General features: G+C 42.4%; 1 protein-coding gene across 2 annotated transcripts; it reads left to right on the top strand.

The window, feature by feature from the left end:
* The first annotated feature begins 37776 nt into the window (after window positions 1–37776).
* On the top strand, window positions 37777–98631 carry cntn3b (contactin 3b). Of its 2 annotated transcripts, none has more exons than XM_037102406.1 (23): window positions 37777–38730; window positions 47131–47268; window positions 49299–49434; window positions 60912–61087; window positions 65315–65413; window positions 68955–69158; window positions 72241–72343; window positions 72708–72892; window positions 73285–73421; window positions 75525–75654; window positions 76306–76456; window positions 79212–79339; window positions 81728–81903; window positions 85207–85324; window positions 86382–86540; window positions 86668–86817; window positions 89452–89522; window positions 89914–90148; window positions 90557–90666; window positions 92033–92219; window positions 93818–93930; window positions 94032–94197; window positions 94785–98631. In XM_037102406.1, exons 2-23 carry the CDS (start codon window positions 47214–47216, stop codon window positions 94874–94876), a joined length of 3081 nt encoding a protein of 1026 aa, XP_036958301.1. In that variant the 5' UTR covers window positions 37777–38730; window positions 47131–47213; the 3' UTR covers window positions 94877–98631. The 2 variants fall into 2 exon arrangements, with proteins under 2 accessions (XP_036958301.1, XP_036958302.1); XM_037102407.1 differs by lacking the exon at window positions 37777–38730 and adding an exon at window positions 43994–44014.
* The last annotated feature ends 45548 nt before the right edge of the window (window positions 98632–144179 follow it).

The raw sequence follows: 144179 nt of genomic DNA, 5'->3' as shown, positions 1-144179 counted from the left end.
TCTTCATACCCAGATACATTCAGATGTGTACATTTCATATGTATTATAATAACACTTCTACAATGCCTAGCATTCCATGCATGAGATCTCAGTAAGAGAGGGTGTTTCAGCATTTGTTAGCGTTTAAACAACTGGATATTTTTCAGGAGACATCCAGACATTCTCCAGCCATACTGTCGCGACAGAACCAGTGAGCGTAAACTATTGTTGTCTTTTTTTTTCTGAAACCTGAGCTCAGATTGCTTAAACCTAACCATAAGCACAGCACTGTCTCACGATTTCACAATTTTACAATGAAAGCTATAGAGATGCAACGCATCGACATATCAAAAATGTAGGCTGCCAACATTTATTCTGCCAGTTGGGCTGCAGATATTGAACATTTTATGAAGGTGTTAAGTATGAACACTTCCTCATTAATTACTATCAGCACCTGCCAATTGTTTGTGCGTAAACATAACCTTAGGGACACGCTGTTTAACTAGCAGAGGTAATGTTACTCATACCCACAGAAGGAAAGCTGTGCGTGAGGGTCAGCTCAGGTCACACTGTTACTGAGACAGAGAGACAGAAAGAGAGTGACAGACTGAGAGACAGAGAGAGAGAGATGAGATGGAAGGAGATTCCTAAGTGGTACACACAAGTTACAGGTGTGTTACGTCCCGTCTATTCACCTGCATGAAATACACCCAGACAGCAAAACTAGCTCCAAGCCTTTTCCTGTTAAATAAAAAAAAAAAAAAACCTCTCTGTCTTGACAGGATGGAATCTCTGAGCCAGCACAAACACAAACACAAAAGTCTATCTCAGTGAAAAAAAAAATGAAACACAAGCTCAAACTAGTAACAAAAAGAAAGAGTGAGTATACGACTACTGCTCAGACTCACAGAGAGCTACTGCTGCACAGTGTGATATGGGGAAACCAGCTCCCTGCTGGTAAAGCACAGTCCTCTATAGCTTGTAAGACATACACAATTAGTCTTCCAGAGCATAACCTGCATGTGGAATGTATAAATGCATTCGGAAATCCATCCTACAAGTTGCTCTTTAACCAGCCATTTCTCCGACTCGTTGGCTTAATGCAGAAACTCATGTCTAATTTATCCTGTGACTGTGAATACCACTCTGAGTGGGCTATGATTTGTGTTACTTAAAAAACGCCAAAAGCACTATAGCACCCTGTGATTTACATCAGAAACATCTTGTGATGAAAGTGGCGGTAACATCGACAACACTGCGATGTGCGATACCAACATTTGATCAGGAGTGTGGAGGCACTGAAATGTTTATTTGGAGTTGTGTGTGGGTGTGATATTTGAAAAAATCCCACTGCAAAAATGAGTTTTGTGTTGTGCCCGTGAATCATTCCAGGCAGGCATTTTTATTCAAATATGCCTATTGAGGCAGTCACATTCAAATGCTAAAATGAATGCTCCTTGATAACATAAAAACAGCATGTAACCATCATGACGACGTCGGTGAAAGCGACTTGGCTCCAGGAAAAAGAATCACAGGTGTTTAATTTTTCAGTGATCGTGTCAGGTCTCCCGTGTGTGTGTGTGTGTGTGTGTGTATGGCATGGGCTGTGCGTGATGATAAAATTCGTATCAGAGGATCACTGTCAAATGATTAATACGCCGGAGTCACTTGTGATTTGGGTGCAGTGTGCAGGAACAGAAGAATGGCACCGTGCATAATCTCTCAAAAGGGACATGAATAATGACAAAGCACGGCGGTGTAAGTAGGTATGGTATGTGGTTTCATTGACAAGGGCTCATATAGAGCTATCCTTACATCTCACTATTGTCTCTTCCCTCAATCTCCCCACTTTCGCTGTGAAAAAGGATGACAGCTCTGCAGCAAATGCAGTAAACCAGAGCGCCCTACCCAACACTTATTATCCTGCCGTCGAGTCGAAATTGTTGAGCTGTTTCTCCATTTCAGCTCTCACTGTAAATTCATGTGAACAGATCAGAGGGCCCGCTGGCCCCGGCTCTGTGGGCAGAGATTGTTGTCCAGGCCTGCCGATCTAATCCGGGCCACACTACTTGTATTGGGAAGAATAATGAGCAGATTCTTGGTTGGTGCTGTGAGCATGCCAGAGGCAAATCTGCCCTCCATGTGTCTCTCCAAGCATGAGCGCTGTGAACAGGGAGACCCCGATAGTTTACCAAGGGCACTGTGGGATCGTAGACATAAGGCAATACGATTAAATACAGTCTGAGACACGTTTGAATACAGAGAGGCTCTAACTGGTGTATCGTTGCATTATGACACTCTTGGGGTGAGTTATAAAATAAAGGCTGCTGTTTAACTGAGGAGCCTCTGAGAGCTGGAGTTGATATAGCTTGTGTCGTGGCTGAAAGGATATAGTGGCATTCAACATCTGAAATTAATCTGAAAGTATTCAACAGATGTCACAATTTCTATTCTAAAGTATTCATTATCCACTGTTATTATCCACTAATATGTTGAAATCTACCATTCAAATGGATCATCAGTGGACATTAGAACTCCCATTAGAGCCACACTGGTTGATTGTTTAATACCTCCCTCTAAAGATACCCTGTGCAGGATTGGTGCCCACTAGTGGCACTACGGAGCAGTGTTTTGATGATAGGACCCTCCACCTTATTTGCTGTGAATGCACACAATCATGCATATGTAGGCACAGGTGGTGCACTACAGGCTACATTCATATTTCAAACAATTCCAGACTGACAGCCGGTGGCAGCAACACACTCAGAAATGTAGCGACGAACCAACAAAAGACACGAAAGAAGACGACTAACCTCAAAACTGACAGATCCAAAGTCCCAGCCCCCCTGAGTTATGTTGCTGTTGTAGACCAAGCCCCGACTGAGAGTGACAGGCTTTGAGGTCAACTTTCATAGTGCTCAAATTGTGTTATTACACTGTCACATGATGCATACTGGGGCCCCACAAAAGACTATTTCACTCAAGCTTACATTGTGAAAGAAGGAGCTGTATAATGGTGGATCATTATTTAAGTCTAGAGCCTCAAGAGTAAATCTTCATCTCCATTCAGGATAGCCAGGTGCTAAACTGGAAGTTAGCCGGTGTGTCTTTCGTTTGCAAGGTCTAAGGGCCACACAGCACCGAGGATCTGGGTATTTTAGACCCGGGAAGTCAAGCTTATTTTATGGAAATGAACAAAACTTCGCTGCCAAAGCCGTATCCAGATTTGAATCTTTACATCCATAAATGTGACTTGTAGGCTTATATACTTATTTTAACGTTACCACAGAAATCAGGAAGCAAACCTGGCTGACGTTGGAGATCTGAAATCAGGCTAACAACATGACGTAAGGTTAGCTAACTGTTAAAGAGTTGCTAGCTACAAAGGTTTGCATTCTGCTAACATTGGCTGACCTGAGATGTGACTATATACAATGTGGTGTGTCTGGGATGATCATGGCATCTACAGTATATATTAAGCTACTTTATGTCTTAATGTTACCTTTGAGCAAACTTATGTTTCCTTGGTGATGGTGAGGTCTACCACTTAACATAATCCGCTCTTTACATCGCACAAAGTTTGCCTTTGGTTTTGGGGATGGAAACAACTATCTCAGTTGATGAAAAAGACCACAAAAAACCAGGGGGAGAAAAATCACCACTTTGTTCAAATTTGGCTAGATGCACAAATCCTCCTTCAGTGACCGTGTCCACATAACCTTTCGATCTAACAGAGAGGCGCCGGTAGCGTGCTCGTGTTGCAAACAACAACAAAAAAAAAAAGCACTGCACATTGGGTTTGATTGACATTCTCCAACACCATGGTAAATTGACAGGTGACTACACATCTAACAACAAGCCTACAATGCACAGGGTGATAAAAGCACTCATCAGCGTCATCGAGGGTGCGGACAATCTGCACCCACAAATTGGCTTTACTATCTCTGTTTAGTTTCTGCCTGATAGAGCTCAGGATAGACAGCTCAGGATTGACAGGCACGGCATGAAAAAAAAAAAAGCTTCTCTATTTTTTTGGTCACCAGGGCAACAGATGACATGTCTACCCCCATTCAGCGTCGTGTGGTTGCCTGAAAGAGAGTGAGAGTTATGAGCCCAGCGGCATTCTGTAAAGTTCAGGAATATTCAAGCAGAAGAGCTCGGGATGGTCGCTGTCTTTTATCTCGGCGGCCACGCTTTCTTGGATTCACTGAAAAAAGAAGACACTGGCGCTCACAAAAGATCAATATGTGGGCACTTGGAGGGTACACTTAGAGGATTGGGTTGGAAAAAGCCACTTGGGGGCACTGCAACAAGCTGTAAGCACACCAGTGACATATCATCAGCTCATTAAACTTATAACAGAGACACAAGAGGCGTCTGTAAGGAAATGTAATGGTAATGGTAGGCATTTAAGCACATGACCAAGGCCGTTATGATACCGTAGGGTGCAAATAAACCACAACAGTTTTGAATAATTCATAGAGACTTCTGTCTGTTTTCTTCTCACTAAAGTAGACTTAAGTTTGGTCAGTGGTTGGCTGGTCTCTTATAGCAAGTCTAATCACCACAGTGCTGGGTCTACCTGCAACTTGTATTTCTTTAAACCAATCACAATTGTCAGAGGCGACACCTAACCCGGGGTGCAGCTACTGTGCCCCTGCAGAAAAGCCCTGGGATGGACTTCCCCTGCAAAAGATAGGTGAAAGAACAGCTAGCTTGTTTTGGCTTGTGCCATTAACTTGCCATTTTCAGTGTGGAGGTTGTTGTTGTTGTGTCCCGTACAAGACGTGGATTTTGACAACAGTATCACGCAGATAGCGGCGAGGCGGAGGGAGTTGTCAGAAACAGTCGCCCAATGGCATTACTCACATTCTGCATCTGGTGAGTCAGACTACCAGAAGTACCAGAACACTGTCAATCACTGAACAAACCACACCTACACAGTCCTGATGAAGCGGACTGATTATGTTTTTGTGTGGTAAATTTTTAATAAAACATATCTTTCTATTTTTTTTGTTTTTTGTTTTTGTTTGAATCCAAATCTTTAAGTGTTTCTTGTAGGCGAAAAATATCATCACGATGTCAACCCAAGTTTTATAGGTGCTTTAACACAGTATGGAGACTCAACGTACCTTATTAAATGAAAAAAAAAATCCCTTGTTTGAACATTTAAATAAGCGGAAAATGAAAAATACACTGCAGTGACTGACAGTCACACCAAATATAATTACATGACGGTAACAGCTCGCCCTTGAATACCCCCCCACCCACCCTACCCACAGACACTGCAGATAGACAGATATTAACATATAAAGGTGGCAGAGCTTTCTATACCCTCGCGCAAATAATAAAACCAAGCCGCTCCTTCGGTAATACGTGATGACAGAGCTGCATCATGTGAACGTGGGAATATGTTTTGAATGCACTGCTGGGGAGCCCGGGGTTGGACCTGACGTGCGCTGGATGTGATTGATTGTGTTGTTATTGCTAAGGACTCTCTTCCGGCTGCCTCCGGGACCCTTTTCGATCCATCCACTGTCTGTTTGTACTGCTGCTCATAAATTTTACAGCCTGTGCTGGAACCTACTGGGAGCTTAAACAATTGCTTTATTGATGAATTTCACTCATACAAGGAAGAGCACCACACCAGGCTGGCGTGGTATTTGCGCCACGGCAGAATGAATATTGCTTGGCTTTTTTCATTTTTACCTATCTATTTATTTAAATCCGATAAGTGCAGGGCGGTTGTGTAGGTGAGGGTTGCCCTTGAAAATGTTTTTTTTTTTTTTTACTGGTGTTCTTTATTGACTGCTTTGTACCTGGGCCTTTAAAAACAAAATGCATCTTTAGATGGAGGAGTGAAATCATGGTTTATGTTGTTTGCAAGGTCTTAAGTTGTTTCATTACCTTCCCTGCGGAGAAATAAATGTGAGAGTGTGACATTAAACAACGCCAGCCTGTGGAATTTGCATTAGAAGCAGGGGATTGTTCATTATAAAAGTAAACTCTGGAAGAAACGTTAATTACAGGGAGAGGCGCTACTGTGATGCAGGTGTTGTATGTGAGTGAGAGAGCAAGAAAGCAGAATTTACGGTGTGTGTGATGCTATTTATAGGTGCAGAGAGGCAGAGGGGGGATATGTTATTAGTGGGAGGATTATTGGTGTTATTAGTCTTGTGCCACTAACCTACATGGGAGTGAGCTGGGGAGATATATTGTGTCATTAAAGTGAGCATCTTTAAATGGACACCAGATCACGGCCGGCCACGGTAACCTCTCGAAAATCGGCCAATCAGCGGCGCCCTAGCTCTTTTTAAAGAATAAATATTGCAAGGAAAACATGTTTAATTCTTGCCCGGATCAGCTCCAGGTTTCCTGGTGAGTCAACTGGGGGTTGGGGAAATAGAGTACTGAAATATTTATCAGAGCGTTGCATATTCAGCTGAGGGTCCTTTGTGCGTGCTCGTGTGATCTTTCACAACACGTTCACAAATTAAATATTTATCGCATTTAAATAAAAAGGCGAGTGCCGGGTCTCGCCGAGTGGGAGTGCGTGTGGATGTGTGTGTGTGTGTGTGTGTGTGTGTGTGTGTGTGTGTGTGTGTGTGTGTGTGTGTGAGAGAGAGAGAGAGAGAGAGGGAGGGAGGGGAGAAGCGAGCCCTGTGCTATCAGGGATGGTTGGTGTGGAGTCCCGAGAGGCGGGGGTGTGTTGAGCCTGTCAGGATGGAGATATGAGACTCACCTCCCTATCTACTCATTCACAGAGACTGGAATCAGCCTCAGCTTAACCAGTGCGCTGGAGCTACTGAGGGGGCTGCAACGGACAAAAAGAGCGCCGCGCCTGACCTGATGTTGCAGTATGCCACATACACAGCTGCATACAGAATCATCCAAAAAGCAAATTACGTGCATGCTTATCACATTTTTGTCGACTTAGGGTTAGACTCATTTTGACACCTCCGATAACCTCTTTTCTTTCACGTATTTTGCGCTTTAAAAAAGACATTCTGCATTTTCTTCAGCTGCGTACTTACGTGAATCGAAATCTATCCACCAGATGCCAGATGTGACATCACAGCGTGAGGAAGGAAGTCGGTGAACCAGCTATCTAGCCAGCTGTTTACTCTAGCTGTTTGCATTGCTCACACGTGATCGGGCACGTTTGAGCGCTTTCATCGGAAAATGTAGTTTTCTGACAATGACGACAACGACTTCCATGATCTTCACGCCATCGATCTTTTATCATTGTCTGGCTTTAGAGAGTTGCAGTTTGGTTGAGTTGAGGCACTTACTCGGCTGGGTTTCAACACCGAACACTGTGGTCATGCAGGTTTCAAGAATAGCCCTAACATAATTCACATACACGTTACATACATCCTGCGTGTAACTTAAATGACCTGATGCATGTGACTGCGTAAGTAAGTTAAAATAGCTCACCACTGACTCTTTGTTTCGCACAGAATAAAGCCGTCTCCTGGTCAAAGTCAAAGCTCTCACTTCCTCCTTTGCTTCTGTAATAATTACTACAGCCACTAGAGGTCACCATCCGACACGAAACACAGTCAGGGTCCATCAGCTGTTTGCGCAGTCGACCAGTACTGTTGCTTTTCTGACCAGGAAAGGCTGGAGGCTTTACTAGGTGGTCAACATGAGGAAGTCTTCTGTGACTTGAGGTGCACGACTGAAAGAAACGAGCAGGTGGAAACTGTTTATTATGCCTGTAAAGAACGCTTTCAGTCCACCCTACACCGCAGAATATTAGCTATCTATCAGTCCCAGCGATCTGGTCAAGGCCGAGTTTTATGAAAGCCGAGGATGGTGTCGCACTAAAACTGCCTTGTTATTAAGGTACGACAGCTCACACTGTGGAATGTGTGTTCGATGCCAACGTTTGTCAGGCTCTGTGATCAATGTTTTGCAAAAGATTCTGACCTGCGAATTTGAGTTTGCAGTGTGTGGCAGCTGACAGAGGTGGTGATACCTCACTTTGCTATGCTGCAATTTTTCACAGCAAAAAAAAAAAAAGAAAAAAGAAATTGACTTGTGTGCAGTCTCTCTCTTGTGCAGCTGATAAATGTATAAAATCCTGTATTGACACATTTATATATATATATATATATATATATATATATATATATATATATATATATATATATATATATATATATATGAATGGAGCTTCGGCTGTGTACACTCGTCTAGGCTAATATGAATTTCCACACTAACACATCAGGCATGTATGAAGTGTCTGTGCCTCTGTGCTTGTGCAGAAGTCAAACATCAGACATTTCCAGCTACTATTACTTTTATTTACATGGTTTGAGGCACATTTTCTCTGTACATGTTTTCCCTGCTACGAGCTACACTTGCTCACTGGAATGTGTGTCATGTTTACTCAGGGCTGCTGGATTGAAATTGTTTTTTTGTTTTTTTTTTGGGTGGTGGTGTTGGAGGACTACAGAGAGTTCTAACAATGCAATGCAGATGCAAATTTCAACAGACCTCAGAGTGCACAGTGTCTGTGTCTTCGGTATAAAATGCTCATGTAAACACTGTAGGCTGTTAATTCTGTGGATCATCTATGAAGGTGAAGGTGCACTAGGCAGCGATTCTTAAAGAGAGATGTTGCATTTGAAATATGTTTTGACAAATGAAATTCCACTCATTCAAACTCACACAAATGGACAAAACCCACATCATCTGAATGGACAGACATCAAACGAGGCCACTGAGAAAACTGTAATTTTAGCTGTAATAGTATGTCTCACAATATAATAATATCACCTCAAATACGCTGTCTGTCATAATCTCTGTATTACCTGAATTTTCATCTCACTGATTTTTTCAGCAGACGCACGGTTATCAGCTGAAACAGACCTGAAAACGACCTGACACTCGTACTGATGCTATGCCAGCACTGAATGTCTGTATCTTCAGAATATGTCACAGACATGAAGAGCGCGGATGGACAATTTTTCCTTCCTTTCTCTCTCTGCCTACCTCCCTTTTCTCCCTCCCACTCTCTCGCTCTTTCAACTGGGGTGAAGGAAAATCACATCATCATTTTTATTGATAATTATCGAAGGCAAACTCATTGTCAAAATATGGCAGTAACTGCTCTGCAGCAGCAGCAGCGCTGCCTGTGTGGACACAGCAGCAGTTCAGCAACACAGCAGCCACACAGTGGAGAAGCAAAAAATGTACCATTAGCTTCAGATTTATCCTATTTTTGTGTCTGGCATGAGTAATATATATCTTTTTCTTACTGAAGTTATCACTGCTATGCGTACTTGTTGTAATGCACATGGCAACTAGTCAGGTCTTTTGAACAGGTTTCCATTCAGCGGCATGACGAGCCTTATTAATTAAACCTGTTACAGAGTCTGCGTTGATCACATTACTCTATTTTTGGACATTTCAAGCTGAAATACTTTTGAAATTGTAGAGCAAGGTAAAATGAGGCAAAGCTGTTATGACTGGACACTGTGACGGCCTGTTGGTGGTCTGTCTCTGTGCGTTTTGTTTCAGAGGTGAGGCTCCACATGGCTTTGCTGCCGGTCGGAGACGTACCGGTCCACACACCTGCAGCACACAGAGTATAATCAGCAGCTGCTCTTATAGCCAGGCGTGCCCTCTGCATGGTGCCGGATTATTGTCACCAGCTCCAGTGGTACTTGATCGCTCTCAGCATCTCTAGTGTTTATGTATTTAGAAAGCCTTCTTGGGGGTCACTCGCCAGCGCTTCAACCTTGCCTTCCCCCTCTTCCATTGTGACCAGACCATGCCTGTATGTAGGCGTGTCTTCTTCAGCATAGAAAAATAGAAAATGGCTAATGTTGTGCCTTTGTCCAGGAAAAGCATATTTCAATGTATCCCTCCATGAAGGCTTCCCCTTACTGATCAAGAAAGTTATTCAAGCAGCGTGTGTCCAAGCCTCATATATAATACCTCAATCTGAAAGGGTTGCTAACTGTTAGCCATCCATAGCTGATGCAAACCCTGGTCAATGAAATGTGGCCCGTGGCAGTGACGGAAGTTTTCGGAAATGCAGGGATTAGTGTCGCATACTTATTTACCTCCGAACGGTAATCGTTATCCCGCCTCAAAAATCAGCCGCCATTCATCCTCTTGGAGTGTCTGTAACAGCCAGGATCACTGGCGATGGTGCAGGAGGAGTGGTGTCAGACAGGACTATTGTCAATAATAATCATCAAGTTCACGCCATCTAGCAATCACCAACTTGAAATGGGTTACCGGCCTCCCCTCCCCTTTGACGACGGTGGCCTGGTAACCTGTGTAATGTGAGTCTGGTGCATTGGATATGGAAAGCGAGTCCCTCTCGGTGTGTGAGGTACCAGCGCGTTGCCGCGGTCACACAAAGTGCACGCCATTATACTTTATTCAGCCGTAAAGTTTGCAGACACGCTCAGTTTGCAGTTTAATAGTTACTGACAGGCTGTGTATTGTGCTGGCAGCCACAGAGGAGAAAAGTGTCAGTTTGTGCGGTGGTACGGCATCTTCCGGCATTCCTCCTCACAGCGGGGTTGGTCTGGATTGTTCAAAGCTAGTTACCAGCTACGAGCCAGGCATAAGTGAAGTACAGTAGCGTAAGAGATTTGGGAGCTGTGGCTCTGGGAAGGTGACATATGCAATCATGTCAATCAACGGATCAGTTGATTGATGGTGGAATGTGTTTCTTGCCTTTGTGATTTTATTTAGCTTGTGGTGACTACTACCCCGAAAAGCCCAAACTTCATGTGGAGCACGCCATTTCCTGTCCAGAGGATTAAACCTTACCTACAATTCTGTCCCCCCATTGTTAAACCCAAGGACGAACCACCTGCTAGGATACTTGTGCCTTTGAGACACAGTGTGCCAGTCCATTCGCAAGCCCTTTAAAGGGCAACTACGTAGTTTTGGAGAGGAAATTCAAACGCAGAATTTTAATATTACAATATTAATGAGGTAATAATACAAACTCAGAAATATAAATTGCTTTCATAAACGAATAAACAAACTGTTCTCAAATAAGGTCCCCAGAACGATGTTCGAAGCTAGAAATGTGGCAGGGTCCGCCACTTATAAATATAGTAAAACAATATGAAGCTGCTCCTTTAAGGTCATTTTGTTTATTTGTTTTATTATGTCATACAAAACAAAGATAGTTTATTTAGTTTTAGTTTGGCATAAATAAATAAGACTCAGCCAATGAATATCTTTGTCTTCTCATTAAAATGTCTTACCCAGAACTACATAGTGCACCTTTAATGTTAGCACATTTTTTGATAGATTTTGCTGAGAGTGATCTTAATGGCTCATCTCCACTCGTGCTGTCATTACATTATGCTTTAGCATGTCACAGATATACACAGAGAAAATGAATAACACTGTACCTCACTAGCAGACATTAATAGGTAAACTACGTAGAGGTAACCTCTATGATTTACCTTGTTACAGTAGCATTGGCCTGCTTGCTAAAAGTAACTGATACCTGTAACATGACCCTCAGGAACTTGCTACTCAGGGTTGACTAGGACTACCATTCTTTGCGATTATGGGAAATGCAATGTGCCGTAATTGCCACGGTTAGCAAGCAGAGGCTTTAACGCAATGTGCGTCACAAATATAAGAATCCCAGATCTTTCTCAGAGCCAATGAGAGTCCACAGTACTGTAGGTACTGCATACTGAGCTGGATGTGATTTCTAACCAGCTTGCTGCTAATTTCCAAACGCCAAATGTCACTGTTCTACCTTCCTGCTAACGACACCAACAGAAATCAATTAAGAGCTTAAAAACACATTCAAAAAGTCCAGCAGCAGCAGGGACTTTTTCATCCCAGCGTGTCCCAGTCACATCCGGCCTAATGTGGCACATATTTGATTTAGTTTTTTTTTTTTTTTTTTTCTTTTAAACACACGCACGTTCCAGTGTTGAAGTTACCTTCAAAGCACAACAGAGCATGAATGCGGCTTTTCACCGTTCCCCGGCCCGAACTTGAAGGATGGGTCAGCACACGCTGCGAGGAGACGAGCCGGGTAGAAAAAAAAAAAGCCTCAGGTTCTGCCGTCGCTGTGGCACTGTGTGCGACCAACCGCGACAGAGACATCAAAAACGAGCCAAACATAATTAGCATTGAAATAGTCAGCATGAGGGGGGGTGTTTTATGTGCAAAATGATACCTCATCAACATCAACAACAGCTATTAAAACATGACGGAATGCCTCTATTGATGAGCACAGGCCCAGCACGGAGTGCTCGGTAAATCTCTGTATGATCCCTCTGAGGTTTAAATTGGCCCCTTTTTATCTGAGGATACAGCGTGGTTATGAATACAGCTAAACAAACAGGTGCATTTTTCTTTACATTTCCGAAAGCGGCTCTTTAACTCCCTTACGGATCGTGCTGCGTCAGGCTGAACGCTCCTGCTGACAAGGACAGCCCATGGCGAGAGCAAATTGACCTCCTTGGAGGGGAGTTTCAGGCCAGCTTTGTCTTGAGAATGCAGCACCAGTTCATTAAAGGTTAATGGTGCAGTGATGATAAGTTTCATCCGCCTCCTCTCTTCCGGACTGATGGCGCTCTGCTCGCGATGTTGACACCTTCCACACAGGATGAATGCTCGAGTCTTTGGAGAAGATGCAAAGGGTTTGCTGGTGGCCGAGGCAGCAGAGCGCCCTTCGCAGGGGGGGGGGATGCCAGAAGTTCTCCGGGGACAGGATTTACAACTGAGGACACCTGTATTCTCACCTCACTAGACATGTCGGTAAATCTTCTAGTATTGAGAGGATAAATCTGAGGCGCTATGATATGTTTATAGCCCCGTGTCTCAGCTTGCTCTAGGCGCCAGAGTGGGGTGTCACAAGGATGTTGCAATACGGAGACTCAGACATTCTTGAGCTGAGAGATATGTCTTAAAAAATGCAAAAGTTAAGATCATGAACTTAAAAGTTAGCTTTCCCACCGGGCGTTAGAGATGGTGGTGGGAGGACGTACCTTCATATTTCAACAACTGCATTGGCAGTGATTACAAAGAGGAGCTGGAGGAGCTTGTCTAACTCATGGAAGCATTACGTTATCTGGGCATAGTTGGGGCCACTGCGCCATTTATATTCAAGTGTTTTTGAAATGAAAAGTGGTGATAGAAATGGCTTTATAGTGCTTATATATTAGCTCTGGAGGGAAGTTTCCACAGTTAACGCTCCTGGCCGGCAGCCAGCATGAGCTAACTTCTTCATAAAGGGAGACGTTTGAGTTTTTGATATAGGGTAGGACTATCTATCCATAGATATTAACTTCAGCTATGGACATGTTAAACAATACATGCCCTATTAAAATGCAGCAGCCAGTAAAAAAAAAAAAAAAAAAAAGTATATCCAAAGTGCAATACGCTCAAATAGTTTCTCCTTCTTCCTGCCCAGCAACCTGCATTAATGCCTTTCATTGACTCTGCACGCTCGACTGCGCATGAATTGCACATAAATAATATCTCGATACGTCTCTCGGTGGCTTTTAGCTAACTATTTGTCTCAACGGGTGAAATTTCATTACTTGAAAGATTAGATTGTGATTGTGTCTTAGGGCATCACTAGCCTGTTAATCAGACTGAATTACCATTTAGTTTCACATCATTCATTCAGTCTGATATCGTGTTCGTGTCAGGGAGGTGGGGGGCTGTTTTGTTTTGTCTCGTCCTAACCCAATCAGCACTGACACATTTGTGTCACCACTCTCCGCTGACACGAACGCGTTGGCGGTCAGCGCTTAAAGAAATATGTCTATTTGCGTTATTACAGGCCGTATCCTGTAATTTGCCTTTGGTTAAAAATACAGAGGAGCACGGCGGATATTTCATTCCGCCATCCAGTGTGCAGGCTGACAACTGCCTAATCACTGTCATTTAGTGTTTGAAGTGAGGGAACCAGGCTCTACAGGTTCTGCTCGAGGGGGCTGAAGGATAAGTTACTTACCCCACTAAGCTGAAAGCGTTGAGCGCGCCCCCGTCTGAAGTGGGCCCACGCGCTTCATCACTTGTGGCGGATGTACTGTGTTTTTTGTTTTTTTTTCCCAGAGACTTGGACCACGCCAGTTGAACTCTATGGAGCCATATTAGTTTCATTTACATTTTAGGGCATTCAGCAGATGCTTTCGTCCAAAGAGACTTACAGTAATTCATGCATACTTTCATATACTGATCGTGGCAGCTGCCATGCAAGGGGGCCACCAGCACATTAGGAGCAGTTTGGGGGTTCAGTGTCTTGCCCAAGGACACTTCTACATGCAGTCCAGAGGAAATGAACCGGCAAACTTCTCATAACAAGATGCTGGCTCCAACCCTGAGCCACAGCCGCCCCTTCTCCTTGGATTGTTTACCTCACCCACTCTCCACCAACATGGTGAGTTTCCGTATTTGAGTGACCTTATCCTCGGTCATCCTTAGTCACGTTTCTGCCAAATCTTTGGCATAAAAAAGCCAAACAATAGCCAGCCCCATAATGATGGATAATTATGATGACTTTAATGCGCTGCAGTAACACTGCTGGGTCATATTAGCGTGAACGGCCCACACCCAGTCTGCCCACGTCCCGGCTTTCAGTGTGACGGTTGCTTATTGTGTTGCTGGCTTTTTTTTTTTTTTTTTCTCCAAATGATTGCTTTATATCAGAGATATTATTTAGCGCATTACGTTTCAATTATATGTTTGCCCTCATTTAGTTATTTGGTATATATCACTGCTGTGGTGCCACCTGTGCATATTCTCTTGAAAGTGATTTTGTAACTCACTGCAGGCTTCACACTTCATCAGCAGTGTGCTATTTTAGACCGCCTGTGCCTGCTCGTGCAGTCTGCACTGTACCTGCTGGTAGTGCACCCCCACATTTAAGAAGCCCCCTCATTGTTTTTTTGTGCCATGTAATTTGTCCTGCAGTGATCTAAAGTTTAAATGAAGATGAACAAGGATCTCCTGTCAAATTTCAACCCTGTGACGGGCTACGACAGTGAAGGTCCTCCTGTCTGTCTTCACCTTTTCCACCACAGTCCGGTTCAGCTCAGTCACCATGCTGCACAAACCTGTCAGCTAAAAGAACTATCAGCTGCAATATTTTTTTCACCAGTGTACAAGCTTCACCTTTCTGGCCACAGGGCAGAAATCATCTTTGACTTGTCAAACCCTTTGAAATCCTACACATCGCTCCGTGGCCTCCGGACGGATCATCATCACGTCGGCACAATAACAAACTTCCTCCCACTTGCATCTCCATCCCGGAGTGGATTATCCGCAAACCAACAATGGACTGAAGGAGAAAACGTCTGTTCTGTGGCAGGGGGAGCAGTAAGGGTGCAGGATGGTGCCAGGATGCAGGGGTCACGTCTGATTTATACCGAAAACATAGTAGATTCCACACAATCTGTCCCCCGAACATAGCGTTGGGAGTTGTAACAAAACACGTTGGTATTTAGAGTTAAGAATGTCGCTGAATGTGGTAATCCAACATCCCTCCCCCACCTACTGAGTGCTATAACTAACTGTGCAGCAACACTCTCACGCCTTTGTATTCTTATGTGCCGCTGTGTGATGCTTTTTGCATTGGGCCTTATTATAACTGCTGCTTTGAATAGCTAATTTAAGACACGTGCTGTAATCTGTCAAACTATCGCGCTGCTCACACTTGGATTTATTCTGAGTTAACATCTCTCTTTTTGACTTTTTGCGCGTGTATTTGTGGAGAGGCTGCACACAGTCTGCCGTGCCAAAAGTTCAGATGTTTCTGAACTTCAAACCTCAATGTTCGTCAAGGGTACAGCCAATAACTGAAGGCTGCTGCTGCTGCTGCTGCTGCTGCCATCAATAATGTGCTGCTGTCGACGACGGAAGAGGAATTAGCAGATGGAATATTCCAGAACACTGAAATGACACGACAGAGGAAGAACTGTGAGAACTATCAGCATGGTGAGATGTCACCGTTCTGAAGGCAGCCATCAGATTTCAAGATTTTTTTTTTTTTGTCATTATAGAACACAGTGCTGCGAGATGAAACGGGGGGTTTGTTAATTCCATCATGCTACAGGAACATGGAACATGGTAAATTGCTCGGCATCTTCATATGGACAGTGTTTTCGTGTGCGATGCAGATTGATTTTTGTACTGTCAAGTAGTGCAAAGGTCAGACATGGAGCTGTTCGTGCTTAACCCCGCCTCCTAGAACTTACGTTTCTGTTGTGCTGTTTGAGTATTGTTTGCCAAAAGTGTCATGGCAAAGGGAATCGCTGCCTGGATTACGCTTGATGTTTTTTTAGAGTGAATGAATATCTGTGTTCTGCACATTCATGGGGAGGTGACCTGAGCGGAGACTCTGGGCCGCGTTACATTCGCTGCATGTTGGTGAGCGCGGCATTGTTCTTGGAGTTTACTGCATGATAATCTGGGGAGATGCACTTAAGAAATGTACATACATAGTGTTTATTTTCCTTATTGATGTTTGCCTTTTGTGATTAGATATTGTCAGGCTCGTGTTGTTGCTGTTGTTGGTTCTGCTCCGACAGCGTGGAGTTTTGGGGCAACGCGGATTTAAATTCATCCCAGTTTTGAGATAATGAGTCACCACTGTAGCTGAACAAATACAGGCAATACAGAGAATCATTCTAAACGATAAACCGCTCTTTACTCTGTACATAATGCATATATTCATGTATACAAGCTCATAAAGTCCATAATCCATCTGCCCCATGTATGGATATTCATCCAATAGCTAGCCTTTATTTCCTCCTTAGACAGGGCAGCAAGCCGCCAATTTCCCCGTCCTTTTGGCGGCTCAGTCCATGGTTTTAGACAGAGGGCGGCAAATTGGGTGTCTGTTTAGGTCCACCGATTTGCCGCCTCGGATGCTATCCAAATCCGAGGCGTCAGTGTTGCGATGGGCGGAGGTGTCGATGACCTGCGCTGTTGTGCAACTCACAGCCAGGGAGTTTTGAAACCAAGAAACAGCTGATCACAGCAGTCAGTCCATCACTTCATCTGCGGACATGAAGATGAGCAACTGGACAGCCGCAGAAATCCAGGAGATGTTAGCGTGTCCTTGGTCTCTGTAGCTGTTTGGTTGTGTTAGCTTGTTGTTGTAGCAGCAAGCTACGAACGGTCGCTACTTTCAAATTAAAAGCCCCCCGCTAAGAACCCAGTCCTAAACTCCAATGGGGTGCAATGTATAGCTCTTATTTTGATGACAAATTCGCTGTCACTGTTCACAGCCCAATTTCGAGCGTCACATCACGTCACATGTTTACGCCTACCTCAGAGGCGGCTTTTGGAAAACGAGGAATATTACGCCTCCGTTTTAGAAAGACGGGCCGGCACATTGCCGCCCTTACCCTTGGAGCAAATGTGCCGCCTTTTATATCTACAAAGGGCTTCTGTTTCTTTTTTGGACTTCACAGATGCTGTTGTTCAGTACTGTCCTGCACCTATTCTTTACCTATAACTCATTTGTTCCCTTCTTGTTGTCCCTTTTATGAGCTTTATGTCTGTTTCTTTGCAGTAGACTGAGTGCAATGTAAACTCAGACTCATGCTCTGTCATGTGTACACATATTGGCCAACAAAGGTGCTTCTGATTAAACTTGATTCACTTTTTTTTTATCAGAAGTCGTGGAGCGTGTGGAGGGAGTGCGGAGGGATCTCGGTTGATCGTGCTCATGTTTTCTAGTCTTGTCATCCTGTTCTGACTTTTTGCAAGGCAGCAGCATTAATCATTCTGGGTTTCAGTATCAGTGCAACCTTCACATCGCTTTGCCTTGGACATATTCGTGACAGGCCTGGTAAAGATGATGCCTACCTCCTAAAGATCATCACGAAACGCTGGCTTCAAAGAACCTGCCCCCCTGCTGGCCTCTTGGTCAGTAATGTTAAACACTTGCATCTTTCAGAGCAGATGACTCACTCTTTACGGCTTCAAAATGAATTTGAAAAAAGAAAATGGGGTGCAAAAAATGGTGTCTCTCCAAACCAAATTATTTTTCTAAAGCCAAATTTGCGTTGGTTCAGTGATTGTCCCATGGCCTTGTGTTTAGTTTGAGTTTTTTTGGTTTCTTTTCTTCTCCCTTATTTGCCTTTTTGTCCACCGTTCCTTTATTCTGAGAAAGGTAAGGTAAAATAAGCTGTGCCAAGGGGCTTAAATTGGTTGGGTGGCATGTCCAGAATATTGAATATAAGTGATTATATTCTTACAGTCAGACAAATTCAACAACAGAAGACGTTTGTCGCTGCCCTTTGGCGCGTCACGTAGAAGTCTGATCTGACGCTCCTGTCGGCGGGAAGACAATTTATCTGTGCCTTCAGAAACCTTGAGGCTACAAACCACAGTGATGATGCTTTGGTTCAGGATTTGAGTTGAAATGACTGCATAAGCTTGGGAGTCACAGTGACAGTAATATAAGGATGATTAAGGTCATGGAACAATCATGGCCATGGTGTTTAGAGAGACTTATTGTTTTGACCAATTCATCCTCCCTGACCTCCTCCACATTCTGACAGCATCGCTCCATCACAGCGTCACCTGACTTTCTTCTTTGCTCATGCCACAGTTGCTACAGATGCTAGAGGGCGCTATCACTTAAATACATATAAATGAGGTGTTCTGGGGCACCAGTAGAAAGGACAGTCTCATTTTATCTTCACCAGGGAGGTTATGTTTCAACCGTGTCCATTTGTTGGATGAATTATGGGTCTTGGCCCAGATTATACCCCCCCTTAACTTTTGGTGCAGATCCAGATAAAGAGATGAAGATACGGCGTTCTTCAACATTCTCATTCATTTCTAAAGGAATAATGCATGGATCTTAGTGAAAAAAGGCATATTGAGGTGAATTAGGTCAATTTGACGCAGATCCTAGTAGAAATCCAGATCTAGTGGACTTTTAATGAGCTGTTACATATCTGTATCATGTAGGGTATTGGGTGAAGTGAAGGTACAGTTTATGCTCTACTGAGTGCTAATCAGGCAACATAATGGATTTATTTTGTTGGATGTCTCTGGAATTTTTACTGACCAGGCTTGAGGAAATATATCTTGTAGACCTGTAGAAGAAGGGAACTGATTTTATACATTTTATTGTATCACAACTAATGGTTCTGGCTTCACCTTGGCTCAGTCACGATGTTCCACTGGAGATGTTTCAGAAGCTGAGCACCTGTTCTCAAACACCACATTTATAGAATAGTTTGATATTGTTTTGATTGAGTGATGTTTTAATAAACAGCCGGCACGTCTGCAGGTCAGGCAGATGTGGGGAAAGTTCCGGTAACAGATGCTTCGTGGTCTGTGCTTGAGAATGAGAACCATCCGTCGCTTCTCACCTCGCCTGTCATTACTTATTTCAAATGCCAGTATGGCTGATGTGAACTGTGCTCTTGTTTATTTTTGTCTGACGCGGTTCGTCGAGAATTATCGCTGACTGGGGGAAAAAATAAAAAAAGTCGTGCTACAATGAGCGACAATGATAACAAGAACAAATAAACAAAAAGCGGGCTTCTCTGTGAGAGCGGCGAACAATGAGAGCTTTTGCAGCAGTTCCTTCGGAGGCCCGGAGGTCTCCTGAGTCACTTTACGTCTCTGAGATAGTGTAACCTCAGAAACCAACAAGAAGACAAGTTGTTCGGGAGCCAACCGAGGAGCTCTGAGGTTGTGCCGGAGCTGCGCTGAGAAGCTCATTCTGGTTTTAATTAATACCAGTGGACCTTCCGAAGACCTCTGAGTGAGAAGACGTGTGAGACGGGTGCTCATTCAACCAGAGACAGTCATATTCACCAGCTAATTGCGTTCATGATTTCGGTCGGAGGTACCGCACATGTTTGTGTTTGAGTGCGCTGTGTTGATGTTTGGGCATCAGAACAAGATTTTTGCTTGTTTCGTCTGTTTTTTGTTTTTTGTTTTTTTTTCAGCACTGCCATGCTGTCCTCTGTCACACGCTCGTTTGTTATCTTTTGATGAATTATATAACTGAACATTCTTACTGCGGTAATTACTGCTGAGCCTGAAACCATTTAGCTGTTTGAGCTCTGCCTTTGGTCCTTATTGGTTTCATGTGGTTTCTTAACTGACAAATTTGCCGTTTCCAGGATCCATTAGCCTACTGTTATTGAGATTAATGTTGTTGTGATTGTTATTACCTGTACCAGCGACTAGCGAGAGAGGGCCGGGGTGGTGGTGGTGGTGGTGGTGGGTGGGGGGTACAGTCGGGAGAAGCAATGCGACAGTTTGCCGCCGAGGAGCCGTAACACTGGGTCTGTTTACTTGTTAACCCTGCTGGCTGACCCTGGCACCCGCCCTGCGTCTTCCAACACGGCAGCCGAGTTCCTACATCGCCGAAAAAAACTAGTGGCAGAAGGAAAGAATTAGTTAGATCGGTCCTTTGTGTCCAGCTGCGCAATGATGTCTTTGGCCCAGATCAGTCAGCTTCGCTCCAGGAGAGTGTTTGAGAGTCAGTGTGATGACTGTCTGATCACTATTTCTAATTCTCTCTATGCTCTGACATCCGAATTGTACTCCTAATTAGATTTTTTATTTTCCCTGGGAATGATCAGAAACGAGATAATTCAATTGCCAGTGTGTTATGAGCCCCCCCGCTGCCTCCCTGTACAGGAGTGTGATGTATTGGTTTCTTGCAAGTTCCTCTTTGAGTTCTTGTTTTTGAAACTTTCTTGCTGAAGCTACACATACCAAGGCGAGTCGAGATTGTGGATAAATAGCTATTCTCAAAGCCACGAGGCCCGGGGCTGTGCATGTGCTTTAATAGATGAGTAGCGATATACATAATATTTCAGTTTTGACAGCAAATCTGTTCTTAAGTTGGCGTGACAGCCACTCAAAATCATGCCAGGGAGCTATCAAATGGAATGGATTATTGCGAACGTTCCCTGTCTACAAACCAAACTGAGTGGGGCATGACACAGTTCCTCTGGCAGTGGTTTGTGGGGTGGCATTCTGCCAAGGAACAAAGGCCCCAGCTTGGCAGGGCCATGTGACGGAACAACAGGAACATCTTCATAGCCCCGGCACAACCTCTGAAATCGCACAGGTAAAGAGAAACAGCTGTGCACAGTCGCAGCCGCGGCCTCACTCGGATTCGGAAAACACAGCTGCTTATTGTGCTCGGCATCGGAGTGAATCATCCCAATTAATGTCCTCATGATCCTTCCTTCCTGGCAAATTTGCGTAAATGCCGCCATCGGTTCTCTCTCGGAATTGCCTACAGAACATCTCCGAGTATCAGTGTATCGACATCTGCAGAAAAGGCCACGTGTGATCACTGAGAGGCTCTCAGCTGCATGCACTATTTATATTTCTCCCTGAGAGGTCCCCGCTCTTCCTTACCATTCACTGAAATAAACAAGCAATTCACACTGTCAAATGTTTCTCTGTGCCGCAGTCATCATTTGACATGTTCCATCATTGCCTGTACCAGACAGTTTCATTACCATATGACAAGATTGCAGAGATGCGGCAAGACTTCTTTTACAATTCATTTCAATCCAGCTTTGAGCTAATTGCCCACAGAATAAATCCAGTTTGCAGACAGGTTTTACTGCACACATCAGTGGGAAAAAGCATGGTATGAATAATAAAAAAAAACATCGACCAAATGCGAGTCAACAACATTAAACAAAAATAAAATGTTCATCATTCATTCAAGCAGAGGAACCCACAGCCCGGCGCGCTGAAATTAGGCCGTCTACGAGGCTCTTTCAGTCCAGTGTGGAGGGTACAGTGTCGGCTCCCCTCACCACCACCACCACAATCCCCCCCAAGACTCGAGGGCCATATGAACAATCACCATAACGATAACTATAAACGTAATGAGGTGAGCATCCTACTCTGATGTACGATTAATGCTCTCTAAACAGCGGTGCCTGGCATGAGTGCCGTGCTCCAGCGGTGTTGGCCGTCCACTAACTGGGAAATCGGCGGTTCGATTCCCAGACCCCACAGCGTAGCATCCTTGGGCAAGATGCTGAACTCCGGAAATTACTCCCGATGGCTCTTCCATCAGTGTGTGAGTGGTTATTGCTCCTGATGAGCAGGTGGGCCCTTACATGGCACCAGCCTATGAATGTGTGTGAATGGGGGAATGCTGACTTGTGTTGTGAAGGCTGCTAAGACTAGAAAAGCACCAAAAACGCAGTCAGTCATATAGTACAGTCCATTTAACTTAGGAAAACAGGTATTGATCACCTCAGCTCACTGCTGTACAGAGAGTCAATAAGAAAAAGACATTTTAGAAAGAGTTAACACAATCCTCCAAAGATCAGAGGTGTTCAGCATCTGTTACAGGAGAATCCATCATGTGTAACAAGAGTCTTTTGAAGACAGATTTTAGTCTTACTTCTGCATCAGTCAATGTCAGATATTCTGGCGGTTGTCATAGAGGAAACCGGCTTCAGACACCTAACCCCAACAAAGGCTGTTGTACCTGCCCTTGCCTCAAGTAAAATGACTTTTTATATGTGTAATATTTGACCTAATATTGTGTTATATTAGCATTGAATGTGCTGAAAATGTGTCATTCTGTAAATTTGTTTGTTTGCCTGCTGTTGCTGTCGTTATAGTTGTGGTGCAGACTTTGAGCTGGAATGATTTTACAAATGTTCTACTTACAATTTTTGTGATAGTCATCTTGTGTGTCTTTACTCACATTCAGTCATGGAATATTTTACTTTTTATTACACTCATTTGATAAAGGGTAGCTTCACATAAGTGAAAAAAATAAAATTGTACAAAGCCTTTTGTGGCTCCAGCGGAGGCTGCATGTAACCTGATGGACTGGCGCCAGTGATGTCACTCAGTAGCTTGGGAAATGTAGGCATCAGGTTGTGAAAAGTGGCCCACTGGTCTGGCGTCACACTCCTACCACACTGTTGGACTCATTGTGGACAGTCTGAAACTAAATGATCAGAATCATTGCAGCAGAAGTGAGATTACCTTCTTTTCCTCACATGTGCTCTTCCTACATTTCAAAAACCTGGCACCTACATTACCCACAAAGCAACTTGACCAATGAGTGACATCACTGGAGGCCATTTAGCAGATTACATGCAGCTTCCTCTGCAGCCCCAAAAGGGGTTATACTGTTTTGTTTTTTTTTTTTCCCCCCACATATGTAGCAGTACTCACTTTAATGTTTTTAAAAGTTGGGGAAGTTACCCATTAAGTGACTAGTTTCTTTGTAGCATCCATGTAGTGTGTATTTTTAAATCAATTAATAATAATAATAATCAGAAAAATGCTAAACATCAAATCTGATGATCAAACAGGTGATGATGTGTTAACCCCTCGTACACAGTATACACGTGTAAATATATGTATGACATGCTTTCATGTACATTTAAAAATCGGATAGGTGAAGCCTTTTCAGGTGGCCTTTTGATTATTAGCAATATAACATTTTAACACAATACCTTCTTCAAGTATGACTTGTGGGTACATTTTACAACACTGCTCACACCAGTGAAGACATAATTACTTTCCCCAAGTTTTCCCACACTGTTTATATTGTGTTGCAGCAGCCAAAACAATGTGATAAAAAAAAAAATCTGAATGTTAAAATTGGCAGGCACGTGGAAAGAGCAGAACCCAGGGGAAAGGCATCGGCTGAAACAAGCCCCCGTGAGAGGACGCCGACCCAGATAGAGCGAAATCTGTCAGCACATAACCCCAATATCCTGCTCATAATGGTCATGTAATGTGACTTGATTTGATCTGATTTATAGTTTTAATTAACGCGTGGAGGGTGTACGATTTCTTATAAACTGCGACCTGAAACACTTTATTTATACCTCCGAATTTTATCAGCTCCCCATAAAGTCTGTTCATGTAAATCTCCAACTCTAAAAGCCCTTCGCCAAACTTCAGTGATATTTCCTCCCTGCATTCCATCTCCTCTAATTCCAGTATCTGCCTGCAGTGAATTAGTTTGTCGTGGGCTGCTTGGAGGTGTGTAATGGCTAATGTTTTCCAGACGGTCTAATTTGTCCACGTTTTATCTCCGTCTTTATTCCTCCCTAACCTCCGGGGCCCCTTTCTTACTACTTTTTTTCACTCTTTATAGGGATGCAGTGTTTGATCTGCTTGACTCTTCAGCAGTTGAGTGGTCTCAACGTGTTACTAAGTTCATGTACAGGTCAATGAAAGCAGCAATATTACTGAATCAGTGTTGAACATGAGTAGATTTCAGCCCAAGGGTTGAGGTGAAGGAAAACACTCAAGCTTAATGTCTCTGCTCACTACCGGGAACATATTTGGTAACATTGATTTTTTTGGTTTTTATCGGATTAGTCACACAAGCAAATAATGATAACATAAAATGTGTGATTTTTTTTTTAGTTTGTAAGAAATGGCCAGAATCTGAAGGCAGCAAACCTACTTACTGCTGCCCACTATACTATCTCCTGTAGCTATCTGGAGCTGGAGCGGTTCTGTTTGCTATGGGGAGGCTGACTGCAGTCAACCTTGAAGAACAAGCGAGTTGGATGCCGATGAAAACAGCGAGTAGAGTTAGAATATTTTCAGATCTTATTGAGGATTCATTTCATCCAAGCCTGAGTTGAAAGACAAACCAAGACTCTTTTGAGGATTCTCTCCTGTTACAAGTTTGTATTATGAGACAGGCCGGGCTGGGGCTAGCTGCAGCTAACCATAGTTATCATGCTAACACCGGTAAACATCTCTGCAATACAGCACACAGATGTATTTGACATCATGTCAACACTGTTGTCCCTTCACTCTCTATTGATAGTTATTTAATTCTCAGGAATGTTTTAATTACCCCACACAACTGAATAAGACAGTCGCCAGTAGCTAAAACCAAGCAAAATGGAGAAAAACACTTAGCTAGATGCTAACTAAGATACCATAACTAACTTAGTCTAATAAGTTTTTCACTCTAGTGAAATTCACCTCTAAATCACGTTTGCATGTATTGAAACATAATTGAGTGTTTGAAATAGATTCATTATACTAATTGTATGCATTATATAGTAGCCTATGATAGGAATAGGTTGACAGACAGACAGACAGTGTAAAAACAGGCATCATTTTTAATTCTGATGAATTGTAAAAGAATAAACATTATTTTTTTTTAAACAAACTAGGTTTTCAATGCGATCTCTCCGTCTGTTTCATAGTTTGCTTGCCGGCTTGAAAATATCAAACTTCCTCTTTCTTCTCATCGTCACTGGTTTGGTGACTGACTTCTGCGTTGGACGCGCGGTAGCTAATCACAAAGCATGATTTATGAACGAAGCTCCCACATTACATGTGTAATATATGTATGAGCAATATTTTTTCCATGGTTAAAAGTGGCTGCTACATGTAATAAACATTACTTCATGGAGAACAAGTAATGAGACTGAGTAATTCAATTGATTGGCACATTAACTCAACTGCCCAGGGGCATCCAAAACCTACAAATGAACAAGTTTTAAAACGGCCTCTGTGACTCTGTGCCACCGTGTCGGCCTGTGAGCTGACACAGTATGTTCCCTTCTCAGAAACGGTGTCTTATTCTGAGGCTGCATGTTTTTGTGTTCGAGTTCACGATGTTCATATTTTTCTTCACACATGTTACTAAATTAAAATTGCATGACTGGGACATGTCCCAGCGTCTATTGTGAGCAATTGTTGGCTTAGTCGTGATGAATAAGTAATGACAATTAAGCTGTTTGTGCAGCGCAGTGTTGTTTTACAGTTTTCCTTCGCCTGTTTTTATGAACGTTAAGGACGAGGTTGCACGTCACAGGGTCCGCTTCATGTTGATTTGACTGAAGTCATAATGAGTAGTTTGAAATACATTGTTAACAATCTCGTGATCAGCTCTGGGGACTGTGCTGTCCCAGATATCCTGGGTGTTTCTGCTGTAAAGGGCTGGTAGGTCACACGCCTGTGGGTTAATGTAACATTAAATTAATTTACATGATTTTCTAGTATAATTACATAACATAAAAATGACAAAATAATAGGATAACCTCGTCTTTCTTAGCCCACATTATACGGTGTGCAAATTATGGGTGTGAATTCCAGCATGTCCTGTCACTTAGACAGAACCAATGTTTTCCATGGCGACAGGGTGCTAGTCCTTGTTCCTTAAGCAGGTGGCCCAGCATGTCATTCATTCATTCATGAAGGGATCTAGGTTTGCAGCTTTACAATGACACCATTGTTATTGCTTAGCTAACGCTTCGAGAACCTTGAATGTGCCGCCGGTGCATCAGTTATTATGACACTTCGTTATTTACACCAGTTCTGCCGAGCACAGGGAGCATCGCCCATAATGGTTTCCCCAGAGACCTCCCCGGGAAACTCGCGGATATATTTCATTTCACTTCTCTGTAAACAACCCAACATCATCACGGCGACATCTTCATGCGTGTTTCGTTTTACCTTCCGGCCAATCCATCGGACTGTTTTCTTTTGTTTTGTTTTTGTTTTTCCCTTGCCGTCCAGAAGGTGTCGTCTAACATCCATCATTCTGAATGTAGCATAAATCTTCGCCGAGGGGCAGTGAATCCCTAAAACTTCGTCCACGAGAGAGACAGTTCCAACCCATAACTCCTTGTAACACAAACTGTTGTTTTTATGCTTCTTGTATGAATTAGGCAAACCAGATGTGTTCATTTGCCAGCGTCGGTAGTGTTTATATGCAGCTTCCTTTGAGTTCCATTCTTATGCTCACCCAGGCAAATTTTTCTTGCTGGTTGTTCCTTTATGTCTGCTGTGATATCGATCTTATTGGGGAAAAAAAAAAGTGTATTTCTCTAAACGTCGAGCTACCTTAACATATATTGTGATGTTGCGTCTGCTATTGTCTCCTGACGCTTTGAAGAAAATAGATCTCTTACTGTATATGCCTGCTTGCTTTTCAAATGATGAATCCCACCAGGCTTCCAGCAATATAGTCGCCCTGTGTGTCAGTGGGCTGCAGATTGCGAAGCCAAAAATAACACTTTCCATCTATTCACTTAAGGAAACCTAAACAAAATGATAAACAATTACGCAGGGAAGCGGAGGAGTCTCACAGCATGGCTGGCTCGGATGAGAATGTGCGTTGCACTCAACAATAAACAAATATGCAATAGTTCAGCGAGGTTTAACAGAACATTTCGCAATACCTCAAGCACCAAGCTGCCTCCGCTCATGCAAACTGACACAAAACAAGGCGCTTATTCTCAGACCTACATATTAATTGACAGAATTGGTCAGTGAATGCAACGTGTGGGAGCATTTTGTCTGCATTCAGGCTGTCGCAGCACCAAACAAGGGGCAGGATTTTCTACTAAAAGGCTGAAAACCCAGTGAGAGGCATTGCAAAAATGTGACGAAACCGCAGTCAGACAGACGCGTCGCACTCAAACAGGAGAAACACAAATGTTTCAGGTTTTTAAGAACACCTCCTGACTGTCATTGCTGCATACGACTGCGGAGCAGATGTCGAGCAGACAAAAACAGCGCAGCTTAATGATAAATCTTTAAATAAATTGCTCTTGAACAGTAAATATATTGCCAGCGAAGGGGTGTTCATGACAAGGATCCCTGGTGGGTTTCAAGATTACTAACAATATTAAGTCTTGCTGCAGCTGGAGCTGAGAGATCTGTCTATTTGCAGTCTCTCCGTCTTCACATACAAACACAAACCCGTAAGTTTGGGAATAGAACCTTACCTAGGATGAGCGCCGCAAAAGCTGGCACCTGATCGAGTTTGGCAGTATTCTACAGCAAGAAAAGGGGAAGCAGATTAAAAAGGAAAAGGAAAACAAAACACTGGCGCAGGATGCAGACAAGTGCTCCATGACAACAAACAGATTTAATGCATGTGGGAAGCACTTTCCAAGTGTTTATGTAAGGTGCCAAAGTGCTGTCTTAACTTTTATGACTGCGTTGGTTGGAACAGTCCAGTACATGTCCACGCAAAGACAACAAGCAGGTCACGCATACACGTCGCACTCGGTGATTTTCAACCGGCAGCCGTCAAATCAACAACAACGTCTGTCCGGGCGCAGGCCGTCCATTTAATTTACTCTTCTGTGCATCCACCGAATTATGCCTCCACAGAACGAAAGAAATAAAAGCGTCAAAACAAAACAGCGTGGCCTAAGGGGCCGTCAGAAGAAAAGGACAGGTCGGTAGGTAATTCTAAAGTTTCCTCCACACGGTGCCCTTTTCAGGACAGCACCAGGCTCAGCTCCATGTCGTCACCTCGTTCAGTATTCTGCAGGTGTTTCTACGGCTCCGGAGAGAGCTGTGCGTAAAGCTAACAACGGCGTGTTAATATGTTAATGTGATCGTGTTAGATCATCCCTGCAGACCTGGATCACCAGAGGCTACTTTGAATTTCGCCAAGTCTGTAAAAAATAATTTCTTTGTTGGGGTTGATGATTTTTAATTGTCAGGGTGTTTGATGCTTATGTTTCGAATGTGGAAGAAGAAGAATTCTGGTTTATACCGGTTTTTAGATTCAAATTCTAAATGTTATCATGCCATTAGAAATAATAATCACACTCTTTCAGTCTGTTCACGTTCAAATACCTGTAAATAGCTGCAAACTACTATCACAGCTGTCTGCTTACTCCTCTGGCGTCAGTTTTAAGTGTGAAAGGCAAAAAGGTCAAGTGAGCAGTAATTCCTAATGTTCAACGTCTAGTGAGACTTAAAAATAAAGACTCTGTTATAAAGTTAGCAAAAAATAAATAAATAAAAAAAAGGGATCGACAACACTAAGTTTGACTTTCAAAATAAAGCTTCCTGACAAACGGTTTGCATATTATGACATATTATTACTTTTGGACTGTTACAAACTACGGTCAGGGTTTAGGTTAGAGCACCACAAGGGTTAGATTCTTGGTCACAGGAAGGATGTGAACCAGGGTCTCTGGAGGAAAAGTCCTGTGAATGACCAGAACCCTGCCTTGGACTTTACTCATTCTTTATACTACTGCACAAGTGTCTCGTATGTAGATATTTAAGCCATTTTAAGTATTTGATCACTGTATTTACATGCGTTATAATATATACATACTCAAAACAGATGTGGCCAATGTGTTTCTTTTGCAGGTCTGTATCACACTATATTTGTGCTCTAATATCCTTCCATCGTTATGCATTGTCATTACATTCACCTCAAGTATTTCATCTTTTTACACTGAGAAGAAATTGTGTTTATTTTCTACATTTTCCTCCTTGGCATCCTTTACATTGCATGGGGAGCATCCTACACCATGTAACAATAGTGGTTTTGTTTTTCTTTTCTTTTTCCTTTTTTTTGTCTCTCTCTCGACATTTTCCACTTGTTCCATCTTTGACAAGTTCACAGCGAGGTGTTACCCGCAACCACTGTTTTTTTTATTCATTTTATTTTTTTTTATTTATTTTTTTTCTGAGCAGCACAGACCCAAAGTGCACCAATAAAACATAAAGTGTTATTCTCGCCAGTGGATGTTGTTATACCTCCAACTTTAGAGAACTGGCAGAAACAACAATGAAAGCAGTACAGTATGCTGCCAAGCCTGGAGCTTAAAAAAAACTCACCAGTCTCTCAGTCAAAGCTGTACAACTCAGGGAAAAGCACTGTACACCTGCAGGTGAATTTCATCTTTCTGATCACTTTCCACTTGTTTTATTTTTCCTCTAGCTTCTCTCCACATGCAGTGTCCTTTCAGAAAAAAGAGATAAAACGTGCAAAGCAACCTTTAATAGTTATATTATAGATGATATATACTGAATAACATTGTATGGCACCTCCTGTTCGGGAAAAGTAAGAGGAGACAGGTAGCTATGGAGCAGCGTGAGAATCATTGTTTTAAGTTTAAAGCTTCCCCTTCCCATGACCTCTTCGTACGTTTTAATTTTTTCTTCTTTTTCTTCCGTGTTTTCAAATGTTCATGCCGATACACAGCTTTGTATAGAATCGCTCAATGTGGTGCAACAGCCCCTTAAACCCGACAGATTTACAGGAGCGTGAAAACCATAGAGGACCCAATGCACAGCAGAGGACTCCAACTGATCCAGTTTGCACCCATAATCTTGACCCTCCTTGCCAGCTTCATAACTCAGTTAAACAATAACACAAATCACACACACTGATGATTAATACTTTTACTTCACCACAAACACACTACCGGAATCAGCGATTTTTTAAGAGATCCCAGTTTCTGTTGAAGGCTGTGGAAGATTTTTCAAAAAGGACGCTCCGTGTAATTTCTGATCTTGCATCACATTGATCGACGCTTGACAAACATTGATTTACGGTGCTAAGTGTCAGGCGGTAATCACACAGTGGCGGACTCAGAATGCCTGAGGGCCGGGGGCAGAAAATATAAGAAGGGCTCCAGCTGTATCACGTGGGGCACCAGCGCACAAAAAGTCGTCATTCATCTAACACTAGAGGGCACTTGATCACATTTTTGTTCCCCCATTATTCCTCTTGGATGGAAGGGCACCTTCAAGGGCACTTCTTCACCGTTTTTCCACTGAAAGGGCACCCTAGAGGAAACCATATTACATTTTCTCTGCTTGAAATGCACCCTAAAGCGAACTTTTGTTGTGTTTTGTTTTGTTTTTTTCTGACATGGGGGCATCAAGGGTGTTACCATCAGACTGCTTTACCTCCATTGTTACAATGCCAAATAATAGTATTCAACATTAGGGTAAAAAAAAAAAAAAAGAAAAAAAAAAGAAAAACTTCACACAGTGTGTGCGCGTCAACTGCTTATGTGTGCGATGTATTTCCGGTTACTGCCTGCAGTGCCCAGGAGGTTTATCAGAGCCGACTGGGACAACTCGGTTAATGAGGACATCCCGTCACAAATACATGGTTCACTTGAGCTCGGATGATGTGTTGGTGATGCATATTTCCTCACAGAGAAAAGAAGTCCGATCAGCCATGCAGCATTACAGCTGATGACAGTAAAAACAAATGCTCTATCAGGAGCTGAGAAGCATATGGGTGTGCACAAACAAGATATGACATGGTGTTATTTTGAATTCTTTCTGGAGCTCCTTCTCGTCTGTTAATAACTCGCAGGCCTAAACCACCTTAAAGGGGAACTGGTGGTCGTTTCTCAGCAGGAGTGGTGATGAATTGCGGGAAAGGCTTAGCTCTGAGTACTGCTCTATAGTGGGATTAGAATACAGCTAGAATACATCCAGTGTGAACTAAAGTGTTTTTTTTTTTTTACATGGGTGACACGTGCTACCCAAGGGTTGAGTAAGTCACTTGTATTGTTAAGATCTAAGTGTCAGTATTTGTACAGAACCTCCATCCAGTGTTACACAGGTCATGTAAAGTCTTGAAGCACCGAATTCAGGTAAATATCTTCTCTTGCATGCTGTCGGCTGGGTCGTTGGTTAAAACATCTTTTTTTGAATCTGACTGCACGCTGCAAGGAGACATTTCACACCTCTAAACTGAAAGTGGGACTGATGTGACACTGGAATATGCTGCAGGAGGGTTTTTACAAAAATAAAAACAACAGGAGTGAAAGTGAGCCTGTTTTTTTTTTTAAAGTTAACACCATCATATTTTTATTTTCTCTGCTTCGTGCCTTTATGCATTGTCCTGTCAACACCAGACTGTCCTTATCAGAAAAACAACCATATCGGTTGACGGTGAAAGAAACTTAGTACAGTCCATATTTACATTTGTTGTGTCAATGACCTCTAGTAGCCAGGAGTTTTTGGTGCACAGGAAGTGCAGGACTTTCACCCAAGGGCACTATATTACATATGGGCACAGTGTTAGAGGTGGAATTCCATTCAAAAAGCTGTTAAGTCGCGTTTTGCAGCCACTGTCCTGGTGATGAAAGTACCCATGTCTTTGGATTTTGGACCGAAATTATATCATGTACATAATGTAACTATAGTTACGTACCAAACTTAGGTAAGTTACTTAAGTAATGGGGTTATTTCAAGCCTAACCAAACTGATTTCCAAAACGTAACCAAGTACTTTTCTTGCCTAAACCTTACGAGACTGCAAGTGTCCTAGGAAGATCTTGTACACTACAACAGTTGTGTGTTTGGGAACGGTCACGGATGCCATTTTGGGGGTGCCATTCTCCTCTAATCATTAATGTAGCTGTTGTATTTGAAACCCTGGAGATATACATGGGACAAAAAGGAGCAATTTCACACTGTATTGTTTTTTGTTTGAATAATTGATTTAAAAAAAAAAAAAATCTATCCTGGAGCTTGTACGGTACCACATGCTTCTGGCTTTTCTGAGTCGTATATGACATACCTACACACATAATGATTATGCAATAAGCCTGTAAGTAGTGGGGATGAAAGGCAGGCGAATAGAGTCTAGGGCTCAAAGGATTATTAATAACAAGCCACACTCTTTGCTGCATTTATCAAAAGGTGAAATTTCACACTTAGATTTGGAGGCAAAACCTTGGCATACTGTGTAAAAGGTGCAAGACTGTGTGACTCCATATTCCTTTTAAAGGCCTATTGAGTTGCAAAGTTGGTCTGTAAACTTTATGGATCAGATGTAACTGAATACGTCTTTGAAATGCAAAGCATCACCTCAACATTTAATTGTGGGAGTGTATTAATTTTCCGTTGCTCGTCCTCCAAAGGGAAGTCAGAGTTGAGACTCAGCTCTGGAGCAGCGCCATACCTGGTCGACCTTCAGTGTCTTGCTCGAGGACTCTTCAGCAGGACCTCTGCTCCCTGCAACTGATGCTTGTACTTGCACAATGGTCTCATTACTCATTACGCCAGCTTAGATACCCCTGGATGAAGCTGGATTATCTGCAGCGGCAGAGGAGGTGGTAGCCTCATATCTCTGCCGACCTTGAGCTGTCTTTTTTTTTTTTTTTTCCAAACACAAACCCCCACTCCACCACACCTCTCCATAGCCAATAAGACACCAAATGACCTTAATTAATAGCATTTCACCTCCTCTGCATTTTCCATCAGTCTCTCTGAGAGCCCCCTGGAGTTCTCCTTTGCCCAGAAACATTAAATATTCATATCTCCATCATTTCAATATTAAAGTCAATCAAATGGATTGCACCAGATAAAACTAACAGCAATTATCTATGCAGTGATAGGGAGATTTATTTAGTGTCATGAGTGACAGTTGGCGTAACATGAGACTCAGTGTCTGCCGTTCTCCTTCCTCTTCGTCTATTTTTTTCCCTTTTTTGTGTGTTTTTGACAAGAGTGTGTCTTTAAAGGCTTCCTTTAACTTAAAAGAGAATCACTGGTGCAGCTCGTCAAGAGTTTTGAAAGTGAAATATCCGCTTTTAACAAAAAATGACACAGACCCTTTCGCGGTGTCTGACGGCGTAAGAGGAATCACAAACTGCAGTGCCATTCAGCAGACTGTCGCGGATAAAGTGGCTAAAATAGCTCAAGTGGCAGCTCTGTTTTATTGGGATTCAGCGATAGTGAGCCTCACATATATGATTTCACTATTGTTTGGGCTTCTTGGATACAGACTGCACTGCATCGGCCTGAATAGACACTGTAAGGTTGCAGAAATTAGAGCACTGCTATTGTGTGCACTTGAAAGGATGTCAGATATCTCCGCTGGGAGGAAATGTTGGTCAATTCTGTCAGTTGACCCCGAAAATACAGGCCTCAATCAATTATTCAGCATAATGATGGATTATATTGGTTATCAGTATCAGATGCACTGCAGCTTTGGTACTGATGGTGGAAAGTCTGGTTCTCTTATTTATGGTCATAAATCAAGTATGTTCATGACCAATGATGGATTAAATAAGGAACCTGCTGCATTAGATGAACATATTCAGCCTTTTCTCTGAGCAACAACGTATATGTACAAATTAACAACAGCAAATAATGTTTGAGTGAAAACAGAAGAATTAGGATTTCTGTGTTAAATGACGTACCTTGAAAATTGCAAAATCCTTGATACTGAATGTATTAGTAAAATGATCATTGACAAACAGTTTTGTGTGGGCAGTGGCAGCCCATTGTCAAGGTTTGGGAAGGATCATTGTCTGTGTTAAAACAGTAAAAGTCAGCTTGAGACAGAAGATTGAATTCAGCTCAAATCAAAACCTTTCTCTAACTTTAACCAAATTGATTTTCCTAAACTTAAAGTTGTTGCTGATATCATTCAGCAACTTAAAGTGACATTCCACCTCCCCCGTCTATTACATTCACGTGGCTGCTAATGTTGCTAACACTAGCTGTCTGACGTTGCTGATGCTATCTATTGACATTATCATATCAGTAATGTTGCTCATGCTGCTGGAAACAGCAGTGAACAACCCTGAACATATGGAACCTCTGTGGGACCTTTTCCCATAAAATGTAGATTGTCACTTAAGTGTAAACACACAAGTAATCCTACGCATCTACAGTGGTTATATGGTACAAAAAGTACCATGTTTGTGGTCGTCATTATACCCATGTAGCTTAGACAACTGTGGAAAGACATCGTACTCTGCCAGCCACAGTGAAAAATTGTGACTGCATTACTTCATTTTGTAATAAACAATAATAATACATATTTTATACAATGCATGTTTTATTTGCAGTTAAGTGCAAGCCTTACTGTTGCAATAAAGACGTAGTGTAACAGACACTTGAAGGCACAAGCATTCAATATACAAAAAGGTAGTTAGAAAAACGTTCTCAAACTAAAGCTGCTTCATTTAGCAGCAAGCACTCTTATGGCCCAATACAATCAAACCAGCTGCGTAGCGTAGTGAGATTAAACTGAACAATAAACTGAACAAAAAGTTGTGTTCACAAAATCCTTTTGCTGCTTTTTTTCTTCCTCTCACCTGCCTTTCTTTTCTCATTTTGAAACTTGATTTGAATTTTTTTGTCTAGCTCATCTGAAGGCATTATCACAGATATAATTTTGCCTGCTCTACTGCTGGAGCCGTGTAAACCATGTGCATCTTTTCAGAAGGGGCGGACCCCTGACAGGCTGTTCGTTGTTTTAGATGCTATAGATTCAGCCAGATGTAGTAGTTTGCGAATAGCACCACTGAAAAAATATCGCAAATAAAAACAACATTTTATTTTAAAGGCCCCCAAACGTACTGGATCAACGGTTACTCGGCAGTTGTGCCACTGACGATGAGTCAAACCTAACCTAAGTAACTTTGTGGGCCGTGAAAAAACAAAACAATGAGCTGAAAGATACTAAAATGCACAAGAGAGCAGAAGGAAACTACAAAGTCGAGTAAAGAAACATGCACATTACACATTTGATAAAAATGTACCAAATAAATAAATCAATAAAGTCAACAGTATATTAGATGACCTAATAATGTTTAAGCTACTGTATATTGCCATGACAACATAAATGTAAGCTTCTATTATATAAAAGTTTAGTTTTCAGCTTTTAAAACATTGACAGATTCTCACAGCTCAGCTCAGTTATGTGCAGCATTTTTTTTTTTCTCTCCTTGCACAAGGGCTCCATCCCAACGCATCTGAGCCCACTGCCAAAGATTTCTGCCAGGAAAAAAAAATACTGGGACACCAGATTCAAAAGCCGCATACTCTAGCAACAGGCCCGCGCTTTGGCTTGACAGCAGTTATGAGTCCAAAATGTCGAAGGCGAAGCAGACATCTCAGGGCCGGTTTTGTAATACTGTTCTTTTATAGAGTAGCGTTGGTGCAGCAAGTATTTCAGCTGAGTCCAGCAAGGCCGCAGAAAAGCTCCTCAAGAAATGGTGAATGCGACAACGGCCCCCAAAAAAACTAAAATAGAGCAGCAGGGGTAGTTCAGCTGGGCCGCCAGTCACACACAGAGACACCTCGCTAAAATACTCCAGCGGAGCCGTTGCTACCTTATGGTGCAGTGCGCCTGGCGCATGCTCCTCTTTGGGTTCATGTTTTTGTGCAGTTTTTTTTTTTTTTTTGGATGGACAAAAAGTTTTCAGAGCAGGTCGCAGAGTTGGATCCCTCGTCAGCGTGACACTTGGCCAGGCAGCTGGCGCTCGCAGCCCCATTCAAGAGCACAACAAGCAAACCATTGGGGCACGACAAGGTGGACGGACAGACAAAATGTTCTGCAACGTTTGTTTGCAATATTAACAGCCAAATTTGCTGTCAAAAAAAAGTCAAAGGGAATGTTTCTTTTAACACGCGTGACCCTGTCCCTGTCCGAAACAAGAACGCAGAAGCCCAGAGGTAAACAGTAACAGCAATCCCATGTCGTTAGTCCATGTGTTTGTAATAAGCATGTGACAGAAAAATACCCTTGAAGAACAACACTAGTGACTTTTCAAAGAGCTGTTAAAAAAAAACTCTCCCAGAAAAAAAACACTGTGTGATTTCAGATGGTTGCATCATGAAAACACTGAAATCTGAAGTAGGTGACATAATATTTATAGGGCACATGGCATTAAAGGCCAGACAGGGCAGGTGAACGCATTGTTTTTTTAAGGCGCTGGCCAATGCGGAGATTTCGGGTCCTGCTTCTATAACAAGTCTCTCTCATACTAGAAGAACGAAAACACAAAATAATTCCAATCTGAAAATGTATTCAAATTTGTTATCATTTCATTAGACTTTAATTTGCGTATTTAAAAGTCTGGTGTGTAGGATTGAGTGACATCTAGTGGTGAGGTTGCACCAGGAGGACCTATGGTGGCTGCTGGAAATGCAATGGCTGGAGTCAGTGTTCGGTTTGACCGCTAAGAGCTACTGTAGGAACATGGCAGTGCAGCATGGAGGACTCCATGGAAGAGACGCTGCTCCCCCCTGTTTGTATGAAAGGCTCACTCTAAGGTAAAGAAAACACAGTGATTCTTAGTTCAGGGTGATTACACACACGTAAAATCATAACACATATAAGTCATGAACATTGGCTACCCAAAGTGGTAAGGTTCAAGGTTTTAATTTTTGATGTGGTAAAATGGCCTTGAAATATGTAAGATCCCTATTTATTATTGATTATGTTTTAGCATGGGGATTTGGGATCCTTTAGAAAAGGTGTTGCTTTCAGCCACCATTTAGATTCCATTTTGAAGACTTAAGACTTGATCTTTCAGAAAACCTGTGAAACAAAAAGTAATGTAGCTGTTCAACTGAAGAAGTTTCACGATGCTATCTGTTGGTTCACAGTGTCCGATCTTCCGTCAGTGCAACTTGTGAACTGTGATTTTGTTGTTCTGTTCCGTACATGCCACATCTATAGCATGTCTGTCTGTGCTGGGAGAGGCATCGCTCCTCTGTGGCTCTTCCTGAGATATCTTCCATCTTTTGTTCCCCGTTATAGGAGTTTTTTTCCCCAAGTTTTTCCTCACTCGAATCGAGGGTCTAAGGACAGAGGATGTTCACTGTGCAGATTGTAATGCCCCCTGAGGCGATGTGATTGTGATTTTGGGCTATAGAAATAAAATTGATTGGACTGGATTTGATTTAGTTCATATGTTTACCCTAATCACCACTTTTGCCTTGAAAAAAAAAAAAAAAAAGGTTGTTGACAATATTTTACACTCAACTACACCACACTTTCCATTTTCATTCCTGTCAATGTCCTAAAAGGTTTCTCACAGAGGGTTTTCTCATATATCACGCACATCAACGTGTGTACTTGTATAAATATATATATATATATATATATATATATATATATATATATATATATATATATATATATATATATATATATATATATATATATATGGTCTTCTTCAGCACATTTACTTTGGAGACTCTTTAAAGTGCTTCATATGAAACCCTCTCCAAAGGCTCCTACACTAGGAGGGCTCTTTCTACATCTATTAAAAATTATTCTTGATGTTTTTTTAATGCATAAAAAACGTCTTTGTGGGTCAGTTTTGCTCGTGCACATCACTTTTGCCCCCTCTGCCTCTTCTTTGATTGGTCAGCAGAAGCCTCATTTCTACTGCACCTACACGCATCAATTTACCGCAAACACACCTCAAAAACCGTTTCCTGACGGGATCAGGCACGAGGCAGTTCGGTTATTGTCATAAATGTTTCACTTTCGGCTCATTATCATAACGCCCTCCTCAGCCCTATCCTTTCTCGTGTTTTCTTTCTTCTTTTTTTTTTTTCCAAACCCCCGAATAGCTGATGATTCAGGAAACATTTCTCTTTCAATGTCCACTTCGTCTCCACTCCTCCTAATGACAAACACCCCGAGATCCAGCGTGCGCTCGCCTCGAGCATAGGAATGGCAGGTGCCCATAAGGGTGGTGGCGCATTACTGTGCTGCGATGGGTGTTTTTCACGCGTCACCAGTGGGCGCCTCTTCCTGCGCACAAAGAGAGCAGAGCCCGGGGATGCGCACAATGTGAGTCTCCGCTCAGAGGCACCGCTGTCCTCTCTGCGTCTTGGCAGCATCTTTTGTGGAGTGTAACGCGAGGAGGTCGAGGATCATTCCCCGGCGCTGCGCGTTACCGTCCTCGGCACCGCAAGAAAGGGGGGGAAAAAAGAAAGAAAGAAAAAAAAAGAAAAAACTCACAGACTGTGGAATTTACCGAGCTAGAGGTTACTGTTAGTCCCATCCTCCAAGACGCACTTAGCCGGAGCAGAATTTAAAAAAAAAAAAAAAAAACTGCTGGAGCAGAGAGGAGAGCAGAGCAGAGCAGAGCTCTTCTTGTGACTGCACAGAGGACAAGAGTTGCTGCGAGAAAATGCTCCCTGCTCACCAGAGCCTGAAATAACGCATCCGACGGATACTGGAATTACAATCTAAAGCAGTTTAATGAAGAGGAAAAAAATTGCGTCCTAGGAGCAAGTAAGTATCCGGTCAGACACCATCCCTGGCATGCTTTTTGCACGTTATTTCCCTGCCTGTAGAAAAAAAAAAATAACATAGAAATCTGAATATGCGACGAACTAGATGCTGCTAAGTTTGCATCCTTTTCAAATAGTAGCGTATAACAACTTCAACGACACAACCCCCACCCCCTAAAAAGAGCCACATCCCCGCGTCGAGATGTCTTAATCTGACGCTGGGAGACTGAGAGCTGCCTGCTGATAGTGGCCACACATGCATGGTGCTGATGATGGCGTTTCTCGACCAGCCTCGAATAGGGTTTTTTCTTTTTCTTTTTTTTTTCTTTTTTTTTTTTGGACGGTCCTACTGGGATTTCCAACTGCTGGGGCTCATCTCCCCCTCCACCCCCTCATCTAGGACAAAGTCCATATGGTGCCGCTCAGCCCAGTCACACCAGGACTGTCCGCTCGGAGAGAGGAGAGGAAAGCTGCCTCTCTTAACTTGTTTCAAGGCAATTATCCCAGTCCCTGCAGAGGAGAGGGGTCTGTAAAACTGTGATCTTATGTTGCTGAATTGTATCAGTGTCACCTAAAAAAAGAAAAAAAGAAGAAAAAAAAAGAAATCATAGTATTCCGGTAATTGTTCAGCATTTTCTCCTCCAGGGGTGAGGGTAATTGCAACCTACAGGGGAGAGTTACCAGAGGAATGAATGCTTCACTCTTTTTCTTTTTTCTTTTCTTTTTTTTTTTTTTTCTGGAAAACCAAATGTTTGGCCACCAGCGGTCCGCACACAAGTGTTCTTTTCTCCCACCCAGGCTGCCAAAGGACAGACCCAACAGTGAGCACTGAGGGGGAGAAAAGAAAAAAAAAAACAAAAAAACGCTCGTCCCGCTCCGTCTTCAAAGTGTCCTACCATTCAGCCGGGATTGTAATCGTTCTCCCCTTCTATTCATGTTTATTTATAGATCCTTTGCACGTATTCTGAGCTGTAGCCAAATGAGAGGTGAGACGCGTCTTTGAAGCCATGCAGTGAATTATTCTATAACGCGGCAGCATCCAGCGTTGGCAGTGCAGGGATGAAAAAAAAAAAAAAAACATAACCCTTTTTGATTGAACCAGAGTGGCAATTACATTGTATGGGCAGTTTCCTTTTCCAGGCAGCCTGAGAAATGGATTGAATATGATGAAAAAAAAAAGAATACATCTAAAGTGTCTGCCTGAGTGTCTGCTGCTCCTCATCCTTGACCTCCAGTTGTATCTAGGATGAGGGTCTGGGGATGTGGCTGGCTGATGATGGGGTTGAGGAATGGATCGCTGCTCCCTTCTCTTTTAAGTGCACTTACTCTCCTGCCCCTGCGTTCCGAGGCAGCTGGGAGGGGGGGTGCAGCCGTGTTTAACATTGCAGGGAGTCACTGGGGGCGTCCTGCTGTCTTCAAGGGATTCGGTGATATATTTTTTTCATTTTTTTTTTTTATTTACGCATGAAAATACACAGCTGTGTGGTGTCGCCCTGCCCAGATGTTAAGCCCCACTGTGGTAAACAAAGCCTCATTATGTAAGGAATGAAATGTCAGAGGAGGTGATGAGCGAATGAGAAATTAATTTCTTTTGGGATTCTTTTTTTTTTTTTTCCCCCTGAGTCAAATCCCTCGGATCGATGACGTCCCCCTCGTCTCCAACTTGAGTGGCGTTTCCAACAATCGGACCCACTCTCTCAGCTCGCTGCACGCCGTCCTCCAGCATTCAGACGCGACCTTAGACACAGTTTCTTAATCACGCCGTCTTTATTCATGCGTTCACGGCGTGACCCGTCCGTCCCTCGCACGTGTGAAGTGGCTACTTTTTTATTTAGCCTGCGAGGGCTTCGCTGGAAATGAAATGGAAGAAACATCCCAGGAGAGAACAATATTCCTTCATGAATGTTAATGTAACAGCTGTTGAGATTGTGTCTGTAGAATGGAGGGTGGGGGTGGGGGGGGACTACATGAAATGCCTCTTTATTTGAAACCTCATTGTATAATCTGCCATGGGAGGCATTACTCTCACCTGAGATGATGATGCGCGAGTTATGGCGCAATCAATACCCAACAATTACTCCTGCTCTGCTTCCTCTTTCTTTCTTTTTTTCTTCTCATTTTCACAAACATTTCGCTGTAGCCTAAGCCCTGGAATACACAGGCACTAAGCCCCGCACTTATTTGTTAATCGCGTCACTTATTTCGCTATCCAGCCCTCGCTCATGTAAAATGGACTCATGCAGGTCTTAGTCGGAGTGAATTAGGAGGCATCAGCGCGCCGTTGATCGTGAATTCTTCATTCATTTGCCGAAAGCACAGAAGCAGCTGTGTATTCAGATGGAGTCGGTCCCCAGTGACGGATCCTCGTCTCCCAGGTTGTCTTGCTGAGTGATTTAATGGAGATGGCAGCAGATAGTCAAAAAGAAAATAACTTGGTGGAGATGAATGCATCATATTGTTGTAGTCAACTCATACCCATTGTGCCACTGGTGTTCAGCTTTTGCAAGAGGGAGCTTCTTTTTTTTTTTATTTTATTTTGTTGCATGATCTGATGTATCTGAATCCGCCGGCTCTGTGTATCGCCTGTGATCTGAACACAGACCTTGAGCGTGCACACCCCTCTGATAGAAAACGCTCTCCATTCCTCCCTCCCTTATTAGATTCTTTTGCAATTATGCTGCCCTCAGGGGGGGAAATGGATGCCTTTAACCACCTTTCCTATCAATTATGTGCCAAACAACAGCCCCACTAACCAAGAAGTCATCTCATTTACTCTGGAATGCGTTTAGTCAATGACTTCCATTAGGTTTAGCTTCTGTGGAGGTGAAAGTGTGATGCCTCATTACATTTGGCAGAGCAATCTTTTGCTCATCATTTCAGCTGAGAAAGCCGGAGAAAGAAAATGCCATCTCACCTTCATCACCATGGCGCCCAAGAAGAGTTTTTTTTTTCTTTTTTATCTTCGGTTTTTCTCTGTGTCCAGACTTTGTTTTGTTCTTTTTTTTTTTTTTCTTTTAGATCTGCTAAAGCATAACCTCATGTGCAGCTCTGCAGGGTTTGACACTGGTGCAGCTTTTTGAAGGTCAAAAGTTATACAATCCTTTCTTCAATTTGAGCGGCTCTGAAATGGCTTTTGGAGCATCGTGAGACACTTAAGTTTTTCCTCTGAAAAGCTGCCCACTGAAAATGAAATTCTTCAAGGCAGGACGAGTCGCCTTATCTGCACGATCAGTTTGCCGGTTCGGGTTATTCCTAGGACGTCCTAATAAATGTTGCTCGCCAGTCGTCATTGCAACCAGCCAATCAAAGATTCGGTAATGTCAAAGCTTTGAGTCTGTTAAACTTTCTTGAACATGTGGTTAACATAGAGAAAGGGTTTCGATTCAACCCAGTCACCAGGATAAATGTTGAAATGCAAGTTCATGCAAACCATGAATATGTTGCAGCTTAACATTTCTGTAGGTTAAATTCTATCTTGTCACAATGCTCAGCTTATAGTCTCGTTAGGTTAAGGCAGAAACATCAAAAGTTAGGTTTCATACTATATTGTGTTTTCGCTCAAAATACCAGTTTTTTTCACCACAGTCGCTGCTTAAAAAAGGTCCTGAGATCTCCTTAACAGTATCCAGTGACGTTACCCTTCAAATGTTGAAAAGCAGTGTCTAACTGCAGTCTCTGACTTGGCAACTTTCTCGCCTGTGACTCGACCTCAATCCCCTCCACCTTCTGAGTCAACACAAAATGTAACCCACTTGGTAGAAATGTCATTAAGGCGCAAATCCAGCCCGTCCTGATCAGAAAAATGACCACAGGTTAACTGTGAAAGTAGCTTATGATTACACCATTGTCAGTTTCTTGTTTGGCAGCACCACTCTAGTTGCTGTAGTAATTATTATGGCAAAAAAGGAGGAAGTCAGGTGAGGTGGTATAAAGAGCGATAAGTCCACATAGGGAAGTGGTCAGGGATGGATGGTTGGGTCAAACATGCGCAGTGGGAAAGAAAAAGTCAACAGTTCTGACCGACTAACGAAGTGAAGTTATGTATTTTATGTAACTGAAGTTACATACGCAACGTAGCTGCGTTCGTAGCTAAAGTCACAGAGTTATTTTAACCCAAACCACAATAATTTCCTAAACCTAACCAGCTAGTTTTAGTACGTGACCTTATCAAACTGTGAAAGTCTGGTACACAGTCGCTGTTACGTTGCAACTGTCTTGGGAAAATTGATGGAGGTGGTTTTGGGAGTCACCGGTAATCAGCCTGTCCAGTCATTACTGTATGTATCATTTTGCAGAAACTTTATTGCTGCTGCAAACTCAACCAAGTAGTTTGTCAATAGAATCATTAAAAAAAGTGAAAATGTATGAAGTTAACTAAGTGTAATGATAATATATTATAGTAGTAGAATACAGTAGTAGTAGCAGTAGTAGTATATAGTAGTAAATAGATAGTAGTAAAATACTTTCCAAACAGGAAACAAACCCCATTGCACTTTACCAGTGCAGCCACAACAGCTTGCTACCAATGAGGACTTTCTCAGATGATGGTCCAGGAGCAACACTAACACAGGGGACACCAGATAAATTCACCTTTCCTGCACAATGACTGGTAAAACAGGCTTTTAATGGGCCTTTTAATGGGCCATTAAAGAAGAAACATCTCAAAGAAGCAAAGCTCAAAAGAGGGAAATGTCACTTCTTGTTTTACAGACTGCAGAATGAAGCTGTTCTCAGCGACAAACATCAATCATATCAGCAGAGACACCGTGCCATGAACTGTGTAACACCCAGCTTGCAAAAAAAGGTCTTATTCGAGGAGATTTTCCTCTCAGGATCTTGAAGCTTTTTGGACTGATGGGTTGGGATGACGAGGTCGGATTCTCCAGAAAGTGGATGGCAGTTAATACCGCACTCAAACTGAAAAATGCAGCACACAATTTTTTTTTTTTTTTGCTCCAGTAGAATCTCAAACCGTGTAATCCAATGTGATGGGTTTTTAGAGTGGCAAAACGCCCCCTAAATTTTAAAAGACACCAGGAAATCCACTCTGAATTGCACTGTGCCTGCAATTACACCAGATGAGGAACAATTACTGGCACCAGGATAGTATAGCTAAGCCAACACTGGCCATTAAGTTATGATCAGGAAAATGAGACAATCCCCCCCACCACCACCACCACCTCCTGCAGCTGCTTCATACTCCTCCATAGGATTATGTTGCCACGATTTTCACGTCAAACCACAGCCACAATCCTCCAGTTACAAGTTGATGAAACAAGTGAGTGGTTAGTATTTAGGTCTGTTTCAAGAATTCCAAAGATAGCCCTGGGTTAATCCGCACAACAGGGTTGTGTTGTAAGGATGAGGGGTTGGGTTGAATTCTTAATCCTGAGAGGCATATCAGTTTCCACTTACTGTGATGTAGGTCAGAGCTTGAGCAAAGCCCCTCCTGTGCCACTGATACTACAATTACAGTCTTAAGACGCTCCGTTCCACCTCCGTATGAGGAAAGTTGAATGGCAATTTTAGGTCATTGATCACTGGCTAGATTGGAGGTCTGATGCAGCAATTTGAGGATGATCAGCCTTTCGAGTGGAGGGCCTTTTGACACTAATGGGTGATGAAGGTTGGATATACCTGGAATGATGAAATCCTCTTTCACAATTCAATTTTATATCGAGATATATTGATATTATGAGGCAAAGATTGGATTTTTCTTTTTCTTTTTTTTTCTTTTTTTTTTTTGCAGGTCAGGGAATTAAATACCTGTTAAATCAAAGCACGCCATACAAGGCAGTTATTCTCAAGGATTTGCAACATTTCCAGCAATGGTATTAACACAAAAATAGACATTAAAGGGGCACTTCGGCATTCAAGTACAATTTTTCTAAAAAGTTGGGGAATTAACAAGAGACAGATTTATAAAAGGAACGGTCGAATTCATACTATCAGAAGCTCAAATGTCCTGACTTTTAGTCCCTTAGGAAGGTCAAGCCCCAAGGCAATGCATCCATTTCCCATCATGCCACCATAATAACGTTTTATGTGCAGCTTGTAACACAGGTCTTTTATTTCAAATCTGTCATTAAATCTCCCAGATTCATTTGTCTTATCCCCAGCTGGTCACATATTAATGCTTTCGGAGGACGGTTGACCCGACCTATAATCCCAAAGCATCTGTATTACTAGCTTCCCAACAGGAGCTTTAGGCAGTTTTGAAGAAGTTACTTAAAATGTGTAATTATTTAACTTCTTACTTACTACTCATTGAGAGAGTATTTATACCAATTTCTAAAAAGGAAGATAAAGCAGATAAAGTAAATAGTTACTTTACTTGTAACAGTATTTTACTCACCAGCTATCAATCAAGTAATCAGTTATTTTTTTAACAATACAACATTCTCTGATTACAGCTTTTTCAATGTGAAAATGTTCTGGCTTACAGTAAATCATTTTGGGTTGTGGACAAACCAAGACATCTGAAGACTTCATCTTGGGCTGTAGTAAACACTGATGGACATGTTTCGCAATTTACTGACATTTAATAGACCAGACAGCTCATTGCTTAATCAATATGATGATCAACAGAATAAATAAAAAGCTGCAGCCCTACATCCAACTACTCCAAAGTCACCACATCCACTCAACTTGCATATTCTAAGTGTAGAAATAAAAAAATAAAAAATAATAATTAAAAAAATAAATGATTTTTAAGAAATACTACCAAAGTAGCCTAATCGTGTTTGAAATGGCCTAGAATAGAATCTGTTCCTTCATTTGCAATGCCTCTGCCACTTCACTTGAATGATAAGGAAACATTTATGTAAGTTGAAGTTTACAGAATCAACAGCCTTGCCTTTATCCACCATTCGTAGTGTTGAATTCAGAAAGCTTTCTAAGCTCTCAGATGGTTCGATTGTGTGTTCACCACGGCTTGCTAGTCTCTCAGAGAGAACAACAATAGCCCAGTTTTCTGACAGAGCAACAGCACCTGCAGCGCAGCACAAGTACTTCATTTTGTGCCTTCACACTGTCAGACCCACGTTACGGACTTTCATCATCAAAAATGGTAATTTCACTTTGAAAACAAAATTACAGCCCCAGTTTTAACTGACCATTACATATGAACAGCTAGCTAAGCCATGCATGTAGCACGTGCTCATAGTGAAGCTGCAGGGGTGTTCCCAGGCCTTCAAAGTCTGAACAAAGCCACATACTTCCCAAAGACTATAGACAAGTGAAGTTACGTAGCACACTCCTCCTCTTCTGGCAGTAACAAGCTGCCTCCCCGCCTCCCGCCTCTCCCGTCGCTGCCACATCCCAGACCGGTCTCAAAGTGTAACTGTGTGTAACTAAACTCCAGGTTAAACAGAAAACCAGCCTACCCTCAAAATGTCACATCATCCCGGAGATTAGTAACTGCAGCGTAATTACCGAATTTCAAACTGTAGCCCCTTAACACTGTGTTACTGACAGAAGCAATCCCAGTGCTGTAATCCACTCCTCAGGAAGGCGTCGCTGCCCAACACTGTATTCTCCTGATGACAGTTATGCTAATGACACAGTCAGAGTCATTGTCTCAGACTTGACAAAGCTCCTCCAGAGCCACAAAGGAATACAGCTGTTTTCACGGGCCGAGTAGTACTTCGTCCGCAGTAAATGGGTCGTAATGTGTAAAATTGCTGGAGTGCCCCTTTAGATGGATAAACACTTTGGTCGAAAAAGGAGTGGCTGACAAACTTCTGTCCTCGTAAAGAATATATTATCATGTCAGTCAACGTTATGAGATGACAAATGAAACGCAGCCTGTTTTTATTGTTTAACTGTCTGGCCCTTTTGTAATTTGTGCACATCTAAGGGAGTGATGCATGTGCATCAGAATGAAAACAGTCAGTTTGCTTACATTCGGTCGGCCACTAAACCCTTTGTTAAAGTATGAAGTGGCAATTTGAGGAGTGCTGGTACACAGTCTGCCAGCTCCTATTAATAGTCAAATAGGGAGAGAGACATATCTTTTGAGGTCAGTCATTTCCCTCCTCACTTCTCTTTAAAGCGGCGGAATTGAGCTTGTTAGGCGGGATGAGAAACGCGCCCAGCAGAAGAAAACATACTCATTTGGCAGCTGTTTCTTCTTCTGTGCCACCTGAAAATCGCACTGGCGTGTTTTACCCTCAGGATTTTTTATTTTTTTTTTTGTCTACTGCTGTTTTCCCCCCGTCGCCTCTCAGTTCCTCAAGATTCACTTTCTCTCGTGGTAACTCTGAAATAATAAGAACCTATTATGTAACTTAGCAGTGCTGTAATCATGTTTTTTTTTTTCTTTTTTTTTGCTGATGAATGCTTGTCGTATTTGGATCAAAATGTCATATTTTAATCACATCCATAATTGCTTTCCCTTCAGATTAAAATTCTTGTATTCAAGGGGAGAGCGTTCCTTTCACGAGGCAATTGGATGAGAGTCTTATTAGCCCTCGGCAACTAAAGATGATGTTACCATGGAGACAAATTGTTCTGCTATCAATCACTGGATGCCTTGCAGGTAAGATATTATAACACATTTCATATTGAGTCTCAATGCAATTGTTGTCATGTTCTGTGTCACGACAATGTGTCTCCTAATAAATGAGTGCGTCTGTAATGTGTTTTCATTACGGAAGCATGTCTTTTTTTCTGCGTTATTCTATGCAGTATTTCTATGAAATATAGAGTTTCGTCCATTAGGGTTGTAAACAATCTCAGAAAATCTCTTCTCCTCGACCAAAAAAAAGGTTACACTGATTAGGTTGCAGTCGTTGCATGTACATCTCCCCAGCGTGATGTCCTTCGCCGCTCCCCTGAGCGCCGGCCCGCTGCGTTCACAGTGCACTGTCAGGGACGACCGGGAGTCCGAACCCGTCCCTGTTTATGGCCTGTCCAGATCATTATCAGGATCCATGCAATGAATCCAGCCCGGCGTTTTAGTGCAATCTACTTGCCACCGCGCCTCATTCTGCCCTTGCGCGGCCACCAGGGATTTGAGCAGGAGAAGCAGCAGAGACACTCCACCAGAATGTCAACCCTTGTTCGAATGACATTGTAAATCCCAATGAATGTTATTCAAATTGGCTCATGGGTAATTCACACCCAGTACTCTAGGGAGCAAGATCCAAGCGGGCTCACCTTCCTAGCGGACAAGTGTTTTTTTTTTTGTTTTTTTTTCACCACTTGGGCTTCGACCGTTGCCTGTAGGTGCCAGTTGTTATTCAGTGTTGTGATCATACACTTGGAACCCCTCGAAAAATCACTGCAGCTGATAACAATCATTACAACAAGTTGTCGGGCTCTATTGTCTGGGAATTTCACAAAACGCTGCTTAGAAGTCAGGCTGAATGGCATTGTATTCAAATCCACATTAGGGAGAGGCCGATAAACCAGAACTGTGAGGTGAATGAACAGCCGGCAAAAGTCGCTTCTCTCGATCTCTCGCGCGCGGTGAAATGTGTTGATTCCCTGACATATTATCACCGGTTAAAACCACGTGTAGAACTGCTAGCCACATGCTGCAATCTGTTAGCAGTAGGATATTAATTAGGCCTACTCCGGCCGTCTGTTGACTCCGCTTTCATTTAGTACCAGATTGTGTTCCACATCCTTTCCTTTTAAGCTGCTGGCAGATGAGTGCATCCTTATGGCCTCAATTAACCGGTGCATGCGTAGTATGACATAGACGGCCTGAAAATAGATCACTCTGCTTTATTTATCTACCCTGTCACTCGCAGGGAATCATTAATTACGGGGGAAATAAGTGAGAATTGGCTTTCTACACCAGCAGTCAACCATTGAAGTCTTAAGCACTCAACTTAAATCCTGTTATTATCTATCGCTATGACATTATTCATGGCAATTATCACGGAACGTCTTGGTTCAGTTCTATAACTGGGTGTATGTGAGCTCACAGCAACTGCATTTAGCTTTCCCTGGCTACATTTAAACAGTGCTCTTGCTATTTTTATTTACTTGCATTTTATTTATTTATTTATTTTGTTTACCTGAGAGCTTTGAAGCAAGGAGATAATAAATATGTTGGACCGCGGCAACAGCATTTATAATATTTCATTCATCATGATGATAAAGTGACAGAGAGAGGCCGGGCAATGTGGAAAACGGGGCCTGCATACAAAACTGGAGTAAACACGAGCCCCATGGTCAGTGTTTGTGCACGCCTGGTTCATTTAAAACAAATGCAGAAGAGGCACACAGTGAAACAGATACTGAATATGTCAGCATTAGCAGTTAATGCCTAGCAAGGGTAAGCGGGATGTACACAAAGTGTATATGCAGTACCTCTTGGAGTGTGTCCCAACGCATTTCTGTTCTCCTCTTCGGAAAGAGACACATTTGTTCAGAGAATAGGAGACAGAGAAAGCAGTATACACTGAGTGTGGAAAAGGTGCTGTATATCAGCAAGATGAACTATTTTCCCCCCACCCTGCCTGTGTTTTCACTGTATTCTCCCAGTGTTTTCTCCTAAGGTCAAAGAGACAATTTCCCCGCCTTGTACTACTATAGACTTTCTCCCCTCTCTCCCAGCCTGTACAGAGGATGTCATATTTCAAGGGCCAAGATGGAGGACGGAGCCAAGTGACCTCATTTTACCGATCAACTCCCCGGACCAGCACGCTACCATCACGTGCGAGGCAGAAGGCAGCCCTCCCCCGCAGTACAGGTAAATTACCACATCAAAGTTCCGTTTCCCCCCGCAAGCCTCCTCGTCTCCAACTGTCTACCCGCTTCAGCTCCACATCCACATCACATGATGGGAATCCATCGCCGCTTAATTGCTTCTGTGAATCTCCGCTGCCGCTTCCTAAGGAAATCAAAGAGGGCACCGATAGCGTTGATTGCAATTGATTTGCTGAAGAACGTCGTTTTTCTGGACATAAATGCTTGAGAGAGATTGCACACCATCCGACTAAAAGACGGGCTTTCAAAGAGCGGCTGCCTAATTTGAGCATCAATTTTTTAATTGAACAAAGCTTATCTATTTTCAGCCTGAGCTATGATGTTGAGTCAGCTAGATTCAGGTTGATAGTGCCAACACCTCAGATATGAGTGAAGTTAACTTCATTAATGATACGATTTAAGCCACTGAGCGGCTTAAGATGATGATTTAAAGCATGGAGCACGGGCTAAAGAAATCATTAGTGTAGAAAAGGAGATCCCAGCAACTCATTTGCACCACGGATCCTTTGATATCTCCCCGGCTATTCCCCGGCGGTGCACGGAGCCCGCCTGAAAATGGCAGCGGGCGATGTTTTTTTTTTGTGGTAGATTGTGTTTCAGAGCTTGGTCAGCACCATGTAGATACGCAGCAAGCAGGGCAGAGAGGCAATAACCTTGTGAGTGACATTCCGTTAAATGCTTACATTTCCTATAATGTGTCTGCACTGAAAACATGGTCCAGGCACAGCAGCGAGGTGGGGGGGGGTGGGGGTATAATTATACTTGTGCAACCTGAGCTTTCCCAGGATGAAGCCGAAACCGTCGCTGGCATTATTTCCCCCCGCAACTTAAAACATTCTGATGTTCACCGATGGCGTCGAGGAGGTTTTTCTCCTTTGGGTCCTCGATGGCCTTGAAGCAACAGCCAGGAAAATGTGTAGGTGTCAGAATGATCTGCAACTTTTACTCCAGCTGAGCAAGCACGTACTGTTACGAGGGCTGTTATGCACACACCATCACTATTATAACGTAACATGTTAGCTACATATCAGCGCTGCGCCAATCAATATTTTATATGAGTAGTGGAACAAATGACTGCGTAAAGTGAAAAGGGCTGGCTCATCATTAGAAACCCACAGAGATTTACAACCAACTTTGCATTTTCCCTTTAGCTTTATGGAGTGTTTTAGTGTCCTCCACCTCACTGTTTTTTATTTTACATCCTGAAATCCTTTACTGTTTTTAGTATCCACACTGGGTCCAGCAGCAGAAAGAAGGCGCCTGATTTTAAGCAAAAGAGAACCTGATAAATGCACAGAACCAAATGTGAATTATTAGCTAGTGTGCTAATGATCCCACTCCTGGCTTGAGTTCTTCCTGATGTTTCGTCTATTTTTGGGAGTTTTGGGGAATTACTTCCACTAGAATGGAAGAGAAAATTCATTGTGATAATGTTAGGCGTTTTCTTCGCTCACTCTTCACAGCCACTGAGCCCATTGTTCAGGAGCCAGCTTACCCAGTAGCAAAAAACACACAGCCACTGAGCAGAAGAGCAGAGCCGCTGGGGCAGCAGCAGACTGGATCAGCTGCTAACCTCAGCACAGAGCACACGTCTACATCAGTAAGGTGCTAACAGCCACGCAGAGTAGCCTCTAAGACTGGGGTACATTTGTGATGCTGGTTTTGCTTGTTCTTTACAGTACACGACTGTGGCTTTTAACACAGCTGTTTATTTATGTATTTATGAGACCAAACAAGCTAAGAGAGCTTGTCGAACAGACATGTCTCGTAGTTGAGCAGGAGCTACGGTGTGCGTTTGTAGGAGTTTTGGAGGGATTCCCGAAGGAAGCAAGTAATTTTTTTTTTTTTTAGTTAGATACTTGCTTGCATCCAGCTTCCTCAAGATCTGGCGATAACGATATATTTTATGACCCTTCCACTGCTCTGATGTTATATAAGACTTTTGTTATAAACTTTACCCTGCTTCCCTAGCGAGTCTTGTCTCATCTCTTATTTTGTCTACTTCTAGTTTTTTGTTTTTTGTTTTTTTTACTTTCTGAGTTCACTGATTTTACACCATTTTCAAAGCACTCAGCCTCTGTTTGTAACACAACACAACACAACACAACACAACACATATATCTGACTCCAGCGATGTTCATCTAGGTCAGTAGTTCCTCCGCTTGGAGTCAGTGGCTTCAATTATGAATGAAATATCTGAAACCAGGTTTAAAAGGAAGAATTGATGTTTGAGTGAGGGAACGCTCACCACTGCGGATTGACGTGCCTGATAATGCTTTTAAAGACACACGATGTCTTCCCTTAATATTACTTTGAGGAAGGAGTCGGGTTCTTTTAGGTTTATTTGGGTTGCATCAGTTTTTCTGACACTGATCGTCCTTGACTTGTTTCCCTCCGGGCAAGGAGAGGACTGTTTTGTCCTGGTGATAAAATAGAAAGCATAAATTCTTGCCAATTTACTTCACTAACACTGAAATTAGAACCTCAAAGTGTCGTGAGCAGACTGAAATAATGCCTTTAGGATGTGGTCATGCTGTGACTTTCACCAGATTCTGCAAACTATGCATGGGCCCAGACCTTGCAAATGAACAGTATTTGTATAATTAGATATGCCAAGCGAGAGGGTATTAAATTCAGAGCTCCTCACTTAATTTCCTCAGTTACTGCAGCTATTAAGAAAAATTCATCCATTTGGTTTAATATCCATAGAAAAAAAATTGGGTCACACAATATTGAATTTGTCAGAGATGATGATGTCAGGGAGCCACAGTAGCACTGGAAGTGTCAGTCTCCTTTCGGTTGGGTGTTTCAGCATTCCTGCAGTGAAAAAAGCGCATGTGAAATGTAGATAAGATGAAATTATGGTCGGATATTACCTGAATCCAGCAGGCAAATACCAAACATAATAGATATCCACCACACTTGGAATGAACTATAGTATAGTAAGTAGTGATTCCCATAGATACAGAATGGTTTTAGTAGTTTATTTGTTTCAGAGACATACAACTGACCAGCCTTCACAGACTTTTTATCTGTCAATAAGTTGTCATACATTAACAGACTGCCTATAAAAATAAAAAGCATTGTTGACTAATTAAACTGGAGACGGTCAACTTCCCCCCAGCGTTTCCACGTTGTATTAATTCTGGCACTGCTGTCACAAGACAGCCAGATAGTTTCCGTTTCCCTCAGAGTAACAAGCAACTACCAATAACACGCGACAAAACATGAGTTTATTCATTCGTTTAGTCTGTAATGGAGACATGAAGGTGGATATAAATGGTGCCAGGCTGCCAGCCTGACCGGATCGCCAGTCAGCCCTCATTTTCCTGAGAGATTCTGTGCCCAGTGGCAGACGCAATTGCATAGTGAGAGCGAGGTTTATAGAAAACCAATCTAAATGCAGATGGTGTCACTCTATAGCCAAGACAGCAACCTTTACCTCATGATGACTTATTAAAACAAAACATTGTCTATTGCACTCCCAAGGAAAAAGAGCATCAGCCTATTATGATAATCACACTGAACTACATGTTTCTGAAAAACAAAAACAAAGTACAAATATCTGCATGCTTATGCAAAAGAAACATCTAACATCACCTGTCAAGGGACGTCCATGTCTGTTCCCTAACATGAGTAAATTGTGCATTTGTTGGGGATTATTTTAACCAGTTGATTGGCACACATGTGTTGTTCTAGTGAGCATGTACAGCAGCAGGATGGTGTATATGTATACGTGTATAAGTGCTGAATGTCATGGTAGGTAGTTTAACGTGAGCACAGAGGAATTTAGCTATATCAGGATTTGACAAAACATACATTTAGTAGGATCAATTTATTCTTGGTGTCAGACTTTTAAAGGTTCAGTGCGTATGATTTAGTGGCATGTAGCAGTTAGGTGGCAGATTGCAACCAGCTGAATACCCCTCACTTCACCCTCCACTTCAGTGGCCACTAAAAGTGCAAAAGGGCCTATTCTTATTCTAAGGTCAAGAAAATGACAGATTTTTCGTTTAAGGTGATTCGATACATATAAAAATGTTGCTATAAATCGCATATTATGTTCCTGTCTGTTAATGCCCTGTTTAATGGGATTAATTGACAAAAAAAAAAAAAAGTATCACCAGCATTATGATCAAATTTGTGTGAATCATTACTAGTAGCATCATCATTTAGGGACTATCAAAGAACAAGTGCTTTTCAGACTCATCAGTTTGTATCGATACTATCCAGTAAATACACATGGAAAAATCCATCATGGACCCAATGGACCATGACGTGCTGCAGAACCGTATATTGGAAAATCTAGGCAACCACTACATGAAAGTGAAAACTAGCAGGGATGAGGTAGTGCAAACCCCTTAAACGTGAAGTTAAACCTGCACAATTCCTCCTGTAATATACTGAAAATACCAAATTGGATATATCTAACTGTGATATGGACCTGGAGAGGTCATTAATCAGGCTGTTTGACAAGCTCGAAAATTCTGTCCGGCTGATTTAAGCGGCCGAGCGCAGACAGCAGGTATGATAAAATGAGAACATAAGGCTGTCATTTGTGTTTATGCTCATAAGCTCTGCTAGTTAGCTCCATTCTGTCTGATTTTGTTTCACGACACCTCACTCCGCTCCACCTCACCCACTCAGTGACACCGTGAGAGTACGACTGGGAGCCCTGACAGTTCTGCGGTTGACAAATAGTCCAGTGTAGCGCCAGAGCACACTCCGGGGCTCAGAGCTATGCTTTATGAATACACCTGTCACTGTGTTTACTATGAATCTGCTGTAACACAGGATCAAGGGCACCGCAGTGATTGGAAAGGGGGAATAAAAAAGTACTCTGGTTGGTGTCTGCTATCATGTAATGTGACTTCAGGCAGATGTATGACTCTACCTTTGTTTACGGGTCGGCACAGGGTAACAGGGACATAAATAGAACGGCGAGCATGTGATTAGAAGATGTTTTTTTTTTCCTATTTTTTTTTTTTTTGTTATGAATCCAGCCGCAGCTTTGAGTCAGATAAAAGGGCTGAATAGAGAAAATGTTTAATTGATTTTGTATCTTTTGGAGGGTCACTTTTGGAGAAATCTCTGTGATCCTGGGGCTTTTCAGATCTTACAAAATCAGTTGGATAAACTGGAGGAATGCAGGACTGTGGTCTTAAATAAAAGGCTTTATTACTGAATTCCCAGATAGGAGACACTGGATATGGACTGATGCATATCTATTATTTATTTACATATATATATATATATATATATATATATATATATATATATATATATATATATATATATATATATATATATATATATATATATATATGATAACATTTCACTTATTTTCAAAGCTGATACATACGCAGGAAACACACCCACATGCATGCCGACACACACTCACACTTATACAAGGTGGTTTTAGGAATATTTATCGTGTTACATTTGGCTTGAAGGCCAAACGAACATCAATTTATTAAAGAGCAGCAGCAATAACCTGCTAAACATAACTGTAGAGAGTACCCTGGTCAGCAGTTGAATTTCCATTATCAGCTCTAAGCTCTGCATGTGTGCGTGCGTGCGTGTGTGTGTGTGTGTGTCTGAGAGCGAACAGTATGTGGTCTGTGTGGCCACTGCCGTCTCTGTGGGTGTCTGGCCTCAAGGAAAGCCAGGTGAGCCACTGCTGCAGTACAATCCCCAGTCTATTTGATGAGGAGACCTCATGCAAAATTGATGTGAACCTCAAGGTCACGGGGAGTTCATTCAGAGCATGCTCAGATCAGCCCGTGCCTGCAGCACACCGCAGCAAATAGGACTGTTCCCCCGGACTCCGCTGGACTTAGCGTAAGCTCCTCTCGGCCTGATGGGGTGGTGGATTCAATATGATTCACTTTGGGCTTGCTTTATCATTAAGACCTCTGCTCAGCCTGTGTCACCTTTCTGTTTTCACTCCTCCTTTGTATTTGAAATGGAATTATAATGAAGGAGTAAGGGAGATGTTTTCTTTTGAACAAAGGAAAGATATGGCTCTGATGTCTTGTGCTCGTTAGCAATGCGCTGGCCACAAATAGAATGCTGCCTCTGTTGAGGTAACAGTTGTGTAGTTGTCCAAAGGAGTAATGAGGTGTTGTTTTGTGGTTGTTTGCCGGCCTCTTCGGCTTGTGGCCCCTAAAACAAAGCGGTGTGTGCATGTGACAACTCCCCCATCACAGGTTATGGCCTTAATATGTGCATGAGTTGTGCGCAGTTCTATCAGAGTGTTTCTCTGAAATCACTTGCTGAGGCGTGAAGAGGTGAAAATGTCCAGAATGTCAGATGAGCAAAGCATTAGCAAAATGAGAGAAATGTCAGATGCATTATGTCTTTAACCCTGTCATGACCACTTGGAGTAAATCGCCCAGTTGGTGAGAGGAAAACTCTTTCAAACCCATCGTCAGAATAAATGTTGGCAATGTACCACAGACAAGTTGTCAGGTTGCATTTCTGTATGCATTTCTTTATGTTTATTTAGGTTCAATTTTCAATGTTATTCAGCCCTGCCTCATCAGAAAAATGATCATATAGGTCAACTAGGAAAGCAGGATATTATGAACTATATTGATGTTTCTTGGCAGCGACCTCTGATGTTTCTTGGCAGCCATAATTATTATTATAGGTGCAAAGGAGGAAGTAAAGAGAGGTAGTATAAAGAGTGGAAAGTCTGTATAGGGAGGAGGTTGGGGATGGATAGTCAGGTTAAACAAACACAGGACTTGCATTTAGGAGATCGAAGTCAGTGGTAAGTTCTTTGAACATACTAACATGGTAAAGTTACGTCACATATGTAAGGTAACTTAAGTTAGGTAACGTGACTTAAAGATCTAGTTTGTACCAAAGCTAATTTTGCAAGATCATTTTGGAAGCCACCATCTGAAGCGTCAGCATTTAGTGAGTTGGAGAAACCCAAAGCATCAGTTTTTGATTGGCTTGATGAGGCACAAATCAAATATCTTACAATTTGGACTTTTACAGCCAAACCACAATGTCTTCCTGAGCCTGAAACAAGTAGTTTTGAAATTAGTACAATTCAATTCAATGCCAGTATGCTTTTTGTTGGTACGCTGCAACAATTATGTAGTTTTGGGACCGGTTAATAAATGCTGTTTTCAGTGAGTGTGGTTATGCACCGATATGAGGATGTGTTGATCTTATCTTGTATCAAGACTGTACTTATGTTCTGGTTAGGTTTAGGCACAAAAAACACTTGGTAAGGGGGTTAGGTTTCGGAAATGATCCTATTTGGGCTTAAAATACCTGTTTTAATCGGCACAAACCCAGCTAGAGATTGTCCTCAGGTCTGGCATCACATTTATATATGGTGAAACTCAGTCTTGAACTGTGGTCAGGCTTCTCGCCTCTGACAACACCACCACACCCCTCCATCTCTGTGGTTGGTATCCTATAACACCTGTGAACGCATCAGTGGTTTGCTTTCATTAAAAAGACCTCGAGATGAATGTTTATGTGGTGTTGTTTGAATGTTCAGTGAGAATTATCTACCCATATGGTGGATACCCTAAAAAAGTGGTGCAAAATCAATAGTCACTAGGGTACTCTCTACAGATTTATCAGCACCACTTTCTGATAAGGTGCATCTTATGAATTGTTTATACATTCCGACTAATGCCTTTATTAATAGTTAATAAATCACTGACTTTCTTCCTCAGAGCAGTCGTAAGCCATTAATAAGCACAAGTTTTTATTAGACCAGCTTGCTAAGTTTTAGCTGATCCATAAAACATCAATTATGTCCTTATTAACCCCATAATAATGTTTTTAAAGACAATTAACCAGATCTTATTAAAAGGGGGCGCTTATTTATCTACCATCATGCACTGTGCAGACATGGAAGACAAAACACATGTACTGCCAAAAGAAAATAATTGACCCCAGTAGTATTAATCTGTTGTGTTAATACAGTTATCACCAAGGATCCGTGAAGTTTTGAGCTTACATTAATGATAAACTGGTGGATGTTGGAGGTCCGATACAAAGTAGGATTGCAGTAGATAAGATGTGGCTGATAGTGTGTAGATAGTGGCCAATATTCATCGCATTGTCTCATGTGGAATCATGTCATCGCGTTGTATCACTGGTGGGAATAGGAAGAAGTAAACGTTTACATGAGCGGTGCGTTAAGACAAGGCCGCATTTCTCACCTGTGTGTTTTTTTTTTTAATTCCATTGCGTATAAAGGCGCCTCAGCCTGGTTTACAGAGAGGCTGTGCTCAGTGTGGTGTGCTGATGTTTCTTCACGTTTTCTGAGTGTGAAGATTCACATTTTTTTCACATACTACTATGTGAAAAATCACAAGTGCTTTAAATAGTTCACGTCACATTAATGTTAGGTATGAGACCATCTGTGACAAAAAAAAAAAAAAAAAAAAAAAAGACAGCCGCTTTTGTTGATCTTTCCTCGTCTTTGCTTCAAACCCACCTTTCCTGGGTTCACATAAGAAAGGCGAGCAAGAGCTCTCTAATGATGCCTTCCCCATGTCTTCTAATATCATCGCCTGTCTCAGGTGTATCTGTGGCAAGAGTAGGTGGGTGGCTTACTGATTGTGTCTGCGGCGCACAGACGCCCTCACACCCAGCCAGCTGTCTGCTGCAGGGGTGTGTGATCTGTCCAGGCTGCCCACCTTCCTCCCCCATTAAGCTCAATCACGCTGGGTGGCTGCAAGTCTAACTATCTTCTCATCCTTCTCCATTTAACCTCCTACCCTCTTCCACATACAATAATCCTCCCTTTGGCACAAACAAAGGAGGAAAGGGACAGCGGAGAAATTCAGATGGAGAAATACAAGGACTTTAAACACGGCGGCAAAAGCGTGTGATGTACTCGAATTGCCCATGTGATGGAGCTGGGTACGCTTTTACATAAATTCTTGGAAACATAAGCTTTGCCATGACAAGGGTAGAGCATTTAAAAGTAATATTGTTGGAATAGTGACAAAATCAGTGAGATTAAGTGACTGGCGCAGACTGTTAGATGAATAATGCAAGCAACAAGATGAAAGACAGCTTCGTCTTTTGTAGTCTGTCAGGCAGGAGAGTGGGGAGAGCCATGACTGACTTTAAGACTGCATGAAGCATCATTCTAACAGCCTGTTAGTTTGCCTGGGAGGAAATAAATGATATTGATTTTTTTTCCCCTCTCCTTATCATTGGAAATGTCATTTCACAGTCCTGTCACTACGAAGGCCGACTAACACACAGCATTCCAATAATCCTCTGTTCCTCCAATCCTAGAAGGAACGGGAAGAGTCATTTTTCACCAGTGTTAATGATCTGAGATAAAGTCTCATCACCCTCCATATTTGTATAGGTTCCTCCTGCGCCTTGCATCTCCCTCAGATGTGGCACTGTCGCACCGACAGACTGATGTCAGTGAATAACGCGCAGTGTGAAGTGTTTTCATTGGTCAGCGGGAGCAAAATTTGGCACTTTTGTCTCTTTTGTAGCGTTGATTAATAGCTCATACTTCCTGAACTGAGCTGGCATGACAGAGTATCTCATGACCTTTCCCTGAAGGAAATGGTCCGTAGACAACGCAATACGAAGGTGTCAGAAAGCAATAAGACAGAAACGCAAAAGCACAGGCATAAACTAATTAGAAAACACTCAGAGAGCGCCCAGCGCTGCCAAGGCTGCACAGTCCTATAGACATGTCAATTTCGGAACACAAATGTTAAGGCATTTTTAATCTGCATCTGCATCACAATGTGCACAGTCAACATGGGATGCTTTTGCCATTTATTTATTTATTTATTTTTTCTATTCAAGTAAGTGCAGTGGAGTCTACAGACACACCGGGGCCTCTGTGACACTGTTGGCATGGTGGTGCTTTTGAGTTGACATCAGCAGGCTAATCAAGCCTCTGAGAATAGCAGCAACTTCCAAGTCAATTCAAAATAGTGGCCAAACCGTGTAATTGCAACCCAACTTGATGCACGGTGGCCCAAAAAGGTTATATCCCATGAGCTTACATTGTGAAAGAAGTGGCTGTAAAATGATATTAGAATTTGATACAATAGGTCAGGTAACCTGTGGAAAGCTGAGAGGAGTTGCACAACTAAGTGATTTTTCAGTTAGCGGGGAGCTGGACCAGAAGTTAGCCTCCCAGCTAGCAGAAGTCTCTGGTGAGATGGCACCTTGTGAAAGATCTGGCTGATTACATACCTGGAGGTGGCACACATAGCACTTCATGCACCACAGAATTCATTTCCCAGGAATGAATGGGGCCCTGCTCAAACATTGTATCTAATTTCTCCTAAATATATCCACGATGCTAACATTTTCATTATGACTGCACTAACATGCTAATGTTTAGCAGCTCAAATGTATATCATGTTTACCACCTAAAAAAGACGGTATTACTTCTTCTCCTGCTGCATTTTTTTTGTGTTATCACTAAACTGAAAATAAGGCTGATGCTGATGGGTATGTAATTAGATTTGCAGGTATCTGATGAACTCCACCACTGACAAAGTAAAAGTTTGAATTGGAAAGTCGGGGGATCACCAGGATTAGATTCTCACAAAATGTTATGTTAATCCACTGCTGACTTGATAAGTGAAAACCCTCAGCCACTATTGGCGCTAGATGAAATGTCAGAGGATAACCTGAGTCATTAGGATTTATCATCTGAGTACAGCTAATATTTACCAAATTTCATGGCTATCCCTGTTGCAGTTATCGAGATTTTTCACTCTTTATCACAAATGTTGACCTGGTGTTGGCGGAATAGAAAATTCAGGGGATCATAGAAGTCAGCAGGAATCATCCTTTGGGAACAGTGAATTCATGTTATGCCAATAATGTGGCTGAAAATAGTAAATTGCTCCATCACCATGCTATGAAACACAACCTTGTGTATTGCTACATGCACAGGAACACTTGTCTCTCGTGCACGGCCGATATTTCCATCAAATGTCAAATAAATCTGTTAACATTTGTCAGATATTCCGCTAGCAGGCTCAAGCTGCACCAGAAAAAAAGAAAGAAAAAAAAAAAAAAAACCTCCTCAGTGAACGTAATTAAAAATGAGATGAAATAAAATCCACTTCACCACGCAAGCAGGAGAAAATCAATACTCACCTCTACAGATTTTCTCTGTTTGGAATTTTGCCTAAATTAAAAGCAAAACAAAATACTTAAATGAAGTCAAACTGTTACAGAAAAAAACTGGAAGCTGTATCTGTGCTTAATGTCAAGACTTTTATTTTTGCTCTTCCGTGACTTGCCGGGAGGCTTATTCACAGCATTCAGATCCCTGTGTTAATAACACAGAGCCCTGCTCTCATTACTCACCTTTTATCTTCTCAGCATGATGTGGGTGGACCGATCGAATCGATCTCTGTGATAAACACTGTGAGCGTGCATCTCCAGGGGGCTCAGCTACTGATTGTGTTTGCGTTTTTCCAGATGGTCACTAAACGGAACACTCATTGATCTGGGGAATGACTACCGGCGTCACATGTCTGGGGGCAGCCTGATCATTAGCAACCTGGACAAGGACCAAGACACCGGGGTGTTCCAGTGCACGGCCTTCAACGCGTGGGGGTCCATCCTCAGCCGCAGAGCCAGCCTGCAATTTGCATGTAAGTGATCCCCACAACTGCTCACACATTTCTGGCATGGCTCTGACACAGTTATGACACCCTGGCACGTTTTTTTGTATCTGCCGTATATCAGTCTGACATGTTTGTTACATGGTTGTGGCCCTGGCTTTTTTTTTTTTTTTTCCATTTACTATTCCAATTTCTCATTGAGATTGCCTGTGAATAGATTTCCGAGAGGGGAAATGGTAATCGAATGAAATGTCAGACGCAACAAACACAGTGGGTGAGGCCGCTTCTGACTGCCTCTGAACTCCATTGATTCTCATTAGTGGTTCCAACTCTGACAGCATCTTTGCTCAGTCCGAATTGACTCATATTTTGCCAAGTGATTCGTCGGCCCCTGTGATTCACACTGTAAAGGAGAAGAGCACAAATAATGCTTAAGAAGAATTTGCATCCTTGTAATCGGCAGCCATGCCGTTTTGAATAATATAAACAGCAGACTGTGAGTGGATCAGATAGTGACAGGCTGTCTGATGCTCCCGACTTCCTGTTTTAAAATGCAAAAGGAGGGAAAGTGATGCTGTAAAGTGGGGGCCTACCTTCCAGACAGGGGCTGTAGAGGCACCTCTCTTCTCTTGATCAAGCCTGCCGGCTATTGATCATGTCCCAAGGATAGAGAGCCTTTCACTTCCTCTCAGGAGATGGGCTGCTATTATCCCTATAGCCCAGTAATGAATCTCACTTGTGGGGACCGGGTGAAGAGCAGAGCTGCTTGACATTTATTGTCTTGCCTAATGCACAGTGAGGGAGGTCTCGGAGATCAGCATGGCTGATACTCTGTTTTTCCGCGTAATGAGGCCACTGCCCTAAGATAGAAATGTCATGCCTTCTTTGCTGCTTGGCCTGCCTTCAGAATTCAGCTGCAACCACTATAAGCTGCCATATCCTCCCACAGCACACAACTGTTGGGGAAACATTGGGAGTGCTGCGTAGAATTGCAGAAAAAAAAATATATTATCTACAGCATCAACAGAACTGATAAGTTAATCTTTACATACCGCCTGAGAGACATTCTGGTTTCATGTAATCTGGATGTTATTTTTATAGCTTCAGCCATCACCATTGGTTAAGATAACATTGTAATCTTAGAGTCAGTTGCTGAGATCTGGGAACTTTGCAGAATTGGCCTGCTGCACATGCACATTAATGTTTGTCTCCTCCAAGTCCAGCCAGCCCACTTCCTGAATATATCCCAATATAAAGTCAACCCAGACTTTATATTGGGATAAAGTTATGCACACGGATATCTCTATTAAAGGCCCGGAAATGTAACATTTTAATGGTTTATAAAACAGAAGTCACATGCAAGGACTAGAAATGTTCCTTCTTTGCCGTCAGAGGTGTCCTGTCATTTCAACATTTAGGTTTATAATGACGAGTTATGTGGACTTGTTCTTGTCATTTATGTGGGGGGTGGGGGTTGTCTTGCAGTACCACAATTGACCACTGGGGCGAATTAGCATCAAGAAGACAGACATGTCATTGACACCACATTGGCAGCTTAGGTCGTCACTGCAATACAATCATTATCGCCACCATATCGAGCTGGGCAAAATACTGAACACTGAACAGTTCCATGTAAACCGTTAAATAAAACCCACTATAATTTGTATTTCTCATCAGATCTCAACGAGTAGTTTTCATATTCAAGAGTAAATTAACTGTGGAGGTCAAAAGAGTTTTTGTCAGCAGTTACTTAAAGTCTCAATTGTTAGGGTGCATTCACTGCCAGACTCTCAAGAGAGCAGATTCTGAGTGACTAGAGGGAAACTTTTTGTACTCCGCATAGCTACGTGTAAGCCCTTGAACAGAAGAAAGACTCACTGAAATTGCCGGAGAAATATAAATGTTAGTGCTTTTTATTTAGAAAGAACACAGCTCCACCATTTACCTTCTACATATTTGCTGTGCCGTGTCAAAGGTGTCCCCAACAATGACAAACCCACAGGAAGGACACATTACCTAACCTGTAGAGCCTTTTAGCTTCTGTCTGCTGGTGTTGGTTTCATGGCCCTTTACTGTCCTCTTCAGTCCACTCTCAGCTCTTTCATCAGAGTTCCTTTCTGCCACAGCTGCCAGCTGCATTTAGTGAAATACTCCACGCTTCCTGAATCGGCACCAGACGGCAGACGGACACACTGTGTGATTAGCTGGTGAATGCAGTGGCGCGTTTTAGTAGCTTGAGAGCCAGATAGTTTACCTCAGGTGTCGGAGGAGACCAAAAACAGAGCTAAAAGAGAGTGAATATTCAGCTTACATTCAACAGATGGAGTGAAACGTGATATCAAGACATGTTATCAGATCGTATTGTGTCTGCTGTATGTGCAAGTAAAGGGAACTGCTGGAAGAAACGTCATCTCAAAATATCAACTTGCAACATTCATTTATTTCTCAAGGTGATGATAGGTATGCCGGCGTAGTGTTTGCACAACTGGGCTACGCAGTTCGGTTCAGTTAACCACCCGTGAAACTGTCTGAGTGCTCACATTTCTTGCTTGTCTCACACTTTGTTGTAATTGTAATTCACAGAAATTACCTCGATATCGCAACGACGGCCGAAACCACCAAAAATAGACCCGAGTTTTGAAAAAAAGCTGCCAAGTTTCCTAAAACAGGGCCCCCAAGCATGCAATAGCTGCGTTGCCCTCTCAAGCAGGTTAAAGTAGCCTTGCTCAAAAATCACTGCTGGACACAATTCATAACGGAGAGCGTCTACACAATACGGCGGCGCCATTGCCCAGACCGATCGTCTTGGAGCCGTAATGGTCGCCGTGTAATCTCTGGGCCAGCCATTCTTATATGGCAGAGACTGATTCTGCCTACAAAGGAATCACTGCAGCTACAGTGAGTTTGGCCTCCAGCTCTCAGAGTTACAGTGTGTGGTCAGTTCACTCCAGTGAAGCCCATTATTCTTCCGCTCAGAGGCCGGAGAAGAGAGGCGCGTATCCCCTCCAGCGTCGAGCCCGGCCACATCTCTACCCTCCCCTGTGCCATTTTTTTTTTTTTTGCAAGATCTCCGTGAAGGAGTCATCCTTTCCTCAACCCCTAAGTAATTATCTATGGCTCTCTGATTCACCTCCCGCTGCTCCCAAAAAGCGTTGCCATTATAATTATCGGCCGCTGTTTTTTTTTTTTTTTTCCTTTGCCGGGCTTTTTTCAATCAAAATCAAGGAGGTGAAACTCTCCCCACTGCCGTACCTCGGAATCGTAAATGTCTTTAGGAGATCGACTCTGCATTTACAGAGGCAGCCTGGTGAGATCAGAAGGACATCGCCTCTGTCTGTATTTCAAGTCGGCCATCTCCTCCTGTGGCCTCCGCTGTGTCCTGCCGTGACTTGGCTCTGTTTGATTCCACTGCGGTCATCAGAGAGCCGCTCATTAATCTTACCAACACTCTGTCCCACTTCGCTCCATAATCTTCCCTCTCCTAATTTCCCTTATCGGTCACACTGACTTTCTTTTGTTTGTGTTTGGAAGGCTCACTCTAGGCTGTTAGCCAGAGGGTGCAGACAGAGTACAGAGCGGACTGCGGCAGCTTCCCTCCATCAGTCATGAAGCCAGGGGTGGTTTATCATCCCAGGTTTGGGTTTTGTCTGCCAGCAACTGCTCATTCATTTACAAGGGCTAGGTTGTGCTGAGAGTATTGATGGGGAAGCTAATGCTTTTAAGTGCAAGATTACACCACATTTAATAATGATGTTACTTATTGCTGCTGGCACAGCAAACTGTCATTTGTCATGCAGGCTCCCCCGTGTTTGCTCAGTCCGCGCACAGTGTCTCCTTCCCCTCCACTCGTTTTATCCTATTGAAGCCTAATCTCATCCCAGCGTTAAAGTGTGGCGTCGCGGGGTAAACATCACCAAGTCAGGTCCATCTGTTTCATCAGTGCCCTGCATGCCTTTGAACGCCTCATAAGCTGTCAGTCGGTGTCCCAGGCCAATCAATGATGCCCCATTAAAGTCCCACTGCTCAAAGTGTAACATCAAAAACATGCCTCAGTGAATCAGTGGAGGGAGTTTAGGGACAACTTATGTCTCCTTTTCTTAAAACCATGCCTTTTCAAAGAAACCCTGGAGTGTATGGTCTGTGTAAAACACACACTTTTTGGCTGTCTGATACTCTGCTCTGTGCCGCTGATGATTTGGAGTTCTGTTTTTCTCAGCCGCTGTCTAAACCCATTTCGATCTTTTTCTGATGTATTAGATCTCGATAACTTCAAAACTCAAACCGTGAGGAGCGCTGTCAACGTCCGTGAGGGCCAGGGCGTGGTGCTGTTATGCGGACCACCTTTACATTCCGGAGGTAAGTTTGCTGCATGGGTGTGTGTGCGTGTGTGTGTGCGCGCGCGTGCTGCTTTTTCTTCCCGTCGTCTCTTTTTCAAACATGAGTCATTGGAATTACCTCCGCTACATTCACATGGAAACCTGTGATAAAGGATTACTCCCTTACTCCTAACTTAATCTGTTTTTACAGCCATTTATGTGTACACATGCTCTTAATAATCATCCTCTTATGTATTTCATACTGAATATTACTAAGTAAATCCCCTGGGTGTTTCTTTCCTCATGCTGCCTTTTTTTTTCTAATTAAAGTTTCAGAAGTAAGTCTTGAAGGAACAGCTTGGCATTTTGGTAAATTGAAGTCTTTGGCTTCTTGCTGAGGGTTAGATGAGAAGACCACTCTGGTTTTTCCATTGAATATGTAGCTACAGAGAGCAGAGACAGCTGACAGCGAGCATAGCTTTTTTATCAAAAGTAATAATATCTGCATACCAGCACCTCTGGCACCTCGATTCCACTTAGCTCTGTACACATTCATGATCTGATTCCGTACTTTTGAACTTCGGAGACGCACTGTGGAGCCGCGAAAAGTTGGCCGCAAATGTGCCAACGTTGTTCGGAAGCTAGCTGACAGAGTGCACAGAGTGATTCATGTTTCTTCACTCAGGTCTCGCCACGTGTTATTGGTCCTATTTTTCGTCTCGTTAATGCTACTATAACAATTACGGGGGAGAAACAAGATGAGGACCTAAGTGCAGACATCACACGGGGAGGCACGATTGGGAAACAAATGGTTTTTAGTTAAACGTAGCTGAAGGATACAAAAACCGAGACATCCAGATAAACCAGAAACGAGTCACAAAGACAGTAGCAACGAAAAGGGCTGAAACAAAGTGCAAACAAAAGCAAAGTACAAATCAGTGAAAACACAATGAGCAAAAACCAGAAACATAGCACGGGAGACACCAAGTGCAGACATTGGAGAAGACACTGGAGGTGACGAGGATGCGAAACTCAGGGTGACATCACAGGAGAAGACGGAACGAACTGACAGAGACAAGAGGGACAGCAAAGACTACACACACACACAGATACACACACACACACACAAACAAGGGGATCAGGTACAGGGGAGGGAAAGGAATGGAAAGACACTGGAAGGAGGGAAAATCATGCAGGGGGAGGAACTGAAAGGCAAGACGCGACGCAATTTCACGATAAACCAAGAAGCAAGAGAACGTGACCGCTCCATGCACGTACTAAAACAGAAAATCCCATTCGCAGAGAAATGCATTCCCTCATGTTGTCCATAACTGCCCATTATGTTCACACCAAAGCATGAAAACAAAAAGTTAAAGGCTGGATTCCAACTAGTGAAAATTTGGTCTGTTGTGGCAACTTTCTAATAATTCATATTAAACCGTGTGATAAGTGTTAATTTGTTAGCTTTAGAGGTGCTAATTGGCCGATAAACAACTTCTTCAAACATAGCCAGACTAACAGTTTCACGTAGTTATGCTACGCCAACCAGCTGCTGCCTGTACTCTTATTTTTCTGTCAAATGATTAATCAATTAATCGATCAGAAAAAAAATGTATCAGAAATTCATATCATTGATCATCAGTTATTTCAGTGTTCCTCAGTGCTCCCTGCCCTCCATGTTTCAGATGTTTCCCAGCACCACCACACCTGATTCAAACAGACAGGACGTTGTCAGGCCTCAGCAGCCTGATGACAGGCTGATCATTTGAGTCGGGGCTGTTGGAGCAGGGCGACGTCTAAAACGCGCAGGGACCAGGACTGAGGAAATCTGGGCTGATCGGTTAAGCAATTTTTCACGAAGAAATGTCAAACATTTGCTGGTTCCAGCTTCTTGAATGCGAGATTTTCTGACATTTTACAGACTGAATCAAAACTGGTGGAAACATTCTGCAGATTAATGGATGAGGTGAATCCTTAATTGCGGCCCTTTCATAAAGAAACTCAATGACGACGCTTTAATTCTTCAACAGAAAGAGCTGAATGTGTATTCTTCCGATGAGAATGCCACGGTATGGAGATCCAGGCGCAGACCGTTTGGCCCCGCCGCGCTGAGTCCCTGCAGAAAACTGAGAACATGGACAATGGCTGCTGCCTAGCTTGCCTGCCTCTTGACACAGTAGCTTGCACATCGGGACAACCAATTTCCTTCACAAGAGAACAGTTTGCAGCGCAGTGCATTGTACAGCTGGTCTATGGGATAATGGGTCAGAGTACTTTGTGTGAAATACAGTTTGACAGCTTCCCTCTGACATAGGATTATATGCGGTTGGCTGCTGAAACCGTAGCTCTATTGTGTTTTCTCACATTTTTCAGAAGTGAATGAAAGTAAGCCTGCTGTTCCATTTTTTTCCTTTGCCTCTCCTCCACTATCCCCTCTTTCCCCCTCTCTTCTTCCTCTCCTCTCCTCTCCTCTCTTCTACTCCCCCCATCCTCCCCTCCTCTCTCTTGAATTTTGAAAACCTTGAACTCCGCCGAAGTTACCACTCCACTTATCCAACACCTACAAGGCTTCCCCTCCGGTTGTCATGACACTCCATCGACTTTGAATTCCGTGAAAGCATTTTTTTTTTTTTTCCCCTCCACTGCCGCATCCATTATCACATCACTCGGATGTGATAAATTAAATACAATATTGTCACAAGCGATTGCGATTTTATCACTTTTGTGCTCCGACAAAGGAGTTTTGTTTACTCGCTGGGTGCATAAGTGCACAAGTCACTTTCTTTGTTGTGTAAAAGCCCTTGTGTTGTATTAGCGCTCCTCGTCTGACTTGCAATTGTTCGGCAAATTTTCCATCACGGCCTATTACAGTCGCATAGTTCAGATGGAGGTTAGGCCGACTTCCGACTGTGTGGCTCATGCTCGCATAATCAGAAAGAGGTTTCGCGTCCGCATGGCTGCGCTCGGCCCAGACGCCGGATCCCCTCGCAGAGCCAGGAGGCGTGCTCGCTCCCTCGGGGGGAGGATATGATTGACAGTCATCGCGTACACCTTTTGACTCGGCGCCCCTCACCTCCGAGGAGACGCGGATCACACAGGGCATCTCCCCGCCCCTGCAAAGCTGTGCAGCGTGCCCTTCTCCACGCGACGCGGTCATTGTTCATGGCAGACCTGCTGCTTGTGAAGGGGCATCACAGCATATTTATTCTTCAGTACGTCAATCCATCCGTCCGTCCATTCGTTCGGGCCTCCCACGAAACCCAGCAAGTCACTCGGGGACCCGGGGAATGGAGGCCGCGTGTCAGGGGAGCAGCACTGACGCACTGTAATCCATTTTGTTTCGCTCCCTTTACTTAGGTCTCCCATTTCTTCTGCACCGATAGCTGCTACATTTGCCATGGTATCTCCTCCCAAGGAGACCGCAAACATTTTTAGGCCACAGTAGGGTATGTTCCTTTCGGTTCAGCCGCCCCCAACCCTCGGAGGTTGATGCATCTAATACTGCATGTGGGGAATCAGTCGAGCTCTGAGAGAGTGTTGGTGGACCTGCTTTAAGTCGAACCATTTTCCCTTTTTTCCAGAGCTGACATTTGCATGGATCTTCAACGAGTACCCGAACTTCATTCAGCAAGACAGCCGGCGGTTCATCTCTCAAGAGACGGGGAGCCTGTACATCGCGAAGGTGGAGCCATCAGACGTTGGCAACTACACCTGCGTGGTCAACAACACTGTGACGAGGGAGAAGGTGCTCAGCTCTCCAACACCGCTGGTCCTCAGAAATGACGGTAAATGCATGAAACTACAGGGAGCCTTTGGTTTGTACCCCGCTGTCCACTAAAAATCAGTCAAAAGGCATTTTTTGACTAAATTTAAATTCATCATATGATTAAAATTGTAGTCTAGGCAGAGTTTCACCTTTTATATCTTCCATCGCTTGTTATATAAATACATAAGCTTATTAAAACTAAGCTAGATTTCCTTGAAATTGTGCGATACATTTTTTTTTCAGACCCACCTGACATTATTTAATAATATTTAGATGCGACTGTGACATTTTAAAAGTCATTGATTCATTAACAACAGCTATATACTTAGCAAGAATATAGTGACAATGAGACGCTGTTACACCTGGCACTGTTGTGATATCCACCGGCTGACACCTCATCATACTGGTGACAGCGCTACACTTAAGCCGCTTGAGCTAACGTTAGCGTTAGCTTCGCAGAGTGACAGGACGAGCTGATCTCAGTTCAGAGCTTTTAAGGTGTTAGGCTGGAAACGATGATGCGATGAAAACTGTATAAAAAAAAAAAAAACTGTAACTGAGACTGACACGAGGCAATCACCAAGATTGTCCGTGTAGGAAAGTAGCGTGCCAGTTTGTCTTTTACCGACAGTGCACGGATGCTTCCTGTGTGCCAGTCCTTTTTTTCGCACCACATCATCTTTGGCGTAGTGTAAACATATAGACACTATAGCACGCAGAGAGAAGACTCACCTGACAACAGCCACCGCCACTGCTGTGACAGCTTGTTAAAACACTGTTAATGATGTAGTTATAAAAAAAAAAAAATGCTGCTTATCAAATAGAGATTTCCGTACAGAAACGCTGAATTTCTCACCCATGTGTTGCCGTACATATCGTAGCCTGTTACAGTTGTTTGAACAACATGTCATTGAATTCATTTTAACAGGATGGCGGGACCTGCTTCACATGTCTGCTCATTTAAATTCTTTTGAAAAAAATAAGAGGGAGAAGAAAAAGATAAATAACCATCTTTTCAGCCAACCTGGCGGCCTTTTGATCTGCGAATCACCTGATGATCGCTGCAGTGCTGCAAAGTGTGTCCTCTTAATCACACACTGTGCACAGCACTGTGATGTGTCGTTGGCACCATTTTCTGCAACCTCTACGCTCACGTGTTTCCAGATCACGGCTCCAGGTTTGGTGGTTTAAAGGTGACAGATGTTACAATTTAACAACTGACTGACAACAATTACAACAGCATGATCAAAACATGGGTTAAATACCAGCCATATGGCCAACCCTTTATAATGCCAATCATTTATAAATGGTCAGTTTATGGTAATTTAAACATTAGTTAATAGTTATTTCAGCATTAAGAAATGACAAAATACTTGATAAATCTTGATGATAATAATAATAATAATAATAATAATAATAATAATAATAATAATAATAATAATAATAACTCATTTAATAAGCGGCCACCCAAATACTGTTATCAGTTGCGACAAACAATACACTGTTCCTCAGAAAATGATTTACAAAGCATTCAACTGCTTGTTACCGGTCACGTAACTATTAACTAAAGTTTTATTGAATATAGATTGACTATTTGCTAATGATGGCTATTAAAATCTGTTGTCTCCTATTTTCCTAGCTTGGCATTCAAGATGTTGTTGCGATTAATGGCCTTTAATTGATTGATAAAGCATCAATAAATACATGGTAAATTATTCATTTAAAAATGAGAGCCTTATTATGAAGCATTGGTGAAAAGAGTACTGAATGTATGACTACAGTTACAATTATTACTCAGCTACAACTGAAACGACAGGTATTAAAACAATACTTAAGTCAAAGTGCCAAGTTATATTCTCAAACACTACTCATTGGTTACCTTTAAACTGTTGATGTTTAACAGTCCCATTAGTGCAAAAAGTGTATTTTGGAGTCTCAGCCCCAACCCATCAAAACTGGCGCTTTGGGATGACACCTTCATGAATTGGGAAAACCTGGAGCATTATTATTTGACGAGTTGCGAATGAGACTGAGAAAAGCAACTTTTCTCACACAGTAAGCATTTTGTGACACTGTCAGTAGCAAGCATTCAGTCAAAGGGGTTATTTGTTCTTCCAAATGACTCCTAGCTCCGGCTCTGTTCTGCTCAGAGGTCATGGTCAGCTCTCTGAACCTGAAGTTTACCACTTTTTTTTGTATCAGGGTTGTCATCAGCCCGTTTGTGAGCGCATTACCATATTGGCTACAAAAATGCAGATGAAGTTTTGGGTATTTATTCAAATTGCACTCAGTGCTCCATGATGATTTTTAAAGTAACTAAGTAGATTACATGGTTCAATGCGTACTGAAATATGAATGAATGTTTGTATGTATGAAGGAATACATCGAAAAACTAAAAAAAAAAAAAAAAAAAAAAAAAAAAAAAGTACTCCAAAATAGACTGAATTAATTACAGCCATTTGAATAGCTGTAATTGTTGACTTCAGGGTGTGGCACGCATTCATGAGCTGCTTCAGGTTGAATTACCCATCATTCAGTTCACGTCTCTGTCCCTCAGAATGTTACAGGTCATTACTGGCTAAACACAGAGGCTGTTGATTGCTTGTTGAAGGAGATGCAATTCCACCTTCTGTATGTTTTTCCTCGCTGTGGCCAAGATGCAAACACTTACCACAGCTTTTCGAAGTCTTTATTGACCTTTACTCTGAAAACATGCGCTGGACCCTAAATCAGCTCTGCTGCCAGGCTGCGGAGTTTGTAATTGATAATAGTAAAGGGCACACTATTATCTCTGCGTACAAGTCCCTGACCTGTTCTAGTGATGTGAATATAAATACAGTCATAAATGTAGTCACTTTGCCACAGGTGATAGATCTTCACTAAGCAAGCCTTTCCCCTGATGTGTTCTCTGAATCTTTTATAAGCCACCTCTGATATGTGCGCTCCTCTCCTTCAGTGGTCACTTCTGCTCCCACGCATAAAGACTTCCCTGTCAGCCGTCCCACCATGTTACTACGCTCGCTTTTGATCCGGCTTGTGTTTAATGTGCGCTGTTAATCACCGGTGTGAAAAGCTTGTCATCTCTTGTCTCCCTCTTGCAGGAGTAATGGGCGAATATGAACCCAAAATAGAAGTTCATTTCCCCGATTCGGTTCCAGCTGCGAAGGAATCGGCGGTGAAGCTGGAATGCTTCGCTCTGGGAAAGTAAGTCAGCCCCGTTCTGTCCGTGTGTGTGTCTGTGTGTGTTTGTGTGTAGTAAGCTGTAGGCTCATCCATGTATAGCTCTTCTCAAGATGATTTAAGAATGCACAAGCAGAACATTACTCAAGTCTCAGATTTATCAGTCCGTGAGGGAGCAAGGGGCCGCAGCATAAAAAGACAAGGGAGCAGAAATCAAAGTTCTTTTAAAAGCTTCGGAAATCTGAGCAATCACAGTTTGATTTGTGGGGGAACAATAACTCACACGGCTCCGGCTTCAACCGCAGTTCTTTCAGTGCTTAATCAGACTTTGATCACGGCGACTGACAGTTGCCACCATGGGAACTTTTTCTGTTCGTCTCTTTCACAGCCCTGTCCCAGAAATAAGCTGGAGGAGAACGAGCGGCATCCCCTTCCCCAGCAAAGTCAAAATGAAGAATTCAAACGCCGTCCTTGAAATCCCCAATTTCCAGCAGGAAGACGCGGGGACGTACGAGTGCATGGCGGAGAATCGGCGGGGCAAGAATGCCGCGCGGGGTCGCATTTCATTCCACGGTTAGTGAGCCGTGCGGAATGGATTGACAGTGAAGGGCGGGGTGAATGTGTGTAGCTGATAACCACGTGTACAGAAGACAGGCATGTCACCTGCAGCTGTAATCTCATTTGTTTGCCAGAAAAACCTATTTGTCTATAACATATGGGGCATGATGTTAACCATGAGATGACGGAACAGGCTGTGGAGAGATTAATTTCACAACCAATGTTCGTCTGTTAACTCACCTGTTCTCCTCATTTTGCTGATAATCCACTCATTCAGCTAAAACGTCGATGATTTAATGCGAGGCTGCTTTGACGGCTTTATGAGTCCGGATGCCACCCTTCGCTAATCCGCTGCGTCTTTAATTAAAACACATGTTTCAAAAGGTAATCCTCTCGTTTATTCCTAGCCAAACCTCACTGGCTCCAGACAATGACGGACACAGTTCTGTCCATCGAGGAGAACCTCTTCTGGGAGTGTAAGGCCAACGGGAAGCCAAAGCCGTCCTACAGCTGGCTGAAGAATGGGGACACGGTGACGCCTGAGGTATGCTGATCCGATCAGATGGGTGATAAAAGGAAAACACAGAATGAATGTGCGGAGGAATGTACGTAATGTATGTGAAAAATTTTTTTTTAAAAATGAGGGAGTATGTTTCAGAAGAACAGCGTTCAAACCCTCCGAAAGAGTTCCCCACACTTGGAAAATCTGTGTTAAGGAGCATGGAAGCTGTGCTGAGGCTTACCGAGAAGCTAAGCTCAAAAGATCAACTTGCCTCTCTTTACACAATTTGCGCAGAAGCCTGTAATATCGTTTTCACAGCTTTGTTGATGTTTAAAATGTTTAAAAAGCAGCAAATAAGATCTGCCGACGAGTTACACTGAATCAAGAATGTGCAGAGACTGGATTAACTGTGAATTTACCCTGTGTTCTGGAGGAAGGCATGTTCTCTGTCAGTACAGTTTTTTTTTTTTCCCGATGGCTGTAATCTACTTCGCTTCCATTTTTCCACTTGCAAGGTAGAACTGCTGTTCACGAAAGTCAAGGGGTACTCCAGCGATTCAGTACTTTTCATGATGTTGCAGACAGATGTGAAGGGAGGCAGAGGTATCCTGACTTACACCTCCTAACAACACATGTATACATTGTCTGGATAATCAATTCATCATTACGCTGATTCTTCCTGCAGTATGATTTGATCTGAGTATGCGTTGATTTTTAAATTACTTTGTACGACAGAAGACTTGAGAGTTAGACTTTTTATATACTGTCATGGTCCCAGATTGAGTTGACTCCAGCCTGAGATCTGATTACAATGTTGTCAGACCTACAATATATTACTGTTCTGTTTAGTCAAGCTTAGGCAAGAAGAATACTTGGTTAGGTTTAGGGAAACATTGTGGTTTTGATTAAAATAACTGTTACTTATTCCTCTTCAGTTACGAACATACATGGATATAATTCACCTTTTACTTTTGATGCCGTAAAAATTGCTACGCCCCCCCAGACTCAAAGTAATGTGAATATGGGTTTTGATAAGCTGCTTTTTGGTTTCTGATGAGGATGGGCTGTGTAATGGGGTGTGTGCAAACAGAGCCATGATTATAATATAAAGCCAGTGGAAAGACACTGAGGCAGTGCAGATTAAAATGAATATATGCAAAGAAGCTGAAATGATGAAAACTAAAGGAAACAAAAAATCTGCGGCATAAATCTACAAAGACAAAAAGGAAAAAGGAGGGAGAGTGAAGGGAACTACAAGGAAGAACCAGATTTCCTGGTGAGTTCTTAGCTAAGTCAGAGGCTGAGCTGAACAGAAACACACACTTCCAGCTGATGTTGTTTGGGGGTAAAAACAAACAAAAAAAAAAATCTCATGTAATTCTCAAAATACACTTGGTTCAAACTCCATACCTTTTGATACAGGTTATTTTTTTGCCATAACTGAAAACCTGAGCCCAAGTTACAAGCCCTCAAAGTTTTAATCGGACGCTCCCCGAGACATTGTGTGACTGTTTCCCCTCATGACTGCTTAACATATAAATGTGTAAAATCAGTGGAGTGCCCCTTTACCCCAGTAATCAAAGCGAAACAGTGCAGAAATGCAGAAACATGCTATAGATCCATCCTGTATGTGGTGTTCCTGTGGCACAGTGTCTTTGTTCCTCACTAATATGTTCTATCTGACTGCCATATGCGCCTCTAATTAACGTAAGACACCACATCCCCTGCAGCGAGGAGGATCCCTGACTAGATCGTTGGGTTAAAAATCCACTCCAAGTCATCATCCGTTGCTGTCATTATAGTTTTTACAACTGAGCAACCCCGCAAGATTAATGGCTTTTTAATGTGCCGCTGGTGCTATTGTCAACATTGCCTCTTCTCTGTGTGTCGAAGATGCAGGTTAGCAGTTTCCACCACTGCCTCCTCATCTGTTCCCTTATTACACGCCGAACAAACGTAGAGCCGCCACAAGGCTCTTTCGCCGATTTCTCCCTCTCTCTTCCCCCCCTCCCTCCCTCTCTTTCTTCCCTCCCGCTGTCCTCCTCCCTTCACGGTGCACCAATAATTGCTGCTGTGCTTTTTAGACATAATAGACCACACTGGCCTTGCAATGGATATGCAGAACTCTTTCTCTTTCCTCCGCAGGGCCGCGTACAAATCGAAAACGGGGCTCTCTCCATAGCTGCATTAAACCTGTCGGACTCCGGGATGTATCAGTGTGTGGCAGAAAACAAACATGGCATTATTTATTCCAGTGCCCAACTAATGGTGTTAGGTAAGAATTGCATTCCCCCCTCCGCTTTTATCCTGCTTATCTGTCTGTGCGTTTGATCATCTCCTAAGATTAAAAAAAAAAAAAAAAACCCAGCAGCCTGCCTGCTAAAGCTCTCCTCAGCGATCAGTCTGCGCACTCATTTGATGTCACTATGGGCTCCTCCAGCAGAAATATGAATCTGATGGAGTGTCTCATTTTACTTTCAATGGTTTTCGCCGTATTGATTTGGATACTACAAACGCATTTCTTTGCAGCATCGTGCGTTGCTTTCTCATGTAGATGGGGTATTGATTTTATTTGCAAAGCTTTGATGACTTCCACCTGACCCGGTTCAGTGAGAAATTCGATCCTGTCTTGATTCATACGATGACACCTGGGGCTCCAAATGATGGCTGACAACTGTGATCATAGCAGGTCGGGGGCCCGAGTGAGGGGGAGGTTTTCTGTGTGCAACAGCGGGGCGGCAGGTGGATCTGTAGCCTTGAGCCCCATCGGCATTTCTGCTGAGTCCACGCTGAGATTTTGAGCCGCTACCGCTGCTGAAGCTGAAGGAGAGTCGATATCGGCGCGGCGCGGCTGATCTGCGAGGGGCTTCGGGTTGTCTTTATTTTTAATCTCGCGCCTTTTCTCTCTGTCCCTCCCAACACACAGCTTCACCTCCCAGCTTCGCCAAAAGTCCATTAAGAGCCGTGCTAAAAGCTCGCTCAGGCAGCGAGGTCACTCTCGAATGCAAGCCTCAGGCCTCGCCCCCAGCAATTAGCCTGTGGAAGAAAGGGAACGAGATCCTGCAGAGAACTGAAAGGTAGGATAAAAGTCCGAGCGCATATTCCTCACAGCTTTTATTCACATGCACCGCAAGCAGACTTGTTTGAATAGCGTATTTGGCATTTGTGCAGGTGCATAGAGGGAAAGGCTAATCAGGAGAATGGGAGCAGGGCACCCACCAGGAAGCCTGCACATGGCTAATGTGCTGTGTGCGCCCTCATGTGCAAATAGCTTGGTGTGAGGGATGAAGATGCTCGCTGGTCCTATCAACACGGCATGCATGAAATATTTAAGACGATAAAAGATTAGCAAATGGAGCCTCTGCCGAAGATAAAGTCTGTCTGCTCTCAGATCGAGGAAAGCAAAGGTGCCATTGCACCTTAAATTCAAGGTAAAAGTGTTCAGCTGCACCGTGGGTTGGATTCGACCTTGCCGCAGATGATGCAGACAGTGAGCCGACTTCAAGCGCCGCTTTAAGTGGCATTAAGTGGTGCTTAATTTGGTTTGTCAGCCCTCTCTGTCTGATTTCTGATTGAATACACGTGAAGCTGTATTTTGGCCATGCCAAGATTTCACACAGCACTCAGCCAACGAAAAGGTGGAGGAATCAGAAAAGGCAAATCAGGAGGTAGGAGTGGCACGTTTGAGGCAATCCGTCGGCTGACTTTTCATCATCCCATTTGGAGGGAGAAGAAAGGCTTAAACGGTGACAAAAACCAAGCATTGTAAGCACTCCACACACACACACACACAGGCAGGACAGAGTGAATAAGAACGACTCCAACACCGACGAAATGCCTAACTTTGTGCTGTTTGAATCACTCCCATGCTGTGTATTCAATGGGAGATCTGAAAGAGAACAATAAGAGCATCACGCATCTTGTCAAAACAGCGCAGAGGCTCCTTAGCTGGCTCCAGATGGGGAGCTACATCTATAGCTGCAGGAAATTGGTAAAATTCCCAAGCTGACTGACATTTCGCACGCTGTATGTGAAGCCCACTTAGTCTTTCAAGGTGCCCACGTTAGATGTATGCAGACACGGGATGGGAAGTGTTTTCTCATACATGCAGTCATGCTGTAAATTGGAGCAATGCGTAGGAAATGAACTGTGAATACATTTTCTCACTAAATACAGTATCAGTCCAAGTTAGTTTCACCCAAGTGATTAAAAAAACACATTTTCACAATAACCCCTGATGATGTCTAGCCATGTGGATAGTTTTAATGATGGGTTAATTTACTCAGGTTTTGAGTAATCCGTCTCTGAGATGTCTCCACCCCGCTGTTACTCTGGATAATTAATAATCAGAGCTACTTCTCCAATAACAATCGCTAAAAACGAGGTTTGTGATTCACCCATTTTTGTTTTTCTGATGTTTTTTTCCAGCCAAGTCACCAGGATATAAAATATAAAAGATTTCTGCAAACCACTGATACATTGACATTGTATGTGTCATAGGCCCACACAGTTTATTGGCATCGCTGCAGAAAAAGTCAGATCGCATATACGTTACATGCAAATCACCTGTCTGGAGATGGATAGGAGTGCAGTGGAGTAACAGGCAAGAAGGCTGCCAAGCCAGTGATCGCAGTTCAAGACTGTGTTTGAACAAAACAGATATCTTTGATGACAAGTAAGGACATCGCCAGCCACATTTGTGATGTCAAACATCTGACATTTTTGACAAGAAGTCAGGACATCTCCTGCTGTATTTGTGGCAACCAAAAGAGACATTTTAAGCCAAAACACATGATTTTCCTAACCCTTAACAAGTGGTTTTTGTACTTAAACCCTAAAAAGATCATAAGCTCACACGTTATCTCAACATAAATCAGAAAATTGAACATAAACACCCGCAAAGTAACAAGGGTTGCAGAAAGACACATTATCGGTATTAATTCTGGAATACTGTTTATTGACACCGCAAACAGTTTATTAATCACCTTTGTTGCTCTGGGGATTAACAATTGGGGAACTCAGAGGCAGATATTTTTGTCCAAAACCTTGTCAAGTAAAACAAAATCACTCTTAAAGGCTAGAGCTACGTATCATTATATTTCAGTTGGTTTATTTTTCAAAGCAAGACTGCAAAGCATGTGAAAAAAAAAACATTTTTCCTCTTGCAGATAAAAAGGTTTGTAGCACTGAAAAGTACCCTTGACTGTGTCAGTTCAATGTCCTGACTCTCTGACTCCCTTTCTGTTCAAATAATATATACTTTGTGGAGCAATATGCTTCCTCTTGCTTATATAGCGCTGTATATTATGTCTTCAGCTTATAGTGATATATTATTAACTATTCAGCAAGTCAGTGAACTCCAAGAGTGTTAGTGTTTCCTCACTGACCTCAGCAACATAACGCCTGTAAAGCACATTTTATTTATTCATTGAGCTATTCAGTGTTGCTGTTTGTAAAGATTTTTCCTCATTTAGTAATGTGTCCCGGAGTTTAGCCCACCACTGAGCCAGGATGGCGGGTCAACCTGCCTGCTGCTCACCCACCTGAAAGAATTCATTTTTCTGGGCTTTGTAGAGGAGCCTCGGGGTACCGCGAGGGTCAAAATGCTTCAGAGGCTTTTTCTATTTTGACAAGAACACAACTGAAGGAGAGTAGACCCACAACAGGAAGGCTGAGTTGTATGAATCGTCCCATGTCAAGGTGTTGAGTACGAAAAGCAACTAGAGGTGATATGAAGAGTGCAGGCAGATGAGAAACGCAGAGCACTTCAGTCTAACTAAGACGGCCTCCATCTGAGTCAATGAGTTAAAAAAGCTGTTCTGCTTCCCTCAGGATCACCTTGCTTCCCAACGGGACGCTAAAGATCGCCAATGTAACCAAGCGGGATGCAGCCAGCTACACGTGCGTCGCTAAGAATCAGTTCGGGACAGCGAGTACAACCGGGAGGCTGCTTATCACCGGTGAGTCCCTTTTCTCCACCATCAGCATTGAGACTTCACTCCTTTGTCAATATCCCAACCGTTCAGCTCCCATTCCAAGTATGCAGTAAACCATAGTAACTTTCCCTAAAAAAAAAAAATCATGGTAATATTAAAAATGAGTTCCTGATTTGCAACATAAGCAGACAAGAGCAGACTCTAATTTCAAACTGCTGACTGTCGACCTTGACAAAGCTCGTTAGCAGACTTTAGCAGCTGTAACGCCTGCTAACTAATATCACATCTGTGAGCTTCCCCTCTGTCTGACTTCCCAAAGTTCCCAGCTGACTCAAAATATGTTTATGTGCCTTCTCGCCGAGAGTTTGATGAAAAAATCAATAGCACTCTCGTGTCTGTGCACACAATATGAAGCTGCTGCCAGCAGCACGGCTAACTTAGGTTAGCACAAAGACCAGAAGCAGGGAAACAGTCTAGTCTGGTATCGATCTTCGCATCCAACACTGAGCAGGAGAAAGCAATGTTTAACAAACTTTTCTCAACTTTCCCCTTCAGAGCGAAATATGCATTTGATGTTTACATGCATGACTGCGTGCTGATTCAGCGTTCAAGTTATGTAGAGCGACTGTGACTTAAGCTCACAGGTTGGTGTTAAAGGTCGGCATCCTCGGCAAGTTATCATGTAGATGACATGGTAATAAAGGAGCCGCATTGTGTTTGTAATGCAAGTTATTCAGCCCCAGTATTAAGGAAGGTTACAGTACCATAAGAATACATGTTATATCAAACACACATAATGCAGTTCAGAGGTTCAATATGAAAATAAATTATTTATGACTTGCAAACAGCAAAGTTTAGAAATATTAGTATACAACTTGTTTCATTTTAATGTGAAAAAAAAACTTGAGAATGATAATAAGCTAATTGGTTTTGTCAGTGTCATCTTTCCAATTCCAGTTCAAAGCCAGGCAGAGCTCTGTTACAGTTAGGGTAGCAGAATCCAGTTAGTGTGTCTGCCCTGATCAGAGCTTTTTAATTAAATCTTAGTACCCTGTAACTGCACCTATAGAGTTGTTTATGTGGTCAGCCAATGTTATGCTAACTCTAGCAAGGCCTGGGGTACTGTGAAGTGCAAGAGACTTGGATGTCTTAAACTGGGGCATTTATTGAAGCTCAGTCAAGGAGGAAGGCTTTAAGCATTACAAGTGAGAAACCTGTAGCGCCGGACAAACTCTGAATGGGAAGTATTTAACCCTTACCCTTACCAGACAATTACTGAGTGTTCAGTAAGGTTAATATTAGCTATTTTTTTACATATGTAAGAATTTAATTGGGTATTGGAATCTTAACAAAGGATCTATGCACCAGTTATGACCCAACCTATTCTGTCTCTGATTAGCTAATGCTCGTTGACTTTGTTGGTTGGGTCGGTCAGGTTTAGGCATGAGTCAGGATTAGGGTGAGCATATCAGGGACTGCCAATGAGAGGGCAGAATAGGGTTAGGGTCGGTCATAATTGGCCATCCTGCTGCCTGTTGTAGGTAGCGTTGTAGGTAGATGGTAGGCTGCGTTCTTGATGATGAATGGGCAGCCACCCTCCAACTCTCTGGATGCCAAGCATTACTCTTTCTATCCAACGTTTTAACTGGCTGTGCCTAGTTACAGCTGCAAAATTATGATTGGACAATTGCTTATTGAGGAGATGTTTAGCAAATTGTCAATTTCGCCTCAGTTCAGCCAAATAAAGGTCAACCATTTCCTCTCAGTCAGTGACTCTAGAATACTGTCATTTATGTTAATTTACATTCAAGTTATATTGCATGTGTAACATTAACAATCAAGGTTATTGTCAAATTAATATGACTGGTGTACATTATGCAAAATAGCAGTTAAGCAGGCAACAAAACATTATCCTTGATTTAGTTAAAGGTCATTATTATTATGAATGCGGTGACATCAGCACGTATAGTCCTCCAGTTTAATCTGTTGTGCGTTGCCACCTGACTTATTTTTCTCATTAGCTTCCATTCTCCTCGTGCACTGACAGCTGAACCATTTAATGTCATGGAATTTAATTACTGTGACCTTTCCTCGCCATACTCTGAGGCCTCCAATCCAACGCGGCTACCAGTGGGAATGCGCCTCCATCTCTGTAATCCTGTTTCGTCCAAATTGATCCCAGGACATGAAGTGTAAACCTGAGATGTCATTAACAGTTGGTATTAGACAGGCTTGGAATTTAAGTGCTTATTAAAATCAGGAAAAAGCGCACATCCACTGGTAATTTAATGACGACGACTTTATTTAGCAGTGAATTGAAGCGAGATGGCAGTTGCAGGAGGTCACGGTGGTGCTAGAGGTTCGCGCAGCAGAGATATTAACATGCGACGCTGTCATCTGTTGTCTGGCCAGAGCCCACCAGAATCACCATGAGGCCGACTAACATGGAGATTATTGTTGGCGAGAGCATCGTGCTACCCTGCCAGATTGCCTGCGATCCAGCTCTGGATGTGTCTTTCTCATGGGCATTCAACGGCCAGCTCATCGACTTCCAACGAGACAGCGATCATTTCGAAAGAGTGGGCGGGGTGAGTCATCTCAAGCATTAGACTCAGCTACTTTCCGGCTATTCTGGGATTAATTGGGACATACTGTGTGATGCGCAAGGGCATGCTCCACTGCCCTGCTGAGGGCTTTTTAGACACCAATAATACCCAAGCAGATGAATTTATGCCAAGACGTGTCCATTTGAGAGTGGTCAGCGGTGGATGGAATATCAAAAAGATAGAGACGTCTGTTAAGGATCAGTTACATTCTTTCATTCACATGCTGTTGAAGCCTCAGTGAATGGCACTATCAGGTCAGTGATCAGGGTCCTTACCTTTCGAATGGGCTGCATGAGGTGCCGTGTGTTGCACTTCTGAAGGTATATTGTTGAAATGCCATTTCAGTCGTGCAGAGGGTCTCCATTTATGAAGTCTTTATATTTTTCATCCTTTCAACTTCTAATCCCCTTACCTCAAGGGAGAACATTTTCCTTATCATCTCCCTCTGCCATAATTGAATTTGCATACCTATTTATGAATCTTGAGCCCCAAAATAATTAAGTAATGAGCTGCCTGTGATTCACCAAGGGCAGGCCTGGCACCAGTAAACGCTCATATAAAATCTCTATTCTGGTGGAATGAGAATAACTGAGGACTCTTTGGTGAATAGTTGTTCCTTTTGTTGAAGGGCACAGTAAAACATTCAGAGCTCGCCTCTATTAAATAACTTTCAACTCTTTTTGCTTTTTATGGTGCCATTTATCACCCAAGGTCAGCGGTCTGATCTCTGCTATTCACTAGTTAATGGTTGACATTACATATAATTGCTTTTATTGTCTTTCGGACATGCCAAATTCATATCTCCGCGCATGCAAACAGCAATTACCACTGACATTGAACGGTGCAAAGGCACATAATGAGATATAGTTTTCACAGAATCTGTTTCCCCTGTCCAGAGAGATTACCAGCCCCCTGCTCAACAGCTTCTGATGAATTAATTAACATAATTAAAGCAAATCTGCCTCATCACACCCTTCCTGCCAAGGCAGGACGCCTTGCTCTCGCTCGCGAGCTCTCAGGTCGGCCAGGTGGTGGCTGACATAGCAGAGAGAATCAGACATGGCAGAGCCGTGTGTAAAAACTGTCAGGTGAAAGGAGAGCAGATGAAAGGAAGGGGGAAGGAGAAAAGAGAGCAGGAGAGGCAGCCTCTTTAGCCCGTGGCTGCACAGAAGTGCCATTCGGCTCGGCGCTGCTTTGTCAGGTGCTTTAGAGAGGTGGAGATCCACTGGCTTTTTTTTTTTTTTTTTTTTTTGCCCGGTTGCCAGCCCAGAGTGGAGCTCTGATCACCAGCTGCCGGGGATGATGAAATCTGCTATGGCAGCAGAGAGTCTTACCTGGCTCGCCCCTTAGGTGTCTCATTTCTAAAGCAACACACTACTTTCGACAGGCTGACATGCTTCATGACAGGCACTTTAAGAGGTGACTTTCAAAAAGGTGGTTCTCATGTATAGTCAAAATGTGAGCGGAATAACGCTAAAATATGTTCTTACGCGGTGTTATGTTTTACCTTGGAATACATTATGTAGTTTTAAAGGAACAGGCTGGTGCCGTTTTATGTTTTTCTCAACTATCTTTCGGTCACAAATAGTCCAAATTAGCTGTGGGTGAACCTGTGTGAGTTGAAATTAAAGAACCATTTTGAATTGATCTGTGTCTCTCAGAATTGTCAGCTTAAGTCTGTTTTTTCTCTGTGCCTTAAAATTCTATTTTCAGCCCAGAACTTAGAAACATAAACAAAACATCAGTGACTGGTGTATCACCTTTTTCCGATTCTAAATGATAAGAAAAAAAAAAAAAGATCAGAATTTGCTTTCAACTTTAGCATGAACTCAAATGCAGTATCGCTGTCAGCCTCCCGTGTGCCGGCTTGTACGCAAAAAAAACACAGCTACAGTACAGTAGAATACCGCTAGCCCGCAGCTCCACTTACACACTTACTCTGTGTGAACGAAGACGATCGACTGACTGGTACTGGAGGTGAGGTGATGTAGGGTTTATTTTGTTTTTGAGGGATCCTTAATTGATTTGTATAAGAAGAAGGGGGTGTACTCATGGGGCAAGAACTAAAATGAGAGCTGACAGAGATCATATATTGATTTGTTTGGGGAGAGGGTTTCCTCAGGACAGATTTGGGAAAACAAAACTTTGTAACAAACTGAGTTTCTGTCTTTTGTTATTTATTGTTGAAGGGGAGAGTTTCAGAGCATAAATAAATGATCTGTCGATCCTTACAGATCCAGATGTGTTCAACAATGGCAATGACCTCAGTGCTTATATTTTAAATTAAATTGTGACCTTAATTTCTTGCTTATACTGATACGATACGATTAGTAGACATCAAGACTGATGGCAAGTCTTTGCTGCAAAAAACATGTTTTAAGTTCTTTTTATTAAGAACAATTTTGAGGTACTTTATTTTATACCTTATACTCCTCACGCCATTTATTTGATACATTTAGCTACTAGTTACTTTGAGGATTTGGATTATTCAGTGTTAATAGGCTTATTAGTTGTGACCTGTTACCAATCAGATATTGTCGTGGGTGGGACGTAGTGTGAGAGGATGTTGCGTCATACCCGAAATTGCACATTTTTGGATTAGTGGACAATCTGACAGAAAAATCACAGTAAATGGCAGTCTGAAAAATGCTAAATATGGGCCCTGATAATAACCAATGCAACAGAAAAGGTAGGGAAGATGCAGCGGGTCTGTGGATTTGTTTTTTTGTTTTTTCTTCTGGATTTGTTGTCAATAAGGAAAAAGCTCAAAACACCAGCATCATTCCTTTAAAGATTTTCCACAAATACATCTGTCCTCAGACAGATGAGAAAGTTGATTCAGAGTTTGTTGATGTTTTGTTGTGCTCCCTCATGCCCACCACATTCATCCTACTTATGTAAAATGATATTTGTTCTTTACACTGGGAGTTATACTCATATCTTGCTTGAGCTTGTGTAATTACAGAATAATTAGGATTGTCTTGCCAATTAACTAGACGCTGTTTGTTTTGCGTGGCCCGTGTATAGCTGGTAGCTGTTTGTGTCGGGTGGGCGCTGGTTGGACGGGTAGCGCCTGAAGGGCAGCCAATAGCATTATTTGTGCAGAGTACATCTGCCATGTCTGTTGTTGGTGTTTGAAGAGATGCAAAAACCAGTGGCCTGGAGACGATGTGATTGTGCAAAGCATTATAAATGTTTCAAACATCCCAGAGCCAAAAGCTAAGTGATGAAATAGCACTACATATCTTACTTAGCCTTATTTATTCTTTCAACCATCCCTTCCAGACTATATCAGGGGATCTGATGATTCGGAACATCCAGCTGAACCATGGAGGGAAATATGTGTGTGTTATTGATACCGATGTGGAGAGCCTATCCACATCTGCCATCTTGGTTGTCAAAGGTAAGAGATCCAACTGATTTCAAAAGCTTTCTTTTGAATGCTAGTTTGTGAATACCCTTATTTTTTATTTCATATATGTGGATGTGTGTATGTCTTTATATAGAGGTTATATATATATATATATATATATATATATATATATAGATACATATATATATATATATATATATATATATATATATATATATATATATATATATATATATATATATATATATATATACATAGTAAAATGAAGTGGCATTGAAGTGTCTGTACAAGTACTCAAAGAGAGATGTGAAAAATCCCCGAGGCTTCCTGTAAATAAACAGCGAAGCAAAGCAAGAATGGATGCTACCTCAGTCTTGACTCTGTCAGCTCCTGTTTACATTATATGTGTGTTGCTTAAATTTGCAACAATGGCACACACTCGCTCACTCGCTCACTCACTCACTCAGACTGGCATGCATGACTTCGGGCTGAGGTTCGTTGATATGAGCTTAGTGTATCTGGTGTACTGTGTGGGCTTTTCTCTGGTGATTTACATTGGTATTCATGCCCTTAACAAACTGTAATAGCTGTCCCAGGTGCTTTGAGAAGGCAATGTTTATCACAGAAAATGACTATAATTGGCTCATTTACACATCGGGAAAATATCATGGAAAGCATTTGAATAATTGAGCAGTAGTGCAAACAGCAGCAACATGGTAAAGCCGGAGCGTGTAGCAGTCACAAACACTCCCATCTCTCTTTGTATTAACTCTCTTTTATTCTCCTCGCTAGTGTCTGCTCCCATGTAGCCCCTCGTTTTCTTTTGCTCATAAATGATCCCATTCACTGTCTCCCTCCACTGCTGCTTTTCTTATGTTCAGTAATCTCTTCATAGCGCTGCACATCACACATGCCGTGAATGAAAGCCCCTGCATGCACACACCAAGGATGCAGCCTTTAATTAAAGGGAGCGCGATGGCCTTGATGTGTAACAAGGTGCAGAAATCCTTATGAGTTTGATCAGGGGAGGCCTCTTGAAATGGATGAACACCACAGGTTCACCCTTCCTTTTGTCTGATTGATTTAGGTCCGCCAGGTCCTCCGGACAAGGTGGCGGTGGAAGAGATCACAGACAGCACGGCCCAGATCTCCTGGACTCCCGGAAGGGACAACGGCAGCCCCATCACCGGCTACATCATTCAGGCAAGGACACCCTTCACAGTGGGCTGGCAGGCTGTTGACACAGGTATGATTAAACACTCCTCCTATCCCCTTGTAGTATTTATCCGGGTACTTTTTATTTATTAATGATTCAATTTGAGTCCAGTTGGGAGGCAGGCTTGTTTTCTAAAGAGCTCATTTCCACTCTGCAGTGCCGGAGGTAGTCAATGGTAACATGCTGACAGCCGCAGTGGTGGGTCTGAACGCCTGGGTGGAGTACGAGTTCAGGGTGGTGGCCCGCAACGCTGTAGGCCTGGGAGAGCCCAGCCCGGCCTCGGCTAAGACCAGGACAGAGGATGCCAGTATGTGAAACCAAATACTTCACCTTGCACACACATACACATGTTGACAACAGCATTGAAACAGCAAGCTTTGATTTTAAAATGATAACTTACTGGTTCTATATCGCAATCTTTCAGGAATTATATTCATCCACCATACTAAAGTTAATTCGTTATGATGTTTTCCTTAATTTGCTGATTTTAACTGTTAATCTTTAGTTGCTATGTGGTGGTAGAGCAGAAATTTCCTTTACACTACCTTCTGAGGTGGAAAAAGTCACATTGCTGTGTGTTTGATCATCTGATGAAAACAAAAATGTCCCGACAGCACTGATGACGCTCAGGACTCAAGCTGCATTTTAATTGACATTTCAAGCTGTGAAACTGTGGAGAAAAGTCAAAGAAGCCAAACTCGACGTACATCAGAAATATTATGATTTGTGAGAAGGCTGTGTGTGTGTGTGTGTGCACCCCCGTCAACAGAGGATTTTTATCATAATCATCCCAATGACTTTCATTCAAAGAGAACATTTTATGCTCATTTTCAGTTGCATAATTGTATTATTTACTTGTTACTACTAGAATAGGTTCACATGCTTTAATACTCATAAAACACATCAGTTTTCTCATACTGCCCAGTGCACTATATTTTGTCTGAAATGCTCTGTTTAGCTTCTGTCTCTTTAAGGGCCCCCCCATGAATCTCCTTTGATTGGTCGGCTCACACATACCTGACCCAGCACCACTAACAACAACTTCGCAGCTGCGCTAAATTAATTTTTAAGTGCCAAACTAGCCACTAGGTATAAATTAAAGATGTTCCAATACCATTTTTTCCTACTAGATACAAATTCCGATACCTGGGCTTTGGACATTGGCCAATACTGAGTACTGATTCAATACTAGTATTGATAAATATGTTTAATAGCAGATTTATTTTTTTTAAGAGCTGTGTATACTACTAACCCTGTATGTAAGTGATATGATTGCTATCATTGTTGTATGTCCTGGCTCAGGTAAAACCTTGCAGAGAATGATTACCATACAAAATTGTTTATTATCTATTTTAAAAGTAACAAATTCCTTTAAAAACCATTTAAATAGAACAGTTTAAAACAGTAGTGCAGCAGCAACCTAAATAGATCTAGGAATAAGTCATTTTATTCATTTCACAGTATGGCTACAACATTTGCCCTTCAAAGTGCCGTTCTGCAAGCAAACAAGTTCCATGAGTATCTTTAAACTCATGGAACTTGTTTGCTTGCAGAACGGCACTTTGAAGGGCAAATGTTGTAGCCATACTGCGTCCATCCAGTGTGTCGACTCAGCAAAGACTTGGGGCACACGTCAGAGGTCCAAATGTCAGTTGTAAAGCTGATTGCCGGCACATCTTTCAGCCTCCAGTTGTTCCCTCACTGTCTCATAAAGTCTGGGGAGAGCAGGTTCAGAATTAGCAGCACCTCTCCAAATTGCAGCCTTGCATACTGAACACGTCCCCGTATCACTGGTAAGGGTTAAGATACTGCCAAATAGCTTAAATGTCGCTTCTTCGCTGCTCTGAAAACAGTAGTTGCCAGGAGCTTCCCGTGTTGGCTTTTACAGCAGCGGAGAAGGGCTGATTTCCGGTGTGTGACATTAAGCAGAGCTAACGGAGCTACCTGGGGAGTAGCAAGGTCCCGATGCTAAATTACGCGGTTCCAGATCGGTGCATATACTTGTATATTTGCACAATACAGATACCTGCATTTTGAGCAGTATGGGTGGCATTTCCTATACTGGTATTGGAATCTCTTGGTGCAGGGTTTATTCTTTTTAATTTTCAAGATCTTTTACATGCACCAGAACATAGACTGGATACAGAAAGAAAGGGAAATGAATGCTGCTGGACGGTGGATGTGTTTGGACTCAGTTCCGATTATCCACCGCAGTCCCCAACGGATGATTATTTAGTTCTTGAGTTCCTCTTCTCAGTGCCCCTCTCCATAGATTAGATGTCTGTTAACATAAACAATCGGATACAGGGCAACACGGAAGTTCCACAGCGCTGCTTCAGAAGTTAAACTACTGTGCTAATGGCATTTCGATGTCTGGAATACGGCTACAACAACAACAACTTCAGGTTCAGTAGGGCGTCTCTGTTTCGGTTCATTGTCGTCAATGAATGAACGCGCAGCCACGTACAAGCCAGCCGTCCCGGGATCTCACTCTCCAGCTTTCAGCCCTAATAGACGGCCATGCACACATAAATGCTGCAAAAACCCTTTGCTGACTCATAAAATGTGATGCTCCACTTACTAAAGGATACTATAAGGACGCGCACGAGTGCTCCTCCACCTCCACTATCAGCTTTGCCATCACACTGCAGTGCACAAACAGCTGAGTGGGAACAGGAATGGAGTGGGTTGAGTTGAATGTCGTTGGCAAAATACTACAGATCCCGGCTTGGCGTTGATGCACAGTGACATGTGGGCAGTTTCAGTAATTCATTATTTTGTGCAGTGTTTGCGCATAGTGAGGGGATGGTGGGGTGTAACACAGAGGGTAGTATCTGCAGCAGGCGTCCTTGTTGTCATAAGGCTACTGGTATGGTTGAGGCTTGTCATTGGGCTTTGTAAACTGTGTTCTAATTGCTCCCCTCTGGGCTTTACCTCTCAGTTCCTGATACAGCTCCCACTGATGTCGGGGGTGGAGGCGGCACAAAGTCTGAATTAGTGATAACATGGGAGGTAAGTCATCTGTCACATTTTACTGTTCTCTCCATAGCCGAGTAATGGTTTTGCTTAATTGTGCAGAATTGAACGGAGCAATTTTATGACCCACATTAGAGCGAGACACCTCTCCGCCGGCTCTGCCTCGGAGTGCCATTTCTCCCTCCGAAAGCAGGGAGAAAGAGCACTTCCTCTGAAGAGTTTTGCACTTTAGCCACAATTACATAGCCATGCAGCAGGGAAAGATAAGGCGGAAGGTGATTTTGAAGTGTTCTGGGCGGTAACGGCAAAGAAAAGGGCTGCGTCTAATCACAGAAGCCCTTGTGGAGGTACAGCGCAGAGACGGGCCTGTCTGTTTCTTTGTCTGTATGCGTTTTAATATCACTATAGTTTTGTGTTTTGCTCCCAGCCTGTTCCCGAGGAACTGCAGAATGGAGAGGGCTTTGGATACATCATTGCCTTCAGGCCCGTGGGCACGGTCACGTGGACGAGAGCGGTGATCTCCACGCCTGGCGTGGCTCGTTACGTCTTCCGCAACGACACCATCCCACCCTTCTCGCCATTTGACGTGAAGGTGGGGGCATACAACAACCGTGGCGAGGGGCCCTTCAGCTCCATTGGCACCGTGTTTTCAGCAGAGGAAGGTACGGCACTGACTTCACAGCCCGGTGGCAGAGAGCGACGCTTAAATAAGCTTTAATCTCTCTCCTTACAACCACGACCTTGGAATAGTAATGATGAAATGACTTGTGCTGTTATTTCCCTCCCCTCTCAAGTCGGGAATGTCAACTTGATATTAGTTATCATGCTGGTAGATTACAGGAAATCCTAGCAGACACTCACCACACCGCGCTGTCAGGGAGGTATCCTGTTAATTGAATTTGCTGGGCAGATAGTCTTCCCTTATGTCAGTCACAGAATCCATTAAAAGAGAGCAGGGGAAATAGCTTTTCAGTGAAACTACAGGTCTGTGCCTTGCCTCTTATTGCTATTAGTGTGTGTGATGTGTTGGAGGAGTCTCTGGGATTCTCACCAGCGCTCTATTTCTGCAGTCCCCAGTGTGGCTCCTAAGAGGGTTAGGACTAGAAGTGTGTCTGCAGTGCAAATTGAAGTGATCTGGGAAGCTCTCCCTGCCATCCCTGAAAGAGTGCTTGGATATGAGGTACGTTGTGACTCTCTGCAAAATCTTTTTTTTTTTTTTCTTTTTCTCAAATAACATGATAATTGGGCTTTTCTCTGTGCCTTGTTTATCAGCTCATAACCGTTCCCTTCACTGTTCTTAAAATTAGTTTTCTCTCTCTCTCTTTTTTTAAATCATTATATTCTACTATATCTTCTCATGTATCTCTGCAAAGAGCTTGTTTTAGGCTTAATAATATCATGAAATGACCTCAACGCTTTGGTGTGCCAACAGCAAACCCACTAGAGGAAAATAAAATCCCTCATCCTTTCAAGAATGCAAAGAGGGCTTTGCTGTTGTTTTTTTATTTTTTTTTTCCTTCTCTCCCCCGGTGCTCTTTCAATATCTGTCACCTCTGGCCCTCAGCACAAAGCTCTCCAGTTGCCATAGCAGTGGCCACATTGTCCTTTCAGAAACACAGCTTCTTTCTCCAAACGCGGTCCTGAAGTGGATTTAAGCCGCTGAATCTCAGTAGGCCACCAGCAGTATAGATCCGGGAGCTGTGGACGGCACATGCATGGCGCTCAGCCTCTAATTAGACAGCGGCTGCGAATGCAATCTAGTTTGGGTTTAATGTAATCATTATTATTGCTCAAAAGATTACATTACCGCAAACTGAACTCTGGTGCTTATCATACACAGCAGTAATTGATAACAAATTTGAAATGAAATAATTTATAGCAGGCTTTTCCCCCCGAGGGCCGACTTCACATTTCAGTTAAATTATTTATTGACTTAACTCTTATGTCACTTAATACCAGACACATGAATATTAAAGATGACCCAAAGCGAGTGGCAAATTAGTCTATTTGCTTTATCAAATATCTCTTCACCTGCACCCTTAATTTGAGGCGGATAGCCTGAAGGGAGGCAAACTCTGCATCTTGTCAAACAGAATCCTGCTTTGCTTTAGAAAGCGCTAATTTGTTGGAACCCATAAAGCCTTTTGAAATATCTGTAAGATGTAATCAGGACCTCTGAGCTTCAAGTGTCTTGCATCCTCTGATAAAACTAAGAGGTGAGATTGTTTTCGTGACCAAAGCTGGCAGTAATCTCGAATCCCTCTGCCTTGGTCAGTTATCATATGACCCTCTAATGCCCTGCCTCTCGGGTTGAGAGGATGTGCATCAGTAATTGAGACTCCACTAGTGAAGAATTTATTATTCATCATCACTCTCTCTCTCTCTCTCCCTCCCTCCCCCTTTGTAATACAAACAGCATTTCAGATATCATGATGGAATATGAATTTCAATAATGCAGTGAAATGCACCACCAGGATCCGGCTTGTTTGTGCCCACGATTGTGATTTTTCTTCTCTCTTTTTTTTTTTTTTTTTCCTGCCCAATAGATCGTGTACTGGGAAGATGACACCAAGCCTGACACTGTTGGCAAAGTGCGCATATCTGGAAACTACACGCTGGTGAACATCACGGGGCTGAAAGCGAACACAGTGTACTACCTCTCTGTGGCTGCTTTCAACACGGCTGGCCCCGGGCCACAGTCGGCGCCCATCAACTCCACCACAAAGAAACCACGTGAGTCCGTCCCACAGGGGCATTCAAATCAGTCCTAAAGGGGTCCTCGCTCATGAGCCATGTCTCCCTCAGATGACGTCGCACTGTCCTCAGCGTGATAGGCGTAGCATTTCTTCAGCTTTGCCGCTTGTGCTCACAAAATCCAATCTGACAAGCCAGCTTTCCATTTACCTTGGGGAAAAAACGAAGAGAAGATAAATCAGTGGGCTGAGTGGAATGGAGCTGCAGTGACAATTTAAGATGGACAAGTGATGTTGAAGCAGAACTAGACAAGTGCTGCGCCAGCTAGTTTCTTCAAATTTAGGGATTTCAGCTCACAGACACGATGTGAGTGAAAGAGTAACCACAGTATGCTCGTGTTTCATGATAGCAGGCGTCCAGATTCCCGCGGCCACATCTCTTTTTCACTTCCTGCGGCCAGAGATTTGCTGCCAGTGACCATACAGTACTTGACGCTACCATTTCATTTTTCTAAAATAGTGAGAGTTCTATGGCGGGCAGTATATCAATGTTACTGCGTCAGTACCATGATAAGAGTTTATATAATGTTTTTGGATATTGTTATACTGTGATATGATCTCAATGCGTTAAGTTTTTTATGAAAGTACTGATAATTATCCATGCAGTATTGCTACAATACTGAGGTATCGGTTGAGGTCAATTATGTGGTGATACACGTAGTTAAAACCAGAAGTGGATTCGGTATCTTTGAGAAGCATGGGGTGAAAAAGTTTGAAGGGTACCAGCTGTATGCGGCTGGGCAGCAGCGACCAGAAAGTCAGGATATATTTATACCTCAGTGGGCATTTTTTTGTCACACTTGTCTCAGTAGAAGGGCATCCTAGAGGGTACTGTATCATTTTTTTTAATCTACCATAGGGGCATCCATGAGGGCACATTTGTATTTTGGATACTGGCATGATGATGCCGTGACAATGAAGACATTTTAATGGTTAAAAGAGAGTGCCTTTGAGTTTTTCTTGTGAGTCTACATATATCTCTATCCAAGAGCACCTCTAACAAGCGTAATTTGAGTCCAGGAAGAACTCTTCCCCTCCCATTTTCTGAAACATTTCCTGATATTTGATTATATTGCCCGGTCCTAGCATTTATGAATTTGAGGAGATATCAAAATACTGAGACATATATCGCTATAGCCTGAAAATACTGTGATGTGATTGAAGGCCTTACCACCCAGCCCTAGGTGGCCCTGCATACACAGCAACGCTAAAAGAAGAAAAACCCTATGTGCAAATAGACTAAACGGATTCAAATGAAGAAATGTGAATGCAGCACACATATTGAGGTTCTCTTAATTTCGTCCATTTGCATGTTTTTTTTTTGTTTTTTTTTCCTGAGTTGCAATGTGTGGCGGTCTCAGGGCCACCTTGGAATTCATTCCGTCTTCATTAGCGAGGGTGCTCCGCTGCAGCCTCCATCTATTATTCAGACTGACAAGATGATAGTTTGTCCAAGTGGAGCTTCTGTACGAAGCAGTTGCACCGCTGTAATACTCTTCGGCACGCTTATACTACACTCTTCTGTATACATGCATCACGTCATATGCAGAACGTCTCTACCTATGGTTCTTTATCTAGCTCCAGATCGGGCTCCACTCAACATCCAGTGGACCATGATAGGCTCCACCCTCACGCTGCACTGGGATCCTGTCGTTGCTGTGGAGACGGAGTCAAAGGTCACTGGATATCTGGTAGGTCCCAGTTCCCTGCAAAGCCCTGATTTATCTCCACAATCAAGGGTGACAGTTTTTGCATTGGCTCATTTCTCTGGGTCGCCCTTCTCCCGCCTCAGGTGCTGCTTAAGAGACACCGCAACAACGACATCAGCACTATCTTGACCAACAAAACCACTGCGGAGCTCAGCCTCTCCGCCAACGACAACTATCTCATTCAGATCAAGGCCATGAGTGAGGGCGGTGAAGGTGTGGGCAGTGAACCCATTCACATCCATAAATTAAGTGAGTGTACTGTTGCCTTTGCCTCTTTGTACAATTTTCTTTCTTTCTTTTTTTTTTTTTTTTTTTTTTGACCGTGGATAAAGCTCAAGTGAGGATTCAATAATTCAGAGACAACATTTAATTTGGCTTCATTGCATCCCTTTCCAACCATGTGTGATAGACTTATTTCAAGTGCGAGAAAAGCGACCTTTTTAGAAATGCGTGCGCGGTGTCATCCATCTCTGCCATTGGGTTATTATTCCTTGTTGACTGGCTGCACAGCGCCGCAGCATATAAAGCAGTTCTTGTGCTCCCCATCCCGCTGCGGTGCAAAATTGTGAGGCGTCTCAGTTTGCCGCTCTCTTTCTTTGATGTGATACGAACTTTATCTTCTCAGGATGCTTAAATAGCCTCTCCTGTTGAAAGCCAGTAATAATGTAGACATGGAAGAAAGAAAAGAAAAAAAAGAATCACAGCTGGCTTTTGATTTATGATTACGTGTCAGAAATTTAGAGGATACAGCGCAGCCGGTTGCACGCTTTTTTCTTCTTTTGATTAGAGGGGTATTTCTGGTCCTTCACGAGCTGCTCTGCTGGTTTCTGTTGCAGGCATGGGAGCGCGGGGTTCAGGAGCCGTCCGCCTCGGCCCATTGTACCTCTCCCCGGTCCTCATCAGCGGGCTGCTCTGCTCCGCCTGGTGATGTCTAATCAGAGCCCACGGAGCGCCCTCCCTCCCTCCCCCCACCCCCACCTCCATCCCTTCAGTCAGCCCGTCCTGTGTAAACCCTCCACTGGACTGGCACGCGGCTGGGGCTTCAGTGGCAGGACCAGGGAAGACTGGAAAGGACCGGACTCCGCCAAAACTCTTAAAGGGACCACGCCACTTTCTTTTAAAGGACCATCAGATAGAGACGTGATGATTTGCGTGCATGATATCTTTCGGTATTTCTTCCAGCGTCATAAGTGCCACCGTGCTCTAGGTTTCATTTTTTTCAGAAGTTGCGATGTCTACATGACTTATCTAACGAGTATCTTTGGAGATACTACTGCCTTAAAACCCATTTTACACATAAAGTCCATACCAAAGTAGGTGATAGAGGCTGCTTGCTTTATGGTTTTGTTAATCCTATCAAAAAAAAATCTACTTTCCAAAAAGTGAATTCGCAAGAATTTGTCTCCCCGAGGCCAACTTCTCAGCAGGTGATTAGCCCGTATGCAGTGGTTTTATCGTCTCTAGAAATAAATCTTAATCCATTCCATCGAAAGAACATCAACTACGATCCACAATTATCACATTCTTCGCAGCTTTTGCCAAATTAAACATCCATTGCAGGCTTAAAAGTTTTTATGAGGCTTAGTCAGACGTGTAAAAGATGCACAGCAAATTGATCAACTGTGCCTCAGTCCCACTTATCTCTGTGTAATATTAGGTCTTTCCGAGAGCCGCTGGCTCCTGAGCTTAGGGCCCTCTCTACATTACTCTGATAGATCCTGGCATTTGCTCTCTATCTCATGCTCCTCTAAATAATAAATGCCTATCACGCTCTGCATTCTCAGTCTAGCGAAGAAAAAAAAAGTCGGGATTGCAGAGAATAGAGACGTGTGTTGTTACTAAGTCAAGCAGATCCCATGTGTACTGTTCCTCCTCTACATTTAGACGACCTGTGTTCTAGATACGTATATCATATCACAGAACATGCACCGTCTACACCCCAGATGACCAGCTGGCCCCGGCGCATAATGGACTACAGGATAACAGTGCCTTCACCAGAGCTCACTCTTTTTCTCTTTCTCTCTTTTTTTTTCCTTTTTCAAATCGTTTAGGAGAAAGATTCATGTTGCAGTGGAGGCATCGTTTGCTTTCCCCTCCGCAGAAATTAGCGAGGAAGGACGGGAAGCTCAGAATGTAGAGGGAGCCCATTATTGGAAAGGGTATGTTGATTAAATTTTCATCGAGAAGTACACCGGGGGCACCCGAGACAAAAAAAAAAAGGGTAGGAAGCTTTCGGAAAAGCTGCAATGGATTGAGATATATGGCGGAAATTTTGGTTTTAGTATTTATGGTCTGTGGTATAATAAATGTATGACTCCATCCGTGGCATAATTTATGGGCTATTAAGGCATCAGAATAATTGATGCCAATACCACGGTGAAAGAGCCCTGACTGGAAATGGAGCGAAAAGGCATGGCTGTCATTTTATCCCCCTACCCCATCACCCTCTATTGGACACATACCAGACTGAACGGTAACAAAGGGACATTGCTACTCTGCTGAGAGAGCTACTTTTCACACCCTTTTATCAGGAGGATGAGTCTGTCAAAAGCCACCCAAGTAAGAGCCGAGGTGTGATTACTGGGGTCCTGACAATGTTCGCGTGGATGTGGAAGGATACAGTCAACTGAACTGCTACACATTACTGTGCCTTTGCCGAACATGGGGCTGTGTAGGTCATTAGCTCGAAGGCTGTCGTCGTCTGTATTTTTGCACTCTCTAGCCCCCCTCCCCACCACTGCCGCCACCACCACCACCACAACCACACCCCAACCCATCCTCCCCAAAGTCGAATGAAAGCACAAGGAATTGATGCAAGGTGACTGGATGTCCTCACTTAGCCGCCTGAACAGGTGTGCAGACCCCAGAGGCCTCGTAAAAAGTCCAAACAGCCGACATAATCAGGCTGTCCTATCTGCTCCTTGACTGGTTTCATAAAGCTCTGTGCCCGTTGATTAGACTGCTGCAGACCAGTCAATGGGATATTGATTTTCCTGCCCCATTATTACGGCTGTCACAATTCAGCTGCTTGATTGACTGATGGTTGCTTTCTTATTGCACTCTGTTCTGTTGTGCTACAGTCAATGATGTTTCAGATGTCCTCCACCGCTTCGCTCCCGACCGGACAACAGCAAAGGCATTCTTTCTCTGTTGTCCTCCCGTTTGCTTTTACTAGAATTCTCACTGTATTTGCTCAAGTTCTTTTCCACATATTTTACACGTATTTTGTAGTGCAGTGGTAGATTGTGACTTTGAATTGGGGCAGTGACCTGAAATTGATTGGCTGGCTGATTCTATTGAGTTAAATGTCAAACACGACTACCGTTTGGGCTGTGGTGCTCCAGCGGTACTGTAACTTTCTTTCCAATAGCATAAAAAAGCCCAGTCACACCAGCATTCACAACAGTAACATTTGATGGCAAAAGTTCAATTCATTTTAATTGCTACGACTCACTTGTGGGGCAGATGAAATCTGGTGAAATATTTTCTTTTTGCGTGGAGTTCAACTAACCCTTGAGGGAACTGAGGATTTCAACATGGGGGAAGCTAACGCAGAGCCGTGTTGCACTCCACTTTACTTAACCCTCCTCAGATGGAGTACAACACGCTCCACAAACGAGGATTCACTTTGAGTCTGGTTTCAGTGGTACAAATACATTGTGTGAACTAAATATCCTGTCATTGACTAAGCTGGCTAGCTCGCTAACTGTCAGTGAGCTGGTTTACTAGCTAGCTTGTAGAGGTTTTTATTTAGTAAATATGTAAAAAAAAATAATAATAATAATAAAAAATGAGAAAAACTTGATGTTGGACAATCTCGAGAACAAATACTCTCTAGATTTAGCATCTGCGTGTTTAGCCATTAGCTTGACAGCTTCATTAGCCCTTAAACTAGCCCTGCAAGTATTCACTATGTCAACGAGCCTCTAGCAACGCCTGTTTCATAAAGACGTACTGATGAATAGCTTAACTCTGTGCCACTTTCTGGTGTGACCGGGCCTCAAAGCAGCTTGTGTGTGCAAATACGTGATCCAAGTGGTGTTATTTTTTTTTTTCTTCTTTTGGGTTAATATCCAACTAAGGTAACCTCATTGCCAGATGTTAAACTACAAAGTTATTACTTCACGTGTGACAGTTTCTTAGAATTTTCGTATTTATTTTATTTTTTTCAATTAGTTGTAATTCAGCCTAATGTTTCTTACCTCTGCTCATGCTCACATTAGAAAACAAACTATTGTTTCTGGCCTTGTGCTTTAATAAATACTATGAAGTACAATCTAAAGGAAATGAAAGAAGTGATGGGAGCCACCAGCTGGAATGGTCGAAATGTATTGATCTCAGAACAACGTGTCTGTTCATATCCACAAGGTCGGTTTGTTTAGATTGGTTTCTGTGGTTGTTGTTGCTAGAATGGAGTGTACCTGGTGCAGTGTAAATAGCTTCCATATATTTTTTAAAACATGGCCATCAAAGACAACCTTATTGCTTTTTATATAGTGTTTTCTCCGACCTTAATACTGGTGTATTAATCAATGATCTCTGTGAGATACTGACATGTAGAATGGCATTTTCATATTGAAAAGTAACTGTTTTGTCTTGTATACTAAAATTGTGCATGTTAATCATTGTTTGTGAATATGTGTTGGATTTTTTTCTAAAACTATAACTTAATAAAAATGTTTATTCCAGCCAGTGGGCTGCTCGACTGCTTCTGCCTGACCCATAAACACGCCAACAGCTTTCTCCTTCATTAGGAAATCCAGGTCCAAATCCCCAGGGATCTCCAGTGACCCAAGGTCAGTTAGGTGTCAATTGATTTTCGGTGATTTGAGTAATTGTGGCATTAAAGTACGGAATCAACTATAGCCGTTGTTAAGTCCTCAAGTTTTATCGTTTTTGTCAATATTATTCTCACATTATGTATATCACTTTATCGAGTTGTGTTATCGAATGACCACAAACTGACACATGAGACACATTTACCATTGAAGTAATATTATTCCAGCCAGGACGGCTAATTTTAGCCAGTTCTTGCACTGTGCACTTTACATAATGGGAATTAGAAAACGGGGTGCGTAGTCTGCGCCGTACCAAGAAGTACAAGGGGGGTTAACGAGTCATCACGGGCCTAGCAGCAATTTTTGTTCAAATGTTTCCTATTTCAGCCATGTCTGATTTTTTTGTTCCAATATTAATGAGGGCACTGTCTAATATCAGTAAGTTTTTCAAGATGGTGATCATTAGCCTAATCACAAAGATAACTAAGGGCTCGCTCCGAGAGCGCAGACGTCCACTGTGGACATCTAGTCTGCATGCGTAGACTCCTGGACAAAGAGCTCTTCCATGAAGTTCTCAAGTGGAACAATATTTGGATTTGAGTAAGTGTATGATCAGTCACACCTTGGTACGAGGAAAAACACTTGATTACAATTGTGGTGATGTTACAATTGCACAAGTCCTCCCATGAAACCACTTTCAAGTTTTTAGAAACTATGTGTATGCGATAATATTACTGGTACCCGTGAATGTGGATTATGATATAAGTTTTGGGTTTTTTTTTTTCTTTTTTCTGCCAAACAAACCAGCAAAAAACTTAATCTCCTTGTTGGATGTAATAATTAAAATCTAAATGTTTTTTAAAAAAAAGCAATGAGCTGTTACACATTACATGAGACAAAACTCTTGAGTAGTGTGTGAGACAGAGAATTAAAAAGACAGCTTGTTTGGGCAACAAGACATATTCAGAAATCAGTAATGTATAAAACGATCAAATGATATGATCATCTTATCAAACTGTGGAGAGACAAGTTTATCTGTAAAAGATTAATGGTGATACTGAATTAGCGTGCAGCTGTAATGAAGCCAAGTAGATTCCAAGTCAAGCTGTCTCAATTGAAGCTTGACATTCGACAAGTGAAGGACATCAAAGCTGAGACCAACCTCAGACTAAATTGGCTCCAACACTGTCACTATCTCATCAGATGTAATGATGATGGATGGATGGTGATAAAGATCTATTTGCAGGAACTCCGCGCTCTGAAGTTCCTATTATGCAGAGTGATGCTCGAGCATGAAAACATACATGATTCCACAGATGAAACCTTCACGGCGTTCGTGGCTCTGGGTAGAAAATCAATAAAGTACAGTAGCTTCTGTTAAGCACTACATACGACATTTTTAAAGCAGACCTATACATCTACAGGTCCCCGCTCTTGAATTATTCAGAGCGCTTAATTGCCAGAGCTTTGCAGATATCAGTTGCAATCCAATATGTAAACGAGTTGCATTAACTTTAGCATAAACGGTGACATCACATCACAGCAAAGCGAAGCTTGATTGAACTAAAAAGGTACCTCCTTCCTTAATCCCAGGCACGAATGGCAGAAATCCTCTGCTTGTGGGATTGGCACATCAGTAGCAGGCAGTCCCTTTTTAGTCAGCGAGATCTAAACAGGATTATTTTATGCCACAGCAGTTTGTAGAGCAAAGGAGTGTTTCAGAACATAATCACCCGATTCATCAAAGCGCGGCTTTGCGCTGCCTTCTCCGCTGTGCATTTTACCCATCATTAGCCCCTCACAGGCGCAGCATCGAAGAAGAAAAGACGCTTCTTTATTTCTGACCAGAAGTCGTCTCTTAAGTAATACACAGTCCTGCGCGATCTAAACCCCTGCTTACGTGTCAGAAAAAGGGGCTGCTTATTTGCCCTCACCTCTTGTTGACCTCCATGTTCGTTTTTTTTTTTTTCCACAGGATCTGTGATGAGATGCAATCTATTATGCATGCAAATGATCACTGAATGTCCTGTTGTAATGAGAAACACATGAAAGCTTTCCAATAGCAGACCGCTGCTCGCGCTCTCGTGGCCTATTCCGGCTTTGAAAAGGGATAGTTACTTCAGTGTCGGGGGAGGAAAACATTTTTAAAATTATAGCGACAAGCACAACAGGAGGGCTGTTTCACAGAAAGTTTGAACAGAACACTCGCATTAAAATGATATCAGAATGACGGGGAACACTCGTGGGGCTGTGTTTTCTGTCGGCCGAACTGTAGCAGCAGCGTTTGCTCCGCGCTATCATTGCACGCACAATCTGTCGGCCGTAAGTTGTTTGCGCGATGTATTTAGATGGTTGAGATGAATAACTCGAGATCACTTCATACTTTCTCATTTACACAGTGTGTGTATCAGGGTTTTATAATGAAGTAAAAAATAAATAAATAAACGTGTGGTCTTTTTACACAGAACCACTGAGCCACAGAGTTCAATATAAAAGTGCATTTAAGAGACAAAGAGACGGCCTCCTCACTTGTGCAATCTCTTCAGAAATGTGCTGTTTTTCATAAAAGATCAAAAGAGTCTGACCTTCCTCCCATGCACTCGCCACTTCATTTAAAAGGTTTTTGAAATACAGAATATTGAATTAGTGGGAAAAAAAATACCAAAGCAATCATTCCTGACACAGTCCAGCAACCCTTCCTCTTACACTTCGAGAAAGAAGCCCTGCTCCATGTATCTTGAATCATGTTGTAAAAGGAACGAGGACATTCGGGGGAAACATGTTTATTCTCTTTCCTGCAAATCAAACTCGAAACAAAGGGATACAGCCAATAGGTGGGTGGCTTAGCTTAGCATAGCATAGGCCTAAGCAAGTCTTGGTTTTTGTATGGAATGATCAAACAAGATAATAAGCATTTGAGATCATGTGTGACACAGTTGCTAATAGGTGAATTGTATTCTCTTTGCACTAGCCAAGGAGGCATATGTTCCAAGGGTCCTATATTTCCAAGTTCAACTACTGTTTACACACACTTTAACACCCCTCCTGTTTTTGTGTCAGGGCCTTTGCCCTAACCCTTGGAACATAGCAGTAACTCAGGTGGGGGGTGCATGGGGTCGGCCACACTTGCCACAGCCAATGACATCATTGTAAATGGTGTATGCATTCATGCTTTTTGTATTATTTGAATGGCCAGCGTAACCTATGTCTAATAGTTGCTGACAACAAGTTACAACTCTTTGAGAACATTCTGCACTCCGGCACATGGCGGACCTGAACGCCAACACAGTCAGTCAGCAACTGCAAGGAGACGAAGACAAAGAGAAATCTCCCAGATTCCCTTCTCTGGGTTGCTGAGTTAGGAGAAAGAGATGCTCACAAGTCATTTTTTGCCAAGTCCAAATCAGGTCTCAAGTCTTTGAGCTAGAGTCCAAGACAAGTCTCAAGTCTCTTGTGGTTGTAATGTGTGTTCTTTCATCTGCTGCATCATTATATGTAAGGAATTCAAAGCATGTACCGTGTTATCATCACTCCTATATCTATTAGCATAGAGACTTATCAGCACTGATTAGGTTGTTTGGTATATAATCACTTTGAACAGGCTATTACAATGCAATATGAAAAAAAAAACACAATGAAAGCTTTCTTTTAGAATTAAATATTATATTTTGCTTTGCAGCATAAATACAGAGCTACGGTAGCTACATGCAAAACACTCCCACTGCCAAATTATCTGAAACATACTGCAGGTCCATAAACTGGTGATATTAAAACACGAACAGGTTTATTCAGAAAAGAGATATCTACCATTTGTGAAAATTAGCACCTTTCCTGGTGTGACAAAAATGATTCCTTGCATGAATATAATACTCACAATGTAATATCGTACGAGTCAGTGGCCATCTTCAGTCCTTTTCTTACAGAACAGAACATTTTTGTGGATACAGTCGTCTGTGTTGTTCAACAGTAAACATCAGCTGACTTTTATTCCTGAAAGAAATGTTTGTGTTTTGGAATGGAACCCTTCAAAACCATCCTTTCCTCTAGGATGTTTTGCTTGCCATCAGTTCTAGGTTGGCTGGTACCACACTGTACTAAGTGTGTAGCAGGCGCTGACGTTAACTTTCACATCATCTATAGTGACTGACCCACCCAGGTGTGTTTTCAAGTGCCTGATAAGGTCTGATGTAGTCGATCCAGCATCCTCTATTCAGCCGTTCAGCAAACGTTGCATTTAGCGATTCTTTTGTGTGTAGTTCCTGCCGTATTGGCAAAGCTTATGACAAACAGGAGAGCAGCAGCAGCTGTTGTGCTCGCCGCTATAGTGTTACATTTACATTTAGTGCATGTAGCAGACACTTTAGTCCAAAGTGGCTTGCAATAAACACATTTGTCACTAGAAAGAAACCAGAACGCATCACTGTCCATAAAGTAACAGGGAATAAATTAGAATCAATTGTCAAGCCCTCATCTGAGTATAGTAGCTGCTATTTATCAAGGATCCCTTAAGTGCATAAGTGCTAAGGGTAAGAACATACATATATGGGTTTTTTTTGGTTTGTTTTGGGAGTCATTCTATGCAGGGTCAGGGTGAAGCCTGAACAAATGAGGAAGATGCCGAGTGGCTCTGCTGTCCTGACATTGATCGGGAGTTCATTCCACCACTGAGCTGCCAGAACAGAGAATAAAGATTGTGCACGAGTCCCAAATCTTGAATCCGATTCAAGACTCAAGTCTTGAATCAAGACTCGAGACTCGAGACCAAGTCGCAAACTCCAGTCCCCATCTCTGTGACGAGACTCTTTCTAAACTTTGTGAAACAATGTCTGGGACTAACTCTTAATGCTTAAGCCGTCTTGTCAAATCGCCACTTGTTATGCAGTAAATTAATACATTTTATGCGTAAAAAAACATGTCTGTTCATCCCAGCAATGTATATTTGCATGTATAGTGGGGAAGTGGTCATTTGACATGCACGTCATTACGCATAATGCCAGGTGTGAACTGACGAGTTATCCTCTTGTGATCAGATCACCAAAAACGTTAATGCCAGAGATAAACTCCCTCAAATCGTATAATAATGCAGCGCGGGGAGACACTTCAGCAGGGTCTGGATCGCACTTGTATTTTTATCAATTGATGGTTTTCATAATGCTTTGACTTTGTGGTTCCTCTTGGACTCTGGCTAGCTGCTAATGCGAGGCTAAGTGATCTATTTGCGGGCTCCAGCTTCATAGTTAATAGACAAACATGAGATGAGGTATCTATCTTTGCATCTAGCTCTTAGAATGGACAGCATATCAAATGTACCCAAATGTCAAACTATGATTTATTTCAACTGAAATGTACAGAAGTGTAGCCTGGAGTACATTCGGTCTATTTTATCTTTCAATCGTGGAGTCGTGATTTGCGAAAAAGGTCAAAAATAAGCTAATGTCTCCAATAAAGTACAAGTGAGGAGAAAATACAAGCTCAGGAGGCTCAGTAGTGACAGCAGTAATGTTCATGGTAGTAGCGCGACAATCCTCCCCAGGAGCTCGCTGCTATATTTAGCACTAGTGCACTGAGTGAAGGAGGATGCCATCAAATGTGAACCGTGGTTATTAAAATCTATCCGTTGGTGATCTGCCACACACATGGGGAAATCCTGCGTGTTTTTGAACCTCAGTCTTGGGATCAGGGCTTATCTCATCACAAGGCCATTGTTGCACCGAACGTTGCATCATTAACGTGGTAAATGTCACTGAGTTTTTCACTAATTGAAGAGGAAAATGTCATCGCAGCGAGAAGCACAGATTTTTAAGGGAAACATTAACATACACACATATATAGCTTGGTGCTTTTCAATGCATCCATTCATCAGGAGCAGACACTTAAAGTTGTAACATAATCTTTAAGTCTAAAAGGTCACTCAGAGATATACGATTCTGAAGAAGGAATTACCTCTACCTCTTCTGGCCACGTCCAGGTCCTCCAGTGATCAGACTAGTCATGGATTTCTATTCAGCAGCAGCACTGCTCCTTGCCTTTGTCCCTCGGCATTATAGATGCAGTGTTCAGTGCTCACTAATTAGGAGGGCGCCTATTTTACAGACGACAAGGGAAGGGACACAAGAGGGAGGTTTGGAAATTAATCACTGAGGTTTATTAATGAGGGGGTATCTGCCCTGTGTGGCCGGAGAACAATATGAGACGGAGTGATCAGAGGCGAGCCCCATCCATCACCGCGGGAGCTACGTGAAGACGCCAGCGGAGCGAAGCTTTTAGAGGCACTCTGTAATGCGGGCACAAGTGAGGAAAAGGAAATTATCATCTCAAACGGCATATCATTATTTAGACCCGATGTGGACCTCAAATCCGAATGTTTGCAGTTGTTTAAAGGGGAATTCTGTTTGAATGGATTTTATGTAACCTCCCTTGTTGCTAATTCTCACCCCCACTGAGGCAGCATTGACTCTCGGCTCTTTCTCTCACGCTCCACGTCACAGAAAGTGATTTTTCTACACAGGGCAGGTCTGTGACATCTTTACAAAATCACAGAGTCCCGGATGGATTCTGGTTGACTCCAAGCTTGTCCTGTCTACTCCATCACCACGAAATTGTTAGGTTGAATTACACGTAATGTGGTGTACGGCTGTGATCAGCAGGGGCTGAACCAGATTGTCTTCCTACTCTAATACTGTCACATCAGATACTTCATGATCCACACTCACCATGTGAGCTATTCAGCACACCTGACAACAGTGAAAATAAAACTCATCTATGGTATTTCTGTGCTTTCACAGCTTTATTGTGCTTCAATTTTAATTTTCTTACAATTGATACCAGGTCTAATCAGACCTTTAAGACTTGACTGTCATTTGCTAGTGATCAGATTGCAGGCCCAAGTCGCCAGGATCTAACATTGGTAGTTGACATTTCTGCAAACCACAGTGATATACCAAAAATGGCCTATCACATTTGAACTTATCTGTGGCTTCACAGAAACGCACTTGGCAATTCGGTTGGACTGACATTGTTTGTCCAGACATCACCTACAGACAGTATCTGCATGGGTTGCGATAACATTGTCACCCTGTTTGAGGGCGATGCAGCTGTCCAACGTGAAAGCGAAATGGAAATTTCTCCTCCAAGGTGCCACCCCCACAGTTTCAGTGTCTGTACATGGAATGCTAGTAGCAGCATGAATTCTTCTTCCTGCCAATTTCCCCGGTGATGTTCTGTCGCGGGAGCCGATGGAATCAGATGAAATCACATTTTGAACCACCTCCAGATATGGATTGTATCTGATTTGCAAAAAAATGGATTTCATGTGGTCTTTGGCTGTCCAGGCTTTCTAAAATCTATCTGAAGATGCAAGAAATGGATCTGGGCTGGCAGTCCAACGAGGCCTAACGGCTCTGTGAGCACAACTGTGCTTTGGGCTAAATGCTAACTTCAGCATGCTGGCATGCGTACAGTGACCATACTGACATGCTGATATTTAGCAGGAAACATTTACCATGTTCATTAAATTGGATTAGCCTGTTAGCTTTGCATTTGCCAATCAGCACTAACACACTAGCAGCAGGCTAACTGGAGGCTCATATATGGCACACCAAAGAGAAATGTCAATTACGGTTGTCATCTTGTGTTTGGTTGAGAGAACAGTGTAGTGAGATTGTGAGAAGTCTCCTGTCTGTGCCACAGACTGTAAAATGTCTGCACCAGAGAGGAGTTTTTAAGTAATCTGGATTTACTTTAAATACATTTCGAAAGAGCTGTCAAAATTGGAATATATTTACATTTGAAGTGGCTCATATCTCAAATTTGAATTTAACCATGAGTGGAAAATGTCTTCAATAAAAAGAACAACAAAGAAAAACAAAAAAAAACAAAACAAAACAAAAAAAAACACAACTGACGCCACAAGAGGGACAAACTGGGACAACGTCCTCCCTTCCAGTGCAGTGAGGTCAAGGGAACCTCACATGGGAGCTTTGACTCACAGTGGGCTCCGGCCAAACCACCTCAACCAACTCCCAAATCTCAGGATAAATTCAAGGCTCCTTCCAGGAGGCAGCTGGTCAGGCGTGGAGGGCCCGGAGACAGTGGCTGTGCGCTGGCGGTTTCTTTGGGTGACTTCATAACCACTGGCAAGTCCTGCAGAGGCACACGGGGCCACCTCAGTGAAGAACTAGGTCACTGGCTATTTACATAAAGATCAGTGTTTTTAGATGACTGCTGGAAGTTGTACAATATCGATGTGGGAAGGAGTTGACCATGAAAGTGCGACAACTCTTACAACATTTTCTATGTTGTAGAGATCGGGCCTGATTAAAATGCACCAGAAGAAGACTGCTTGTCAATACTCGTCTCCTCTGCTTTTTCTGGTGGTGAGGTTCAGGCCGGACAAGCAGCTTTCTAACGAGAAGGTTTCCACTTCCAATCCCAGACCAGCGGGGAAAATCTGAGCAAGAGAAGTGAATGGCCTCAACGGCTACCATCAAGCTGCCCTTGATATAGACACTTAACCCGCATTTGCCCTTGCAGCTGTTCTCTGTGGTCAACGGCACAGGACTGTGACTGTGCTACGCAGCTCCTGGCTATAAATGTTAGCAAGCGAGTGGGACGCCTGGGATATACCATCTCTGCATAGATAATGGATAACAAATTAGAAAAACTAGGTTAGCCTCTTACCTCTGAATGCAAACAGCGCTTTATTTTCTAAGGGCAACCTAGATCAGATAAATTGGCCTTTTTAATCTCACAATGTGAACACACAAGGACGTGCACGTTAAACGGATTAGAAAAAAACAGTTTTGGCCTCTATTTTTATTCTTCCTCAGTCACTGAAAAACACTGAAGACTAACATTGAGCTCAATAATAACTTCACTTTATTATAAGTTGTATCTTCAAAATTGAAAGTTTATTCCTCTCAGCCCAGGCCATCCATGCTATCTGGCCTGACACCTGTCTGCACTGTCCGCTTTTTTTCAGGCAGCCAATCAGATATCGGATCCATCACCCAGGTAACCAAGAAAATAAAGCAAGAGCTTGTGTTTCTATACAGAGCTTTATCAGACATAACAGAGATCAGCTGCATACTAAATGGTGTTGTGCTCATCATGTCACGTGTTGTAAACTCCCTGTCATGTTGTTAACCCCGTGTTCGCATAGTGTTGGCGAATGTCAATCAAAACCAGCACAGTGTTTTTTTTTTTTCCTCACTGCACAAGTGTTCCAGCCTCCCGAGCGCTAACCCACCACCAGCACCTTTCCGCTGGAATGAACATTATGTGGACTAAGGCCCTAAATGATCTCTATCTGTACCCACACTCCTAATGGTAAATGGACATTTCTGTAGCGCTTTTCCAGTCTACTGACCGCTCAGAGCACTTTATGACACTTGTCACATTCACCCATTCTCACACACAATCACACACCTGCTCATCAGTGACAATTTCGGTTTCGGTATCTTGCGCAAGGATTCTTCGACATGCTGCCAGGGAATCGAACCAGCAATGTCTAATTACTGGATAACCTAGTTTTCAATATCTTATCCTGAAATTGATATGGGTTTGATCAGAAGTTGCTTTATTTGTTATCCATAAGAATAGTATTTACATTGGAGCCTCAGAGCGTCATGTTTTTGATCACAGGGGTAAGAGAGCTATTGACAGAACCTCCCCAAGAGGTTTCGTGCCACTTTTAAGATGCGACTCCCAACTACTTGCACAGCCACAAACATCCTTGTGAGGAAAACATGAATATTCCTTGCTTTGTCTTTGTTCAAAACCCGTTCTCGAATCTCAAATCACATGTTGTCTACAATTACCTGTCTGACTCTGTTTGACGTCGCTCGTCTCCTCTGCTTGAATGGCACCCTTGTCTTTTCTCTTTTAGTGTTGCTTCTGCCTTTGAGTGCTGCATCATGTGCCAAAGTGCAGTCTGTTGTCTTTCGAGATCTTTGTGGAAGACAGAAAGTTGAGCTCTTCATATTTTTTTTTTATATATTTACAGACGTCAGTTCCTTGTCTTTCTCTACCTGTTCGTACACCTGAGCTCTTTTGTTGTGTTGTTTGTTTTTTTTTTCTGTGCTGAAAAGTGTCATGTGTTGTTCAGTTTGTAGTGCCTTTAAATGCAAATTTGTGATTTGGAGATATGAAAATAAAACTGACTAGTCTTGGCTTCTATGTTCTGGTTTGATAAGTCTCAGTGTTGACATTACCAATAGAGATGAACTACCAGTAATTAACCAGAATTAAAAAGGTGATGTATGAATCAACTGGTCACCTGAACAAATCTGGTGGAAGCACATACACAGCTAAGGTTATCTGCCATTACCGTAAGAAACAAGGAAATGCACAGTCCCTAGCCAATGTTACCATTAGCAGCTGTTTACTTACCATGCTAGAAAAAAGCCTGTAATGCCTTTTCAGTTTTGAACTTCGTCTCTTTACTTGCCAAGAGTTGTTTCCAGCAGTGTGAAGCAACATGAACGTTTTTGCCTCAATTTCTATCACTTATTTTTTGCTGCTGAACACGGTTCCCAGCAGACGGTGACGATGGTTGTGATAAGTGTAGCTTGCGAATAAGTTTAGTCGCTGTTAAATGTAATGTTTCGTGCACTGGCGTCCACTACCTGTAATTCAGTTGTCCTACTGCAGGTATCTCTGCAGCACAATACACAGACACGTCATCAAAAGTGATATTTCTTTAAATACTGTTGATAGTTATTTTTTTTTTCTGGTTAAAAATCGGATTCTTACACACAGCTCCTTTAACTGCATTGCATATATATATTGTTTATGAAGCTCTTTTTTTTAATAAGCAAACAAATACGTTTGACTCATTATCACTCTAGAATGGATGAATAGAAGAAACTCTCATCTACAACTGTTCCAACAGGCCATCATGGTAGCTAACATGAGACACAAGGTTCATCTTATCTGTCACTGACAGATGATGATGATTATTTTGTCATTGGAAACAATCTGAGCATAATGTTTGTATGTAAGTGTAATGTGCCTTTTTGAAAAAAGTTAAGGTACTTATCCAAATTGTAGGAGCAGCAAATAATAACTTGACTTGTAGTTGATCAGTTGGAATCAGAAAAAGCGTCTATCATTCATTCGAGTTTTATCATTTAATTAGGACGAAAAGGTCAGATTTTGCTTGGACAAAAGTCTTGTCGCATACAAAAATAATGTACGGTAGAAATTATACTTTATTTTAAATACACAAACATCTACAGTAACATAAGAACATAAAGTCATGGTGCCTTGGGAAAAAGAATCAATATTGTGTGTGACTCCCATGAACTTGGAGGACTGCATCCATACGTCTCAGCAATGACTCAGATAACTTATTGATGAAGTCATCTGGAATGGCAAAGAAAGCAGTCTTGCAGGACTCCCAGAGTTCATCAAGATGCTTTGGTTTCATCCTCCAAGCCTCCTCCTTCATCTTACCCGAGATATGTTCTATACTGTTTATGTCTGATGACTGGGCTGGCCAATCCTGGAGCCCTTTGACCTTCTCCACTTTCACGGACTTTGGTGTGGAGGCTGAAGTATGAGAAAGAGCGCCATCCTGCTGAAGAATTTGCTCTCTGGTTGTTTGGAATGTAATGGGCAGCAAGAATTTCTTGATACTTCGGGCGGTTGATGTTGCCAGATCCTGCAGATCTCTCGCACACCCCCATGCTGGTTGTAACCCCAAACCATGATTTTTCCTCCCCTGAACTGAACTGTTTTCTGGGTGAATCTTGGGCCCATGCAGGTTCCAACAGGTCTTCTGCAGTATTAGCGGCGACTGGGATGCAGTTCAATCCATGATTCATCAGAAAAATCGTCCTTCTGCCACTTTTCCACTGTCCATCCTCTCCACAAGCTGTAGGCCTTGGCAAATGCAACACGATTCTTTCGGTGTCTTCTGTTTTTGTTTCTGCTGGTATGTGAGCAGTAATTCGGCCACGGAGACCACTGCATGAGGGAGTTTGACAAACTGTTTTGTAGATACAGGGGTTTCTGGTGACCAGTTCTCACGTAGCTCTGCTGCAGCTGAAAAGGGGCTGACCCTGGACTGCCGAAGCAACAAACGGTCCTCTCGGACAGCCGTCTTACTGGGCTTGTCGTGAACGTCACCAGTTTCTTCAAAATCTTTTTATCTTTGCCACTTGACGTTTGGATACATTGGAAATATCTGCCACCTCAGCAGCAGACTTGGTCGTCAGCCTCTTGATGATCAGCACTTTGGTCTGTGGTTGAATCTTTGGCATGCTGTCAGAGGTTCACATGAAGGTCTGGTGCTCTGGGGTTCTTTTTATACACACCCGGGAATGTGTTAATTACGGTGTTTGTCACAGATGGAGCTCTAATCTGCGATTGGTTGAATTATTTAAAGACACAACAAGACTTTTGTCCAAGCAAAACTTTCTGTCCTAATTAAATGATAAAACTCAATGACTGATACACAACTTTATTTTGGTACAATAAGCATAATCTGGAGGCCTTTGCCTTTCATATAAGCCATTTCTGATTCCAGTTGATCAACTACAAGTCATCATTTGCTGTTCCTACAACTTGGATAAGCGACAAGACTTTTGTCAGGGACTGTATATGTAGGTACCTGCGGTCCTTTTCTGAACTTGTTGCATATTGGTGACTCTTTTTTGAGTCATACTTCCATTGCCAGTTTTATTACAAAGCAGTGCGTGGCAGCAAATTAGAGCACTACATGCAGCTCGGTGATGAAGACAGTGATAGATGATCGTCTTCATGCTCTATATTTTTCCACATACCATGTGGAATTCTCTGCTAAAAGAACTTAAAAGGATTGTGCCAAAGATCAAATAATAACGCTTTATGATAAATCTCCCCCTGGATCCAGGCAATAAGGTGCTGAAACTGAATTATACTGTAGATAGATTTGATACACACTAGACATTTTATACGTTTCCAGTATACTTAGTAGTTAGAGGGGAGTTTTAAGTTGCAACCTGAAAGGATGACTTAGTTAAAGTGTTTTCTGTGCTTGCAGAGCTGTTCAAACACTCATTAGTACACTGCAGAGTTTCAGGAAACAGCGTATCCACTGATCTTAAGTATAAAACAGTTCTCTTCTCAACTTTAATTTCAAAATAATAACCGCACATTCTCAACTCTGTGACATCGTTTGACACTGAACAAATATTTTCAAACTTAATTTCTAAAACTATAGGAAGAACAGTTGTTGTTTCTTCTTTTGCCAATTCAAAGGCCCAATTAAAGATTGATCAGCTGCCGCACTCGGTGCCAAGAAGTGCAACGTTGGCAAGCGGAGGATTCTGTACAGCCAGCAGACACTATTAACGTTGATTTGGCTTCATGTATCGGGCCACCTTGTGAATGCAAATCCAACATTCACTCTGTTCTTCTTTGCTTTGGTCTCCACTTAGCTCTGAGAAAAATATATGGCTCTTCAAATGCAAAGTGCTCCACTATGTTCACCAGCTAGTCGCTGACTCCCTGCTGTCTGGTGCTGGACACATGCAAAATCAGCCCTGTGGAGCTAAGAGGAGCCATGGAGTTGGGCAATCATTTGCAGGGTTTTCTGTCACTCGAAGTGACCCCTCTCAGAATACAAATGGTCATCTGACCCAGTGCTCGAGTAAAATTGTAGTGAGGCTTTAATTACCGGCTGGTAATGGTTTCACTTTGTGAATCTCTGCGTGTGTGTGTGTGTGTGTCACCATGGCAAAATGTGAGACACTTACTGCAGCAGGGACGATAAGAGAAGCAGTTTCAGTACTTTGCCAGATGTTTATATTTCTGTCGGTCTGTCTGTCTGGGGACATTTTCTGGGAGCTTGACAGAGTCAAACTCTCCAAAATGCAGCCTCAAAATTTGGTGTGGTTGAGATCAAAATGACAAACGCATGTAAAAATAGGCTTGGTCCGAGCAAGGGAACTGCACGTCACACCAGCACACACTTCATGCCCCTGATACACATTCCTTTTAATACACACATGAAACTTTACAGGTATGGGTTAGGGTCAGTGTGGGTAGTTCAGATCAAAAAAGAATTAAAGTCAAGAGTGCCTGGAATAAGGTCAGTACTTTTTACATTTTTAACACATATTTACATTCTGCAACCTAAAATACATCATAGTATGTCCCACAATGTGACTATAAAGCACTTACATGTAATAAAAATGGTGGTTGTGAACAAATGGTTAAATGAGACAAAAGTTGTTGGGGACATTAAAGATCGTCGCAGCGAACAATCGCATCCGTTCAATAGTCCTACCAGGATGACTTTTGTCACAAACCATTCCAACTCTAACTTTACAACTTGTAGATCAATTTATACAAAACGTGTATAGTAATTGTGTAGTAAGCCACTTGGTGATGGTGACAATTAAGATATATGGCCACAATCTCGTCTGCTTATAGTCTGACACCAGCTATTTACTTCTAGAGATTTAAATCACAAAAGTGGTGCAGAAATGTGAAGACTATCTCTCTGAACAAAACATCCAAGTATCATGACCTTGTGTTTGCCGCAGAGCTTACTTTTGGCAATAAACGAAAATCCCATAGGCTTTTTGTTGAGGTAACCCAGGTGAAACTTCTTCGCTAACTTCTGGATTAGCCTCCACAATCTGCATTCCTACACCACCATATGAAGGAATCTGTTGACAGGTGTCACGTCTGGGGTGATCGCATCGCCTGATGGTCTCTTGTATTCTTTCATTTGCTTTGTAAGCGATGATGGAAAGCTTTGCTTTTGCTAGCAACAGATTAGCAAACAACTGCCAGGCCACAATTGATAATCTAAGTAATTCCACACGCATTATTTCATATTTTCAACTGTGACGGATGCGTATGATTGCAAAGTGGAAAAAAAAATATATAGACACTTTCTTCAGTTTGCTTAAAGGAAAACTGTGCTAATTTTGAATTAGCTTTGTACAACTGCAGTGTTGATAGTACCATGCAGTACCAACTGTCATGTCTCCTGTTGGTGTTGTCCTTGTATCTGGTTTTTGGTTTTGGGTTTTGATTTCATGTCCTTTTTTTCTATGTCTTGTCGTGTTATGTGTTTTGTTTTTTCCATGTCTTGTGTCTCATGTCCTGATTTTTCCATGCCCTCATGTGTCCTTTAAGTTCTCCTATGTTCTCCCCTCTGGCTCCCTCTGTCTGTTGTCTTGTTCCCTCCTGGTCTGTTCCTCTGTGCTCCTCCCCCTCGTTACCTCACCTGGCTTCCTCCCTCCTCTCTCCTCACCTGTTCCTCGTCATGTCATTAGTGTCTGTGTATTTAGTCTCTGTGTTCCCCTCACTCCTTGTCCGGTCCTTGTTTTCTGTTTTCTGTATGCTCTGGTCCATGCTCTGGTCCATGCTCTGGTCCATGCTCTGGTCCATGCTCTGGTCCATGCTCTGGTCCATGCTCTGGTCCATGCTCTGGTCCATCCTGTCCACCAACAAGTTAGAAGTGAACTTTTTTGCTGGCGCTATTGCATCATTTGGAGGATTTTAGATATCTGTATGCATTCATGGATGGAGAGAGAGCCACCCTCATCCCAATTTCTTGCTTAAAACGTTTAAAGAAACATTTTTCAGTTTACTGTTCATCTGCAGTAGAGAAAGATAGGAAACTTGAAGTGGTCGCCATGTTGTTGCTGTATAGACAAGGCAGTGCCGATCAAATTTGAGCCGCAATCCTGTTCGCAGTCTACTTCTCTCCTGTGATGTTTTCAGAATCACATTTTAGCTTTCTGTTTAGCTGCAATATCATATTGTTTGTTGCTAACCGGCTGGCCTCCTGTTTCCAGTTTCAAAATGGACGACAAGCCAAAACCAAGCACAGCCCAACTCGCAGTACATACCGTGCATTCTGGTGGTTGTAGGGTTTCCATCTTTTGAGGGAGAGGGAATACCACATCCCCTTTTCTCTAATTCCTCTGGTCACGTTGCACCAATTTCAAAAATACTGATGCCCTTCTACTCTACGGACAGCCCAGTTGAATGCAAAGGCCATCTTTCTAGCTGTGAAATACTTCTTTAATGGTTTTTGCAGCCCCAACATGTTAAATCTGTGGAGGTGATGTATAGTCACACACTTGAGGAATTGCAGATCAGCCATGGCATGGATTACAGCAGCTACATGTGTGCTCTAATGCCACTCCATTACTCTTTAATGCAGAAATATAGATGAGGCTTTAGTGACACATCCTAATGACTAGAATATAGGCTTTATACACCATTTCCTCAAAGTTATCTACACATGCACATTAAATAGGCTGAAAAATGAATTACAAGTCGAGGCAGTGCATTCACATGCATGTATTCAAACGCAGCACATACAGCGTGGCCTTGTAAGTCGCATGCATCACAGCAAACCATTACGCAATTGGTACTGTGCAACGGTGACAGCTTTAAGAGATGTGCACAGAGAATTTAAACAGGCATTTAATTGAGCAGCTAGCATAAAAAAACGCAGCCTGGCGGATGACATATGTTAATATGTCAGTTCTTTTTCTGCACTGTAATTTGTTCTTTTGCACACAAGCCTGGAGCAAATTAAATATGTATTTGAATTATTTGAATTATACATTTGTATCAGCAGCGAGCCACAAAAATGGATGTTGTGGTGATTAACACTCCTAAACTGCTGTTACGTTAAATCAACCCGTGTCGACACGAGTGCAATTTCCTTTATATATTCTTTAATGTTTATCTTTGTCCAATTATAAATATTTTCAAAGAGGAAATTCCAGTTCTCAGCAACGGTTTCTTGTTTTTACCGGATCGGTCTCTGTAATTTCTCAGTTTGGATCTTTGCTTGTAGCTCGTAAAAACATGATTTCTACAGTCTGTTCCTGGTGTTCGACTTGCCCTGGGGTTTCCTGAAGACTGAGGTGCCAATCATGGAGCCTAGTCGTATAAATGAGGTCTGACACTGGGCTTCACAAATCCCTGAGCTGGTTGTAGCATCCCCACTTCTTCATCATGGCTTGATTAAGCCACTGACAGATGTGGACCCTGTATGCTGATGTTGTTGAAATTCTCAGTCCAATGTACTCACAGGAAATTTCTCGCCGTGAGAGGCTCACGTGGGCTTTGCGGCCTTGGTGTGCATGTGTGTATATCAGCACAAAAATCATGCTGTCGGTGCTGATAACTGTTAAATAGATCCAGCTACACTGGGCCGCATGAACTCACACGCCTCTCCAAGCCGTGGCAAAAGGACACTGCAGTGTGATGTTGCGTATCATTACGCTAATTATAATCCCCAACATCCCCTCCGAGTTTAATTTTGGTATTTGCTGAAATGCAATTTGCTCAAGAAAATCGCAGAGAAGATGTTATTATACGTGTCACACACATCTGCTACATTCTGAATAAGCCATGAAGTGGAAGGATATGTCTTAATTTTCTTCTCTTTTTTTTACAGTGTTAGAATTTATGCACAGGCACATTCTGAACTGCTGCAGAAAGCGACATACCAATTATCGGTGCCAATATCATGTGATGGGGATGCAGGGAGAGTCGATAATTGCTAATCTAGTTCATAGCATAGTGGCTCTCCTGTGGTTTTGACACGGGGCCTCCTTGATCAGACGCCAGCATTTCATGGCAGGACCTGGATTTAGTGAGGCCTGTCGGGGCAGGAGAATGTGAATTACGGCTCAATGTTCCTCGACAGTGCTGAGCCGGTGGCTTCATCTGTTCTGACAGGCTCTTGACTGTGTGTGATGATGAGAGACAGCTCCGGGTTGGCGCTCGGCACCGGCTCTTCAGCTGACAATGTGAATTATGGAAACCCCAAGGAGCAAGAGCATGCATCAGCAGACCCCCACTCCTATTAATCCTTCCCTCAAAGGTTCCACCGCGGAGACCCCAGACGTACCTCAGAGCCGCTCGCACGCACTTCAAACGCTGGTGGAAACACGTTGGGGGCAACGGACCCAGGTGCTCCGCTGAGCTCTGTTTCAGCATCCTAAATTTCTCTGCCATCTATACATACGTAATTCTTCAGTTTATTTTTCTTTGTGCTGAATTAACAAATGATGGAATTGGAAATATAGTACTCTGACTTCCTTTTGCCTACACATTAAATGGTTTCCTCTGCTGTATTTCCATCCCTGTCAGATTGTCAGGATTATTTTTCTCTCACTTGTTTTCCATTAACAATGCATGGATCTCGATGTAAAAATAATCAAGCATATTTAGGTGGCTGAAATGATGGTAAAGCAATAATGGATGGTTTTAAAGTTAGAGTGATAAAGGGCTTTATAGTGTTATATTGGATTAGGCCTGATTAAATGACAATGGGGCATCAGTGGCGGTATCATTATTTTGAAGTATTGGCTAATTCTTAATTTATATAAATAGCTTGATTTGATGTCATTCTTAATATGTCATAGAATAGAATATCACAATGCTAAAAAATGCCAAATGCCTGTTTTGATCTCATGACTGCAGTTTTCCTGATGAGCCTTCTGTTTCATTCTTCATGGCTGTGGAGGAGTCAGCAGCCCTTCATCTGTCCGCCAGTTACACACCCTGTGTCTGTCTCACATCGGCAAACTCAAGAACCACTACCAGATTTAGCCAGCTAGCTCCTGTTAGCTACAGCCTCATCTAGTAGCCATACATCCCCTATTGAAACAGGACGTGATTTGTCGAAGCCCAACCTACTATAATACACTTTTCAAAGAGAGTTTCACAAGGCATAGTGGAGAATTACGGGTAAAAGTAAAACGTTGTAACTGCAAAAAGTTATTTAGCTAAGAAGTATGGTATAAATTATAAACAGACTGAAAAACTCCTTCGTCCCCAGTGCTGTCAAACTGTTCAACTCCTCACTGGGGGGAGGAGGGTGAACAGAGAGGACAGGGAGGAGAGGTCTGCCCAGCAATAGACACACTGGGTTGTTCATGAACACACCATACAATAACCAGTAAAATAACCATGTACAATAACCATGTTCAATACAGTAAGCATGTTCAATACAATAACCATGTGCAATAATAACATAACATAACAGATACTGTTTATCTGTGCAGTTTGTATATATTATATACACATATATATCTATATATATATATATATATATATATATATATATATATATATATATATATATATATATATATATATCTATATATTTCTATTCTTACAATGTTATTTTATATTTATATTTATTTACTTATATGTATATTTATATGTATATTTTATATGTACGTATGTATATTTCTATCATATATTTTATATCACTTATACTGCTTAAATTATATTATCTATATTAGGGATAGATAGATAGATAGATAGATAGATAGATAGATAGATAGATAGATAGATAGATAGATAGATAGATAGATATTTCTATTAACATGTTATATTTATCATATACATATGTCTATGTATAGTATATTATATTTATTTAATATCTTTATACGGGTGTCAGCTGTCTTTTCTTTCTTGATCTTGACATATGTGTGTAACAGTTCTGTGTGTGACATGGAGCTTCAATTTCCTTGAGGGAACCTCCTACAAGGATTAATAAAGTTGTCTAAGTCTTAGTCTATAAGTCAGAGCTTTTCAACATTTTGCAGAGAAAGCACCGCTTATCTGATAGACAGGGACACCCAGGCAAGTTTAGTGAGCATTTTTTAGTGTAAAAATTGATGTTACAAATTGAATTGCGCCTATAATAATGTCACAAATAAAAAAACAATATTCTAATAACACGTAGTTAGCTGACTAAGTTTGCCGATATTAATTGGTGCCGCACAGCGATTTAGTGTACAGAGAAAACTTTCTTCAGTGTTGTGTCAAATTGAATGCTATTATAAATATGTAGTATTCATGTATTTTCAGACAGATTTGGATAAAGTGGGGTTTTTTTATGCATAAATAAACAATATCATCAGCCAAAAATGTTCTGGCTCCTCTGCAGTAACTTTGAGCCCTATTTTGAACTGTTTCATTATCTATGTATTTTCAGACCAGAAGGTCTCCTGCTGCTCTCGCTCTGTTGCTCGCGCGGTCTTTTCTCTCCTCCCTTTCAGTTCTCTCCCTTTCTCTCGGTTCTCTCTCAAGTTCCTCCCTCTTTCATCTGCCGCTCTCAACCTTCTGTATACTCTCTCATATACCTATCTCTGTCTCACTCCTCCTGTCTCTCCCGAACCTCCCTCAAGCACTGGAGGGCTTCTACTCTCCTCTGCATCACAGGAGTCTTACTCCTCCTCCTCCTCCCTCTGCTCTTGTTATTGGAGGGTGGTGAGGGTACAACAGCATCCTGGCAGGCTGAGGCAATAAGGACCGGAGCTGTTATGAATGGCCTGCCACCAATTGCCTCATCCATGGCATCATACCACTTACAGGATGTAGTACTAATCCCCGGGGGGACATTTCAATCCCCGCAAAACAGGACAGCATAAATATTCACCATTTATTATGCCACTTCCTCTTCACCCAGCCAGCGCTCTGTACTCCCTGCTGGCCAGTTTACTTTCACAAATGCCTTTAAGCCAACACAGTTATGTTCAGCAATTACTACAGCAGATCATGCTAACAGTTAACAGGGTTTCAACAAGGCCACACAATAAAGAGCAGGGAGCTTGCAGGGTCCACCGAGTCGTAAGTGAGATCGCAAGACATTTTAGGAAACACTGGCTCAGTCCAGTTTCCAGTGTGTGTCCATCAGGGCACAATGTATGGGACACACCCTGTATCCTAATACATTATTATTCCACATCAATGGTTGTTTACGTTAAGACTAGACATTTTTGACATGGTGTCCCCCGCTGTGATTTCTCTTGTTTCATTGTTGTGTCAATCCTGCAACTATTACAGTGTTGTCTGGTGGAGCTAGAAAAGCATAGATGCTAGCAGTTTGTTCACAATGTCATCAATCAAGTCCATCAAATCAAAAATGACTCTGCGTCATTGCTGCCGTCTAACCTTACCGGTTCGTTATAGGCTCACATTAGCAAACCATGTGCCTACCCTGCATGTCTGCGCTAATATTAGAGAAGCTGAATCAAGTGCAGCAACTTCAACGCTCGACTTTGATTAAATGTTGGCCCGTCATGTGCCATCAAAGGTGGGGATTGCAAAACTGAAATATGTCAAAATGCACGACTATGATGCACAAATCACCAATAACAATGCAACATTAGCGAGCCAGCAAGTAAGCTTCGGAGCAATCAGCAAACTGGTCACGATTGTTATGCTCATTATTAATGAACCTTAAAATGCACAGTTCTCACAACACCCTGTTTGACATTTTCATCTGAAACATACACAGATTGGAGGGCCGTGGGGCCCTAACACCCCTGTATCCCAACAACAATCAGAACACCTACCCCTAGACTTGACTGTGCAAAACAGAGCAACAGGGCAACGTTGTAAGCGCTGTACCAAAATCGTGCCTTAGATGGCAAAAGACCAAGTTCACGCCAAAAATGGCAGCTTCAAGCTTATTTCGGAGAAAATGTTATCTTTTTCATCATTTTCCTCCTGAGGGAAAGGTGCAGTCTTTCAGCTGATCTACAGAGCAAATAAGAAAAGAAGAGAACTCATGTAACCACTGTTTATTTAGAACAATGAGACCTTGTTAGGCCTGAAATGCAGATTACTGAACTAAGATTTTTGTAGACTTTTTAAAGCCCACGGGAAGCCTGAGAGAGAACAGGTGCTTCTTTGATCTGACTCAAAACCTTTGATGGCAGCATTACGTTTCACTGTAAACAGGCTTTTACTGGCTGCTCGCCAACAGCTTTTCTGTCAGCTGTCCCTGAGGGATCAGCGCTAATTCAAATATATTTAGCAATACATACAAAGTAGCGAGCTATCTCGGTAGGTAAGCCATGATATGGAAATATATAAAACACTTGCGAGGTGAGGTGTGGGGTGGTAAATGCATTCCAAACTGTTGTTTTTCTCTTTCCCACAGAGAGTAAAAGTATTTTAATTTGCTCGTTTGCACCACCATGACTAGAGGTAGAAATCACTTGTGCAGAACGGGCGTCACGTTGATTGTGTTCCTCATCGACCTGTATTACTGGACGAAGGACAAAACGATTACAGCGGTATCTTCGTCTCCTTGAATCATAGTGTGCAGATATGTTTGTGCTCCGAGTAAGTGGGTTGTAATACATGAATTGAGGGTTGTCACACCATTGAACATGTTGTCATCTTCACTGTCTCCTGTTACCATGGAGACCAGATGTGTGTTGACTCCTTTGACAATTCAACATTGGGGTTGTTCTGTGTATGTTTCAAAGACTTTGGAAAATTATTATTTTTTTAATTTTTTTTTTTACTTTGAGAACTCACAATGCCATGACGACCCCCATCGGTCCAGAATGATGACACCATCACGCACAGACATTTTTCCGCACCTTGGCTCTCTTGTCCAGCCTGATGTTTGCTGTTATTTCTTCATATTTTGTCTTAAGCATCAAAAAACTTGGTAAATCATGTTCAAGGCAGATTAATTTTCATACAGGATTAATTTAATGCATCGTTAATATTTCTCTTGTGTAAGCCACATTGGGAAATACAGCACCTCTGACATATTTTGATAGAAACATAAATAGTGAGAGACAATTGTACGATTGGAACAGTTTCCTTTTTTTCCTTTTCTGCATGCCAAAACAGATTGATTCTGCTGCTGCCGGTGGTGCTAATCATCTGTTTAAACATGGAAATGATTCAAATCTGCATTGAAACAGAACTAACCCAGCACTTATATGACCTGATATTAATATTATAACCCATACCTTACAAAGTATGTAACAAAATAATAGGATAAATTTAAACCCAGAGAAAACCAGTTAGAATGAAAACAAGTGTCGCTGCAGCTCTGTGGTAGTCAGGTAATAGAATATATATATATATATATATATATATATATATATATATATATATATATATATATATATATATATATATATATATATATATATATATATATAATATTATAGGCCTGAAACTTATTATATTCCATGACCCAAAGATGAATATGTTACACATGTATAATATCACATAACAATACAACATATCACACAGAGAATTATGTTTTATTGTAATAAGTTGGCAGTGCCAACATGTTGCTCTGTGTAGACTACATGAGTCTGATGACAGACACTTATGTTCCTGTCTGTGCCGATGCAGTTTGTCGCTGCTGCTTACGGCCTGAACATGCTGGCTGCAGTACAGCTGCAGAGCTGTGAGCAGCTCCCTCCCCCAGCTGTGAAGGAACTCAGAGATGCCCTATACTCCGTCATCAAGGAGAGCAAGTCTCTCAGCGCTCACAACGAGTCTCTGATTGGCCGGCGGAAAAAGACCCAGTCAGTCAAAGTGAGCCAGCCACAGACAAAACTGACGGAGAGGGACGGTGCTCTACAGAAGGGCCAGAACCACCACCCAAGGGCTGGTTTGGTCATCATGGAGGTGCAGATGTGACGCTCTGGAGAAGAGCCTCGGACCCTCAAAACACACCTGCTGCAGGTACGCTGCCTCAGATCATTACTTTCCACGTGTTGCATTCTAACAGCTTGTGTTGGACTGCTTCGGAATCAGCTTTTTGTATGTAAAGTGAAGTACAAATTACTGTTTTTATCTTTTCAGACGATCACCACCAACTCAAAAGAGCAGGAGCGAGTGGTGGCTAGCAGGAGGGTGGAGGTGAGCCGCCTTTAAGAGGAGCTTCAAGAAACAAATGTTCATCTTGAGAGGGAAATCAAAAAAGGGGGCAGGCCAGAGTCAAAGCCAACATGCAGACCCTGCACCAACTGACTCTGTACGCAGTCCAGCTCAGCAGGATTGAAGAGCAGTTGAAGGGCAGGTTTGACGCTCTGAAGGAAAGTCTGACCTCAGCCTCCACCCAGCTGCAGGTACGCTGCCTCAGATCATCACTTTAAAATGCTGTTTTTCTCTGTTCGGGAGCTCAACTCCAGATTAAACAGAGCAGGAGCAGGTCATGGCGAACAGCAAGGTGGAGGTGAGCCAGCTCCAAGAGAAGCTATGCTGCAAAGACCAACTCCTCCAGAGGGCCGTCAGGAAAACGCAGTCCATCCGAGGACACCCTAGACGTCCTGTCTCCGTATGAAATCCAGCTCGGTGTGACGCTCTCAAAGAAAGTCTCGCCTCCAACCCCGATGGCAGAGAGCCAAGAAACCATCCCTAAAACATTTAGCGTAGCCTACCATTGCTAGTTAGAATGTGTGGTATTTGTAGAGGCTGTAGCCTGATGTGTATGTTAAGATGTGGAAACTAATTTGTGTTAAATTTCAAGAGAGTAATAGCCTACACCAGCCTTGTTATGCATTATTTGGTATTGTTGTTTAATAATGCAAATTATTTTTTGTTAGATTACTCAATTAATTGATGGGATAATCGGTAGAATACTCAATTTTTATTAGATAGCTGCAGCCCTCTAGAAATGATGTTTTTCATCTTAATAGTCCCTTTGCACCTCCTAAACACACCTTAATGACATGTAAATACCTTAATGAATCACAAAAATTACACAGAACTTTGTATTCAAATGTTGAATTTAATAACATATTTATATGTCTATTTTCCACCATACCTGTGTGTGTAAATTCAGTTTTTTTTTCTCTCTCACAAATCAGTGAGTTGTTATCTACAGCATGGGTGAAAGGAGAAGAGCTGGGCGATGGGTGACAAGGCGAACAGTCAAGCCAGTGAGGTTTCAGGCTGGCGGCAACCGTCCAGACAAAGTGATAACTGAGAGGGAGACTTTTGCTCACCCAGCGGGTCCAAAGAGAGTCTCCTGGTCCACCGCGTACCGCAACAGTTCTCTCAGTCTCCTTCAGTTCATCCACAAGCTCATTCACTTCTCACAACGCGTCACTGAGCTTTAAACCAGCTGGTAACATTAGCTGCCACTACAACTAAAAATGCTAATTACGCTAGCGTGCTAATCCCACTAAGCATCTCCATGTTGTCGTACTACATCTTGCCGAAGCAGTACAAAACATACACACAAGTATTTACCTGACACATGCTTCTCCACGTTCGTGACTTGTCGGTAATCTTTGCATCACCACATCACAACACCACAACATCATTTTGAGAACAGGGTATGCTTAGTTTGTGGATAATACTACAAAGTCCCGCTTTCATATGATGTTCCATAGGCTGGGCAATATTGATAAAACCAAGTGTAATTCTGATGAAATACCTGTATTGATACAGAGAGAATATTGTAGGGATGTCTGGTTGCTTTTACATGATTTTGAGATAAGTGATAAGTTGAGATAAGTAATATGATATATTGCCCAGTCGTATTATATTCTCTTGTTCCATATGCCGCATCATAAGTTCATGTGATGCTTTGTTTACTGGTTCCAATGTTTTTGCAGTCTCCTGTTTTGTTTCTGTTGGACTTCTATCTTCCTTGTTCTTCATTCCATAGAGGTGTTATAATGGTATGTATGGCGGTGTTGATGTTTTCAAGTGTTCTGCTATAATATCGTTGCTTGTTGCTTTGACATCTACAAATGAACAAAATCACGCTCTTGAGGTATCTTGCTTTGCTGTGATAATATTGACAAAACGTTTCCTTTTAAAGGTGTCTGTCAAGGGATTCATCATCAACACTGACACTCTGATGTCGATGATTCCAGAACAGCTTCAGCTTCAGCTTCAGCGGTACATCTGCACTTACCACTTTCGCCAGGATCACTTGGAGCTCCTCTTCAAATTCAATCAGCGCATCAGGTAGGAATTTAGCAACACTTTACAATTTCACTCTTTAATCAATTTTTACCCAAGTCCTAAAACTACACAAGTAAAAGACATGACAGGTGTGTGTGTGTTTTAGGGGGCTGGAATAACAGCCCTTCAGCAGGCCAGTTCCACGAAATCTTCCTTCGTCCGATGGTGCAGTGTGGTATGTCTCTGGCAGCACAGGTTGTGACTGTGTCCCAGTCTGCTTTGAGACGCCAACTTCTCCAGCCACAGAAGAAACTGAAGAGCTTCCATCCCCTTTCACTGACATCCGTGCTATTGTGTGTGACCATAGCTTACCAACCCTCTCTGATGGCCTAGTGGACAATGCCCCTGTCTGTATCTCAGGGTTTGTCGTTCACCAAAGTTTTGCAAAAGCTGTCTTGTGATGTGTGCCGTGTTTAGTTTGTTGACTGATGCTGTACATGCCTCCTTTGATCACAGCTACCACTTGCTCACACTAAAAAACAAAGGAGGGCTTGTGATTCCTTCTGAGGGCGCAGTAAAGGTGGCCAGTCAACGCCAGTCAACGTCAGGGCGAGCTGTCAAAGTGTTTTTGATCAGTCAGTTTGTCTGGGCTGAGATTGGTTCAGAGGATGTGTTTTTTCTTGGGGGGGCACAATCAGGAAAGAAAGAGTTTGGAATTGACAACCGCCATTTTGTGCTGATGTCATTGGTTGTGTCTGTCACAAACTGAGGCTGCACCACACTGCCAAACTGAACACTCTTCAGTTACAGAGTGGCAACACAGAAAAGGCTGTGCAAAACAATTCTTTTCAAAGGGTGATTTTTTTTCTTCTGGCTTACACACACACAAATGCACTGTAGTTGTACAGATATAAGTATTTATATGCGTATGTTCTTCAATATAAATTAAAGAGGACAGTCTAGACCTGCTCTACGTAAAAGCCAGCCAGCCAGTTGCAGTGTCTTACCTTGATTTACAGATTTTGTTCCTTTTTTCCCTGGGGATTGTCATTATTAGTAGTTAAACTCACTGTATATAAAAACAATTCATCAAAATCAGTTAAATGTAAATGTCCGTGTTTTTTATTCCCACTGATGTCACATTTACATGTCAGGATTTGGTTATTATAGAAACAACTTCAGTATTTAACTGTTCACAGCCACAGCGTTACATACATTGGCAGCTGTAAACACTCATGAAAACATTATAAAAATACATATGTGGGTTTGGTGCTTACATGTATTCTAAACATATAAAGAACATTAACGAGAACATTACATACATTGTTTTTGGTACCTGTTTATTCCCCAAATATATTTATATGTGGGTGACTGGGTAAATGAGAGGCATTAACCTATAGCACTTTGTAGAAACGCATGTTATAAAGTTCACTCCATTGACTTGTATTAGTTCACAGAGCAGTGCTGCCACATCCAATATGGCGGACACGCTGACGTATTGCAGCAGCAAGCCAACCCGCTCAATGTGGCATCTACGTATATATGTCTCTGGAGCTGACCACCCTGCTCCTCTGTGCCCTGTAAACAGCCCTGTTTGAATTTCAATTAACTTTATAAGCACAATGACAAAGACTTAATAGTCTGCTAAAACTCTGTTTTTAATGCATAATTTGTTGTGTTAAACGCTTACATGAACCCATTTTAATGTAACTTTGTATGAACATCTCATTTATTTGTAAACATCTGTCAGTCTGAAATGACATTTTTACATTTCTGTTAGTCTGAAATGATACATTTTATACACGGGCAACAATAACATGGTGAACTAGAGTAATATCTGATTATTTACAGCATTCAGTTTGGATATAAGTCCATGGTGACAGCCTGGCTCTAATCATGGTGATGCTGGTCCGTCAGTTGCTTTGCTGGAATATCTCAACATCTGTTGGATGAGAGAGCACATCGGTGCAGATGTTCTCAGGATGAACTCTGATGTATTTGGTGGCCCTCTGCAAAGCAAGCTAACACGGCAAACTGTGATGGTGAACATAGTCAGTATTATGCTGCATTATGTTGAACACTAGCATGCTGACTTAGCATTTAGCTCCAAGCACAAGTGTGCCCATACGTACGGCCTTGCAGACCTGAAGCAGGATTTGTGTTGAGCGAGGCAGCTTCATTATGAATCTACTGGTTATATTACATGCTGAGAGTTTACAAACAGAGAAGCTGAACCTGAACAAATATGAGAGAGATTTTGGAGTGCTTAAAGAACAGGGGTGCAGCATACAATTCTGGAATTCAATTCTGGATGCCTAAACCCATTTCCACTTATTAATGAGGTAACAAACCAAAATCAGCTATTATTATATTATCTGTTATATTTTACATAACTGAATAAACAAGATGTTCTATGGTCCCAAGAACACTGTTTGAAGCTAGAAAGTCAACAAAGTAACACAGTATTAAATTGTATTTCAAGGTCAGCTTGTTTATTCAGTTCATTCATTGAGGAAAACAAAGAGGTTATTTTTTTTATTTTTTTTTGGCTATTTTAAGCATGGAACAAGCTGTCAGCTAAGATCTTTCTCTACTGATTAAAATGTATTTTCAAAATCTACAAAGTGCACCTCTAAATTCAGCGAAGTACACTGTGTGCCACCTCTAACACTAGAATTCATGCATGTCTGTTGCAGAACGGCTCTGGTACGGTCGTCTGACAACCCCCAGCGGCTGTGCTTTGAGTCCGGCCCCTGCGCAGCTCCAAGGAGTTTCTGTGATGATAACATTATCACGCGCAACTGCAGATATACATATGTGTTACACAACAACATGAAGTTCAACAACACATGCTCTCAACTGAAGGATAAGAAGAAGGGCTTGGATTAGTCTCTGTGTTAGTGCTGCATTCAGCTCAATTGTTCTCGTGCTCCAGCATCCTGCAGAGATAGAAGACCTGCGTGTCTTCTTCAGAGGGCTCCGGACTGCTGAAGCTGGGACACAGCAGATACACTGCGGTGACGGAGCTGCACCGGACGTGTATCTGGTGGACTTTATCCATACTGACCTCAATCTTTCAGGGAACTCATTTGAGAGCTGTGATCTCATGATATCAGAGCAACAACAGTCAAGAATGAAAGATGCAGATATGTTAGAAGAGACAGAAGAAATACACCTATAACTATTTAGACTTGGAATAATCAGGTGGGAGAAGCCATCTCTCCCCAACAATGACCCACATCACAACACAAAAAATCTTTCTTTGTTAGGTTATGTTACGTAAGCCAGCTGTGATGGCAAAGCCATATTTGTGTTTATTGAAACCTCTATTGAGCATATCAATCATTACATCAGCAAAGGAGGACGTCAAGCGAAATAGCATAAAGAGGCAAGAAAGTCTGCATTGGGAGGAGGTTGGGATGAGCACAGGACTTTCACCCGGTTCAGAATGGTGAGTTGTTTAAACTCACTGAAGTGATTCATTTACATTACATACATATCATAATGTAAGTTACCTACATAACATACAGACAATGTGAACTGAATTCATGTTCAGTGGATGAACACGCACAGACATGTTCGTAAATAAGAAAGAGGCCATTTGTCAAAACAAGAAATACAGTTGAGACAACAACATGTACAGGTCCAAAGAAAGATCAACATTGCACTTAAGTACATATATAGGAATCTTGAAGTCTGATGACAGTGTTATTGTGAAATGGTAAAACCAGCAGTAATATGTTATATGATGGATATATATGATGGGGAAATGAAGCCATTATCTACGTTGCCTTCAAAGCCACCAGACAAATCTAAAAAAAAGGCAGTATTTTACCCGGCAGAACATGGGAGTTGGGTGTTTCTGCACAGATGACTGCTCTACTCCTACTCGAAATCAGTCAGCCTGTGGAATATAACATCAGACTAGATAGTATAACATCATGAAGTACAGACAGAGAGCTGAATTATTGTGTTACATGAACCTTATAGCAGTTTTATTGTACAGTGACTTATGCATCGATAACGACAACACATACAGTAGCAGAGAGAGGATGAGCAGACGGGAAACAAACCTGTAATTTAAAAATTACATTTCAAAATAAAGGTCTCTGAACATGAATAAATCACTCCGATAATTAAATGTTGTTGGTTTTTTTTTTAAAAAACAGTTATTTCCATGTTGCTTAGTTTTCTGCTTTCGATAAAAAACCCCAAAATCTGTACAAAATTCTGGCACTTCTGAACGAGTCGGACCACCGAAGCAAGATGGTGATGGCAGAGATACATCTCACAAGCGTGACTGCAGCCACCTTCTGTATATCTACCGAATGTTGTTGAGCTGAACAAAAAGGAGATGATCTTGTGTTGGGTTATATGTTATTTACAGCAGCAGCCTCCGGCGAGTTGAACCAGTACCTTTTTGCATTTTAGCTCTAGGTAACAGGAGCTAGCTGGCAACATATGTTAGCATTGTTCGGTTTGCAAGTTTAAGACAGGCTAGGCATGTGATTGGCTGAAAACTGAGGGCTTCTCTGACTGGCAACAATATTGTATATTTTATTGCAAAACAAGTAATATCAAAGCTTTGAAATGACAACTGACTCTTTGAAAAATGCCATAATAACTTTTGAATCCTGACATTAAAGTTAAAATGAAATCAAATCGTATGATGTAGTTATTTTTCTATTCATTTGATAATGAAGATTTCAGGGTTACATACCTTTCAGTTTGAGAACTATTTAAAATCACTGATCATTATGATTATTTTCTATAAAGGTAAGCTCTCAACTCTGATATTAACCTACAGTGTCAAGGACTGAGGGGCTGTTTGGCATCTAACATCAGAATTCAGTGCTATCTACTTTAGTTTATTTATTCAATAATCTCTATTTTGCATTTATTCAGGAATTCAATGATATCTTGTGATTCAGACCATTCACTGAACCCTGGCTTGAGCCTCTGCTGAAGGAGATATGAAAATTGAGCCATTCCCCGAGAAAAGACAAATCCTGTTGCATGTTCCCCCACTAATCCTCCCTTTGGACGGTAAATGCATCGCCGCGCTTCGAAACACACCACCCAGGGTGAACTGTGATGTACAATCTCCAGGAGACAATGGAATTGGTGAGTGTATTTTCTCATCTCATGCCTCTGCCAAGTTCACATGCCCACACACACACACACACTCCGGTGCCAACTGCAGCCCTCCCCCCCGCCCCCGGCCCTCACAACCCATCCGCCACCGCAAACCACCATAATATGACAGATTTACATGCCGGGAGGCATTGGTAAGAATATATAGACAACAAGCAAAACTTTGTGTAAGGATTCTTGCACTTAGGGACAGTTTTCTCCACAAAATGAGGCAGTGAATAATGGTCACTTTCAATGAGAATGCGTTTATTCTCATCTCTTGTAAAAATGAATCCACTGTCTCTACGAACCGACTCTTGATCCAAATATAATATTGCAGCTAATGGATACTGCATTACAATACTGGGAAGGCATTGGCATTTCCAAACAGTAAATCTGACCAGCATGTGGCGATTATGAAGAGCGCAGTGCAGCAGAGACTATCCTGTTGCACATATGCTGTCAGCTAATCTCATTACTGAGAAACAGCAGTCTCCACGGTTGGCATGTTGTGTGAGGTTAACACAAAGCACGCGCACACACACACGCAGTGTGTTGTTGTCGAATATATCCATTTCACTTTCAGCACATTTGTATGTGTCGATAAAGATCTTTGCTCAACTCTAATGAAGGTTGCGATTGATTTTACATTCCGGGCATGCCGTGTTTTCCTAGACATCGGATTGTGATGTTCCAGCATTAAAATGTATATTGTTGCACGAATGCATGTGTTTGTGTACACAATTCCTTCTGACTGGAAAAGAGATGAAGTGTACCACATCGGAAAAATATATGCCATTAATATTTACTTTTGCGCGGATGGAGTTTAACAGTTCAAGGTGAAGCTAATACCTTTTTTCTTCCCATTCAGACTGGATCTGCATGCGGTTTAAATGCACGCTCTCAGTTAAAAACCACTAGGCATTCATTGCGCTCACGGTTTTGTTATATGTCATTTAGAGGCCATCTTTCCTGGCTGTCAGGAACAATAACATTTCTGTGAAAGAATTGTCTAGTCATATCGTCGGGTTTTAACCTCTGCTGAATTGAATAAAATCCAGCACCAGGAAGGACACATTATTGAATTGACAGCTTCACACTAACGCGAGCCAAACCTCCTCCTTTCATATATGCATTTGATTTCGCACAATTAGATTACTTTAATATCAGTCACATTTCTTCCACCCAGTGTTTCCACACAACATCAGCATCATCTTTCATTATGTGCGACTACTTTGAGGTCCTCCTCTGCACTCATAAATACCGAGGATTATTCAATTGCTGTCAATCTGTCTGCTGCCTCATAAATTTACTGCCATCACCGAGGGTCCTGGGATTGAAGGGGAGAGCTCCTGAATCTCAGATTGATTTCTGCGTGGGGGATGAGGGGCGCGCCGTGCTGCATGCGAAGCACTCTCTCTAGCTGTAGCCACCGGTGCACTGACACAGGATCCACTCGCCCCAGGGCTGTGCCTGATCTGTGCAGCGGTGGTCACATGGATGCCACCATCCTCAGACATGCAACCCTCATGAATTATTAACGCTGGGGGGAATACAAAAGACATGCGATCGCAACAAACCTGCGTAGTGAGATGCCCCGGTTTGACGGTGGAATGAGATGACACTTCGCTAAAGCCTCAAGCGTTTCTGATCAACATGAAGTGGTTTAGAATACCAGAGGGGACGCCGTTATTCGCATCTGATCAACCAACTAATGTGCAAAGCTCGACACAAAGTGGGCAGCGCTGACCAGATGGTGAACGTTAAAGCCTGAAAATCAGAAGCTGCTATATTTATAGTTGATTAGAAAACTGTTCACAGAATAAGGTTTGTATACATCTCCTCAGGTATAAGTTTTTTTTTAATTATTTTCTTTGAGTTCATTACTTGCACTTAGTTCTTGTTTCAGCTGGTTACTTGCACAACCCTATATAACACACTGTGATGCGGTTGATGGCACATATAAAGACATTAAGGGTTGACTGACACATTTAATTGTGCTACAAATGGTTGCCCATCAGAACCAGAGTGGAAAAAGACATTAAGGTAACCTAGATCAGGTGTGCAGTTGTCATTAGATAATTGGTTGAGCAGGGTTTCTGAATGGTAAAGATGGCTTGTTTGTGAGCGAATTAGTTTGAAGGAACAGCTCTTTAAGTCGAACAAACTGACCTGTTTCCACATTTCACTTCTCTCTCGTTCGTTCTGTCGTTCTCACAGACCAGTCGCTGTGTTGTTCACTGTTTAGTTATCAGAGTAGTGAGGAGGACTGAGTCTAGGACACAGTCGTCGAATTTTAGCCAATGAGAAACAGGAAAGCATAGCAGCCGTTTCCATGAAAAAAGCAAAAATGTCATTTCTTTCGTAGCTCATTGTTCTCATTCAGTCAATCAGTCACTCTTGGCTTACCTTCGGTACATGTCAGTTTAATGTCAAGGTGAACATACACATTATCCACTGTTGTGTTGTCTATAAGTACACATGATCATGAAGTTACAGCTATGTATTTGCCTTGACCTACAGTGTTATGTTGACCGATCGTTTAAGAGTGAGGGGCTGAGTACTGTGCATTACATGATTCACCGCTAAACAACGTCGTACCGGAAACACGAACGAATGAACGACACGTAGGATTCTTCCTGCCGAACTGTCCGTGGGGAATCTCGTCATCGAACGATGAAATCCACCTCTGATGAATCGTTGGGAGCTGTTATAGTCAGCGTCCAAGTGTAAGTTGAAATTACAAAGATTACAAAAAGTGTAAATACAAGCATCTCTCAAATGTGATAGATATTGAAAAAAAAAAAAAACATTAAAAAAATACAGGAATTCAGTGCCTTCTGACTTTTAGTAGAGTTGAAAAGGTTGAAAGTACGGAAAGTGCCAAAACAGACATCCTTCAAGATTCAAGGAAACATGACAAATTCAGTTCTTTTATTAATGCCAAGGGGCTCCACTGTCGACAGAGTGCGAATTCAATATTTTCTCTTCTGGGAGAGGGCGGGATTTTTTTCCCCGTTTCCCAAAACTTTAATGATGCCGCAGAGCCGTGGTTGGCATGTTCATAATGTCGGGCGATGGCCCAGTCCATGCTTTGTGTCCAGGTTGCTGTGATACCATATCATAGATAAGCAATACTTAATGCTCTTTTTCTTCGGCCAACATAAACCAGGCTACAGGGACATTTCACCATGTGTGGTGGGTGTAGTGCTGCAGTTAATGAAGGATTTGATGCGGTATTTTTTTTATGTTTTTCCTACCAGCATATGGATGTGTTACTTGGTGTCTGACAAGTTAGAACATTGTGCACAATGGCCACAGCGGAGGAAAGTTGTAGGTTGATTAGACAGCCAGGAGGCAGTGTGAGGATGTTTTCTGGTGCCAGAATGAACCGGTCTGTCTCTCAGATAGCGTTTAAATGTGATCAGGGGGACGCACAGAGCTGATATTATTAGGAGAGGGGTCACTTCTGAGGACTTTTAAACATATAAGGATATTATTTTTTAACCTTGCCGTTAGAGGATGTCATTTATCAGTGTCCTCCAGTCCCTTTTTCCTCCTTTGAAAGTTTGTTGTCCTCAGCTGCATTTTGCTGGAGGCTGTGCAGAGAATCCTTTTTCTGCTTAATTAAATTGTCATCAGGCTTACATGTCCAAGTGACAGTTGGTGGGTCCTTCATGCATTTATATGTAGTTATGTTTATACATATATAGATACAGCCATACACACCCAGGCACTAATTCTGTAGTGTAGGTATTCATCAGCACTTCCCCCGAGGGTCTGTACCTGTATACACAAATCTGGGGAAGTGCTGAAAGTAGACGTGTTGCCATTACAGCCCTGGCATCTCCCCACAATCCGTCACAGTTAGTGAACAATCTTCTGCTTTTAGCTTCAGTGTTTTGACAGACGTGTCTGGGGAATGTATGTGAAATACGCAAACCTTTATTGCATTTAGAGTCACCCTGCCTGTGACAACTTTCACAGGTTCCCTTAGTATGTGCAGAGTGTGTGCATGATGTTCATCATTGGTGGATTCAGATTATTAGAATTATTACTCTTGTAAGTGGTTTATTCATTATTGTCTTAATTTCGACCCTCTGTCAGTGCCCTGTAGTTGGCAAGTAGTAGGGTTTAATGTCAGTATAATAGACTGTGCTTCATCACATGACATGTAGGAAAGGGTCATGTTTTGTCTCTTTCTTCATAATATATTCTGCCTATTGCGAAAACCAATGTCTAATAAGTAAAAAAATAAAAAAGGATAATATTAAGTTACCAGTCTCACCCATGGAGCCGATTGGAAAACTTCACACTCTGGGCTTGACTGTCACACTCGGCAATTGGATATTGGACTTCATAGACAGTCGACAGTCACCAAATTCTTCTCTAAAAGTGACTGATGACAACAAGTCGCAACAGGTAGAAAAATGTATTTTTAACGATATCTGAAAGCACAACAACAAAATCTTCAGTGTGTTCAAATGTAAAACACAATGAATACACATGTGCTATGAATGTCAGCAAGTTAACATTGTGTGAACGTCTGCCAGTCCAACCAGTGGATTTTGAGATCTTTTTAAAGGATAAGTAATTGTTATGATTCAGAAAAGTCTGATCAGTCTCCGAGTTGTGATCTGTGATGTAGCCATATATCGTATATGAAAAAGAAGTGTTTGGTTTCCTTACAACAACTCACTTTTTTTTTCTTTTCTTTTTTTTGACACAGTACCACAATAAGAAAATGCCAGAAGCAAGTTGCAGTTTAAAAACCATTTGTGAACACCACTGTGGCAGCTTCTGACAGAACTAGAAGGGTTGACGACCCCATGTGAAGAAACCTTTTTCTTCACATCAAGTTTCTGCCCTTCTGAGTAGTTTATGGTTTGTAAGTGCACTTTCACCTTGAAGGCATATATAACCAAATAGCATTACTAACACACACACACACACACAGATGATGCAAAGCTTGCAGTGAATATGTGCAGAAAAACTATCCGAGGTACTTGAAAAACCCGGTGTCTCTTATAACCTTCCCTTGTTAAGGTGACAAACAGACGTGGATGCTGGGGTTGTTATGGAGCCACTTTGGTTTGTTTTTTTTTGTTACAAAGATTTAAGGCTGCTGTAATTATTTCTTGGCGACTTTCTCATTGTCACATGTGAGGTACTTGACAGACAGCTGGAATTACAGTGTGCGATGTTAAGTGCTGCCAAAGCCAGCCATGCTAATACCGCCTTTCATCCTTAACTGCACATGAAATCTGGATAGCTTGAGGTGAAGGCATTCTAGAAGCTTGTAGTGTATATAATATTCATGCCTGATAGGAACCTTTTCTTTTCTTTTTTCTTTTTTTTTCATTTAACTGTTCTCACATATTCTCCCTGGTTTTTAATTATTCAAAACTCTGACATTATGTGGGAGAGTTTGGAGTGGAAAAGTAAACTGTTCATCCGTGGGTCAGTATAGGGAACTCGAGTGCGGCTCGGTCGGGTTTTCATGTCCGCTGGTAAACTGTCTCTTTCACTGAAGGTCAAACGAAACGGCAGCTGCAGACACAAAAGACAGACAGCGCGTTGTTGGAACTACCGTCTGAGTGTGGCCGCACTTGAATTCATTCCGTGTGTCATGCTATCAATTGTATGTGTCAAAAGTTGAATTTAGAGCTTAAACATTGTAAGTGAGATGGAATGTGTACTCTACAGCTATGTAATACAGCTTTTCCAGAAAAAAAAAAAAACATCTAAAGCGCTTTATTTGCTTATCATTTCACCTCTCATCTCTGTTTCAGAGAGCGCTGACTTCGGCAAACAGGACGAGCTCTATGACTTCACCAGACTAAAGCATTGTGTTTGTCTTGCCGAGGCCTCCTCTCCCCTCTCAGCAAACACTGCTGTCACACGGGGCTCCTGGACCTTGCTGAGCTCTGAATACAGACACAGACTTGTCTATCAGAACGGCTCAGTCAGCACAATTCCTGCAGCGCAAAAGAGACTTGGTCCCATGGCAGCACCCCCCCACCCCACCCTTCTTCACCCCGAGTATTCTCTAATAGCACTCCACTTGATGTGTGAGAAGCACAGCTTGTGGTAGACCACAAAGCATTGAATCATTGTTTGCTGATAAAACACTCAACACAGCGACTGCGTACAGGCAGTCCATCTCCAGAGTGCCAGCAATGACTGCAGATGAGACTGGGCAGCCCACGCTGGTCGATTTCATTACAGGCAGATATAATGGCATTGTGTTTAGTGAAGGGAATGGCAACTTCGCTGGATACCGTTTCCCAGGTTTCATTCTGTATTTCTTAAGCCAGCCCAGGTGGGGGTTATCACCAAATAGGATTGGGGCAGATTTTTGGTTCATGACTATAAAGGGATAATCTCATGACTTCTGCAACAGCTCTCTGCGGAGGGCTCGCATTTAGTAATTGGGCCGGCTTCCCAAATGAGATGCGGGAATCCGGCATGAGGGGTGAATGTTTGATGCAATGTGTTTCAATTCCCTCCATCTCTGGAAGCACAGCTCTCCGCGGCATTAAAAGTTAAAATAATACAGTAAACAAAAACACGGTAGTGACCTTATTTTATTTTAACATATCATTACCGGACCAAAATAAATAAATAGATGAATCCCCCTTCTCAGTGAAAAAGAAAATAGGTTACAGTTTTCATGCGAGGCGCCCAGACTCTGATGGTGATGAGAAGAAGGGCTTCGACAATTACCCATCGACGAGAGATGTGCACTCAGGTAAAAATAGCATGCAGTACACGCAGAGCTTGTTCTGCTGACTGAGAACCAACGGGCAAAAAACAGGCTGAACTGAAGACTGTCAAATTAGGCACCAAATTATGCATTAGGCAGCAAAGGCATGGCTGGTGACTGCTGTGCTGTAAAGCAGGACAAGTGCTCCGGGAGGTGAGCCTGGGAGGTTGTCTCCCCTGTAATGGAGCCTGACAACCCCGTGAAAGAGCAGAGAGAATGGAAAAAAACTAAATAAATCTTATATCTTTTAAATTCTACATGCCGCTGAATTATTTAGGTCTTTTTTTTAACGTTAGTTTAACGTTAAATCATCCTTTCCCTACACGCAGCCAACACTTTCATTCAAACTGCTTTGTTTTGTGTGTGTGTGTGTGTGTGTGTTTGGGAGTCTGCTGATGACTAAGAGCGCTCTACAGCACACGCCTCATTAACCCATTCGCACGCACATTCATACACTGATGAGAGAGGCTTCCATGCGAGGTGCCAGCCTGCTCATCAGGAGTGATGCAGTGCTTCCTATCAAAGGCGCCCCGCGGTATTCCTGTGCTCAACCATTCACCCGCACACACACACACACACACACACACACACACACACACACACACACACACACACACTCAAAGGCATCGGGAGCAATTTGGGGTTCAGTATCTTGCCCAAGGACACCTGGACTTGCAGTGAGAGCCCGAGATAATCCAGTGAGCATCAGCACTGCCTCCTGAGCCACAGCCATCCCTATAAGGACGTGTGATACATGATTATTACAGAATACTAGTGCTCAGTTGATGATATTCTTGATTTATTTCTCTAAACTTTTAATCTGAAGAGTTTTTTAGAGCTTCGGTCTATCTGTTCGTTATTTAATTTTTTATAGGCATCAATATTATTTATATATATTTTATTCTATACCGTATGTGAGGTGATTGTTTTGTAATTTGAAAAATTAGACCTCCTCTATTTCTCGGTTGCCTATACAAGCCTGTGGATGATCTGTTTAAGTAGTTTAATGCTGCTGGATGGGTGGGATTTTCAGCACCAGTCCAAAGGATGCAACATCATGCATGTCCTTGAGTGCCTTGTCTCTCAAAGGCCCTTTAAAGTAGGGCTGGGGAAGTAAATTAATGTTATTGATTGAATCTTATTGTGAAAATCAATCAACAAATGAATTCCACAAGTGTTTACTTATACCTGATGTAATCCAAAGCAGTACAAAACAGTTCACAGTTCATATTTAAACGATACCAGTACTGTGATCCTGTGTATTTTCCCTATTCTTATTCCTGGAAATGTTTGTAAAATGATCCTAAACGTCTATTCCAGTTCAGTCCTAAGTAAATTCAAAGCTGTTGTTGAACCATTTGGAGTACAGGCATGGTTTTGGGCTGTTTTGAAGGGCTGTGAGCTGATTTTTTTCCCCCCTCCAAAGCTGTTAGAGGCCCTTCAAGTTCTTCTGACATTAATCTGTAAGAGTTTGCGCACACTGAATTAGTTATTTTTCTTTCTCGCCTCAGTTTTTTTTTTTTTTGATGCAAATATGAGCCTGCGGATGACCTGTAACTGCCCCTATTTGCTGGAAAACAGTGTTCAAATTAGATTACAATATCACTGCGTGAACACCGGATACAGGCAGAAAAAGTAAGCTGTTACTGCAAAATCCCCCTGATTGAGATAAAAACAGCCTATTCAAAGAGCAAAACACATCCAACTGCATACACTTGCGTCATTTCCAAGTTTATGACTTAAAAAGAGAGTCATAAACTATAGATTTTTTCATTCGGAGGCTGCCATGCGAGTAACTCAAGAGAGAGGAGGAAGAAGGGAGAGGGGGTCGCTTATCTTCACAATCACTAATGTGCGGTTGCAGGCTCTAGGGCGGGCACAGAGGCAGAGGCGTAAGTGGGTGGTATGAGTTGTCCTTTCCTTACAGATTAAAGCATGAAAAAGCATTCACAATCGCAAGGTCTTTGCCATTTGGTCAACATTTAATCACAGATGACCGTGTCGTGGATCTAGTGGACATTCGGGATTTAGAGAAGAAAGCTTAGGTTGGAGTCCAATGCACTGCTAAAACATGCGTCAAAACGTCATACATGCTAGTTTGTTTTGTTTGTTGATTGAACCGTGATGATGATGATTTTATCTTGATTTTCTTTTGCATTAACAGAATCACAAGAATCAAATTTTTCCAACCATATATGGCGTGACCATGCACTTAAATAGAGCCGTTTGTCTACTTGCTTAGCCGTGTTTGTGAACCAGCTGGACGATGACCGAGACTGGGCTTAAAGTGTGTTCAGACCAAATGCAAGCGAGTTTTTGCATGGGGCAGTTTCTGAGCAGAAAAGTTGGGCAACACAGCGTCACATCACATCACAGAGAGACGGAAACGGAACGCAAACTTATTGTCGCTGTCGGTGAGCACAGAAGACTTGTGATAAAGCACATTTACACTGACAAAATTTTTAAAAAGTGCTCGGAGAAAAGTTAGCACCAGCATTTGCCGCCTTCCCCAGCAAGTTAACACAACCACACTTGTCAGGTTTACTCGAAAATTCAAGGTTCTCGTTTTATATGATTTCTTTTGGCAGAGGAGATGTGCCCGACAATGTTAAAGGGCCTCAGAGACTCAATTCTAAAATAAAGAATAAAAGTGCGAAAAGTAGACTGGGTCAGCAGCAGGGCCAGAACTGGAAGTACTCTGCAGTCCTGTCTCTCCTCAAAGATCAGTGGGAGGGGGGGTCGAAGAAGACAGGACCCCAGTGCCAGTCAACACAACACAGGATGCAGAACCAGCCGAGCACCAGGGGTCAAAGGCTGCATTAGCAGGGCCACTGGAGATTGACCTGAGAGGTCACTGACAGACGACACACACACACACACACACACACACACACACACACACACACACGAAGAAGAAGAAGAGTTTTTCAACGGATGGATAACTGGCCAGTATTTTTTATTTTTTTTATTTTCACAGACTGCAAAAAGAAATTGAGAACGAAAATGTGAAAATATCCAAAGTTAATCTGCTCTGTTATCTGCACCCAACCTGCTATCAAAATTAAAATCACAATTTACGATTCACAGCTATTTCTATTACCTAAATAAAACGTATTAAAATGAAAACCTAAACTGAAATGGCCTCAGACTGACTTCTGTACCCGCCTATACGGAACCTGTACCGCAAAAAAAGTTTTCTTAACAGAATGTGCAGGAATTATTCAACTGAATGGCACCATACATCCACCGAGAATTCATTATGTACTACGTAAAAGAATACAGTATGCATTATATTTTGTGCACATAAAGCTTGAATCACCGGTGCTACCTGCTCCACCTCCCCTCTCAGAGCAGCTGCTTTTCCCTGAAAGCCTGCTTCCTTCTCTTTAAAGGTCGCCGCCCCAGTCAAAAGAGTTTGTTTAGTTGCAGATTATAAACTAAAATATGAATCTGGAACTGTGGTCCTCAGTTTGCTGTCGGTGGTAAGATGAAGAGCTGAGTATTAATTATTGATCAGTTGCTTTATATATATTTTCTCTCTCTCTCTCTCTCTGCCAAATATTTTATCACATCCAACTGGTTCATGATAATAAAAAGAAAAACGTTTGAAGTGGTTGCGCTCAGAGAATGGCCTTACGAGGTTTGGCAGACAATGGCAGGTCAGCAGGCGGTTGCAGGGTGCCGGGTCTGTACGCTTTGCATTCTCACGTTTCGCGGCGTATTCATTTTGACACAGCGATCATAATACTGCCACTCAGCAGAGACAGACGGGTAGCCTGTAGCTGCTGTCCATCCGTGAGAAATCCTGGCACCGATTCCTGGGCAACAGGTCATCAGAGCGGGCCCCGGTCAGCCTCGAGTCGCGCTGGAAGCAGCGGTCGTCCAGACGGCTTCTGCAGAGGGGAGTGAAATTCACTGAGCTGTGCGCACCCTCCAGATGATGTTACGAATCCGGACACGACCACAACAGGTCCAAGGCAGCAGTAGTGTTTATTTCAGTCATGGTTGCTGGCAGAAATCAACGTCACTCAAGTGCGTGATACCTACAGAGTTAACCAAATCCTCCCTCCAGAAGGCGTACCCCCCCCATCGGCTGGCAAATATTTTGTCAGTTATATCTGATAAATAAAACAGAAGAACATTATTATAACTGTTGGCCCTACATATCAATAAAATGCTGAAAATGACAGTCATCCAGAATTTCTATTTAACAGATTCAGTGTGGATAGATGCTGATGCGGCGAGACGCTTGCTCCCTGTTTGGGCACGGTGCCAGAAATAACGGCGGAGAGAGACGTCCGCACGGAGCCCGAAGGACACCACAAGACGACACCCACCCCAGCCGCAGTCTGTTCACCCGGCTGCCATCTGGCAAGAGATACACAAGTATCAGCTGCCGTGCCACCAGACAGCAGAGCAGCTTCTCTCCTCAGGCTGAGAGACTCCTCTCGTCATCCTCCAAGCTCCACTGTGTAAAATAGTTTGTCTTTCTTTTTTTTTCTTTTTTTTTTCCCTGTTATGTTGCACACAGGAACTAAACACATTTTTGTTTTACCACCCCAGCGTTGTGAAATTACAATAAACGAACCCTTACCTTTGACCTTCAAATCAGACGGCACCTGCCCTCGGCCCCTGGCCTGCCAGTGGCCAGCACAGCGGAGATGAGCAGAGAAACACAATTTAAAATAAAAATACTGGATTTAGGTGATGGGTTCACCTAAAAAAAAAAAAAAAACAGCTGAAGGGTTGAATAATTCAGAATCACCCTCTGAGGACCATGGACTGTGAGTCTGAAGCAATTTTCCATGGAAATCCATTAATAGCAGTTGAGATTATTTCACTTTGGACTGAAGTGTTTTTCGAAAGACGGAGCGAACAATACCGCCGTCCCCAGAGCGTCCCTGGGCTCCTAAAAATACTTGTGTGTGTGATAAAGGCAGTGATTCTGTTATCACCGCTGTCATCTGTCTTCTGTGTAACGAGAATTTTTGCTTTGTCGTTTTTTTTGTGTGTTTTTTTTTTTTTTTGTAGGTCTTGTTGTTGCTAGTCCATCAATAATGTGTCTTGTTTTACACATTTGAAATAAAAAAAAAACCCTATTCCTACAATATCTCATATAAATACATTGATTCTCTACCCTAAACAATGCTATCACTATTCTGTATGGGCGCTCCCAAAATCTTGACCTTTATTTCCCACGACTGACTTAATCTCTATATTGCCATTCCTGCCCACGGTTTCTTGAAAAAGTGCCAAACTAATTAGTTACTCTTTTGAGCCGTAATAGTCTCTGAAGAAATTTCAATCTGCCTTACGCGCACCTCATCGCAGCGAGACAGCTCCTCTCGAAGGTGATGAATGGCTTGCTTTAAGTAAGTAAGGTGGAAAATCCTGTTTTAGTTCTCCTAGATCTCAGAGCAGGTTTTGACACAGACGATCATTCACTCCTACTCTCCGGGTTGGCATCTCTGCCACTGCTTTAGGCTGCTTTTTTCTCTGTATCTGCTCCACGGAACTTTATCTGCTGCCATCGCAGAGCTCAGGTCAGCGCTTGTGATGTCCTCCGTGGCTCCACCGCGGGTTCAGTTCTTTTCCAAATATATACCATCCTTACATTAGATAACATGCTACGAAAGAACAGTAGGTTTGCAAAGGTCCCGCTCTCCACGAAAGCTCCTCCAAATCACTTGAATCACGGTCTTTAAAGCGCGATCAAACACGCTCAGATGTTCAGACTTCACTTCAGAGGAATCTGTCGGATTATGACGACACTTGTGATCTATAATATACAGATATGATCATGATCAAACGCCTGTTTTTTTTTTTTTTTACTAACTGCGCCATATCTCTGTTTATACCTACAGCCCCAGGCAGCTGCTGAGGCCAGACGAATAAAAACAGGTTCTCAACTACAACTCCTGTACTCTTGGGTTCACATAGAGACAGGAATAAGCACACACACACACACACACACACACACACACACTCTTTGACGGAGTACAGGTACACATGATTCTGTGTTACAGCCTCAACCATTCTCAGACAGGGCATTCATGTTGCATCAATTTGATTTCCACCTCCACGTTAGCCAGAGTAGATGTCGATTACCCATAATGAATTGTTTATATGTCGACTTCTGTTTCTTCCACCTGTCTCTCAGACCTGTGGCCATTTATACTCTCTGCACTCTCTGTACCTGTGCGATATCTTGTTATCATCACACAGCAGGGAGATTAAGCAAAGATTTAGTTAAAAGCATACAGAAACACACTTAAAGGGAAACTCTCGCCGAAAAGCTACAGAGGCTTTATTCTTGAATGCATATGAGTCAAACCTTCGTGTAAAAGCATGATCACGATGAAAGAGGCACTTTTAAGACTTACCGTAGTTTCTTTTTCGGGCAAGCTCATTTTAAATGGGAGTGCTCGGGGCACTTTATCGATAGCATCAAAATCGCTATCTTTTAAAACACTAAGAAGGCTCGACACAACATGAAACTTTGCTCGTAGTATCACCAGGGTCTTACTAAATAGAAGGTTTTTTGAACAAGTCATGTTAGCAGCTGTATCTTCGGCGCGCCACCGTCATGGCAGACAAAAAGTGTCGATCCCCGAGTTGGCAGCGACTGTGGCTCAGGGGTAGAGCCAGCATCTTGTTATCAGAAGGTCGCTGGTTTGATTCCCCTAGTCTGCCAGTGTTCTTGCGCAAGATACTGAACCCCAAAACTGCTCCTGATGTGCTGGTTGGCACCTCGCACTGCAGCCACCGCCATCAGTGTATGAATCACTGATAAATGCCCTAAAATGTAAAAAAAATCCCTGTGTGGGTGGCAATAAAACTATGTCATACAATTGTACGTACATACACAGTTTATCAGTGAAGTTACCCAGAAACCTTCAAATTCAGTGTTTTATTATTAGATTGGATCCGTAACAGACTATTCTTTTTTCACTCCCACTGTGAAAAACTACTGTAAATAATTCTGGGCTTTTTTTACAAGTATGCTCAGCTGCTGCCTTACATACATCTTACAAGAAAATAACACTTACAGCATCTTTAAACTGAATCAACGACTGTTCCTCCAAACTGACTGATGTTACAAAGGGAGCTGATTTCATCGCACACCTCTCTCCGTTCAAACAGTGCGTTCTTAATTTCACACAAAGTCGAGCTGCTACTGCTCCCATTGGAGCGACGTCGTTTCTGCAGAGGGACAAAGATAATTTGTAAAACTGCCCTCTGTATAATTGTGTGAGGGGATAAAGACTGCTCTCAATAACCTTCATCATGGTTAGCATTCGTGTTTATTAATGTGAAAACATTTAATGCACATTTAATGGAAACTCCTTAATACATTTTTAGAGACTGTAAGTCATTTACAGTATCTTAAAATGTATTAATATTGTATGTGTTTTCTCCAAACTATGAAAAGGGCTCGTTCTCAGGAGACTTTCAGCTTTAAAATAATACCACATGCTGGGAAGTCTGCCAGCATGCACGTCCTGTTTCTTTAGACATGTATTCAAATGAGTCGATTGAACTCAGCACAGCCTACACTTACAGTATGACTTAACTCAGGTTAAGTCAAAAGGCACTGAGCTAGGAGAACTTGTCTTAAAAGTTATGAAGTGATTAGACTTCAGCATTGATATGACCCAGTGAGTTTTGTTTTTGCGGTACTTCTGCCTAATTATTGCAGACCTGGGATTTGTATTTCTGACAGCAGTGCTGCAGCTGTCGAAGCTGTGGGGATGCCAGGTCTCACAAAATGCCAGTTTTCTACACAACGTTGCTTTGAGTTAACGAAAAAACATATAGATCTCACTGAATTCCTGTAGTATAGCGCGAGCTCTCTTTAGAAACATCTGTTCACACGGTCCGATACATACTGC

Source organism: Acanthopagrus latus, chromosome 6 (genome assembly GCF_904848185.1).
Source record: "Acanthopagrus latus isolate v.2019 chromosome 6, fAcaLat1.1, whole genome shotgun sequence".
NCBI classification, from domain to species: Eukaryota; Metazoa; Chordata; class Actinopteri; order Spariformes; family Sparidae; genus Acanthopagrus; species Acanthopagrus latus.
Note: the sequence above shows the minus strand (reverse complement) of the source record. Positions and strands in the feature narration are given on the sequence as shown.

Coding starts and splice junctions, on each gene's coding strand:
- cntn3b (XM_037102406.1), top strand. CDS start 47,214: ATGATGTTACCATGGAGACAAATTGTTCTGCTATCAATCACTGGATGC. Junction 81,904..85,206: donor ATTTCGAAAGAGTGGGCGGG/GTGAGTCATCTC, acceptor CATCCCTTCCAG/ACTATATCAGGGGATCTGAT. Junction 90,667..92,032: donor AAAGAGTGCTTGGATATGAG/GTACGTTGTGAC, acceptor CCTGCCCAATAG/ATCGTGTACTGGGAAGATGA.